Source organism: Leptidea sinapis, chromosome 45 (assembly GCF_905404315.1).
Source record: "Leptidea sinapis chromosome 45, ilLepSina1.1, whole genome shotgun sequence".
Lineage (NCBI taxonomy): Eukaryota > Metazoa > Arthropoda > Insecta > Lepidoptera > Pieridae > Leptidea > Leptidea sinapis.
This window is the reverse complement of record NC_066309.1, coordinates 5983943-6128121: the sequence shown is the minus strand read 5'-3', so window position 1 is coordinate 6128121 and position 144179 is coordinate 5983943. Positions and strand designations below refer to the sequence as shown.

The following is a 144179-nucleotide window of genomic DNA, read 5'->3' as shown; positions in this document are numbered from 1 at the left end:
ACAAATCGCGAGTGTAAGACGTAGCTTGTGAAGCACTAAAGTTTAATTCGTGGCCTGTTTTTATCGGTTGTCAAACAGAAAAAGACTCTTTCTAGACGTATTAATTATCTAAGGAAATTACGACAGTTCGATGTTGATGACTGATTTGTTTAATGTGAAGTTTTTCATGAGAATAAGGCAATGAAGGCTCCCGAGTTAACTAATTTTCAATAAAAAAAAACTACTGAAAATGTAAAACTAAAAATAAAAATCAATAAAAATGATTCTAATTTATATAAATTCGCACATAATTATATTAATATCAGTGCTATTTATTGAGACGTTTTCAAGTACAACGCCATATTAATCATAACATTAACTGGATAAAGACACTATGCTCTTGTGAGACCATAAACAGACATAATTATGGTTTTTCAATGATAACAAGATCTGGTTCCGAATTCCACGCGAATATGACAATGGCCTGATGGTGTAGGGGTCACGTGGCGACCTCGGCAGCCTGTGTCACTGAATCAAAACTGAAAATCGTGCTGTGAATAACTGAATTATAAATAGTATTAAATGGCCTCCAAACGATAAGATTAGTTGTGAACAAGCTAACTTGAGGTTAGGTACGAATTACGATCGCCGATCACTTAATTGAGTCGCAATCCTAAAATGGCGATTGGAGATTTTTTTATGAAAATAAGGGATGAGACAAGCAGGACGTTAAGATGATGGTAATTGATACGCCCTACCCATTACAATGCAGTGCCGCTCAGGATTCTTGAAAAACCCAAAGATTTGATTAGAAGAGAAAATTGCGCTCGTCACCTTGAGACGTAAGATGTTAAGTCTCATTTGCCCAGTAATTTCACTAGCTTACGGCGCCCTTCAGACCAAAACACAGCAATGTTTACACATTACTGCTTCACGGCAGAAATAGGCGCCGTTGTGGTACACATAGTAATTAATCAAAAATTCAATAAAGATTACTATTTTAATCCGTTTCCTGCATTCGACATTGCAATAACCGATCAATAAAAGTTTTTGTTATCTCTTTTTTCAAATAGAGTGACGTATTTGTATGAATGACTTGCTATTTTTTTGGATGTGACAGCCACTGGTGATAGCAATATACGTTTTCTATACCTACTAAATGAAAATTAAGTTTGACACATTGACATGTAGATTCCGGATCGATTGTCGGTTGACATTAACGGCCATTCCCAATATACTATCTACAGATAGAGATAAATTACTATCTTCTACTGTCAGTAGCTAGCTGTCAATAATCTGAAGCTGTCCCAATATACCCGATAAGTCATTATTATCGCCTTATATTGGGACGCGTGAATTGCAATTTCCAGAAAAGTCAACGATGGTTACGATTTTTATCTGAAGTAAGAGATAGACTAAATATCGGGAACGGCCGTAAATCTCCATTACGCTAATTCCTCGTAATAGAGAAACTAGGAGAATCAGAAGAATTATTTTGCGATAATAATAGGACGGGGGAAAAGTATTCTCGAATAAATAATATGTTTAAACTTGTAATAAAAGCTCTTTGGCCGTATTAATTGTATCTAGCTGGTTTTGATAACATTAAAAGGTTACATTTAAAATATATGTCGGAGAATTAGAATATAAAAGTAATATGGCCTGTATGATTATATTCTACTCTGTGTATTGGGCTGAACTGATGGCGAACGTCATCTTTCAAAGTGTGTTTGAAGTTGTCACTGTGTACGTCACTGTCGGTGACGTGATTGAAGTTAGTTATTATTGTCCATCAGTAGAGCGCTCATTGAGAAGTCGCAGTCGTCTTCAAGCTAGCGCCCGCGCCGGTTGTGCGCACTGATCGACTTAAAACAACATGGTGCATACCAACACCGTGACGCCCGATTTTAAATTCAAATAAATCTCCGAGATAGTAGTCGCAACGTGCGGCAACTAATACCACGCTCAAGTGGGCGTACTCCAGCCAGTCTCGAACAATGTGTGACGTTGACCAAATTGCGTAGTAAAACTTTGTAAAAATAATACAACAAGAAATAAGAAAGACACTGGGATCACATATCATCAAAAAGTATTGTGTATTTTATTAATTTCAATGTAAAATAACACGAAGCATATGTTACGAAATTTGAAAGAGCCATTCGTGTCACGATGCCACGCACACAAAGCCTCTAATAGTTGCCGTAATAAAAAGCTATTGTTCTTAGGTAGCGCGGTATCTATTTGGAGTGCAGCGGAGACCAATCCTTAATCTAAGTAGCAAACTATAAATTATACGTATACAAGCAACGATTATTTCCGGAAAGAATTAGTAAGGCGTCATTTTTTATATGGCAATAAGGTACAAGACGAGCAGAACGTGCAGCTGATGGTAGTTCCAACGCCTTGCCCATTACATGCAGTGCCGCTAAGGATTATTGAAAAACCAAAAAATTCTGAGGGGCACTACAACTGCGCTCTTCACCTTGAGACATAAGATGTTAAGTCTCATTTGCCCACTAATTTCACTAGCTACGGCGCTCTTCAGACCGAAATACAATAATGTTCACACATTACTGCTTCACGGAAGAAATATGTCGGGGACCCAGTACTCTGTGAACGGCTGGATCACTTGGCGTTGCGTAGAGACGTCGCTTCATTTCATCATTGATTGTCTTCTACTGCATTTATCACAGGGAGTGTTCCGAAGAGCTGTTTAACCTAATTCCTGCCGCCGAATTCCACCTTCGCACGACACGCCACAAGTTAGGATAATATCATCCTCGCCATCTGGATGTGTGGCGGTCCTCCACAGTGCGGTTTACAAGGAGCTTTCTTCCACGTACTACAAAGCTGTGAATGAACTTCCTTGTGCAGTGTTTCCCGGACGATACGACATGGGTATCTTCAAAAAAAGCGCGTACACCTTCCTTAAGGGCCGGCAACGCTCCTGTGATTCCTCTGGTGTTGCAAGAGAGTGTGGGCGGCGGTGATCACTTAACAACAGGTGACCCGTACGCTCGTTTGTCCTCCTATTCCATAAAAAAAAATAGGCGCCGTTGTGGTACCTTTAATCTAGCCGGCATCCGGCAAAGAAGCCTCCCACTGCTAATTAAAAGTTTTGACAAATCATAATATATTTATCCTAGACACCTGCAAAAAATCACGGTCCCGTGAAACTTTATAATCACAATAAATCATATTATTTATATGATCACGATGCATTTAATTTTTGGCTGAAGATATTAAAGGATGTTTTTTGCTGTTCTTCATGCGCGATATGATTAATTAGAATTCGCAAATTAGATTCTAACAGATTAATACCTAGCAAAACGAGTGTAAGATATTTAAAACATTTATATACTTTATTATATTTTATATACGTTGTTGTAATATTAATTACTATGTTATATTTAGTTTTGTGTTCATGAGGATGTTTTGTAACAGCGGTGAGAAATTTTTCTTTACTTAGTTTTTATTTTCACTTTTTAATTTTTTACCAATGGGAGGCTCCTTTGCACAGGATGCCGGCTAGATTATGAGTACCACAACGGGCCTGCCTTTCTGCCGTGAAGCATTAATGTGTAAACATTACTGCTTCACGGTTTCGGTCTGATGGGCGCCGTAGCTAGTGAAATGCGACGAGCGCAAGTTTAGTGCCGCTCAGAATTGTTGGGTTTGTCAAGAATCTGTGCGGCACTGCATGTAATGGGCAGGGCGTTACAACTACCATCAGCTGCACGTTCTGATCGTCTTGTCCCTTATTGTCATATAAAAATGACGCCTTACTAATTCTTTCCGGAAATTTTGGGGTTTTTCAAGAATCCAGAGCGGCACTGCATTGTAATGGACAAGGCGTATCAATTACCATCAACTGAATGCCTTGCTCGTCTCGTCCCTTGTTTTTATAAAAAAAAGTCATGCATGTTTTTATGTATTTATGTATCTTTAAGTAAGTATATTGTATTAAATATATGGCTATGCCTAGTTTGGGGCAAGATAATTTGTGTAAAAGTGTGTCAATATTATTATTTATGTGTAAATACTAGCTGACCCAGCAAACGCTGTATTGCCATATAAAGTAATAAGATAAAAAAAAAAAAAACAATATTTAAAATTTTTGGGGTAAATGAGAAATAGATGATGACTTAAGATTAAACATCTACATAAAATAATCTGATAGATAGGTAATAACTGTAGTTAATCTACCAACTATAGTTAGCTAAAATTATGTTAATTTCTTACCTCCTGAGAAAGTCAGAAAGATGTAAAGATTCTTATTAGTTATTCATGTTAAACAATTCTTTCAATTTGATTTCTGACCACATCAAAGGAAAAACAAAATTGTTGTTTTTTTTTTATTAATTCCGAACATTTTCATATTTATTCACCTTTTAAACCTTCTCTGGACTTCCACAAATAATTCAATACCTAAATTAGCCAAATCGGTCCAGCCGTTCTCGAGTTTTAGCGAGACTAACGAACAGCAATTCATTTTTATATATCTATACTAATATTATAAAGCTGCAGTGTTTGTTTGTTTGTTTGTTTGTTTGAACGCGCTAATCTCTGGTACTACTGGTCCGATTTGAATGATACTTTCAGTGTAGTCCATTTGTCGAGGAAGGCTAGAAGCTATATTTTTTTTTCAAAATTAGGGATCCGTAATAAAATTGCTATTTTGTAACACAAGGTGTAAAATCGAAAACCTATTTTTGCGTACGCTGCAAAAACTATTGACAATGGAACAAAATCATGTACAGGCTATAATATAGGCAATATTTTATCTCGGTATTTCCACGGAAACGAGAAAAACGCGGGTGAAACCGCGGGGCACAGCTAGTATAGATTATAAGATGATCCACTAGATTCATTCCACGACACTGAAAGATATTTGTAATTATCACTTGGGCACAGTTCTGCGGACGTTGGTAGTAACAATCCGATGTTTCACAGCAGAACACGCTTTTTTTTTTTTTTTTATGGAATAGGAGGACAAACGAGCGTACGGGTCACCTGGTGTTAAGTGATCACCGCCGCCCACATTCTCTTGCAACACCAGAGGAATCACAAGAGCGTTGCCGGCCTTTAAGGAAGGTGTACGCGCTTTTTTTGAAGGTACCCATGTCGTATCGTCCCCGAAACACCGCACAAGGAAGCTCATTCCACAGCTTTGTAGTACGAGGGAGAAAGCTTCTTGAAAACCGCACTGTGGAGGACCGCCACACATCCAGATGGTGGGGATGATATCCTAACTTGTGGCGTGTCGTGCGATGGTGAAATTCGGCGGCAGGAATCAGGTTAAACAGCTCTTCGGAACACTCCCCGTGATAAATGCGGTAGAAGACACACAATGTAGCGACGTCTCTACGCAACGCCAAGTGATCCAGCCGTTCATAGAGCACAGTCCAGCTTGTCTGTTACAAGGTCATGGTCAAGTTTATTGAGGTGCTCGACACCAAAGGTCTCTAGAAAAATTAAACATTTTGTCTCACTGTTTCGAATTAATCTTGTAAGCTTCATGACAAGGAAAAGTTTAATTAGACGGCACAATACTGAGTAATTTGGTTAATTTTAGTCGTTCAATCTGTTATTTTTTTTATATGAAAATAAGGGACGAGACTAGCAGAACGTTCAGCTGCTGGTAATTGATACGCCCTGTCCATTACAATTCAGTACCACTCAGGATTCTTGAATAACCCAAAAATTCAGAGCGGCACTACGATTGCGCTTGTCACGAGAAATAAATCAATAATTTTTTTTGTTAAGTATCTCTTTTTTTAAGTAGAGTGACGTATTTGTATGAATTTCTTGCTATTTTTTTGGATGTGACAGCCACAGCAACATACGTTTTCTATACCTACTAAATGGAAATTTAGTTTGTCACATTGACATGTAGATTCCGGATCTATTAACGGCCGTTCCCAATATATCACATTATTATCTACAGATAGAGATAAATTACTATCTTCTACTGTCAGTAATTAGCTGTCAATAATCTGAATCTCTCCCAATATACCCGATAAGTCATTGTTATCGCCTTATATTGGGACGCGTGAATTTGACAATTTCCATACAAACTTCTATCACTGGTAAGCTATACGTCGTCCCATTGACAGACAGCTTGTACGGATAAAGTGAGTTACCTTCGAAAAGTTTAATGGGACAGAAAAGTCAACGATAGTTACGATTTTTATCTAAAGTAAGAGATAGACTGAATATTGGGAACGGCCGTAAATCTCCATTATGATATCTCCATTATCATTTGATCAGAAGTTTCACTAGCTACGGCGCCCTTCATACCGAAACACAGCAACACTTACACATTACTGCTTCACGGCAGAAAAGGACGTCGTTGTGGTAATCGTAATCTAGCCGGCATCCTGTGCAAAAGGAGCCTCCCACTGGTAAACTACCACTTACCTGCAAACGTTTTATATGAATATATAGTATCCGTGTTCTTTTAATAATTATAGCTAATTTGCTTTTAAAATCTTCTTAATTGTTCAACACAAAATCGATATCGGTATAATTGAGAACTCGAACTTTACCATTATCTCCCACGCACTTTTTTATACTTCAATTGAATTATCGGCTTTATGAGCGAATTAGTCATGAAGATCATTGATCTCGAAGGCAATAATAATATCAAAAGCAAGACAATAAGCGTAGGTAGATCTGTCACAAACTATCTGTCATTACCGTCTAATATTATTTTAATAACGCCCATGAGCTCCGACACACCACACAATCATTTTTTGTGACAGCTCTTAAGCTATAATGTGCATTTTATACAGGATGCATAAATTTAGTATGAGTTATAAATGATTACTATTCCATTTAGCGACCATATAAATATATATATATATCCATATAGCCGAATGGTTAGTGACCCTCACTACTAAGCTAGAGGGTTCGATTGAATACATGTATGTACATGGTGCATACATTTATATGATAAATATGGATGCTTGTTTCCGAGTCATAGATGTTTTTATGTATTTATGTATGTTTAAGTAAGTATATTTTAAATTAAATATTATATCATTGTCTTGTACCCATAATACAGGCTATGCCTAGTTTGGGTCAAGATAATTTGTGTAAAAGTGTGTCAATATTGTTATTAATATTTAATAGATTTTTTTTCAGCTCTGTGAATGGCACGGTCGCACTTGACGATGAGTAGGAGCGTTGCTTCATTGTTAAGAAGTCCGAAGTCCTCCAGACGACACGTCACATCTTGGATATGGTCCTCGCAAACCGGATGTGTGGTTTTCAAAAAGACTTTCCATCACGTGCTCAATTCCTTGCTTTTCCATACCTATGTAGGTAAGGTTGCAGTGTCAGAGGTATCAGAATGAGCTCTGTGGCTTCATAAAGAATTCACACCATTCAACAATGATTCCGACATACTGATGAGACCATAGAAATCTTAATAATAAGGCACTAGCATCCCGATATAGAAATTTTTTTATGAAATTTAATATGTCAATAAATATATTTATTTATGTATTTATTCATCAAGGCTTACCAAATAGATACATAATTTTACATATACCAATAAGATAAACATTAATAAGTGTTACTATTTAGGTATCTAAATTAAAGGTATGCACATCGTTACTAAACTAAAAAGCTAATGCTAAAAACAAATTAATGAATTTACTACTAATACTAATTACATAGTTACTAATCTATATTTAAGCCTTTTAATGACAAGGACACCTGTTTTTTATAAAAGTTAATATTTGAAAATATATCGATGTTATGATCTAATTTAAATATTTTATTATAGCTTACACATATGAGTTGAATGGGAGAGCGTAATCCGTAGTTATTTCTATAAAATTTAATAAATATTGGGGAATAAGTACCTATTCGACAATTAAATGACGTTACACAAATAACAATATTTTGAAGAATATCTGGACAGTCTATTAGGTTGTTTATGAGTTTGTAAAGAAAAATCAACTGGGCCGCCTTTCTACGCATTTCGAGGGAATCAATTGCAAGATTAATTAGCCTTTTTTGGTAAATTTATATTGCATATGCCTAGCAAATTTCAGTCCAGGGTACGATTTTTTTTTTTATTATTTCACCGGTTTCTTTAATGGACAAATTCTATACCAATCGAAAGTATGTAGTCCATAGTATATGCAAAAGTTAGGTTGCCTATTTTTTTCCTTCACAACTCATGGGTTGCCAAAAATAGATGGGTTATATTATGCAATCATATATTATATTTCAAATATATTTTTATACATATTAATTTCATCATATATGTTTCATATGTCGACCAAAATGGGGACGTTTTTAAAAAAGGAGAGGTCCGAAGCACCCGCAACCGGCGAGCATGTATGAAAACAGTAATGAATGTAGAGGAAGCGCGTGAGGTTTGTAAGGATAGAAGCAAATGGCATTCTATTGTCTCTGCCTACCCCGACGGGAACAAGGCGTGAGTGTGTTGTGTGTGTGTGTGTGTGATATATTTCATATGACCAGCACGGTGAAGGTCTTTCTATATCGGGATCTTAGACTATTACCAGCTGACCCGACAGTCACTGTTCTGTTAATAGATAATAAAATATAAGTAAGATTTCGGGGTAAATATGTTTTCATTATTTAATAAGTTAAAAATGAAACAATGGATATAATAAGTAACCCTTAAGAGATAGACATATACCATCGCGGATTTCTATAGACCTATATAATATACACAATTCGACCATACATTATATTTTTATATCTCAAATGGTTTAGACAGCGTTCTCGTTGAAAACTCGAAGGCTTATTTTTTTCCGACTTCTGGAACAAATATCGTTAATTTATACAAACATTTATAGAATAACTTAACAAATTACATACGAAAACCACGAACCTCGAGAACCACGCTATCCATTGGTGAGAGTAGCATGAAAATCTGTGCAGTAGTATCTTAATTAATCGCGAACAGACAGACAGATGCGGAAGACTTTGTTTTATCATATGTAGTGATATAACCAATACGCTTTAGGTATTTAGTATTAACCTATAAAATTGCTTTATTGTTAATTATCTCAATTACTATTATGATAAGAATAAAGACTGAATCAGTTGTTGAACAGCTTTAAAACCACATTAAGGTGCTTTGTTACACCACAATGTAAGACAATATGAAATCATGATCTATTTCTCTATGAATAAAAATAATTTGAAACATCACAACAAACTGAATGAAAAAATTCATTACCTACTAACGATTAATGGTTTGCTATCCTATCCTATCCTATTAATAAATAGGAATTTCTTTGGCGTTTATATGAAATTATAAGTATTTCAGCAATTGTAAAAAAGGGTGGCAGTGAACAGTGAACAGGAGCCCTATAACCAAAATCAAAATACGAAATTTCGGTTGAAGGATCGTACATTTTCCTATTATTAAAGCTTTACGGATCCGAAGATCGATACGAAATTCGCGATTAGACATTTGTCATGTCTATCGTTTACTTTATTCACAAATTCACTTGACATTTACTTCTTCGTTGTTTGACATTATAATGATCGTAACTACAACTTCACTTTTTATGGCTCACTGGCTAGACCTCCAGGAGCCCTATAACCAAAATCAAAATACGAAATTTCGGTTGAAGGATCGTACATTTTCCTATTATTAAAGCTTTACGGATCCGAAGATCGATACGAAATTCGCGATTAGACATTTGTCATGTCTATCGTTTACTTTATTCACAAATTCACTTGACATTTACTTCTTCGTTGTTTGACATTATAATGATCGTAACTACAACTTCACTTTTTATGGCTCACTGGCTAGACCTCCAGGAGCCCTATAACCAAAATCAAAATACGAAATTTCGGTTGAAGGATCGTACATTTTCCTATTATTAAAGCTTTACGGATCCGAAGATCGATACGAAATTCGCGATTAGACATTTGTCATGTCTATCGTTTACTTTATTCACAAATTCACTTGACATTTACTTCTTCGTTGTTTGACCAGGAGCCCTATTACCAAAATCGAAATACGAAGTTTCGGTTGACGGATCATATATTTTCCTATTACGAAAGCATTTCGGATCCGAAGATCGATACGAAGTTCGCGATTAGACATTTTGTCTTTCGATTACTTTTTTCCCAAATTCTCTTGACATTTACTTTTTCATTGTTTGAGATTAATAAGGTTGTTATTACAACTTCACTTTTTATAGTTATGTCTTTGGTTCCGAAACGAAATCCGGCCGCACTAATACATACATACATACAATCATGCCTTTTTCCGGTAGGTGTAGGCAGAGACCACTTCTTTCCTTTCGATCTTTTCATACTTGTTTCGCTTCGTCCACTTTCATTATTCCTTTCATACATGCTCTTCGGTTTAGGGTACTCTTGACCTAGCCTTTATTCAAGACGTCCCTGATTTGATCTCGAAACGTCCGCCTAGGTCAACACTTTCATTCACACTGGCCTTATACACTTTCTTCGTCAATCGTTCTTCATTCATTCTCTCGACATGGCCAAACCATCTATAATAGGTAATAGGATTTAATTTAAAGTTCGTCGTTCTTTCGATTCGGACGAAAATTTGGCTTTCGATTTTGGTAATAGACCTCCTGATCGTCAAGTGACGAAGTAAGATCGATCCCAATTACATTTGAGTTACCTTCAATAAACAATATGAAGAGCTAAAATATACGAAATTAGTATAAGGAGGAGGTTCTATGTTCAAAAACCGTCATATGTACAGAAGGATGATTGTTTTATTACTCCTTATTAGCTTATCTACGTGTGATTCTTCGTGGCAGTCTAGTGACCAAAGATGTGGGCCAGTTTTTTTTATCAATAAAATTGTCTCAGTCTTGCGATCGTCACTTATTCACAAACTTCATATGTAATAATAATAACTACTGATGAGGGGATCCTGTGGAAATCGAGGGAAATCCCAGACAAATAAACAGCAATTAGTTTTTTACAATAAACAAAAGAGACTGCAACTGGGACTTCTCTTACGAATAGCGATAAATATATCAATCATATTTTAAATTCTATGTTACGTTATCTTAAATACATTTTTATATTTAATGACATACTTAACTGGGTCAAAGTGATCTATTAGTAACTTATATTGAGGTTAAAATGTAATATTTGTATTACGTTCCAAACAAACAACAATATGAATGAATAAGGAAAACCGTACACGTCCATTATTAATGAGTAAAGATATTTAAATGGCTTTAGCGCGTACCTGCTTACATTTTAATACGAGCTGACGAGGTTAACATGTGCTATATTATAGTTATGTGGAGCCTACGACATTTCGCTCCTTCGAACACCGGAAGCCAATTCCGGTTAATTATACGAAACCCATTTTTGGTGCTTAAAATGACTAAGTATTTTGAGAAATATGTTGTTTCTACTTTTAAACTGCTTTTCCAAACAAGTATTAATTAGTTTCAAGGGTATGTAGATGCTTCAAAACTGAAATGAAGAGTTAATGATGAAGATAAACTTATATAAAGTTACTTTATTTTTTGACATGTGTACCTTCTTTACCCTCCACCTGTTCTTCCAATAAATAACCAAAAACCAACGATAATCTCAACAAACAACAAAACAAGTCAACATGAAATAGAAAGAAATATACTACGGATTAGGAAAAGTGATAGAATAAACTTAAAATAAACAAGAAATAGGACAAACATTACAGACGTCTCCCATACTATTAACAAACTCAAATGGCAATGGACAGGACACCTAATACGAGGCAAACAAGAAAAATGGGCCAAAGTAGTAACAGAATGGTATCCTAGAGAAGAAAAAAGACAGAGAGGGACCTACTAACACTGCGTCTTCCGTTACGTGGTCGCCATTTGAGGACTTTACTGCCCCAACGGCCATCTGTCCGTTGAACTCTGTGCGCTGCCCACTGCTACTTCAGTTTCGCAATAATTTGGGCAATGTCGATGACTTTGGTTCTCTTACGGATCTCCTCATTTCTGCTCCAAGCAGGCTCCGAGCATAGCCCTCTCAATTGCCCTCTGCGCGACCATGAGCTTTCTCATCAGGCCCATAGTAAGCGACCACGTCTGCGTACCGTAAGTCATCACTAACAACACAAACCAGTTGAAAACCTTCTTTAGACACAGTGGTATTTGGGACGAAAATATTTTACAGAGCTCCCGAACGCTGCCCATCCGAGTTCGATTCGACGAGTGACCTCTTTCGCGAAAATGGACCTACCTAACCGGATTGTTTGTCCGAGGTAAACGTATTCGTCAACAATTTCAAAAGTAGAGTTACCAATTGTTATTGTAGGTGCGCAATGGGCATTTGACATGATCTTCGTCTTGTCCATGTTAATTTTGAGACCTACTCCTTGGGAACATGTATTGAGGCCTTCGAGCATATGGCTTAAGTCTTCCATGGTCTCTGCCATGATTACGATATCATCTGCGAATCGTAGGTCAGTGATGTATTCGCCATTGATGTTGATGCCCAGTCCGTTCCAGTCCAGAAGCTTAAAGATATCTTCCAACGCAGCGGTGAACAGCTTGGGCGATATGGCAACGCCATGTCTGACTCACTGCTGCAGTCGGATAGGATAAAACTATTTAAAGATTGTTATTTAAGGCTATTGTAATTGCACAGCAATCAGAAATAAAAACCACAAAATATTTTTTAATATTTGTTCTGCAGAAATGTAACATTCAATGGTTTATTATAATTACAAAGTTTCTCAATTTGCTTTATATCGCTATAAACCGAACTCTACATTAATATAACAATTTTCTACTTTTTCGTCAACATGCACGTTGTCAACATATACGTGTTTTTTTAGTATTTGAAATAATTATGTTTTTAATTATCCGTCTGTGCAGTTTTATTGGAATACTTTACCATAAAATTTCAGTGCAGTGATTTCTACTACCCAGTAGGTAATGGTAATTTTTAACTGATATTCTTATACCCGGACCAAAGTGTCGCGTTCCCATTAGGGTTCTAATCTATGACACGAAAGGGCAACCGTTACCGGTCACTACGGGGGAGCGCAGTTTGCACGTTCCAGCCTCAGTTTGAAAATACTGAGCTGAAAAAATCATTTTCATCACAATCATGGTGATTACCAACCATCAAATGAGATTGATGTCAAAATATATTTTACTTAACATTTTATCTGAAAATGCCTTCGTATTAATAAGAAAACCTACGTTAGGTACTATGTATTTATATTATTATTAGCATGGAAATCTTTGTAAGAAAATCCAGTAAACACGTGGCTTAGTGGAAAAACTTATTCGTGAAAATCAATTTCTGACAGGTTTTCTGTATTCGTTTTTCGTTCGAATTTTGAATATTTTAATAATGCGATATTGGCCAACTACAATTGGCATACGAACAATATGCTAACCTTAATCTTTATAAAAAAGGCTGTCAATAAGATGTCATTTATAATTAACTGGCTGACTGGACAGACGTTGTTCTGTAGAATTATCTACACAACAACAAAAATTTATTAAAAAAAAATACTGTTTTATAGAGGTTGCCAATAATATTTCAAAACATCAAGAATTATTTCGTAAAAATGCTTGTTACAATGAAATTGTTTCACAGCGGAACTGTCAACCCGTGCGTCAATAAATTCTCTCATAGAAAATATGTCCATTCAAAACAAATATTGAAAATAAAAATAATTATCGGTCCCAAATCGAATTAAAAACTATCCTATGTATCAAGTTGTACCAAACTGCACTCCAAGAATTAATCCCCATTAAAATCTGTTCATTAATTTAGGAGTCCATCGCGGACAAACAACGTGTCACGTAATTTATATATATTAAGATTTGCAATTTCTTAAAGAAAAGTGCGATTCCACTTCTCAGGTATACTGAGGCCCTCGACATCGTCTCGTGCCTACAAATGTCACCTCTGTTAGGAATCGCTCACATTCTCCTGTTGGCGAACAGTGTTGTTGGTAGTATATCTTGATAATTTGTTTTAGGTGGTGTCCATGTATTCATTAGTACTACTTTGTAAGATATTTAACAATAACTTTAATTTTATAATATTAAATGCTTAGATTAAGGATTGGTCTGCGCTTCGCTCCAACTAGATACCGCACTATCTAAAAACGATAGCTTTATATTACGGCAACTATTATATGCTTGTGTACGGTATCTTGACACTCAATGGGATCTTTCAAATTTTGTAACATACGCTTCGTGTTATTTTACATTAAAATTAATAAAATACAAAATGCCTACTGTCGATATGTGATCCCAGTGTCTTTCTTATTTCTTGTAGTATTATTTTTACAAAGTTTTACTACGCAACCCGCCATTTTAGTTGCAATTATTAGTGAAGTTTAACAAAATATGTGGCACGTCAATGTCACACAATGTTCGAGACTGGCTCGAGTACGCCCACTTGGGTGTAGTATTAGTTGTCGCACATTGCGACTATGCCTGCGGTATCTAAGAATAAAAAAGCATTTAGAAGCGATTCTATATTTCATATGTGTATAAATGTCATTAAATAAAATCTGTATGCCAATAATGTTTTAATAAACTTCATCAGTAAATGTGTAAACTATTCCATTATACTCTTCATATACTTCACCATATTTCTATTACACAACATACTTAATACAATGTTTATTTGACGCAAGCTGATTTTAAATCCATAAACTAATTTAACAGATGGCCTTATGAACTTTCCTAATGCATTTCATCGACCAAATGATTAGATTATGCTAATCCATTGAATTAAAACAAAATTTTTAAGCAAATTCTGAAGCAACTTAATCATGTAAAAATATCACTTGAATTGAGAATTCGTGCGTCATTCAGTAAACATCGTATATATTATGCGCACACCCATACGGTTCTATTGACAGCATTATGTCATGGCTAATCTTAAACCAAAGAGTAAATAAAAACAGATAATAAATATAATATAATGTTTTTTTTTTAATTAAAACTGCTTCATTAGGAGGCTTTTGTCAAAGTCTGTGTAGTTGTTAAGGTGAATTCACTATTTTCATGTGTGAATAAGTTTAATTTTCCAAATGTTTTGAGTTTCCTTTCGTGTTAATTACGCCAAGTCTTCAAACAATTCGACACGTGTTTCGCTTCTACACGAGGCATCCTCAGGAGATGTTGACCCGAATTAACACTTAAGAAAACTCAAAACATTTGGATAATTATGGATTTCCGCGAAGTAACGCCTACTTCAATAAATTTTCATAAAAAGTTTTATTTTATTTAACGTTTGTGACTTAAAAAGAAAATTAATTTTGCGTTCAATTATTTCGTTAACGACTAACCATCAATTGTATCATCGTTAAAAAGCATCCAATAAACATTATGAATAAATTAAATATATGAAAATTTGATTAATTACCTTATGTAAATTTAAAAATATTTTGTCCGAATATACACTTGTTTATAACTTAAATACAACCACTGGTGTAGCTTGAAGTAATATAACACAAACACAATCAAATTTTTAAATTTGCACAGCAGTTTATTTAAAAAAAACATCACATATTGAATGACTAGTCATTCAGAAAAGCGTGTCGAGATACGAGACAGGACATTGATCAAATCGCTCACACAAAAGGAGCACGCGGCCGGACGGAGTGACGCGGAGTACTCGAGTGTCACGCTGCGAGCGGAGTGGGGCCGCAGGCGTCGATGATAAACAAGACTTACCTATTTATATGTATTTATTGAATTAAAAACTTCTTTAGGCCAGTACCACATTATTTTTGGGTATTGAATGAAAGCACAGGTTGCCGGCTAGATTATGGGTACCACAACGGCGCCTATTTCTGCAGTGAAGCTGTAAGTTGTAAGCGTTACTGTGTTTCGGTCTGAATGGCGCCGTAGTGAAATTACTGGGCAAATGAGACTCAACACCTTATTTTTTTATTAAAGATACAATGTAACATTACAGATTAAATCTGATGCGATACAAACTTATGTCTCAAGGTGACCAGCGCAGTTGTAGTGCCGCTCAGAATTTTCGGGGTTTTTCAACAATCCTGAGCGGCACTGCATTGTGATGCCAGGGCGTATCAATTAGCATCAGCTGAACGTGCTGCTCGTCACGTCCCTTTTTTTCATTAAAAAAAACTCAGCCGTCACGCCCAATGTTGTTACGCTCGTTCGTAAATCGACTCTCAAGCCGACTTTACTCGAATTGAACAGAGTAAATTATAATTTTATATTTTTGATGTTATTACTTACAAAAACAGTTTTATTTCATATTATTAATCTCAACTTGATGAAGTTTTCACTCCTGACGGGACGAAATGATACAGTCCCAATCTATGTCAGGAAATTATGGGAATAAATTCAAAAATTAATTAAAAAATGGTTCAAATATATGATTAAAAAACATCTAATCCATGAGGCAGTGTGGTACTAGATTATAATTGTCTTAATTTTAGTTATGCTTAACTCAAATAATACCATAAATATTATGTTAATGGTATTTTTTTAAATTAACTCAAAAATAAGTACCTACTCATAGATATATTTTCGCTGTTTTTTTCTCAGAGCATTTGTTTCGAAGCGGTAGGAGTTTATAAATAACAATTTATAAACTGAACAATATGTTATGTTTTTAAAGTGATAACCCTCACTTCTACGATAAATACACAATTTATAAACTGTAAATTGTCGTAGAAATTGAGTAAATTTTTAGGAAATAAACAACCGTTTCTGAGATAATCGTGCACATACAAACACACAAACATTTTTGGGTTTTTCAATAATCGTGAGTGGTACTGCATTGTAATGGGCAGGGCGTATCAATTACGTCTCGTCCCTTATTATCATAAAAAAACAGAAAGAAATACTTATTAAAAAACTATAATTTTTGCCGTAAGTCTTTTTAATTTTACGTAAGTATAACGTACATATTTAAAACATATAAATATAAGTCAGGGCATGCTTTCCATTTTACTATACGAACTTATAATATATATTTTCTTCTCTTCACCAACCCACGTTATCCCTTTCTTCTTCTCATTCAATCTTCATTAATAAGTAACACCGCAGTTTAACACTTACATCAAATCTAGTTAATTGGTATGAGTGAGTAGAACGGAAACCAAATTAATGGTATTTCTTGATGTGCAAGATAATATGGTGCAGTAGGCGGAGGGAGCAGGTTCTACCACCTCGGGGTCTCGCTGCGTGCCAGGGCGTAGGCGCCGCTTATGATGTCATAATCATTGCAAAATGATAACCGTCTTGTGTATGCACATACTTTTATGACACATGTTGCGGTGCATTGGATTGGTTTGTAACTTTTTTTTTATAAATAAATAATAATAAAAAGGAATATAAATAAAACAAAAATTTTCATAAAAAAGGTTAATAAACTGAAAACTACTCGGCCAAACTGTGTCTAATTTTTATAAGACCAAGTGCCAAACATTCCGCATCAAACTAAAGAAGAATAATGTAAATCTGGTCATAAATCTCAGAGTATTCGGTGTATACACATAAAAAAAGTGTGTGTGTACTTACTATTACGTTTGTAGAAAGAACAATATTGTAAAAATCTTGCAACGATGGCTTTGACATTTAATTATTAAATAACGAATACGGCTGTACGGGCTTGAATCCTTCGCCTATCCTAAATCCTAATAATGGACGAAGAAACCAAAAAAAATACCGAATGTCGCAAACGTCAGAATATTTTAGGAACCAACTTCAATAAACCCTCTTACTTTTGTGTAACAGTGATGCGCACGCATCTTAAAATTTCACTCTCATCACTTTTTCATAACGTCCTTAAAATAACTTCAAAAAATATATCAATCGAATTGAGAACCTCCTCCTTTTTCAAGTCGGTTAAAATGCACAAATTTACTACGTATATTCAGTATGGCTTTTTCAGTTGAACCTTATGTAAAGTCTGTAGGGTTTAAATCTTACTACCTTTGTATTAAGAGATGCTTATTATGTTGATGTGGGCAGTTTTTAATATAAATGAGTCTAAACTAAGTCTCAAAATCACATGGAAAAAAGCTAAAAAGTAAGTATCGTGTATTGCTGTTAATAAATAATATAAATATATATTTTTTTTATTCTTTTTTTTCATTTATGAAGATAAGGGATGAGACGAGCAGGACGTTCAGCTGATGATAATTGATACGCCATGTCCATTACAATGCAGTGCCGCTCGGGATTATAATTGCTTTGTTACAGTAAAAATACTCATCAAATTATATTTGGTTATGTTTTTTTCATATCTAAAGTAAATACTGATGGTTGGAACCAAAATAATATTAAAATCAGTAATTTTTCACACTGTCACCCAGACTGCTAATGTGACGCTTCTGTAAGACGTGTTAAATATTATTGGACATATCACGACAGTCATTCGGTCGTGGTGTCATTGACTGTGGTCTGATAATAATAAAAAAATCTTAAATGAATATAAATCCCAGCGGATACTCCATAGAGAGTGCCGCTTGCGCCTCTCTCTCCCCAATGAAGGTCGCCATCGATGAAGGTTTAGAGGGCACTTGCCAAAAGCCAACCTCAGGTGGTGTTTATTGGGTAGGCACTTAGGTTTTACGTGAGTCCCACATAACCAACGCAGACATAGGCTGCGTGATACATGAGCATTCACCACCTCCGTCCCGTCGCTATCCCGGAGGGTAGCTCCTTTGTCTGGGAGCAAAAAAAATGAAATTTAAAAAGCCATTCCAAACATATAATACAAATATAAGCTGAAACCATAGAACCCTATGCAGCCTTATATTACACCTATATGCTAAAATCACATGATCGCAAAATATCTTTTCCAAGATATCTTTTATGATCATTAAATTCTAAACAACTCGTTTAACTAGTTTTATTTAAATAAACCGATTATGAATACGATGTCTAAGGTATTCATTAAACGTTGTTAGAAATATTAGCTAAGCAAACGACGACAAGGTGCTAAATATATTATTTAAAAAATTAGTTTGTTTTGTGAATATTGTAGAATTATGTACTAAATCAAATCAAATCCAAATCACTTTATTCATGTACTTTATCATGCTACTTCGTAAAGGGTTGAGCTAATGAGAAAAAGTAGAAAGAAACTCATTACCACTTTTTTAAATCAAGATTTACATTTTTATCGATTTACAAATCATTTCAATTAATATATAATATGTAAAGTGATGCAACATACATACTGAAACGTCAAATAGTAAATGCCTTACGTTCTTAATTAAATAACACTTTTCTAAAATATTAACATTATTAAACTAAACTTAACTTAATAAATTTACTTATTCCAATATTTCGTAGACTTTATAATCAAAATAGCTACAGTTTATTGAGTTTCGTCGTTTTCATATTTTAAAAAGTATTTCATTTAAATTTGTTGATCAAATAAAATATTAAATATTAGTTATTTTTAGTTTGATAGAACATGGGTGTAGAGCTCGGCGCAATAGTAGTATTGTCTATGTTAATGTTACTAATAACATTATTATTCATATTTAACTTGTTTTCACAATCAAATCGCACTAAGGAGATTCAGCGTACCTGACCCCTTAACTCGACATTCTTATAACATTAAAAGTTGATATCTGATGAATCTTTATTCGAGTTCATAGGTAGACCGGTTTTCATGTAGAACGGTTAAGTGTTGTAAAAATAAATGGGCTGCATGAAAAACTCTGATAAGTGAAGTTTCATTACAATAGGATAAATAATTCTGTAGCAAATAAAACAACAAAACTTACAGAAGCTGAATTGTTATAAATAAAAATAAAATTTATTGTACTTCGCATTCTGCACCTCATAAAAATAATTTAAAAGGCATGATCATTGAGATATAAAGTCAGCTAAGGTCGTAGAAGCTGCCAGGCTGTTTAAAATAGACGTAGATCGCCATATATGGGTGCGTAGGTCGTATGCTTGAATTATAATATTATTATCAAACCACTTAATACAATACAATGTGGGCTTACAACTTGCAAATTTGGCAGCACCTAACTCGAGCCATAAAAGTTATTGAGACATTGCAAACTGACTCATTAGTGGCCTATTTATGTTTTGAGGTTACTTAGTTTAATTTAAATAAAGGCGTTTACAAAAAGAAAAACAGTCTCATAAATACAATATATTTAGATGGTCCCACTCTAAACAATAACTTTGAAACTGCAAGTATTTTCAACAAGAAGAATTAAAACAAAAGTAATTTTCCAAATTGGTTTATAAAATACTTTAGGTAATGCTATTGGTAATTTGTTTCTTTTGGTATAATTTAAAAAGTATAGATGCGATCATACCTCTTTATCCTCCCGCTTTCACCACCTTCCCCGGGTCCTTCGACATGCCTACAGTAATCGTCTGAAGGTCACCGCGAATGAAGGCCGAATCAAGTCCGCTAATTGCGCACACGCATTGTGCCTTAACCGCTTACTTACTATTTTGATACTTAATTATTAGGACAAAATAACCACCAGCGAATGTCACTAATTGGTGTAAGAAGATCGCTTGTGATCAACACTGTTTCGTATCATCGAACCAGAACAGCAGGTCATATTAACCTCGACGTGCACGTCAGTAAAGATAAGGCATGTCTTCCTATTTCCTCAATCACTGATAAATCTATGGTTCTGCAGGCTTTTTACCAGCCTCCTTCTTAATACAGTCCACTTAAATTTAAACAAATATAATAACCGCCGTTTCGCAGATTCACCTAAATAAATGGTTGTTTATCCTCCAAGTTTAGATAGATTTAAAAGGTAATGAAAGATAGGTAAGATTGTCATCAATAGTACCACAAATACCACAGTGTCTGAAGACAAAGGTTTTCTGTCCAGTCTGTGTTGTCATGGAAGACTTACGGTACGCAGACGTGGTCGCTAGCCATGGACCTTCTGAGAAATCTCATGGTCGCTCACAGGGCAATGGAGAGGGCTATGCTATGAATCAGAAATGAAGACATCCGTACCTAAGTCACGAAAGTAGCCCATTTGATTGCGAAACTGAAGTGGCAGTGGGCAAGGCACTTAGTTCGACGGACAGATGGCCGTGGGGACAGTAATGTCCTCGAATGGCGACCACGTACCGGGAGATGCAGTGTTGGTAGGCCCCAAGATAGTAGGACGTAGGAAAAGATGGACCGACGATCTGGTCAAGATCGCCGGAATACGTTGGATGAGGGCAGCGCAGGACCGATCGTCGTGGAAATCTTTGGGGGAGGCATTTGCCCAGCAGTGGATTAATTTCGGTAAACAATAATTATTACTTTTATATTGTGAGTATATAAATATAACAACGTCTCAATAAAATGAAAATATTATACACATAAAATTTTCCGAAGCAGAATCAATCTAGAACTTTGACATGCGTGTAACTTTTTATCTAAATGAATAAATATAACATTATATAAAATTCTCATGTCGCGGTGTTTGTAGTTAAACTCTTCCGAAACGGCTTGACCGATTCTCATGAAATTTTGAGTGCATATTGGGTAGGTTTGAGAGTCTTTTTTTTTTAACTTTTTTGACATTTTTTTAAAAATTCGTTTGATCATGAGTCAGCATTAAAAAATACACACAACTTCAAATTTTCACCCATCTACGATCAACAGTTACTTTTGTATCGCGATTTTAATATCGGCAATACAACGTTTGCTGGGTCAGCTTACTAGCTATAATGTTACTACATTATTCAAACAAAATAAATCTTATAACTTTATTTACAATACTATGATTATAAAAAATTAAAACTATCATTCGGGGAAGCGTACCAAGAATACTGGCAGCATTTCCACGTTGGATAGCTAGGCTGATCCGTTGACCGAAATAGCTGCCAGCGCTTGGGTTTCCAGTTGAAAGTTTAAGTTTCCAATGAATTAATTGTGATAGTTTTGATTTGAAAACATTAAAAATACATGAATTTAGAACCTGTTCTTTAAATTCCTCTTTCAAAAACATGGTTTTTAGTACTGACATTTATCAAGCTTCACTTAATAACGAGTTTATTAAGATTACTGTTTCTATATAGCCATTATAAAATATTTATTGTCATGACATATTTTACTGTCGACATTGCGATGGGTGTGTAGGGCCCTGAGGGTTGCCGATGTTACGGACCAATTCACATTCTAGGCAATATTTATAACACCCGGGAGGAGAGTGGAGAGGCTCCTTTGCACAGGATGCCGGTTAGACTATGGGTGCCATAAAGTTGCCTATTCTTGTCGTGAAGCAGTAATATGTAAACATTACTGTGTTACGGTCTGAAGGGCGGAAGGAAATTACTGGGCAAATGAGATTTAACATTTTACGTCTCAAAGTGACGAGCGCAATTGTAGAGCCGCTCTAAATTTTTGAGTTTTTCAAGAATCCTGAGCGGCATTGCATTGTAGTCCGTAAGTTCCATCAGCTGAAGATCTCGTCCCTAATTTTCATAAAAAAATCTCCAATCGCCATTTAAGGATTGCGATTGAATATAGAGCGTTTCAATTACCATCAGCTGAACGTGCTGCTAATCTCGTCCTTTATTTTTATAAAAAAAATACAAATACTGTTTAGTGATGAACAAATCAGATGCAATACTTACCATACTGACTAAAGCCTGAAAGGTGATCAAATATCTCTTTTATTCGCAGTTATGAATACAACAACAGAACAACACATATTACGTATTGAAATGCCTTTAGGAATGTGTACTTTATTATTAAATAAATTCTCGAATTGAAAATTAGATTAGGTTGAGTTGGTTGGGTTTATATAATTTAATAAATAACATCTTATATCATATCATATTCACAAATCCGGCTTTTGATTTGAAATATTTCTATTGTTTCTATAATAATGCCTTCTTATGTAGGACCTTCCTGAATCTGAACAAGTTGGGTCTTTGATAAGATGATTATTATCGTATATGAAGAAAATATTATGTTTTTACATAGAAAAACTTTACTTCACTAAATTAATGACAACTTAATTATTAATAATAACGACAAACCACACAGAACCTTAAAAACATACCAAATAAAAATAAAATTAATAAAAGAATGAACATAATATTATAATAACTACCTACTGTGCAGCAGTCATTGTCATCAAAAGTAGCTGACTCAGCGTCACTCTGCACTGTACCAACCAGACCCCTGGTGACTCATAAGTCATAGTGTTACTTCTATGTTTGAAAAAAAAACTATTTTTATACTCGTTTCGTTCCCACTGATCGTTTAAGCGCTCTACAAAGTAGTAGAGTATTGCTGTCATCTCTGGTCTGGCGCACTCCAATATCAGATCTATTTGACCGCGTGCAACGCAGAACAGGTCGAATTGTCGGGGACCCAATGCTCTGTGAACGGCTGGATCACTTGGCGTTGCGTAGAGACGTCGCTTCATTATGTGTTTTTCCACCAGTTAATTGTATAGAGTTAACTTCCTATGTAGATGATAGGTGGCTACAACACCAGTGGGAGGCTCCTTTGCACAGGATGCCGGCTAGATTATGGGTATCACAACAGCGCTTATATCTGCCTTGAAGCAGTAATGTGTAAACATTACTGTGTTTCGGTCTGAAGGGCGCCGTAGCTAGTGAAGTTACTGGGCAAATGAGACTGTACATATTATGTCTCAAGGAGACGAGCGCAATTGTAGTGCCACTCAGAATTTTTGGGTTTTTTCAAGAATCCTGAGAAGCTCCTGTTCGCCTCGTCCCTTATTGTCATAAAAAAATCTTGATTTTTTTTATCATTACGTTTCGAGGTTGCCCCGAAATTTAATACCGTATGCAATGAGTTTTGAAAAACTTACATAAAAGTGAGGAGTGAGAGAATTTTATTTGACTACATTTAGGTTTAAAGATATTTATTTTCTCATTAAAAACACATCGTCACTTACATGAGAACATAATGATATGATATATCTTTACATGTCTCAGTTCATACATATCTAGGTACTTAGAATATTCTTCTTCATAAAATTTATAATTATACACTTTAACAATCGTATTACAAACTATATCAGACATGTTTTTAATAAAAACTTTGAAATAATCGAATCCGATATCTTACATTTGAATGTTTTAAACGACATATTTTTTATGAAAATTTAGTTAACTTTTTAGAGACTTCCAGTGTTGAAAGAATTGTTTGCCGCCGCTTTTAATATCCGAACTCTTATTATTATTTGGAATTTTATATAATCTGTTGATCTATACTGAATCTGCATTTCAGTCAATCTAATTATACTACTCCAAATAGCACAGAAATCACTTATCTGTCATTTTCGTACAAAAGCGAAAGAATGGATTAAAAAACAGATCACCAAAACGTTTCATAGATCGATAGATAAATTATTTCATGATCGCAATTGAAATGCCAAAAGCAGGAAATGGGTTGAAATAACAATCTACGATCGCTATCTTACGAATGTGATGAAGTATTGAAATCCGTCGTTAGTGCGTATAGTGTAGGTTAACGGCCGTTTTCAATATCGTATCTAAGGATAGCCTTAGTTTAACTTACTAGTGGTAGACAAATCTATCCTTTTACGCTTACTTACATTTTAATAACCTATCGACATAAATCATTGGACTATAACTATATTGGACATGACTATGGATAGATAAGATCTTGTCATTAAACGGTGACTGCAATATGTATCCGTAACTAGAGTAGAATATAGGCGGAAGATAGAGTCATGATCAAAACGATAATTACTAATAAATACTTGTTTGTCATCGGAATCAAGGCCATCCACCTGCTTTGTTTGTGTTAGCTGACAAACACTGGTAGGTATAATAAATATGCTTAGTATTTTAATACAACTATAATTCATTAAACCATATATCTATTTAACAGTATTACATAATCAAACAACTGTTGATTTCAATAAGATATATATTATATTATTATGAAAGGATTTCAAAGTCAAAATAAAATAAACTTTATTTACGGCCGTTTTCAATAACCTATGTATCCTTAGTTTATCTTACCAGAAGTACACAAATCTATCCTTTTACGCGTACTCACATTTCAATAACCTATCGGCATAAAACATTGGACTATTACTATATTGGACATAACTATGGATAGATAAGATCTTGCCATTAAACGGTGACAGCAATGTATCCGTAAGAGATTCGTTATTGAAAACGGCTGTTAATGAGGCAATAAATCGCTTTTTTCGTCATTAAAATATATAATAATTTGTATTACTGAATCTATTTTATGTTCGGAAAAAGAAGAGCCTATAAGAGGGTCATACACAAACTCAACGACCACTTTTTCAATCAATTTACAATGCCTGTAGTATACATAACAAATTAGTTTGTAAGGTCCTGCATCCAAAATATGAATTGTGTTCAAATAATTCAAATAAGTCAAATTTTCATAAAAATTAACAAAAAATAAATTGTATAAATATAAATTATCAACATGCGTCAATCTTTAGAGCTTGAATTCATTGTTTGTGTAAGGATGCTTCGTGAACATGATGGTCGTGATTAGTGTCATAATTAATTTTTGCATTCAACAAATACAATGATTTATTTAACTATTACAATAGACCTGGCACCACAAGCAGCACCCGTTCACGAGTCTACGCATGGACATGCCATCCAATTAAAAAAATAGACGAAGGTTTTTCGTAATGAATCATTGTTTTGTGACGGTTCATATCAAAGATCTCATAGAAAAAGGAAACTTTTTACAACACTTAATAGCGTAATGTACATAAAACACTTCATTTCTCGAAACTTATTTGCATCGGACACAATGAACTTCAAGGTAAGCTGATTACAATACTGTTTGAATCAAACTGTGTATTTATATTTGTAATAGATATAGAATATTGTATTGTAATATTTATTAGTATTATCCACTTCGAATATTAAAGTCACGATAAAACTTCTTCAATTCCCATTTCGTAATTCATTCAAAACAAACCCACAGAAGTATTCATTCCTCCAGGTCGCTTGATAATGATCAGTCAACTGGAGTGAATTATTATATTTTTGCAACTTCACTACATATTATAAAACATAGCCCTCCGCCGCGTCTGTCTGTCTGTCTGTTCGCGGCTACTTAAAAACTACTGCACCAATTGTCGTGCTGTTATCACCAATGGATAGCGTGGTTCTCGATGAAGGTTTTAGTTTATAATTTGCTAAGTTTTTGTATACATTTTTGCATATATTAACAAAATTTGTTGACTAAATATTAAAAAACAAAGTCATCCGCCGCGTCTGTCTATTCGCGATAAACTCAAAAACTACTACACCTATCTTCACGCAGTTTTCACCAATGGATAGCATGGTTCTCGAGGAAGGTTTGAGTATATAATTTGCTAAGTTTTTGTATACATTTTTGTATATATTAACGAAATTAGTTGGAGATGTCGGAAAAATTTAGCCTTCCGGGAGCTCTGAACGAAATCGCTGTCTAAGCCCTTTGAGATATAACAAAATAATGTATCGTGGAATTGTGTATCTTAAATGAGTCTACAGAAAAGCAATGAGAAATGTGAGATATGTCTATCTCTTAAAGATTACATATCATGTCCATTTTAATATTTTCAAAATTGGCAATTATAAATAAAATAAATATATACGATATACGACACACAAATACGATATTAATCCTTATCAATTTCTATTGGCAGAACAGCGTCTGGCGGATCAGGTAGTTGAGTATTAAATATTAATATTTTTCCAGTCGTAAACTTCTCGGTATTAAAAGCGCACGGACCTGCGCTGTGTCAATGCCCAAAGGCTGGTATCGCGCATGCGCAGAATACAGCGAATACCATTCGCGTGCCATTTTTAAGTTTTATCCATAAATTATATAATATAATGAAGTTATACTTCTTTAGGCGCGTTATAAAAAAATAATGAGAGTGGAATTTTAAGATGCGCGCATCACTGTAACACAAAAGTAACAGGTGTTGGTTCCTAAAATTTTCTGGCGTCTGCGACACTAGTTATTTTTTTTTGGTTTCTTCGGCCATTATTAGGATAGGCAAAGGGTTCAAGCCCGTACAGCCGTATTCGTTATTTGTTAATTATTTGTCAAAGTCATCGTTGCAAGATTTTTACAACATTGTTCTTTCTAGAAACGTAGAAAAGCACGAGGAATAAATAATTTTAAGGATTTTTGCTTTGTTAGGCCAAAGATGTGTAACTTCTTGCGTGCAGTATGCGTGCATAAGTACACACACACTTTTATTTATTTATTTGATGATCGTAGTGAATGTATTGTATGTAATTACACTGATTACTTGAATATCAGCAATAACTGTTAAACTAATGAGTAAAAACATATCATTTATTATCAAAAAATCTTCAGTGTATCTATTTTCTCACGTTAATTTTTGCCTTTAGAATCACAACGTTGTTAATTTTCTCTACTTTTGTTTTAGTGCTACAATAGAGGTCTACCAGCTCAACCCGGCCACGGGTTAGGATTTCCAAAAAATTCGTTCTTAGCAAGTTTCTGCCGCCTACATCATGAAATGAGAGAATAATCTTAACAATGTTATATAGGTATGTTCGTATTTATAGAAACTAATATTCATATTGCTAATACCAGGACACAAACATAAGCTACCTACTACTTGTTGAAGTCCAATCTTTGTTGGGAAAAATATTAATCTACGCATGGGCTCGTCATAAAACACAATGTTTATTTCCCTTTAAGGCAAAAACAACGCAATTCCTTATCTTTCCGTGATGTGTCATGAATACCCAATGAATTGCTCATGTACTACTAAAAGTTTGCAATTATTCATTCATGACATCATTCGACTGTTTCTATTGTAAAATGAATATAATTAATCGTTATTTTGCTGTTTCACTTAATCTCTTCAACACGTGTTTCGTCTTTACACGAGCCATCTTCAGGAGCTGTTAACTCACACATATTCCGCAAATTCTGTCCACAGTTTTATTTGTGTAATTAATCCTAGAAGTTATCACTTTAAAAACATAACATATTGTTTAACTATTGTAAATATAGTTATAATATTTGTTTTATACCATTTGTATTGTACAAAAACACTGCCATGCTGTTTCAGTTCAATCCATCGAACGGTGGTCAACGCAGGACTACTCGATGTGGCAAGACCTGGGGGTCTAGTAGTGTCTGAACGGCTCGCTCACTTGGCGCTGCGTAGAGACCTCGCATTGTCTGCCGGTAGAAGATACCGTATTTATCACGAAGAGCTGTTCCACGTGATTCCAGCTGCCGAATTCAACATCACAACCGACGCCACAATTCTCGCAAGCTATGTGTGTGTATTGTGGCGTTCCGCTACAGTGCGCTTGTCGTTTGTTCCACGTCCAACCAAGTTGTGGAATGAAGTTCATTCCCTGCGCGAGGCTTCTAGGTCGGTACGATATCGGGACATTTAAAAACGCCTGGACCTACATCCACCTGAATGGCCGGCTCGTGTGATTCCTCTTGTGTACAGGCGGCGGTGATCACCACCCGACTACCATCAGGCGACCCATTCATTGTCAGGGTCCTGTGTAAGCTGCCTCTCGAATGGGACCACCATTGACGTCCGGACTTGGTTTGTAATGATCTTCCATATTCTTAGAATAGAACTATAAGAATTTGGTAGTGGGAGGCTCCTTTGAACAAGATGCCGGCTAGATTATGGGTGGACCACAACGGCACCTTTTTCTGCCGTGAAGCAGTTATGTGTAAACAATACTGTGTTTCGGTATGTAGGGTGCTGTAGCTGGGCAAATGAGACTTAACATCTTATGTCTCTAGGTGACGAGTGCAATTCTAGTGCCGCTCAGAATTTTTGTGTTTTTTTAAGAATCCGGAGCGGCACTGCATTGTAATGGGCAGGGCGTATCAATTACCATCAGATGAACGTCCTGCTCGTCTCGTCAAGTATCAGATGATAGTAATTAATACGCCTTGCCCATTACAATGCAGTGCCGCTCAGGATTCTTGAAAAACCCCAAAAATTCTGAGCGGCGCTCGTTACCTTGAGACATACGATGTTAAGTCTCGTTTGCCCAGTAATTTCACTAGCTACGGCGCCCTTCAGACCGAAACACAGTAATGCTTACACATTACTGCTTCACGGCAGAAATAGGCGCCGTTGTGGTACCCATAATCTAGCCGGCATCCTATGCAAAGGAGCTTCCCGCTGGTTTAAAATATGGTGGCTTTAAATATATAGGTATGTAAGTTTGTTGTTTATAGAAAAATATACAAATAACAAGTTTATTGAGGACCTCTGCTTTGAAGTTAATTAAAAGAACCCACTGCCTAGAAATTTAAAATATCTGCAAGTATTTTATAGATTGTTGCTATTTATGTAAAATAACATTACCTTGATCTCTTCGTGTGTTATGGGTAACAGCTAATACACAAGGTTATGAGCTGGTGGTATTTTTCGACCGCAAGTATTATGCGTTCCCACAACGCTGATCTTGCCAGCGAGAACGTTCAATTTCGTTCTAACTACTGATTTTATGTCCGTCGTAAACAGCTCTAAGGTACAGTTTGAGCTTACAGTCGAATCATACATAAATCGATTTTAACAATGGATCGTATTATTGGTGACATTTCTGGGTTCGGTATTTTTTGTTTTGTTTACTTAAAACTATTGTTTTTTTTAGGAAATAAGGGACGAGATGAGCATGACTTCAGCTGATGGTAATTGATACGCCCTGCCCAATACAATACAGTGCTGCTCAGGATTTTTGAAAAAACCCAAACATTCTGAGCGGCACTACAGTTGCGCTTGTCAACATGAGACGATAGATGTTAAGTCTCATTTGCCCAGTAATTTCACTAGCTACGGCGCCCTTCAGACCGAAACAGTAATATTTACCCAGTACTGCATCACGGCAGAAATAGGCGCCGTTGTGGTACCCATAATCTACCCGACATCCTGTGCAAAGGAGCCTCCCACTAGTGCAAAGGAGCTTCCCACTGGTTCAATAATAATCATTTTACTTTTCACTGCTGCTACAATAATCATTTTAAAACTAGCGTTTGAGACAACACAACATGTTAAGTGTTAATCTTAACATGTTATAAGCATGTTTTTAATTGTAATAGCGCCTCTTTTGACAAACGGGTCACCTACGTGATTCTCGCCGCCGCTTCTCTCTAGGGTTCTCTCTTGCAACCCCAGAGGAATCACAGACGTGATCCCAGCCTCCTAGGTCGGTGTACTCACTGTTGTCGTTGGCACCCATATCCCATTATGTATCGTTCTGGGAACAAAGTAGTTCATTGCGTCATTCAATTCTACGTGGAAGTAAGTTTTGATAAAACCGTGATATCTGAGTTGGTGGCGTTTGGTGCAATGATGGAATTCGGCGGCGCGAATATAGCTCTTCAGTCCGCTCCATAATGCATAGTTTTATATGTTGTAGGTACGGTGGTCGAGTACCGTCGTGTGCGCGGCGGTCTCGATAGAACACGCTACATGTGCTTATTTTAAGGTTATCCAGACTCCTAGAGATCGAAATCGGAACTTTAAAGATACAACCAGTAAAGACAATGACAATAACATTTGAATAGCACGGACTTTGCTTACGCCCCGTGTCACCGTATTTGTCAAACAATAGTAGGTACTGATCACTTAATTATTTATTTATTTTAAGCAAACTTTACAGCATTTCTATTCTACAGATTAATCCTATAAACTATATACATGTATTGCCTTTAACAAAGTTTGTCAGATTAAATTATAATGAAATAATAACGCTGACAAATAAATGGTAAGTAATTATATAAAATAAAGAAAAAAAAGTCCTGAATAATGTGTGCTTGTGATACATGATTATTAAATAGATATGTGTATAGTGTGTATGAATATGTGAGAGTGTTATGAGTTGTGAGTAGTGTGTAGTGTTCAGTCTAATGGGCATCGTTCTCAGCTTGGGACGTGTGCTCGATCACTGAGTTAATAAATTTATTACGGCTGTTGAAAAAAATGTCAATATCTTTAATTTTTTTTTTGTATAAATTTACTATCCTGTGCAAAACAGAATGTCTGCCATAATTAGTACGCGGTTGGCCAACGTCGAAAAGACGTCTACTCCGTGTATGTGCTGTACTAGCCCATACTCCGATCCGTCCGGTCAGAAGCGAACAATCTATTGCAGAGTTAGCCACAACAAATAACTATTTCATGTGTGCTACTTTCCGTCTATCTTCAAATTAATCAAAACTTTACAGGAAGTCATCTTAAGTCATACACACAGGCCAATAAATGAGACACTCATTTATATGCCTGTGTGTATCACTCACCGTGGGCAACACGATTCCTTTGATACGACTGACCGTTTTAGATATATCGTCTCACAGCCGCCGTACATAGGTACTTGTTATTATGCATGACACCTATGAACGGCAAAATTATCATTTTAATATTTACCAACATTTTAGAAAATATGAGCTTTGAGATGTGGTAGAATATCCCACTGTAACTCTTTTTAAATAAATATTTACAGATTCATCATTAATTTACAAATTATTTTAATTACAATGTATGCAAAGTGATGCAACAAAAATACTCGAACATCACGACATACTCGAGTAATAACACACAAATATTGTAATAAAGTAGCGCCAGGCATGGACCTGCCGTCAATCGGCATGATCATATCTTTGGAAAAGGAGCGACCCGCCCCATGACACAGTTACAACAACGCATTTTTTTTTTGCGCTTAGAGAAAGGGAAAGGGTTACCCTATGGGATAACGACGGGAGGGAGACGGAGAATGATACTGAATGTTATTTTCGAACTTATCGTTGGATGATTTTCTAGGGAATGATTCCTACTCTGTGTTGGCATGCATTTATGGCTTTCTAAATGATATCACACATTCCAAATAGCGCGACACCCCAGGCTGTTGAATGACAATTAAAATTCTCAAATACATAATAACGTTTATTGAGATTTATTGGTAGTCCCATAAAATAAACAATATTAAATAGAAAAAAAATAAATTGCTTGACACTGCCATCTATATTTAATACACATTCTTGAAGTTCCGCTATTCACCCATAGGTGGCGCTAGCTGTGCCAGTCTTATTTACTTATTTCTGTTTGTTCATAATAATTTTACGCTTCATGTACACCAAAATTGTAATAGAGATATTTACAAAATAAGTAGAAACACATACTACACAAAAATCTTTTAGCACAAAGGCAAGAAGGTATGCCAAATAAAGGCATGTGAGTAGAGACGTAGAACAGAGAAGCAACTGAAGATTTCCAGCAATTGTATGGTTTAAGGTACCTGGAAACAAAGGAACGCAATATATCACAATACCATATTATTTCATTTATCAATTAATATTTCATTAACTTTGAATTATAAGGCTTAAAAGTGAATAAAATGATGGGACCACAAATCACAAGAATAGAAGGCATAAAAAGGCATAAAAGGCATTTATTTTCTCAAAATTGATTCCTTTAGAATTCTTTTTGATGTCATTTCTTATACTACTAGATACTACTACCGCTTCGGAAACAAATGGCGCTCTGAGAGAGAAGAAGCGGCGCAAGAATCTCTCCCAGCATTCTTTTTTTTGCGCTCTTTTCAATAAAAATATACAATATTGTACAGTCATTTCTATCGCTATAAAATAATCACAATCTAGTCCCAGGCTGTCCGATCATTTAGATATTCAGCAGTGGAGTAATAGGATTTACGGCATAAAGGCCGGAACGCATTACAGCGGCGCTGCGCTGCGCGCCGTTTCACGTCGCTAGACGGTACCTATCGCAAAACAACTGCAGTAAGCGGCAGCTCGCGTCGTTTATATAGAAGTTCGCGTGCGAACAACATTACAAGATGAAGGATAGTGAACGAGGATTTAGTCATTATTTCTTAATGTGTGCAGAAGAACCAATTATAGAAGAGAAAAAGAATAGTGTACGGGCCAACGCACGTACATTTGTTATTCCAGCACTTTTACGCCACATGTATTAATTTAGGTCATTTAGACAGTTAGTTCGTCATCTAATATATTCATGTCAAAGTCAAATAAACTTTATTCAGTTGAAGCGACGCGCCGCTTGCTGTGTCGCACTGAGCGTCGCTGCACTGCGCGTCAAAATATTCTCTCGCAGGCAATTATGCCGCGACGCGCAGTGCAGCGACGCTCTGGGGCGACATGCTCCATACAAAATGATTGAAATAATACTATGACGCTTAGTGCCGCACAGCGGCGCGCTAATGCGTTCCGGCCTTAATGGTAGACAATGCACTTTTGTAGCCTTAAGCACCTTTAGCAATTCTAGTATTCGTAATTCTATGTGGACTGTAGTGCACTGTTAAGTTATTTATTAATATTTCATATAATGATTATTGTTCCTACACAACATAATAATAATGAAGTACCTAATACCTGTCCACTGGAGGTGAATCCAGGTGTCTCCACGATAGCAGGTCACAATGTCAGAAGACAATAATTGGTAGATGACGATAGTTTACATCCAGTATTTAAAATAAGTAATAAAATACATCTAGATATATATATGTGTGACCAAAGTCTATTATAAAACATAATATCTATATTATAATTAAATAAAAATATATATATACTAAATGTTCATCCATACTACAATGAACAAAGTACCTACCAACCTATCTACGTATTATCTACATCAATCTATATATATAAAAATGAATTGCTGTTCGTTAGTCTCGCTAAAACTCGAGAACGGCTGCACCAATTTGGCAAATTTAGGTCTTGAATTATTTGTGGAAGTCCAGAGAAAGTTTTAAAAGGTGAACAAATAGGAAAATGCTACTAAATTAAATAAAAACAACAAATTTGTCTTTTCCTTTGATGTGTCCATAAATAATTTCTATGAGAGAATTTATTGACGCACAGTTTGACAGTTCTGCTGTGAAACAATTTCATTACGACAGCAGGGTGCATATTTTACGAAGTAATTTTTGATGTTATATTATATTATTGACAAATTCATATTAAATCATTATTTTATTTATTATATACAGAACAACGTCTGTCGGGTCAGCTAGTTGTATATAATTATTGTATAATGTAATAATAATAATAATATTGACACACTTTTTACACAAATTATCTTGCCCCGGATTAAGCATATATATAGCCTGTGTTATGGGTTACAAGACAATGATATATTTAATACAATATACTTACTTAAACATACATAAATTCATATAAACATACATAAATACATTTAAACATCCATGACTCGGAAACAAACATCCATATTGTAATATAAACAACAAGACAAAGTTTCAAAAACAACGACGCAAGACACAGATATTATTCACGCAGTTTTAAAAACAATTGTGAATAATGTAACAAAATATCAAAAATATCAAATATTTGACAGACCAGTTAGGTCGTCTGATGCTGAGTAATATGCTTTACTGTTAACCCCCTCATTCATAATGGTCCGCTAACTTTAAACAGCCGCTAAGGAGCGTTTTTTCTCATTCTGACTTAGGTCAATAGAAGAAGACAGAGCGAGAATTAGCAATGCTTTAAGTTAGCAGACTAATATGAATATGGGGGTAAGTGTATACAGTTAAACTCGCAATAGATATTCAGCGGGTCAAAGCGCAGAAGTTAAAATAGGGTCTCACTGACGAAAGTTGCGGGGAGAGCAGACATGCACTTCAGACAGCCTGGACTACTAGATTACGTTCATCTTATAGCAAAGGAGACTAAGAGTTTGTTGTCTCTCATAGCGCCATTTGTTTCTAAAGCGGTAGTGTTCAACTAACAAATATGACAACATATAAAAAAAAATGACTAAAGTAGGAGTGGTCACTTCTACCATATTACTGGATGGGACTTTTACCTGTTACGCATTACTTTTACCTCGGTGTATAATGTTATATTCACCTACAACAATTCCGTAGTGACCAAATTCATACATAGATATATGCCAGCGTACAGTCGGCGTTCATCGTATACCTAATAACTAGTACTTGATTTATGTAATTATACATCTGTATTTCGCATTGATACAAAAATTAATCTAACATGAGATGTGTAACGATATATCAGGTATCAGGCAAGTATAAAAAACCGCAGTTACTTTTACGAACAATGCTTGAAGGTTATGTTTATCTATAAAAGCACTTACGCCACGAGAAAACCGCCTTGAAACAAGGAATCAGTGTAAAAGGATCTGTTAAGGCGACACTAAATGCCAGCAACCTTGAGCGATTTGAGTTCACGGATTCCGGCCCGCCATCTATGTAACAAAGCCAATATTTTCAAAATTCTTGCGTGGAAAACAGTTTATATGCTTACAATCCTCGTTATTCATTACTAATCTGAATAAATATACCTACACAAAAAGTACATGCTATAAGAATAACTTTTCTGAGAGTTGTACTAAAAAATGCGTCATGTCATGCCAAAAAACTTGTTTCACTGCAAGGAAAAATGGTAGTTCAAAAAGGCTCTGGAGTGTTAACTATAACCAACAGCAAGCATTAGCAACCTACAAATAAGACTTAAGGAAATGTGTAAAAGGATTAAGTAGTGTTCATAACTCAAAATGCTATATTTCCACCAAAAAACTTGTCGAAAAACACCTTGAATGCGTGTTTTCTGTTTACTCTTCGCCTTAACAAGGGTTGCGATGTATCACGCGGTCACCACTGTTGGACAGGAGTTGGACTTCTACTGTTGCATAATGTTACAAAATTTACGACCTCGCGAACAGACCGTGTTTTTGAATGAAGAGCGGGCTTGCCAAGGCTTGAGAGGAAAGGTAATCCAGTATCACCTAAGATAATATCGAAGCATTGAAAGGTGCACATTTGATGTCCGGATATACATTATGATATAATAACAAGACCAAAGAATCATTCTGTCATTTCTGCTAAAACATAAAACTGTTTAACTATCTTTTTTAATAGTAGGGTTTTGTACAAACAGTGAGTCCTAAGTTTTACTTTTATCATAAGTGTAATGTTTATCGTTTGCTCACGAGTGAAACAACTAAAAACAATAAACAGTTAACACATACTCTGTTAAGACTAGATGTCAATACACTACAATAAGCAAATATAAATCGTATATAAACCTACGATTTATATTTCCATTTTGTAAGCAAAAAGTAAAAAACGTCGCGTAAACTGCAGATAATTTTTTGTGCCCTAAAATGTAATGAAATGAAATTATTTATTTTGCTTTGGAATAGGGTATGTCAAGAATTTAAATATTACAATGTGTCCTCTATCCAGCTTAAATTAAAATCATGCAAAAACTTAACACTTAAGTATTTAAATATTCATTAATGCTATTAAAAATATTTTCAAGCAGCCATTTAAAGAATGTTGCTTTAATATTTTATTTGACAGTATTTTCAAGTCTTCAGGCAATTTGTTATATAATTTTGTACACATGCTATTGCTTTTTTTAAGAAAAAGTGTTGTTTTAGGACAATGTTTCAAAACCTAACTGTCTTGTTACTCTAGCATTCACCTCAACAACTGACATGAAAAGATATCTGTGGTTACGCACAAATAACAATGGCGAAATAATTGTTTAGTTAATTATTTATGCTGTATGCTGCATAGTACATACCACCAAGAAAAAAAATATTATCTCTTATTGACTTGTCACTGTCATGTCATTCGTGTTTGTTAGTTCATAGTTGGCGCGCGTTATTTTGTGAATTTTCTGGTTATTTTTCGTGTTAATTTTCTGACTTAGGATTCCTCCAGGCTAGAGTTAATTTATAATATGTCTTTGTTCCGGACTCAGAAGTGCATCTTCTCGGCTCTCGTGATTCTTTAATTTTGCTTGCCAATTTATTCCGATATTATTTTATGAACGATATTTTGCTGTGGACTAGGACTAAGATTTTTGCGGTGGCTTCTATAAAATCTATAGATTATATATATACATCTAAAAATACTGTGTATGTTCAGGCATAACCTCAAAAACTTCAAAGTGGAATATATTTCTTTCTAGACTTACTACAGTCTTATTCTTAGCGTCAATCAACTCAGCAATACAAGCTCTATATTATTACATATTTTTCATACCAATACGCTTAAGAAGAAGTTAACAAAAATTTGTATGAAGGTTCGCCATTGTTCTTTGCAAGCCTCGAAAATGATAGATTTAGCAGATTATGTTTTTATCAGTAAGCCGTTTCTTTTAAGTTTCATCAACAAACCTTCATGACTATAAAACGTATCAACTCGACGTTTATAGAACGCAGCCCATCATATGAACGACCGTCAATACATAGTTACCGCATCAGAAAAAGAATCATTAGCAAGAACGTGGAGTTTAGTATGAAATAAGGTTCGCAAGCTGCCGATTACAGCCATTACCAGTGCAATCATTTGTGGAGCATTCAGAATACGTAAAGGATATCGCCGCTCATAAATTACCTCCCGCCCCCAACCCGCCAGTACCGCCACCGACTTTGATGGCTTTTTGCCCGTTGCCGCTGATGACATCTCAATTTATGAGGATAATTGTATGCACATGCCTCGCGCAATGCGTTATAGCTTTCTTGAGTTATTTTTATTCACTTGACACTTCGCTGCACGCGCTGCGTACTTGTTTTAACTTATTTTTTGTTTTTATAAAAATAAAGGATGAGACGAGCCGGACGTTCAGCTGATGGTAATTAATACGACCTGCCCATTACAATGCAGTGCCGCTCAGGATTCTTGAAATACCCGAAAATTCTGAGCGGCTCTATAACTGCGCTCGTCATCATGAGACATAAGATTTTAAGTATCATTTGCCCAGTAACTTCACTAACTGCTACTACTTCACGACAGAAATAGGCGCCGTTGCGGTACCCATAATCTAGCCGGCAAATCCTGTGCAAAGGAGTCTCCCACTGGTGAGTCTGTTATCCCACTGTTCTCTGTTTTTAGTCGACAATGAAACCGTAGGCTCAAAATAATTTATCGCTTCCGTTAAATTATTTTGAGGATACTTAAATATAATTCAGGCTTGTTCTCGCTCAAAATCATATCACGATCACACACCAATACTGAATTTTGTGGTGATTTTGAGCAATATTTAGAGCAAACCGAATAATTTTCAATTAACAATAACGTACTTACCTACTTCATACTTTTAAAAGTGATAACCTCACTTCTGGGATTAATAACACAAATTAAATTTTAAAGCAAAATTTATAAACGATGCGGGACTCGAACCCGCGACCTCTCGCATAGTGCGAGCGCTCTTCCACTGAGTCAACCATTCGAATGACATATCTTGTATGTCATGTTCAACTCTGAGGTTGTGGCTTCATCTACAGGATCTAATTTACAGTTGATAACCTGGTCAACCCCAATATTTGCATATTAGGAAATTGACTTAAGATCGCTCTTTTAAATCTAAACAATTAATTATTTTTTAAAGTGATAACCCTCACTTCTGGTATTACACAAATTAAATCTGACAACAAAATTTATGAACGATGCGGGACTCGAACCGGCATCTGCAAAAGTTTTTTTTTTTATGGAATAGGAGGACAAACGAGCGTACGGGTCACCTGTTGTTAAGTGATCACCGCCGCCCACAATCTCTTGCAACACCAGAGGAATCACAGGAGCGTTGCCGGCCTTTAAGGAAGGTATACGCGCTTTTTTTGAAGGTACCCATGTCGTATCGTCCCTAAAACTCATTCGGAACTCACAAGGAAGCTCATTCCACAGCTTTGTAGTACGTGGAAGAAAGCTCCTTGAAAACCGCACTGTGGAGGACCGCCACACATCCAGATGGTGAGGATGATATTCTAACTTGTGGCGTGTCGTGCGAAGGTGGAATTCGGCGGCAGGAATCAGGTTAAACAGCTCTTCGGAACACTTCCCGTGTAAAGTTTAGTATTTTAAAAATATTATTTTATAAGCTTGTCTTATTGAATTGTTAAATATAGTAAATAACGAGGAAAACTGTAGAATATTACAAATTGATATTATCTATGTACCTATACCAAACTACTATTAGCAAGTATAAGCCATGAAAAAACATTTATCAACACAAGTTTAAGTGAGACAATACGATAATTTATAAAGTTTCAAGCTTTACATATGTAGTAGGTACTGCAAGACCCGCCAAAAACTTGGGAAGTGGGAGTGGTATTGCCAATAATACTGTCTCGCTCTTACTTTAAGTCTGAGATCTATAGCGCGTACTTAGACTTTGCTCAGACTTACTTACGTAAAACGTAGCTAAGTGTAAGCTTAGCATTATCTTTTATTTCGTTTTATAGTCATTAGACAGCTGCAATTATATTGATCTTAAGGCTGCTATCCCAAGAAATCACCAAAATATTGCATATTTGAAACAATTTCTCGAAAGTTTATAAAAAGCTTATAATTTAAAAAAATATTTATATATCTACAGAATATGAGAAGAAAATTCATTTTTCCATTACATTTATTTTTCAGAAACAAAAAAGATGGATATTGTATTGTAAGTATGTTTTATTAAATATATCAGTGTCCTGTAGCCACAGTACAGACTATGCCTAGTTTGGGGCAAGATAATTTGTGTAAAAGTGTGTCAATATTTATTTAGGATTTATTTCAGGATACTTTTACCTCTAATATTTTAGAATAGCAGCTATTATTTAACTTACTTAAGAATATCATCAAACAATAAAAGATAATCCCGTAAACACAGTTAGGCACCTTCAACGCAGAGCCTTCCGCAGCGAAACCGAAACCTTTTGAATACCTGCAATAAAAACAACAATACAGCCTCATTGTGTAACATTTGGTGCGTTTATGAGAACTCCACGAAAAGGGGCTTGTATTTGTGTTCAACAATAATCCACGCGCTTCTAATAATATCACAATTTAATGATTCCTTATTTATATTGTAATACTTATAATTTTTTTAATAAGCTGTCAATCGTAGCCGCGATATGTTACTCAAATTAAGTGTAACATTTAGATAAATAGCCTATAAATTATTGATGTTTTATATGACGTCAACCTTCGGCAAACAGCTGAGAAACAAGGTTGGGGTCTGAAAAAAATGGCTATGGCACATAGCTCGCCAAATACACACATTGGCCGTTGAGGTAGTAAAGTCTTCAAAACGTATCGGAGACACAGTGTTGATAGGTCCCCCTCAAGATGTACCGATGATCTGGTCAAGATCGCCGGAAAACGTTAGATGTGGGCAGCCAAGGACCGATCCTCGGTATTATCTTGGGGGAGGCCTTTGTCCAGCAGTGGATGGCTGATATAGTGATGAATAACTATGTATAAATGAACAACATCTATACAAATTTAAATATGGACATTTCGGCAGAGTATCATTAATACATAATAAAGAAATATAGATGCAATCAGACTGAGTGTCGTTTCTAATTTAAGAAATAAGTCAATAAACCAAAATGTAACGACAATATTTAAAGTACGTGAATGTTTGAAAGTAAGCTATACGTCTCCAACTGTGCCGAAGGCAATTCTTAAACGTTCTATTTGTTGAGGATTATTGTTTAACAATATCTTAACAAACATGTTTATCGGAGCATAAAAATAAACTTGCTTTTCTTTCGTACCCATGTTAACTCTGTATCATGCTATTAGATTTTCTTTTGTTTTATGAGCCAATGTGACGAGAGGTTTTCACCTGATGGTAATTCATACGCCTTATCCTTTGTAATACCGCTCAGGACTCTTGTCGAAAACAAACATCCCAAACGGCTCGTCACCTAGACAAACATGTTCGTATCATTAGGCCTGTAATATCCTTAAGCTACGGCGCTTTTCAAATCGACACACAATTAATGGCTGCTCATTACAGCTGGTAGGCAGAAGAAGGCGCCGCTGATGTCAAACATGGTCAGTTGATGTAACCCTGTAAGATATGTGTGTGTGTAAATGATCCGAAAGACCAATTAATTCTCCGGAGCCTCCCACAAAAGCCTCCTGATTGCAAGATCACTATGTAGTAATAGTAGATTTTTTATTCCCAATGTAGTCACCAAAGGGAATTCAATGCTTTTTCCCAATACTGAAGTCACATAACTGAGTTTTTTACTTACTTAGAAGTCAGCACCTTTGAACAGCTGGCGCGTTCCGAAATATCACATAAAGCCTTATATGTTGGGTTGGCTTCCGCAACCAACTCCACATACAAAGCATACGTGGAAACGAGTATACCCACTATTGCCGCCACAATTGTTAATCTATTGATCCTTTGCACCGCCATTGCGAACTGAAATATAACAAAAATATCAAGTCTACAACAAACAAACATGTTAATTAATAAATAAAATATTATATTAGAGAAATAACAATATCTACTCTCGTCTTTAATTATTTACATCGCAAAAGGAAACTTTGACATGAACTTCTTTGTATAAGTGCATTATTTATTGAAGAAGCACAACGACTCTCATGATGGTGTGTGTTCACCGCAGCCCACACCAGAAATACCAGAGGAACCATAAGATATAGAATATAAATCGTTTCGATGAAATGGAATAGGCAATGAAATACCCGAAAAATATCCTGGGCTGGTTGAAATTGCGAGAAATATTCTGATAGCGTTTCGCTCGTAATACTTTGTCGAAAAAAAGTACTGTGATAAAAGTTTTGGGTAGTAAAAAAGAAGCAGTTTGAACATCACAGAAGGGGATTACAGTTATTCCATATGGTAGATCTGGTTCAATGATCCCCAGCTGCGGGTGCAACCGCTGTCGGTACGTCCGACCATTGCCTGGTCAGGAGTGTAGTGCCTACCTGACTGCCACGCGTTGACCACCAGCGACCCTTAGCACTACAAGTCAGTAGATTGGGATTGGATGCGTTCTTTTTTTGCATCCTACCCTTGGGGCAAGGTTTGTTTCCCTTCGAACGATCCGAGTGCCTGTGCCGTTGCAGTAGCCGATGTGATACGGGGCTATGGATATTTTTATACCAAGCTCTGTAGTACCGATCCACAGCTCTGGATCGATGCGACAGTTAAAGCAGCATGTGACATTAAATAACAGGCGTATCGACCCCGGATTGCGGTGCGGGGCAAAAAGGGGCCGAACTACAAAGTTCGAAAGAGGAAACACAACCGAGCCTATAGATTTTTTAACGGCAAATCGTGCGAATTCGGCGAGCAACTTTCTAGTTAGCTGCTCTTGGTAACTTTGACCAAACGCCACTGCACATGAGGAATGATACCATGGCCTATTCGGCAAAAGAGGAAGCCGATCTTCTCTTCACTCTTTTTGCCTCCAACTCGACCATCCCGCTGGTGTTAGAGCTCTATGCCTGAAATACAGTTCAAACAGAAAACTGTTCGCCGAGCTATGTTTTAATTGGACGTAATGAAGTCGAGCGGGCCGGGTGGCAATTCTCCCATAGTGCTTAGAACGTGTGCCCCTGACTTGACGCTGGTGCTAACGCGTTTATTCTGGCCCTCATACTCCAAAGGCGTAGTCCCTAACTCATGGAAGAAAGCCCTTGTCCATCCGATCCAGAAAAGAAGTTATGGAGAGCATATTTAACCACCAGCTAGCCACCTAGAGGGTCACCAATTGATCAACGATCGACAGGCTTTCGTGATGGTTCAAATTTAATTTGTGGAATACTGGGTCTCGTAATCTTGAGCGATTGCCAATTCCGCGGTCATCTGGAGGGCAAATTCAGCACAAAATAGCTTCGAAGAAGATGGGCGACTTAAATAGAGTACTCAGTACGGCAATACTTCAAGCCGGCTTGCGGATTCTAGCCAACATCTCACTTTGATAAAAGAACATAACAAGAAATCACATATAATAATAATAATAATACTGACACACTTTTTACACAAATTATTTTGCCCCAAGTTAAGCATCTATAGCCTGTGTTATGGGTTACAAGACAATGATATATTTAATACAATAAACTTACTTAAACATACATAAATTCATATAAACATACATAAATACATTTAAACATCCATGACTCGGAAACAAACATCCATATTCATCATATAAATGCTTGCACCTACCGGGATTCGAACCTGGGACCTCTAGCTTAGCAGGTAGGATCGCTAACCACTCGGCTATACAGGTCGTCATGGGCTATACATATTAATAGTACGTAGACAGATCTGATGTTTTGTTTAATCAATCTTCAATCTTTGAAAATAATAAATTTTCTATTCAACAACACGAATATTAGAAACACACTTTAATAAATATCGCACTTTAAACAATTAGGTCAGACAGCGCTCTATGCAAGTTACTTTGATAATTTTTATCAAAAATTACTTAATAACGTATTCAAGTTAATTTTTATCCAAGTTATAGCGATAAACAACGTAACCTTGGTTCTCTATGTTATCGTTTCGTAGTAAATACCTACTTATAAAGAACGACATTTGCAATATTAATAATACTTTAATTATTGCCGTCGTCAAACAATATTATTAGAAGTCTTAGATTATAAATACGTCTAGATACAGTCTCTTGCTGTTAGACAAGCGATAAAAACAGGCCAGTACTTAGGTGTGCGTGACTGTTTGACACTTGTCTGTGTCAGTGTACGTGCATTCCTCAAAATAGAGGTTAGTTCAAAACATAATTTTTTTTTCACAGCTGTCATAGTCTATCTAGACGTATTAGCGATCTAAGTTAGAACTGTATAATATATTGTAACAGACACGGTTAAACATTACTTGATTACAATCCGCGAACAAATTATATATTATGTATGTCCACGACCGTCACACAATCGTTCTGAATAACACACAAACACAAACTGACCACAGCACAGAGTAAGTACTTTTAGTTATACTTGAAATAACTTATTATTGCGAGCTCGTCGTTTAGGCGATAGTCTAAACTCTTAACGAGCGGAATTTCCCCCCTCTATAATACGTCCTTCCCAGCCTAAGATATTGTCTACCTTACCAAAAATGGATATATTCTGAATGTTAAAATATATTATGAAACAAAAATTACATCAGTTTGACTGATAAAACATGATATTTTGTGTACATTATTTCTTCCTTTCACGGTTTGCTATATTTGTTTTATCTCGAGTAGATTTTTTATGAATTTGTAATTATTTTTTAGTGTTTCATAATATAAAATCACTGTTGGCCAATGATTTGCACTTTATTAACTAGCTAATAAGAGACGTAATGTGCTGTAGATTTTATAAAATAAATAAACTGCTATATTTTGGTACAGATAAAAAAATATGTACCTAATTGTGGTAATAATATATATTAAGAAATTATAAGAATCCCTCCCCGAGCATTCTCGCTCGGGCTGCCCGTCGTATTCTGGGGAGGGCACAGAACCGCGCATGTCAAAGGACAAACAGGGCAGTAACACCACGGCACTCCGCTCCACGCATAATGTGGACTTTTGTAACATTCATTGGAGTTCACTCCAATTTAAACGCCGTCCACCACCACCAACACAACACACCAGGTGCTCGTTTGTCCTCCTATTCCACAAAAAAAGTCCAAAACCCAAGTGAATTGCAAAAAGATTTGTATATTTATCAAATGTCATTAGTAGTATACTATAAAATTAATAAAAATAAACAACGCAATTAAAATTATTTTGAAATTTGATAAATTATTGTCATTGAATTGGCTGAATGCATGTCCTCTAAAAAAAGAAAAGAAACTTACCCCCACGTCATTACATTAACCGTACTTTATAATGCCTAGGGCTTTGATTTAAAATTGCTTTCAACACTAGTATTTACCAATGCTATAGAATAGAGTACCCAACCCCAAATGCAAGAACTTAATAAGTCAATAGTAATGAATATATTATTTAAAAGCTTAAGTTACGAAGCTTTAAGGGTTCCTTGAGTTCACTATTTGATCCCTCAGCCCCTGTCGCAACGCTTATTTAACTTCAAAACTAAATCACACAGACCCTTGCAAGGTATTTTACTTGAAGGGGAGAAACGACGGTAGTTTTATATAATGACTTTTTAAGAGCTAGAGCAAATAAATTAGTGACATTTCGGTTTCCCTTCATATGCTAACTTGATGTAGTTATTTCACAAAATCATGGTTTACAAAGATTAATTAAAAATTCAGATATCACGACTGTCTTCCAAAGGGCATCCATTTTTATATAATAGGCACACGGGCAAGAGATTCACTTGATGGGAAGTTGTGAGGCTACCATGCTATATGAAGTAGAAGATGCAGAGAGAACCCACATCTCTACGCACCGCAAAAGAATCAAGCCGTTGGAGACGACTTGATCGTCGATGATTCGAGCTGCTATTCGTTGTATGCGGTCAAATGAAAGAAGCTGGTATTAGGGGCGCCCCCTCTGAGATGAGAACAGTAGGTACCCCATGTGAAGCCGAATTTGCGCCTTATACTTATAGTTGCAGGCGGTGGCTTGAAGTGAAGTATTGTCACGCCTCCTCTGCCAGGTGACTGAATATCGACGCCGTGTATGGCGATGTTATAAATAAACACAGCACATTATTACACCCAAATCTGTTAGATTAATCTATTTAAAACAATTAAGTATATATTATAATTAAAACCACATGATAATACTTTTTATGAAGTATGTACAGGTATGCAAACTATTTTAAACCAACATATCTAAAAAAAAATGCTTGTAATATTACCAATCCTCGAATAAGTTAATACTAAAATAATATGGACAATGCTGACTGAAATAAATAAATTTATTATTATTATATCATGACGGAATATGAGGACAAATAAGACCTTTTTTAAACCTCTTCGGAAAGGTTCTTCCGGTACGTGTCATTGTAAGTGATTACCGCCGCCCAGCATGCAACCATAATGTGCATTTTTCTTAAAACTGTGTTGATACACAAACACCGTGGAACCAAGTTCCTTTCAAAGTTTCGTCAGTCTAATAATATAGTTTTATAAATAAGATAATGACCTCACAATATTTGTAAATCAAACTCAAACAAGTGTTGGAATATACTAGAACTTATTTAATTAATGAGCAGTACACGATTACAATTAAAACGTGAGAAACTAACAATGACGTGAGTACATAATTAGTCTATTATAACTTGGATATCTTTATTAATGTTAATTTACCTTTATCTCACTTCACTTCAAATTATCAAAACTTTATTCTATAAAGTAACTCTTAAAGAAACAGGCGTGTTGTTATAAAGTTCAGTTCAAACTGCACAGAATTATCAGCGACATATTTGCTCTTAAGTTAAATCAATGTTCAAGTGAATTACTTACACTTTATTGGTTACATTATAATATTCATATCTTCAAATGAATATTTATGATACATTATGGAGGTGCTTTCTATTTCATAAATCACGTCATCGGAGATACTTTTAATGATAAAAAGACGTGACGAGTAAGACAACAGGGTAAGACGTGCTGCTGATTCTGCTGCAGTATTGGGCAGGATTGTGGGAGGCCAAATATCGAACAGCCATTCCCAATATTCAGTCTATATCCGGTTGAGGTCTACTTGAGATAAAAAATCGTAACTATCGTTGACTCTTCTATCCCAATAAACTTCAACGGTAACTCATCTTATCCGTACACGATTGTCTGTCTAATGGGACGACGTATAGCTTACCAGGTATTTATGTCCCTGTTTGTATGGAAATTGCAACAGTGAACTGGCGATAAGAATGACTTATCGGGTATATTGGGACAGCTTCATCTTTTGACAGCTTATTACTGACTAGAAGGACTGAGTAGAAGGTAGTAATTTATCTCTATCTGTAGATAGTATATTGGGAACGGCTGTAAGTGGACCACGATTGGTTATATCTAACCCTAGATTGGAATTCCTAAGGTACGCAGACGCAGAGCTGCCCGAATAGTCGAGGATTCAGTGCTCTATGAACGACTCGATCACTTGACGTTGCGTAAAGACGCCGCTTCCTTTTGCGTCTTCTATCGCATTTAGTACGGAGAGTGTTGGTCTCTCACGCCCAATTCCACATTCACACCACACGCCACACAGCTGAAATTACTATCCTCACTATCTGGAGTGTGGTTTTCAAGGAACTATGCACACCTGACAGTATCATATTAGAAATGAAGACAAATGGGACGATTTGGAGTGAATTAAAACGTGAAGATTTCCCGTCTCTCCCTATACATAAGATGTTAAATGTCCTGTCAGTAGCCCAGTAATTTCAATAGCTGCGGCGTCCTTCAAATTGAAGCCCAAAATACTAAATTCCACAGGTTACATATTATATCTAACTCAATACAAATGTCAACCCCTGTTATATCTAATTCAATACAAATGTCAAATTCTGTTATAAATCTAACTCAATACAGCAGAGTGACGTCAAAGTCCATGTGAATAAAATCACTGGTATGGTTGCTAAATATTATTTTCGGTGATTAGCGATTAAATTTTACGTAGGTTTTTTTAATTCATTATTAAATTATCTGTATAATTATTATTTACAATGACTGAAAGTAGATTTGTTAAAGCGCAATCAAGTAAGATAATCTTCCAAAGATTTTATTTCTGTTGAATTAAAGGAGTGTAAGCTACGTTTTAATTAATTTAATTTTTAAATTTCATTTAAATATTAATTTGTAAAACCAAAAATAATCTATAATTGCACATCATATAATTCTATCTAAAAACGTAGTTAAGAATATTAATTATTTTATTGAGAAAATAATAGGAAAGTATAATTCATTTGTAACAATAGAATCTAATTGAAATTACTATATCCAATGTTTTTTTTTTCTGTATAATCATATCATAACATTAGGATAGGGTTCTGTTACATTTTTAAAGATAACACATTAATTAAACTCACTTCAAAATGATCCCACAACAACAAGAACAAGTTGATGGAGATACTTTATCTCTTCTCATTGATTTAAACCACTTTGCTCGGATAGTTGAGTCTCTGGGAACTAGAAAAATACTTTATCTAGTGTTATTTTAGAAGTATTTTTGCACATAAGCACCAGACAATACATATATAAGTAAGTTTTTGGTTTTGTTCAATAATCTTATAAATCACAAAATATAATTACATGTAATAAGTTTCACCAGAATTATTACAAATTTGTCTGTACAAGACCGGCAAACGCTGTTTTAATTAAACTAAACGCTCATTGTTTGAACTGTCATATGTAATGAAATATCATTGACCGAATTATTTGAATTCCGAATATAAAAAGCATTTGTTAGTCAAATTATTGTTGGTTCCGGAAAAGTAATCACTAACATATGATATACAATAAAAATATTATATATTGTTAACATAGACTAGGACGTCACAAAAACCCCGCGCAAAAAGGCGCGCTTGAATAGCCGAAATAAAGAGCCCGGATAGAATATTTATTTTTTAATTCAATAAAAATGTTCTTATCATGCGTAATATTATTAGTATCCTATTGAACCTAACTCAGAATCTGATATTTTACAGACAGTCATTGTTTACATCAGCAATTATTTAACCATTGTATTTTTAGAAGTTTAATACCGCATCTATATAACTTTCCTTCAAAAGTATTTTATTTGAGTATATGCTCGCGTTGTACAAAGAAAATAATATCATATTTATATATTTCATTTTCATCCTAAGGGGTCATAATCATACACAAAATTTATTCACGACAACCCTTGATATAAAAAAACACTCTTAAAATACTAACCCCTTATTCATAATAGTCTGCTAACTTAAAGCATTGCTAATTCTCACTCTGTCTTCTTCTATTGACCTAAGTCAGAATGAGAAAAAACACTTCTTAGCGGCTGTTTTAAGTTAGCGGACCATTATGAATAAGGGGGTTATTGTTTATTTTTTTGTTCATGTTTAAAATCGGTAGCGATATCACCTAATATAAAACAATAATTCAGGATAATTCGCGAGAACCTTATTCTTTTTTTGAAGTCGGTTATAAAGGTTTCGGGACCCTATGTTAGAAATAATTTCATGTAAACGTGATAGTTTATGTAACTCAGTGCAATGTGTTGCAAACTGAAAAAAATATTCATAAAATGTATGTATAAAACAGCCCAGTTGTAATTAATTTTTTCGGACGATTTTGTACAGTTTCAAGCAGACTTCAGAGAAATAAATTATCACTTATCAAGTGATCCTTACACACAAGACCAGCATAGTGGTTGGTAACTAGCTGTCTATTCATTAGTGGGCATAGAACCTATTCTTTAAATATCTATAGCAAAATTTAGATTTATTAATCTATAATAAATTAAATAGGAAATTTAAAAAGCAAGACCAATAATTGAAATAAAATAACTTCACAAATTATGTTTCACAGTTACCGTAGAAAGAGAATCTCTGTCTATGTCACAGTTTATGTAAGGATCGTGAATAAACTAGTGGTACAGTACTCCTGGATTTTACTTGCCAACATAACGACGAAAATCGGTCGATTTACCATTTAAGTAAGGATTATAAAACTTAGTATTAAATACAGATTCAACAAATATAACAGGATTTAAATATTATCATGAAGTTATAAACAACAGTGTAGTTATACTTACAATAATTGCCTTTATGTAGGTCAGATCCCTTAATATTTTATTTTAAGTGATGAAAGAGAACACAACATCAACTAGAAGAGAGTAGCAAACCGCCACATTACCAATGACGCTCGATTATGCGGAATGCGTAGCACGTTATGTTGGCAGCCTTGCTTTAGTTCACCATCGCGGCCGCAACGTAGCGTTGGCGTCGTCCAACACCTTTCATTGTATTGACTATTGACTGATTCTGAACATAGAGAATAATGTATAAAACTAAGTTATCGTTTTATTGTGTTCTTTATTAGTAAAATATACTGTGATATATAATAGTTTAAGTGTAATTATGCCTCCGTTTACGTAAAAGTGAAAGAAAACAGCCCGTCAAGTGTTACGCGGCCATTTTACTTGCAATGCGGCAACGGTGTACAATCCGCCATTGGAAACGACCTGTGTCAATTTCTGTGTGTAAGATTTGTATTGTGTAAAAGTCTTTGGCTTAAGAATAAAGGATGACCATGTGTGATATGTGTGTGGTGCGGACTTTAGTGTAGTGGAGCACGGTGGTCGGGTGTTATGAATAATGTGTGAAAGATGGAAAACGAAGTGAAGCAGCGCAATCAGAAAAACAGGCGAAGGGAATGGGCACAGCGCATGCAAGCACAGCGAGAAAGTAAAACTAAGGATGGGGATAGTGGTGAGGACGAGTCTCCGGCGAGAGAAAAGCCTCCTCGTCCTCCGGCCAGGAGAAAGAAATCCAAGGAACCCCTCGGCGAAGAGGATATCATCGATGGTTTCGCCATAATGGCATTTCGTACCTATGAGGATCTTGAGGTATGCATTGCAGTAAACATAATCAAAACAATAACTAACTCTATTCAAATATTGCTTACAAAGAACTGAATTAATATAATCTTATTTTGTTTTATCATAGGTAGCATATTTTGCACTACACTGGGTAACCTTTCGTTAGAGCAAATAAACATTCGTGTTTTGTAAATTATCAGTAATTTAAATAGTTTTCCATATTATTATGTTTTATTTACCTATAACATTGCTATTGCTTGTTGGAAAGGTTATATTTATTATATTATATTGCTTTGTGATCAATATTATGAAATCAACTCCTGATTACTGTTATCGTACGATATCAACTATTATCAATTAAAAGAATTACTAATGATATCAATCTTTTCAAATTGTGCATTATCTGTACCCTGTAATATCTTGCCCATAATCAGTTTATGGCTGTTTCTCGGAAGTGCGTTGACCTATTCAATGAAGACTTACTGCATATAACATCGCAATTAGAACTAACGTTTAAAGCATGCATCGGTGCAAAATCCATTCTGATGGTTAAAGGTCATATTTTTTTTTTTTCAAGCGTAATATATTTATACGTAAACCAGCTGATATATATATATATGATGCGTATATTAACTAACGTGCATCGTTTGGTTTGTGATAAATACGGCGTTTGTCTCCCACCAAGTGTAAATCTGTTCTCGTTTGCGTTCGTTTAACCCACCATCCTTGAATCATATGAACTGTATATTCATCAGCCGTCGGCGATTTTCGTACTAACATTGCGTATTGCGTCGATTTTGATCAGGAGTTTGACAATAGTATGACAAGCACCATGCTATCAGCATAATCACGGCTTATAAAGGTATGCCCGCCGTCAAAATACGAACATGAAGCTAGGTGGTGTTCACCACCCCAGACCAATAAGTTGCTGTCATCCGCCGTTTGAGTTATATTTCATCTTCGTATATGCCTTAAAGTACACATTCAACACTTAATGACACTAGGTGCTAACATTGGTGTACAGTGGGTCGTTGTTCCGTCAATTTTTTTTTATTAATCATTCCTAGTGTCTTGAATATACTAATAGACTATAAAAAAACACGCATCGTGAACCCAAATGTTAATTTATTAAATGTTTCGTGAGACATTATCCAAAACTAGTCGCTATCAACACCGGTGTATCGTGAGTAAAGCAGATGTTAATAAATAAGTCAAAATAATTTGCAATGCTCCCGGCTGGGTTCGAACCCGCTACCTGTAGTTCGATAGGACGTACGGACACATAATAAGCGTTGGTTCATTGCTTCTACCCGCCAAAACCGAATTTTCCTGTAAATTAATAAAGTGTCAGACCCAAATAGAAATCCAGACCGCAGCTCGTTGTGAGTACGTCCGGACCTAATCCTATTCCGCCAACAAGCTGGTCGAACTTGAAGGCTATTGCTATCTTTTTGAGTTATGGTGACAGGAGGCTCCGAGCGTTGGACACGCACGTTACAGGCCGGAGAACTGGTTTCATTGCTCCTATTTAATTCCCCCACATGCAGTTTGCAACATTTATGCAATTTCTGCACACAATGCCTCTAATTTAATTCCTTCCAGGAACGAGTTTTGCGGAAATTGCGCCAACGTATGTTGGATGTTATTGTATGTGCGGTTTTACGTGGAACATGTGAATATCGTGAAACAGCCGATATCAACGTGTAACATAAACTACGATGTCAGATTATTTGGCTTTCATGATAAATAAAAGCCTCCCTCCAGTGATGTGAATTTAAATTCGAACTTTTTGGCACGCAGCGCAAAATTGAAATTATGACGTGATCATGTAATAAAATACATCTTCATTCTAAATACAAAGATCTATGGTACAATATATTATATAAAGAAGCTCAGAAGTAAACAAAAAACCGTAAAAATAAAAAATTAATCCTTAGAACGACACGCCGTAACCGTTATTCAGGTAGCACCAACCATTCTACTTATTCTACCCATCTTCGGTACGCCTTCGTCAGCAGCAGTCTGTCCGCCAGACTTGATCGAACTTTCACGCAGTCTATTCTATTAGATTCTTTCTAGTGGCTTCTGTGGAAGGGGCACCACATCTCGCCAATGTCACGTTTCAGTAGACCAACAAGCTTAGAGTGTGTCATTTGATTGGTGTAAACGAATTTACAAGTGATTATAGTAATGACCGGTGCCCAGAATCAAAACAGATTTATTTTCTTATTACAACCTGAAACAAATATACATGCTGTTAGATTATAATGGACAAACACTGATAATATTACTTTAAATATAAAACATTTATTGTGCGACAGTCAACTGTGGTCATAAAAGACGCTATCTTTCATCGGAGGCACTACAGTACCACTTAAGGCCCACCAGTTAACCAACCAACTGTATATCTATATTAGACACGTATAAAAGGACTGGCAATATGATTTAAAGCGTAATCTTCAAGTGTTGCGATCGTATTGCACATCGTGCATAAGATGCGCTAACTGGACTGGACTTAATACGTAAAAAGAACCCTTTTTTTCAGTAAATTTAATTTTTAGAATAATAATAATAATGAGATTATATTATATAAATAAATCCATATACCATACATTATTATCGTGGTCATTCATTGTTTCTATTGTACTATTTATCACCTTGTTCATAATAAGTCATTTTGCAATAGTAAAGGTAGTATTTATTTTAATAACAATACTACCTGGCACCCGCCCGGCTTAAACGCGATATTGAGAAATTATTTATTACCTATGAGATACCAAATGAAGCATGAAATAGCGTTTATATATTTTGTAACTATTTTTATGTTCTATCGAAACCTTTAAATACCTTATGATGCATATTTGAATAAATATCAAAGGTTTCTTATAAAGTTTATTATTACTATTAGGTAGGTATACATTCATCACACTGCAAATTAAAATCATTTAAACTTATGATCATTGTAAAGTTACTGCAATCGTTAAGTTTACAATGTAATCATCGCAAGTAAGACCGCATCGTGATTTTAATTACACCAAGTTGTGTTGACCGCGGTCTACGGGCGTGACCGACTCATCTGACGCCTTGTACGCGGCCGACTATAAACATTATGAGTTCTCCGCTACCAACGGTTCCCACGGGTAACCGTGTCGCGTCTCTAATGTTTTTTTATCGGCTATCTAGATGGCGATCCCCACCCAAGTCTATTGCACATCGATCAATCGATCAACAAACAGAAATCAAACAAAAATATTACCATTGGGTGGCTCTGGAGGGTGCCAGAGCGGCAGCAAACAAGGCTAGGTGCGGTGGTTACATTACTGTGGTACTTATATGAAATTTTATGTTTAAAGGATTCTGATTGACACTGTGGTAGACAGGGCGTATCAGTTACCACTTGCAACAGCAATTAATAATATCTTAAAAAGCACACGCTTTTTTTACAATAAAATATATTTTTTTTACACTATTTTCAATCTAAATTTATTTTCTATTTTTTAGTTGAATTTTATATAAAGCGTGCTTTTTAATTTTTTTTAACTATTATTTATTTTTCATTTTTTAGTTAAATTTTCTATAAAAGCGTATTTTTAAAACTATAAAGTACTTTAATATCAATTCCTACCCTATCGACTATAGATGAAAATTATATAAATTAACAAAAATCATATTTTGCAAATTGAAAAATTTAATAATTTTATCAAATTAGTGTAATGTCATCGGTCCTCGATAAATCTACAAAGTTTGAACGAAATCTAGCCGTTTAAAGTGGGTCAAAATCGCGCCCAAAGAAGTCGGTTACAAACATACAGGTGAAGCTGATATAAAGCGTATGATATTAATATTAATTTTCTTGTTCACGAGGCCTCTAGCTGTTGAAATTTACTGTACTCATTCATCTTTATTAATTTATAATGCCATCGTACATCGTGAATAGTGTCGACGTGGATTTTGCTCACACGCAAGTACCCCGCTGCTATTTACCACGGGTGCCGGTGTCCCGTTTCTTATTAAATCGATCACAATTAAAGTGATTTTTGACGATATGAGTCGCCATTTTGTTTCCGTATCTCGAGTTCAGAATCGCGGTTTAATTATGATTGTAGTTGCTAGTTGTTGGACTACCATTGTAAATGCTTACTTAATGATCCCCAATTCCTGATGGTTGTACGAAATATTTACTTTATGGTTCTAGAAGTGTTTTATTATAAAACATACGAAATAATTAGAAAATTGCTCTTGCATATATTGTAAAATCGGTATTTATATATATATATGTCTAAGATAAAACTTTATTTAAATATTTAATATACCCTAATGTTATATTGTGGGGAATTTCTCATAAAACATAATTATTGTAATTAATTAACGAGGTATTAAGTAATTTATGCAAATTACATCTTGATTGTTAATATAATTATTATACCTATATATATTTTCGTGCTCATTATAATAACTAAACTGTACGATATTTTTTTTAATTTACTGCGCACATTTCCTGGTAGTAAGTCTAAAGTTAATTATCGACTAACGGCTGTTTTCAATAACGTATCTCTAGTTACGGATACAGTGCTATCACCGTTTAGTGACAACATCTTAAATATCCATAGTTATGTCTCCAATATATTATGTCCAATAACCGATTAATAAAATATTTTCAAATAATTACTCTAGAACGAATGTGAAACAATACGGTCCTTATAATAGAATATCTACAACATTCAATGATATCAACAATCATGACGTTGATATCTTTTACGACACGTTTAAGTCATTTAGAAATAAAGTTTTAGAAAAAATAACGACCATGGTAGATAATAGTTTGTATTAGATTGTTAATGACTTATTAATTCTTACTTTTATTTTTTGTAATTTCACACTTACCACTTTATAATTATTTACATTTTACAGTTTCTAGAATTAAGATTTATTACTAAGTTACTTAATTTTTTCATAATTAAAATGTTGAATGGTACCTAATTAGAATAACCAACCTAGAATTAGTATGTAAGTGCAAATCAATTGTTTATGTTGAGTTATTGTTGGTACATCTTAAATAAATAAAATATAGTTATAGTCCAATGCTTTATGTGGAAAGTTTATTAAAATGTAAGTTAGCGTAAAAGTAAGCGTTAAACTAAGGATAGATAGGTTAAACGGCCGTAAATAATGTGCAATACAATCTTCTGTGCTCTGTGAACGGCTGGATCACTTGGCGTTGCGTAGAGAAGTCGCTTCATTGTGTGTAGAAGAGTGCGAAGAGCTGTTTAACCTGATTCCTGCCGCCGAATTCCACCTTCGCACGACACGCCACAAGTTAGGATATCATCCTCACCATCTGGATGTGTGGCCGTCCTTCACAGTGCAGTTTTCAAGGAGCTTTCTTCCACGTACTACAAAGCTGTGGAGTGAGCTTCCTTGTGCGGTGTTTCCGGGACGATACAACATGGGTACCTTCAAAAAAAGCGCGTACACCTTCCTTAAAGGCCGGCAACGCTCTTGTGATTCCTCTGGTGTTGCAAGAGAATGTGGGCGGCGGTGAGCACTTAACAACAGGTGACCCGTACGCTCGTTTGTCCTCCTATTCCATAAAAAAAATCTTCGATTTCCTTTAACTTGACGCTTTTATAATGCAGCTCTCAATAGCGCACGAGAAATGAGAATGACGTCCATTATCCACAAATCTCTCGAGCCATAAACACAACTGTGATAGAAATACCTAGAGGAAATATTTCAACTGCTTCCTTCCGATTATATTGCTCTTCTCGAATGTCAACAAAACTAATAAGTACCAAACTTTAGCTTGAAAGCTATCGTAGACTCGAAGCTTAATTAACTAACTTGGCTTTGCATTTTTGAGTTTTATACTTAACAGCAATGCGGTCTAAATTTTCACACGTAATCGGGCAATTTACGTTTATTTTGTCGTCTAATAGGGTAGTTTGCCTATTTAATGAAATAATTATCTCATTAAAAGGCATAAAAGGCATTTATTTTCTCAAAATTGATTCCTTTAGAATTCTTTTTGGTGTCATTTCTAATAACTACTAGATACTACTACCGCTTCGGAAACAAATGGCGCTCTGAGAGAGAAGAAGCGGCGCAAGAAACTCTCCCAGCATTCTTTTTTTGCGCTATTTTCAATAAAAATATACAATATTGTACAGTCATTTCTATCGCTATAAAATAATCACAATCTCGTCCCAGGCTGTCCGATCATTTAGATATTCAGCAGTGGAGTAATAGGGTTTACGACAGAGCCATGTTTTTATATTAAATGAGGTTTTAATGCTCAATATAATTTTTGCATGTTAATTATTCTATAAATATGTTTTATAATTATTAAGTTTTCCTCAAGTTGTAGTGAATTCTTCTGTATTGTGTTTAATTGAGGACATAATATTGTTACTATTTAATAATATAATATATATAAAATTCTCGCGGCGTGCTGTTTCTTACCAAACTCCTCCGAAACGGCTGAATCTATTAGAAAATTTATTGAAGTAGGCGTTACTTTGCGGAAATCCATAATTATACAAATGATTTTAGTTTTCTTTAGTGTTAATTCCGCCAATATTTGTCTTTAAACAATTTGACACGTTTTTCGCCTCTACACGAGGCATCCTCAGGACGTGTTGTCTCGCTATAATCTGGCACGAGACTAGTAGCACGTGCCAGATTATAGCGAGGTCCACGAGGTACACGTCCTGAGGATGCCTCGTGTAGAGGCGAAACAAGTGTCGAATTGTTTAAAGACAAATATTGGCGGAATTAACACTAAAGAAAACTCAAATCATTTGTATGAATCTATTAGTATGAAACTTTTAGGTCTGAGAATCGGCTAATATCTATTTTTTATACTAGTATCCATAAATGTTATTAAAATAATTTAGATGGCAATACAAAGTTAGCCGAGTCAGCTAGTAATATGTATATCATTAAGCATTATATAAAAGTTTTTTGTATTCAAAATTGCAGACTTTGTGTGAGTCTTTGTTGACAGAAAGTTTTGTGAGTATTTTAGGAGAGAATTGCTATTTGAGAATATTGCAGAAAAATAGCCTCTTCTTAACTTCTTACAGAGTAAAGTTCCTTTTGTAATACAAGTCCAAAAAATACATTTAATATTATAATGTTGGACCTGTGTAACAATTTATTTTCAATGTGGACGGTTGTTATGAAACATATCCGATGCATTATTACAATATTTATGTCTCAATTTAATGACCGTCATAAAATGTAGACTGATGTTATATTTTAATGATTTCAATCATCTGATAATATTCATTTTATTAGTGTGTTAATCATTTTTCATTTTTATTGCTTATTTAAAATTTGTCACGGTTGAGAATAATTACAGAAAACCAGTTCAGTTGTATCTTATTACATTATGTTGTGTATGCGAAATTTTATTACTACATAATATACATATATATATATATATATATATATATATATATATATATACTACTATATTACCAAAAGTATAAAATACGGATGTTTGATTTTACACCGTAAACTCCACTACATATTATAAAACAAAGTCCTCCGCCATTTTTGTCTGTCTGTCTGTTCATGATAAAAACAAAAACTACTGCACTGATTTTCATGCTGTTTTCACCTATACGTGGTGTGGTTCTCAAGGAACGTTTTTGTATATGTATATGCTTCTTTTTGTTTTTTTTTTTATCTCATTATTTTTTATTTATTTTTCTTTTTTTACTTGTATAATTCTGTGTGGTTTGTTTTTGTTATTAATAAAGTTTTCATACATTCATATTTGTTGGAGGTGTCAGAAAAAAATAATTTATTCTCAGTCAAAGAGTTATTAGCAGTATCACAGCTAAAACAACTTCAAATAACAAAATCTAAATTCTGACAGCTTGAGTGTGACCTCTGCTGAACAAACAATCATAGGTAACAGCATCATAAGTAGTAACTTTACTGCAATCTGAAGAAAAAAAATTGTTACCTCATTTGAATGTGTTGTGTATTTGCTTTTATATTGCAAATTTGTCTTATTGACTTTAACACTTCCCACTTACTGTTTTTTTTTTTAATATACTTTATTAGTAATAACTATAGTATTCTAATACTATAGTACTTTCTAAAGTATAGAAAAAAAAATATATAATAGTAGTTTTTGAAGGCTTTCGGTTTCCTACATTAAAATTATTGGAACATATATTTCTAATTCCTTTTTGTTTCCCAATAAACTTTATTATTATATTAAAATATTAAATTAACGCTATATAATATCTTCATAATTTATAGTCGGACTAAAAGGTTTTCAGTTTTTTAACACGCTTTTATTAGCTTCATAAGTATGTTGATATATATTGGAAACTTTGACCATGACTTTGACCCACTTTAAAATGTTAGATTGAATTGAACCTTCGCACACTTATCAAGGGCCGGTGACAATAGAACAATTCAAACAGTGTTTTCCACTTTTATTAGCTTGCTATATTTGTATGTGATGGAATCTTTGAATTTGCACTCACTTTAAAATGTTAGATTGAATTGAACCTTCACACACTTATCAAGGGCCGGTGACAATAGAACAATTCAAACAGTGTTTTCCACTTTTATTAGCTTGCTATATTTGTATGTAACAGAATCTTTGAATGTGATTTGCACTCACTTTAAAATGTTAGATTGAATTGAACCTTCGCACACTTATCAAGGGCCGGTGACAATAGAACAATTCAAACAGTGTTTTCCACTTTTATTAGCTTGCTATATTTGTATGTAACAGAATCTTTGAATGTGATTTGCACTCACTTTAAAATGTTAGATTGAATTGAACCTTCACACACTTATCAAGGGCCGGTGACAATAGAACAATTCAAACAGTGTTTTCCACTTTTATTAGCTTGCTATATTTGTATGTAACAGAATCTTTGAATGTGATTTGCACTCACTTTAAAATGTTAGATTGAATTGAACCTTCGCACACTTATCAAGGGCCGGTGACAATAGAACAATTCAAATAGTGTTTTCCACTTTTATTAGCTTGCTATATTTGTATGCATTTAAAGTGAAATAATAAATAGAATAATAGCATTTACGGATTAAAACTAAATTAATAAGTGTAGTTGTGCTAAAACTATAAGATTAATATGTTTTTTTCTTTTTATTCTGAGTTAGAGTATTTCTCTTAACTCATTATGCCACTTGGCAAAGGCCTCCTGGCTCTTTCCATTGGAGTCTGTCATGGGTCACTTCTCCAGTTCTTCTCCAGATTAATATATAGGAATGTAAAAACATAGTGAAAAACATAAAACATTAACAATTAAATTGGAGCAACTCAATGGTTATTTTATTTTACATATATAGCCAATTTTTTTATAATATAATACTGCTACTAATAACAAAAATAATATAATGTAATAGTTTAAAATTGGAATTAAATATATATTGATGTAAGTAATGATTAAGTAATGTATGATGTATTTTGTAAAATTTACACATCATAAATATGGCAAACATTTACCCCCTTCATAATAGTCTGCTAACTTAAAGCATTGCTAATTCTCACTCAGTCTTCGTCTATTGACCTGAGTCAGAATGAGAAAAAACACTCCTTAGCGGCTGTTTTAAGTAAGCGGACCATTATGAATAAGGGGGTTACTTTATAACATTTATTTACATAAATATTATAAAGTAAATGTTCTCATCAATCATCAATCTAAAATGTTTATGCAAAAAAAAACTTTGACTGCATTTAAAATCATTCATAATCCTTAAATACCATTTCGTAGTACCTTAAATTATTGTTAACACTTACTTAACTGTGTCGTAATCATACATAACAAACTTACACCTTAAGTGTCGTTTCTGCTTTAACGCCATGTTATGATGATAAACCAATATTCTTATACACATTATATCGGGCCGCACGAAAGATTTATTGAGTATGTTTTATTAATAGAATAAATTAGGGAGGCATCTAGTTAGATACATAGTTATGTCAATATATATATATATATATAATGCCCGGCCATAATATATATATGTCGGCCCGATATAATGTGTATAAGAATATTGGTTTTTCATCATAACATATATATATATTGACATAGTTAGATGCCTCCCTAATCTATATATATATATATATATCTCTCGAGAGGTGTTCAATAAATAATATCCAGACGACCGAGCCTTGCTCGGATTTTTAAGAATGTACAAAACTTGAACAAAAAAAAACTAATAGGACATCTGGATTCGAACCGGGGTCTTCTGCTTTCCGGATCACCCAATGTCCCATCTGATCTATAATAGTCTTGTATATAGTGGCGAAATTATCTTTGTATTCTAATGTTATTGTAGCTGTTTCTCATTCAAACATGAATAAAACCATTTTTTTTAAATTGAAACCTAGCTAGATCGATTTATCACCCCCGAAATCCCCTGCATACTTAATATTATGAAAATCGTTGGAGCCGTTTCCGAGATTCAGATTATATATATATATATATACACAAGAATGGCTCGTTTAAATATATAAGATTTACCGGTGGTAAATCTTATATATTTAATTTTATATAGCGTAAAAGGATAGATTTGTCTACCTCTAGTAAGTTATACTAAGGATAGATAGGTTATTGAAAACGGCCGTAAAAGGCCACTGTTGACATATGGGTATTATGGGCTGAATTTCCATGAGACCGAGAATTTTACACAATAAAACAACTTAATAAATATAAACAAATCATGATAACATAATATCTAAACACACACACACTCACACACACACACACATTCTTAGAAGTTATACTTTTATTTTATCTGATTTTGATAATTTGATTGACTATATAGGTAATGATATCTTGTACCGAGAAGTCTCTGACAGCTGAAACACAGTTCATACTAGCTTAGCTGTCTTTGCTCCCTGTATGTAAATAATTAATAATATAATTTAGAACTATTTGTAACTTGTAACTACTAACTATTATTAATTATTGTAATGTTTGGGAAATAAAGTTATTATTATTATTATTATGTATGCGTCCTACTTGTTACACTAACACTCATTAAAATCTGATAAACACACAAAAAACATTTTCGAATTGTTAACCTCCTTTTTAAAGTCGGTAATATAAAAAAACTGATTAAATAATAAACGAAAAAGACTGCCGCTTTTCACGCGTTAAATGAATGTATAATTAAACCGGTAAGTAACTGATATTCCGTTAAGTAATTGCTAGTTAATGTCAGCAGTGCGAACAATGGATAGTCGAGGCTGTTTTATCGGTATTAAGTAAATTATGCAGTTTTCTTTGCATTTAATAATTTGCAAGAGGAAAGAGTTGTGGTCACTTTTAACGTTTCATGACAATTTATAAATTAACCTCTTTCAACTAATTTAATTGAAGGTTACTTATGTTCTTTCAGTATAATACTGATATTGTTCGTTACAAAGCTTACCTAACCGTAAAATGCTTTAATAAATTTATTTATGTATTTAATTAAAATAGTAGTGTAATTTTAAGAGGATTTAAACGCATGCATAAATACGTTCTTGGTAGATAGAGCAAGCGAAACATCAAATAGTTTTCCACAATCATTATACCTATTTATTTTATTGTATGTAGAAAGTCAATAGCTAGTTGTACTTAATACATTAATAATAGTAATTTATTAAAAAAAAAGTTAAAACATAATTCATTCGAGCTAATAATAGGGTTCCACACGTACATTCCATGTAAAATTCTGTCTTTATTATAGGCGTTGGAATCATTTAAACAGTATTTATTCTGTTATAATATAGCAACACTCGCATCAATCAATGCAAAATCCTGTTATTTTTGTGTCGCAATGTTTGATAAGTTATTCATTGGCTGAAAGCGATTGAGATGAAGAGAGCGTTCCGAGTGTCGCCGATTGCTATTAGAAGTTAGCGTTCTTTATCATGCAAATCTCGTTGGGTACTCGTTCAGGTCTCCGCGCAGTCGAGACCGATCGAATGGCAGCTACTCGACGACTTGAAGCACCAATATTACACCGACTCTATGTTGAATTGATCGCTCATATTTACTGTGCTCTATTGCACATCTTTATGTTCTGATGTTATCGATATTCAGGTTGTATTTTCGCATAATAACGCTTAATTCAATGATATTTCGTTATTATCAGGTTAAGACGTCCACTGCTGGACAAAGGCCTCCCCCAAAGATTAAAGTTTGAAGTCCTGCGCTGTTCTTATCCAACGTATTTCGGCGATCTTGCCCAGATCGTCGATCCATCTTGTGGGGGGCCTACATACACTGCGTCTTCCGGTACCTACGTGGTCGCCATTCGAGGACTTTACTGCCCCAACGGCCATCTGTCCGTCGAACAATGTGCCCTGCCCAATGCCACTTCATTTTCGCAAGCATATTATTATGTACTGTTTGTCCTCTTATTTTATCAAAAGAAAAACTAAATTACCGATGTTGAAAATTATTTCATCCGTAAGAATAGTATAATTTACAATGAGTTACATGGGCTGTATTTATTTAAAGAAAGATATTTAGCGCCTATTTCTGCCATGAAGCAGTAATGTGGAAGGGCGCCGTAGCTAGAAAAATTACTGGGCAAATGAGACTTAACATCTTCAGCGCAGTTGTAGTGCCGCTCAGAATTTTTTAGGTTTTTCAAGAATCCTGAGCGGCATTGCATTGTAAAGGACAGGGCGTATCAATTACTATCAGCTGAACGTCCTGCTCGCCTCGTACCTTATTTACATAAAAAAAAGTATAAATCCACACATACGTACCTACCTACGGAAGTCATGCTTTTTTTACTCATAAAGGTACTATCAAATTCAGCCGGAACGAAGTCAGGGCTAGCACCCAATACACTTTACATAGATTTTCATCTTTTAACCTATTTTAATAAACGCGGTAAGCAAACAAGTCGTAAAACTCACACGCCGCGACCTATCTACATCAGCACGCTGTATACTTCGATACATTGTGTATCGAATAAACTTTTATGCTAGGTTTTAGTTAATAATAATAATAAAAGCCTTTATTCACTGGCCATACATTTTAACTTATTTACTACATATAATATCTGTAAGTAAAATAAAATTATATTAATGTTGAGCAACCACTTCATTGGTCAGGTTGCCTTTCGAAATCGGCCTCCCCCAGTTTCTTCCACTCATCTCTATCTCGAGCTAACATTCTCCATTCTATTGGTAAAGCGTCCTCCCATCTTTTAATTTGACGTCCTCTTCGTCTTTTCCCATTTTTGTTTGTTATTGTCATTGATATTTATATGTATTTATGTATGTTTAAGTAAGTATATTGTAGTAAAGATATCGTTGTCTTGTACCCATAGTACAGGCTATGCCTAGTTTGGGGCAAGATAATTTGTGTAAAAGTGTGTCAATATTATTATTATTATTTATATGTTACCACTCCAAAATATCCTTTGTCCAACCTCATTTTATGTCCAATCCAAAACAGGCAATGTTTTAGTTAACTATTTGTTAAAAGCGCTTCTGGTTGCGTTTAAATATGAAAACATGATTGCTAACATAAACGAAAACTCGGCGGCACGAGCTTCTAAATAAAATTAGCTCGGTAATTTACGAGTTAAACTTGTCGTAACTTGGTGCGGTGAAAATAAACAATGGAATTTATGAACGGTTTAGTTCCATTTAAATGTTGGTTTGTAATTTAATTAAATGATACGCTCGCCGCAATTGGCTTCTGCATTCGGGTCTATGTGGATTATTAGTTTCAAACTATGTATTTATTCACCGGATCATCTATTTGAGTATTGTGTGCTTTGTTATATATTATTTAGTATGCAAACAACTGCTCATGTTTATCAATTATAATGCTTTAAATGATTTTTACAAGAATTATGTGGATGGCTATATTATATTCAAAGTCACTCGAATTTTCGAAGTATCCATCTTTCTAGTCTGAGCTGAATAATAAAACAGCTGAAAGTCGATAATCGAATGTTGCACATTTTTTAAAAGAAGAACTACATAGGTAACATTTTAAAAACAGTTTCATTCGAAAATCTCAAACCATGAAGGTTCTATGTCAATTCGAAGTATCTATTACAATGAAACGGCAATTTCTTACTTTAACCCCCATTATAATATCATTCTTCTCGTATAAAAGGGATTTATTTTCTTTTTGATGTCATTTCTAATATATACTAGATATTACTACCGCTTCGGAAACAAATGGCGCTCTGAGAGAGAAGAAGCGGCATAAGAAACTCTCCCAGCTTTTTTTTTTGCGCTTTTTTTAATCAAATATACAATATTGTATTGTCAATGCTATTGCTATGAAATAATCATAATCTAGTCCCAGGCTGTCGGATCACTTAAATATTCATGCTTGTGGAGTAGTATGATTTACGAACAGGGCCATTTTTTAATAAATCATTTAAATATATTTATACATAATGCCTGAACAGTGGCTGGGACTTTATTATAAAAGTGTATACATTTACCCTTAAAGTATAAAATCACTATTAAGAGAAAAAAGTGCAATTAGAATGATTGGCTTTGATGAGGAATAATGAATAACAATTATGCTAAAATTAATTGTGAATCCGCCGTGAAATGGATATTAGCACATATTAACGTTTATTGCACGACATTATACAAACATTTGTATTACGTCGGCCCGATGTCGTGCAACACGTTAATGTTGACCGTGGCATGAGTGACGCGCAGTCCCTCCGGCCCGCCGACAAATAGGACATTTTCGGTTGATTGATGGCTCGGGAATACACCACAGAGTACAATTTACTTTTTTTTTAATGAAAATATGGGACGAGACGAGCAGGACGTTCATCTGATGGTAATTGATACGCCCTGCCCATTACAATGCAGTGCCGCTCAGGATTATTGAAAAACCCAAAAATTATGAGCGGCACTACAACTGCGCTCGTCACCTTGAGACATAAGATGTCAAGTCTCATGTGCCCATTTCACTAGCTATGGCGCCCTTCACACCGAGACACAGTAATGCTTACACATTACTGCTTCACGGCAGGAATAGGCGCCGTTGTGGTACCCATAATCTAGCCAGCATCCGGTGCAAAGGAGCCTTCCACTAAATCATAGGTCAGATATGGATACAATTATAAGATAACATTGAATAAATACGATATAAATTAAGTAAGTAGGTACCTGAGCACTTTTGATGATAATAAACACACTATTACAGATTTGTTATAAAAAACGTGTGTGCATATAATATAGGCATATGTCTCAGCAACTTACGACTCAGGACCAGCAACTCAAAAACTTACTTACGGCCGTTTTCAATAACGTATCTCTAGTTACGGATACATTACTGTCACCGTTTAATGACAAGATCTTATCTATCCATAGTTATGTCCAATATAGTTATAGTCCGATTCTCTATGTCGATAGGTTATTGAAATGTAAGTAAGCGTAAAAGGATAGATTTGTCCACGTCTAGTAAGTTAAACTAAGGATAGATAGGTTATTGACAACGGCCGTTAGTTGTAAAGCGGCGTCCTCCTTTAACTGTTTTATTAATAAACGCAATATAATGCTATTGTTAAGTTTAAAATTAACTCCCCCGTCATGTAATTCTGTAGTAAAGACTAGCGACCTTACAAATAAACTTGGCATAAAGTTATACCTGAAATAAACCACGATTATGCAAAATGTTGACTATATCGCTGACAAAACTGTCAATACAATGACAATTCTGAAGTTTTCCGATTGTCAATCAGCCTTGCAAATAAACGCGGGAAACGTTATACAACCTAATAAACCAGTCATAAGCAAAATGTCTATTTGTAATCATTTTGCATATTCTTGGTTAATTCTCAGGTATAAATTTATACCAAGTTTATTTGTAAGTCCAAAAACGTTTTAAAAGTCTAACAATAATTAAAATATGTGCTAAACAGTAGTTCTATTCGTCAGCGAATAAAGACTAGTATTATTACTATTATTTTCTGTACACGAGCCCTCGCATACCCATTTACTTAAACAAATACGAACGAACACCTAATATTATGTAAATTTTTATGCTTGCTTTTAATTAAATAAATTCCCTGCTATAGTATTTTCGTATATTATAATTAAATGTTTACCTACACAGCGATCAATGGCTAAATATAAAGAACCTAAAATATAAAATGCGTTTATTTGATCGTTTCATTGGGATTTGAGATGCGTGAGGCACACGCGGCCTATCGATTTACGGCCGTTTTCAATAACGTATCAGTAGTTACGGATATATTGCTATCACCGTTTAATGACAAGATCTTATCTATCCATAGAAATGTCCAATATTTTTATATTATTTGTTATAGTCCAATACTGTGTGTCGTAAGCAAGCGTATAAGAATAAGCGATTGACTTAGCTAAATATGATTTACAATATCTTTCTCTAAAAATATAATTCCTTGATGAAACAATTATCTAATATATAAAATGCTCATGTCGCGGTGTTTGTAGTTAAACTCCTTCCAAACGGCTTAACCGATTCCCATGAAATTTAGAGTGCATATTGGGTAGGTCTGAGAATCGGACATCTATTTTTCATTCCCCTAAATGTTAAGGGTGGTCCACGCCAAATTTTTATTTTTTATTTTTTTGACATTTTTTTTTAAATTGTTTGATTATGAGTCAGCATTAAAAAATTCATACAACTTCAAATTTTCACCCATCTACGGATCAACAGTAATTACTTTTGTATCGCGATTTTAATATCGGCAATACAACGTTTGCTGGGTCAGCTAGTATATTTATATTATGAGTTTTAGTCCAATACTGTTTGTCGTAAGTAAGCGTAAAAGGATAGATAGGTTATTGAAAACAGCCGTTAAGCGATTGACTTATCTAAATATGATATACAATACATTTTTCTAAAATATAATTCCTTGATGAAACAATAATCTATATATATAAAAATGAATTATTGCTGTTCGTTAGTCTCGCTAAAACTCGAGAACGGCTGGATCGATTTGGCAAATTTAGGTCTTGAATTATTTGTGGAAGTCCAGAGAAGGTTTCAAAGGTGAATAAATAGGAAAATGCTCCTAAATTAAATAAAAACAACAAATTTGTTTTTCCTTTGATTTGTCCATACATAATTTCTTTGAGAGAATTTATTGACGCAAGGTTTGACAGTTCTGCTGTGAAACAATTTCATTACGACAGCAGGCTGCATATTTTACGAAGTAATTTTTGATGGTATGATATATTATTGACAAATTCATATAAAAACATTATTTTATTTATTATATAGACAGAACAACGTCTGTCGGGTCAGCTAGTATTATTATAAAAGAGGGTGGGCGCTATCGGAAACGGAGTAATAGGCGGCAGCTCGCTAGTTGTCAAAATAAATGTTCGCTGTCACGCGACAATCCTTTAAACGGCCGGTTACAAAATATTTCAATTACGCGCTCGCTCGCCTAATTGTTCCGTCGTGCCCGGTGCCGGCAACGTCGACACACACCCATACAAGCAGTGCATATTATGTTCATGTTTGTGTCTACAAGTCAAGTTGAACAATAGCTACTAGTTAGACCCGTTCACTGTAACCATGGTACCCTATTTCTGCCGTGAAGCAGTAATGTGTAGGCATTACTGTGTTTCGGTCAGAAGGGCGCCGTAGCTAGTGAAATTACTGGGCGAATGAGACTTGACATATTATGTCTCAAGGTGACAAGCGCAGTTGTAGTGCCGCTCAGAATTTTTGGGGGTTTCAAGAATCCTGAGCGGCACTGCATTGTGGGCATGAGCAGGGCGTATCAATTAGCATCAGCTGAACGTCCTGCTCGTCTTATCCCTTATTTTCATAAAAAAAACCCCGGTTGGATCCACGCTCGGCCCGTTCCATTGTGTTTTCAAATCGAATCAAAACGTTTATAATATTGATAAACAATTGCTTAAGTTCAGTCATACACTTAATTTTATAACAATAAATAAATAATATGAAACAGATGAAATTAATATCAATCAAATCAAATGACATAAAACACATCAAACAATTAAAATCACAAAGAGAACAAATCACACTAAGTAGAGCTATTCAATTCCAGGCTGCTTTATCATTTAAATAATCTTGGATATTGTAATAGCCTTTGCTGCTCAATTTACTTTTTGTGAAGGCTTTGAATTTGTTTATAGACATATTATCTGCTATCTGTTCGGGGAGTTTATTATAGAAACGAACACATCGACATTTTAAAGAATTTACTGACTGTCTTATTAATACTATGTTAATCTCTTAGTTTTAATCCGAATTCAAAAAAGGAGGAGGTTCTCAATTCGTCGGCTTTTTTTTAATTTTGTTACCTCAAAACTTTCGACTGGGTGAAACAATAATCGTAACTAGAACTAGATTAATTAATTACATTGTATAAAAATACGCAATTATTTTTATACATTTTAGTGCATATTGTTTTAGAATAGTGTGAAGTCGGTTGTTTTTTGTTAAAAAAAAATTTATGTGAAATTATTTTTAATTTTTCGGTTTTGGAATCCATATTATGTCTATCTCTTAAGGATAACATACTATACGCAATTTAATATTTAAAAAAATTGGACCACATTATACTTTAGACTGCATTATTCCAGAATACTGACATCATATTTTTTATTCTATATAGAACAGGGTCTGTTAGCAGTTATCTTCTTAATATATATAAAATTAAGTGACACGTTGTTTGTCTGCGATGGACTCCTAAACTAATGAACGGATTTATAATGAGATTACTTCATGGAGTGCAGTTTGGTCCAACTTGAGAGATAGGATAGTTTTTATTTCGATTTGGTACCCATAATTATTTTTATTGTCAACTAGCTGACCCGACAGACGTTGTTCTGTATATAATAAATAAAATATCATAACATCAAAAATTAATTCGTAAAATATGCAGCCTGCTGTCGTAATGAAATTGTTTCACAGCAGAACTGTCAAACCGTGCGTCAATAAATTCTCTCATAGAAATTATGTATGGACACATCAAAGGAAAAACAAATTTGTTGTTTTTATTGCATTTTCCAATTTATTCACCTTTTAAACCTTCCCTGGACTTCCACAAATAATTCAAGACCAAAATTAGCCAAATCGGTCCAGCCGTTCCCGAGTTTTAGCGAGACTAACGAACAGCAATTCATTTTTATATATATATATAGATATTCGTTTTGTATGGACATATTTTCTATGAGAGAATTTAGTGACGCACCGTTTGACAGTTCCGCTGTGAAACAAATTCATTAAAACAATAGGGAGCATTATTTACGAAATAATTCTTGATGTTTTGAAATATTATTGGCAAATTCCTATAAATCAGTTTTTTTTTATTATATACAGAACAACGTCTGTCGGGTCAGCTAGTTATTTATTTATTTATTTATTACATCACAAAATCCACAGAACTTAAATTAGGTTATAATAATACTATTTTGTAGGACTTACATCTAATAACGGATTGTGTGTGTGTGCGTGTGCGTGTGTGTGTGTGTGCGTGTGTGTGTATGCGTGTGTGTGTGTGTGAATTACTCTAAATTTAACCTTCCTTTAGATTTTTATTAACACTCCTTTTAAAGCAGCCTTTACTGTTATTGAAAAGTTCAGTACTGTTGAATTGCTTATTATAGCTGCATAGTGTGCGACAGATTACCGAATTTTCATAATAATTAGTGTGACTCAGCGGGACTTGGAATAGAGACGTGTGTCTAGTGCGAACTGACGCACTGATGTGTTATCTATATATATAAAAATGAATTGCTGTTCGTTAGTCTCGCTAAAACTCGGGAACGGCTGGACCGATTTAGCAAATTTAGGTCTTGAATTATTTGTGGAAGTCCAGAGAAGGTTTAAAAGGTGAATAAATATGAAAATGCTGCTAAATTAAATATAAACAACAAATTTGTTTTTCCTTTGATTCGTACCCCGTCGAATTTATTGACGCAACGGTTTGACAGTTATGCTGTGGAACAATTTTATTACAACAACAGGGTGCATTTTTACGAAGCAATTCTTGATTTTATGATATATTATTGACAAATTCATACAAAAATATTATTTTATTTATTATATACAAAACAACGTCTGTCGGGTCAGCTAGTTATAATGTATATTATTCTCCTGCCAAATTGCCCTCGGCTAAAGCTCCGCTTTATAATCCTATTTATTTCACACGTCGCATGTTTCACAACATTACTTACACATTATAGGCATTCGATGTAATAACAAACAGAGATTACTATCTTGATGTAATCTCCGTTTGGAAAAGAAATGGTTTACGGTGCTTTTTGTTCAGACTACAATGTTGAGTTTTTTTTTTTTTGATTTGATTTACTTGTGTTACTTTCAATGAAGGTTCGATGCTATTTAAACAGTGCATTGTAATAAATGCTATACAATAGACGTTTTTAAGTTTCTTTTGTCACATTGTGTTTTTTTTTACCCTATTTTTAATGTAATGTAATCATGGTATCTGTTATTTATCGAATGATTTATATTTTTTATTACTTATTTTTTTTATTTATTACATATTATGCAATACTCACTAAATACATCTTGACCATTTTCCCTAAATTGGCATACTATAATTAATTATTATTAATAATGAATAGTATAATAATATTTAAATTAGTAAAGTGGGTAGCTTAGTCTTAAACCTTTGTACATGTGAAATCGATAATATTTTTATATTAATTTAAAATTTCTCATATGAATGGTAGTGGTGAGATTGGCACGAGACAAGTTATTGCATTGAATGATAAGTAAAGCCAGCTGTATAAAATAAGGCTTTAAGTTGTGCTAAAACAAATAAAACGAATGTTTACAGCCTGTTTTGTTTAGCGACGAGATGTCGGCGTGTAGTTTAGAGCAGGCAATGTCTTCTAAAACTGACCAGAGTTTGTAGTTTGATTCAGATCTGGGCCAGTCGAGAACCGTTTTCAATCTGGAACGCTGTCTTCTAGCCAAGCTTGGGTATTTTTTTTTTAATGATAATAAGGAACCTGACGGACAGGAACGAAACTCTGAGCGGCACTACAATTGCGCTCGTCACCTAGAGACTTAAGTTGTTAAGTCTCATACTCTTGCCCAGTAACTCCACTAGCTACGGCGCCCTTCAGACCGAAACAGTTATGTTTACACATTACTGCTTCACGGCAGAAATAGGCGCCGGTGTGGTACCCATAATCTAGCCGGCATCCTGTGCAAAGGATCCTCCCGCTGGTGAGTCTGTTGTCCCACTGTTGTCTGTTTTTACTCACTCGAGTGAAAAACAGTAGTTAGTGCCCTGTGCAATTTCTTGCTCGAAAGTCCAAGATATATTTTTAAAGGAGTATTAAAACTAAAAGTATAACCCCCTTATTCATAATGGTCCGCTAACTTAAAACAGCCGCTAAGGAGTGTTTTTTCTCATTCTGACTTAGGTCAATAGAAGCAGACAGAGTGAGAATTAGCAATGCTTTAAGTTAGCAGACTATTATGAATAAGGGGGTAATAGTTTAATATGATAGTATAATAGTTTCTTGATACACTTTGGCTGAGGTCTTCACAAAACGAACCTTTGTGGCTCCTTGATACGACACCGTGTGCACCCAAACACAGTGTGTGATGCAGGATTCAGACTACTATAATTGCTTCTGTGGAGCTATGAGCGTACACTTAGCCATGCGGTTCGGTTTGCTCCACTTCAATTGTGATAATTTTTAAATGAATGAAAAGGATATTTTTGTACTGTATATGTGCGTATTAAAATATGAAGCATTTTGATCGAGCCACCGATAAGCACCGAGCTTCAGGTCTTGTTTAATGTAACGCGAAAGAGTTCTAGCGGGAATCTTTATTTTTCGATTTACATTTTTTGTTTCCTTAAAGAGTTTCGAGGTATTCGGGTAACTACATTAACAACCTTTTTAGTTCTAACAGAATTGGCTGCGATCATTTATGGCCTTCGAATAAAGAAGTGTTGGTATATCTATCATCTCCATATCATCTTATCACATCACAAAGCTTTTACAATTGGATACGTGTGGCTCAATATTACCTACATGTCTTCGAGCTAAAGAGCTCTACATCGATATGGAGTAAGTGAAAAATTATTCAATGAAAAAAGAAGAAGTGAACGTGAACATTCGTAATCGAACACGAAATATATTTTTGCAGAACACATTCTGCTATAATAAATTGTTATAAGATGGCGCTTAAACACATCAGCTTATAAATTATTCAACTTATGCATTAGTCACGGTTTAAGAATTTCCGGGTTTAGACTTCTATTTGTTTTTTTTTGCATAAACATACTAGACTTGGTGTGTGTTTTAGTTTTAAACATATAAACAGCAATAAATGTTGTCGGAGCGACAGTGGGTGCGCGCGAATATCGTTAAGCAGTTAAATGAGATAAGTTAATTACACGGTGTACACGACAGAGCGACATAATCGTTCATTACCGTAGTTCAGGACCTAATCCACTCGATGTTTGCTCGCACCCGCTTGTCTGATGACTTAATTAATGATCTGTCGTGTCGTCGTTCATTAAACAACTCCAGCGACAAGCTTGACGCGATGAAAATCGACGCTAATGCGATGGAAATAAAATACTATTTCCCGTGCAATCTCCGGCTTTAAAGCTGAACTAAAAAAACAATGAGAGAGTTTTTTCTGCGCTGGTATTTTAAGAATTTGTTACAGCTACTTGGTAACAAGGAAATTATGTATCGCGCTGTCACAATATCAATATTTTTATTCGTTTCTTGTATAACTTTGTGTTTGACAGTAATAAATTCCGCGGAACATTTAACAACTTTCATGAATAAATAGTGACTCGGAGCGGTGTAATAAATTGTTGTACAAATCCATTAGGGACGTTTATTTAGTCGCGATACGAATATCTGTGCTGTCATATTAATGATTAATTTGATCGTCGGTGAAGTAATTACAGTAGATGAGCGCCTTGACGAGGTGTGACCGATGTGCAGCGGCCGCGGCAGGTAATTACCGCCGCTATTGAGATATGCTAATTACCTTGCTACGTGTATTATTAAGGTGGGAATCAGACACTTTCTCTGTTCGTATACTTATAGTATACTTTGTTCAGGCTAGTGCAGCTTCAGCATCATATAACCAACGTATTGATGCCAAGTTCCTTTCTTAAATTTTTAAATAACTCATATAATTCTTACTAGCTTTTACTCGCGACTTTGTCCGCGTGGAAGTTACTTTGGGCAGGATTTTAATTTTTTAACATACTTTGTAAATAAGACACATACAAACGGCTATGGTTAATATATTTTATAAACTAATACCAACTATAGAACTTTCATCCCCACACAGGTCGAAATTTCAAAAATAAATTTTCATTGTATCTTCGATGATGACCAACTTCCATACAATTTTCCATCCCCTACTTCAAACCCTCCAATATTTTTTTTTTCGCGATAAAAGGTAGCCTATGTCGTTTCCCAAGTTCTAGTTTATCTCTGTTCTGAATTTTATGAAAATCGGTGCAGTGGTTTAGGCGGAAAAGCGTAACTAACAAATTTACATTCACATTTTTATAAACGTGAATGTAACTATGTGAGATGTAAATTTTCCTACACTTTATTTGCGGTTACTATCAGGAAGCCATATACTTAGGTAACTTTAAATAACTCATCACTACATTGTAATTGGATAGTATTAGAAGTAACACCTTCATATTTCGAAACAGAAACGGAAACATAAGAGTTAAATAAAACACGTGTATTTTTTAACCCTCGTGAAACTACAATTCGAAACAACACTACATAGTTTTCATCCGAATTAAAAAAAACAGTCTCTTTATTATTCTAACTTTAAAATAACAAGATTCAACAAATGCTGAAATACATATAAGTACTGTGTTTTTTTAATTCATGAGGCTCATAAAAAAAGTACTAACAAATTTCTACGAAAGTTCGAAGTAAAGTCAACTCACTCCGTGGGAACATCTCAAACCCAGATGCGTCTATCGTAATATTATTTCACGCTACTCATAAATTATTGTACTCGGTATTTTTATATCGAGATTTATAAAGTTACCATTTCAGCGGAGCACATTCTGTATTTATACTGAGACTAGCTGATACCCCGCATCTTCAGCTGCGTACACACAGGACAAAAGAAAAAATAAAAGAACACTCATAACATAATACGCTGTCGCAACACTTTTTGTTAATAATTATGTGTTCTGCAAAGCCATCAATACATTTCGCAGCTCACGCGATGTAAAAATATCTTATATATTTTTTTACACCTCGGGTTACATTTATGGAGTTTTAGTAAGGATCCCTAATTTAAAAAATATATAATATAGCCTATATCACCCGGGGTTAGTGTAGCTTTCCAACAGTGAAATAATTTTTCATATCGGTTCAGTAGTTTCGGAGCCTATTCAATGCAAACAATCAAATCTTTCCTCTTTATAATGTTAGTATAGATTACGATTTGCGTGAAATTTTTAATTTTATTTTCTGAATTGCAGCATTTCACAGAAGAATATTTGAGTACCTTTAAAGCGGAATCTCTCGGTTAGGACTCTATTACACGGCTATTAAGTGAAGTTATTTATTTGTGCTAAGATCTGCAGAATCTATCCTTTGTCTGACTCTAATATAATTCTTCTACCTGCTCAGTGGGCCCCGTTAGTAAGACAAGTTGGAAGGGTTTCGTGATGTTATTGGACTATAATTGTTTAAACAACGATCAATTCATGTTACATATCAATTAATGCATTCTGAAAGCCATTCTTGTTTTTATACATCTCGTTGCCTCGACGGCTGCTAAACGTTAACACGTGAGCGGTTTGTGAGCTATTTTAACACATTGAATACCGATTGCGTATCCGCATTATTACGTAGTCAGCACCACGTACAACAGTAAAGGTTTTTTTTATGAAAATAAGAGACGAGACGAGCATGACGTTCAGCTGATGTAATTGATACGCAACGCCCATTACAATGCAGTGCCGCTCAGGTTTCATGAAAAACCCCAAAATTCTGAGCGGCACCACAATTGCGCTAGTCTCCTTGAGACGTAAGATGTTGAGTCTCATTTGCCCAGTAATTTCACTAGCTACTATCTACATTATTGCTTCACGGCAGAAATAGGTGCCGTTGTGGTACCCATAATCTAGCCAGAATCCTGTGCAAAGGAGTCCCCAATAGAAGGTACGTGGTAGGTGCCAAATTCCGTTAGTAATCTGCGTGATTTTGGCACTCGTGTGTATTTAGGGCTCATTAGCCATGCCGCTCTTTAATGTAGGCATTGTAATACCTCCCCGTGTCACGTTACTTCGGTAAGTATCGTTTTTACGAACACAAAGACTCCCATCTACAGCTAAAAATGCTGTTCCAGCTAAACCTTGCCGTGTTTCCACCAGAAAGGTAGAAAGAAGAAGAAGCGGATGGCATCTTATATTATGTCCAGTATATGCACGAAGGCCCGCCTCATGTGTAGCAAATTGTTTCGAAATTAATCAAAATTATCCAACTTTTGTATGATATATTTTTATTTCGTGAAAAAAAAAATTTATAAAAATCGTTCGTCCAGAAATTAACTTTGTTTTTTTGTTCCAAAAGGATTGTTTCAAGCATTCTTATCACGAATGTTTTTTCAAAACTTTGAATCGATAAAGTTACTACTTTTATTCAGGTGACAAACTATAATAATTCGTTCTATTCCGGAGCCAACATCATATATTTCATTGTGTTAAGTATACGTCTTTACTAAATACCTTGTAACTTGTCCACATAGTTTCCACTGCACTTGCGACTTGTTTGTAATTAATTATTGGTGTCTGTTCAGTTGTCTAATGTCGTATCAACCGTAGATACTCTAATCCCCTTATTCATAATGGTCCGCTAACTTTAAACAGCCGCTTAGGAGTGTTTTTTCTCATTCTGCCTTAGGTCAATAGAAGAAGACAGAGTGAGAATTAGCAATGCTTTAAGTTGGCAGACTATTATGAATAAGGGGGTTAAGTCTAAATGGTCTTAATAAACACATTTCTCACTGATTGTATCCGAAATATTATGTACAAGTATTTCGTATTGTACAAATGATAGACTGGAATAAGGCCTGCCGTCGTGAATGAAAATAAAATTTGTAATGGTTTCAATTGATGTTTTACTTTTGTCTGCTAACAAGTTTGCAATCAGTAGTTGGTTAGTTAGCTTATCTACTGGAGTTCTTATCACTGGACCTGCCTGAACAAGTTTATGTTTTAAAACATTTACGGCCTTACAAATAAACTCGGTATAAAGTTATAACTGATGATGAACAAAGAAAATGCAAAATGTTTACAATATCGTTGACGACACTGTCAATACAATGATAATTCTGAAGTTTTCCGAATGACAAGCTGCCTTGCAAATAAACGCGGGAAACGTTATACGTCCGAACAAACCATTCGTAAGCAAAATGTCTATTTGTAAACATTTTACATATTCTCTTAGTTTATGCTTAGTTATAGCTTTATGCCAATTTTATTTGTAAGGCCGTAACATTTTATGAACGTATCATGATTACCTGCTAGGTGAAAAGAATATATCGATTGGAACCAATTTATTTATTTTTCAATTTAAAATAAAGTTATTAAGTAGAAAAAATGTTATATGATGTACTATTTTTTTCATTTTTTATGGTTAGGTATATATCCTAATAAGTGATAGCATGACTTGCGCTGTATAGCGATAAAATATTTTTTGTAATACTGAAGCTGAAAATATTGATTTTTGGAGTGGCAATGAGTTTCTTGCCAGTTCTCATTAAAGCTCAACTTAAATTCATAAATATCGTTAGCACCTGTATAGCCAAGTGGTTAGCGATCCTACCTACTAAGCTAGAGGTCCCGGGTTCGAATCCCGGTAGGTGCAAGCATTTATATGATGAATATGGATGTTTGTTTCCGAGTCATGGATGTTTAAATGTATTTATGTATGTTTATATGAATTTATGTATGTTTAAGTAAGTATATTGTATTAAATATATCATTGTCTTGTAACCCATAACACAGGCTATATATGCTTAACTTGGGGCAAGATAATTTGTGTAAAAAGTGTGTCAATATTTTTTTTTTTTTTTTACTATGAGCTTGAACAATAAATCGTATTTTTTTTTTCATAATATAATAAAATTTATTTTTGATTGGCAGGCTACTGTGAAATGTGTGTCCTCACCTCGAACACTCGCGCTGTCCACCAAGCCGAGGCTGCCGTTGGCTGCCCTGGCGGGTGACGCGGCTCGCAACCTCCCCACCAGCAACGTAAGTCCTGCTGCATGATACATCATCACCATCCAATCCATTTAGCCACCTGTTCCGCCGCCGGCGATGAAACGTACAACAGAGGCGTGTATATGATATAGGCAATTAGCACAGTGCCTATCTCGTTATTAACCTAAAATCTAAAGAAATATAGCTCTAGTGTTATAGTCAATATATTTTAATTTTTAAAATTTCTATTGAACACCCACTTATAAATATTTTCCTTGCTAGATACTAACCCCCTTATTCATAATGGTCCGCTTAATTTAAACAGCCGCTAAGGAGTGTTTTTCTCATACTGACTTAGGTCAATAGAAGAAGACAAGAGTGCGAATTAGCAATGCTTTAAGTTAGCAGACTATTATGAATGAGGGGGTTAATACCTACGGTAAGCAATCATTGCTAATTCCAAAGCTCAACCACGACTAGTTAGATTCACAGTGCCTACCTTGCTGGAAAATCAATGCACGCCCCTGGGTATAGAGCCCGTTGTGATACTAGGCCAGTGATATGCTCTCGCATCTATAATTTTTCAATAGTCCTAAAATCCCAATTTTTTAGGTGTAATTTTTATATTCATATTTATATTATGAGCATTAGTATTGCGATACATACAATTCAGTCAGTCAATCTGCTTCATACATATAGATAAAATTGTAGTGTCTGTTTGTAATATTGAAATAGCCGTTTTTTACTACATGTATATGAATATATATATATATATGGTACATACACCAAAATAACATTTCTTAAAATTTTTGTCTGTCTGTCTGTTTGTTCCGGCTAATCTCTGAAATGGCTGGACCTATTTTAACGGTAGAAAAATAAAGTTATGTTGCAATGTCCAAGAAACGGTCTAACTCTAATGATAATTTATATGGCAAAACAACGTTTGCCGGGTCAGCTAGTTTATAATATTATTGACGACCAAATGGTTAGTGACCCTGACTACTAAGTTCCTCCCCGGGTTCGAATCCCGGTAGGTGCAATAATTCATATGATGAATATGGATGTTTGTTTCCGAGTCGTGGATGTTTATATGTATTTATATATGTTTAAGTAAGTATATTGTATTGAATATATCGTTGTCTTGTACACATAGTACGGGCTATGCCTACTATGGGGCAAGATAATTTATGTAAATGTGTGTCATTATTATTATTATTATAAACCAAATTGATATCATAATAATTCATCAAACACTCAAAATCATCAAGCAGTACGTGATGAATACCGACTTCAGCAAACACGCGCCGGTCGCGGTTTATACGAGTACACAGTATGCAGTTGTGTAAACATCAGAGCACTGGAAATATTTAATTATTGTAATGTGCTTTGGATGTGATATAACTTATATTTTATAGCTATTTTTATTTCAACTTGACTGAAGCTCGTGAATTCCGATAAATTTATTTTTATTTTAAAATAAAACGGTCATTTTCGTCCGTGTACATTTCTGTAATTTCGCTCTTCCTTATCAATAAACATCTGTATAAAGTGTGTTCATATGTCAAATAATTTACTTACAAAATTTCATCAATATCGGTGGAGTGTTTAACATATTATAAAATATTACAAGTGACCTACCGGCACAGTCACCTTCGCATTTATGTTAACAATAAACATGTTAAAGTACCGGTTAAGCAAAAAAATTAGTTGCAACATTTGATAATTTTTAGATGACGTTATAACATTAACTATTCACCGTAACCGTCCAATCTTCGCCGGTTAAAGCCATTGTTAATATTAAGTAGCTAAATAGCGGCCTGTCAAAAGTTTCAAATAAATATTCGATATTATATTGATATTTCACTTTTCAAGTTTAACTTTATGTAACTTTTCCAAGGAATACGATGGTGCAATACATTACCCTGTCTATGTTAAAATCAACGTTACTGTTAACGATAAATTTGACTTAAACCGTCACTATATCAGCTAATATGATGCAACCCATCCTAAGTGTTTCACAAGTGCGAGGCTCCTTTGCACAGGATGTCGGCTAGATTATGGGTACCGCAACGGCGCCTATTTCTGTAAGCAGTAATGGGTAAACATTATTGTGTTTAGGTCTATAGGGCGCCGTAGCTAGTGAAATTACCTACTGGGCAAATGAGACTTAACATCTTATGTTTCAAGGTGACGAGCGCATTGGTAGTGCCGCTTAGAATTTTCGGGTTTTGCAAGAATCCTGAGCGGCACTGAATTGTAATAGGCATGGCGTAACCATTACCATCAGCTGAACGTCCTGTTCGTCTCGTCCCTTATTTTCATTAAAAAAAACTGTTAGCCACTTGTAATCGGGACGTGTGTTTGTTTGTACGAGCGGCAGTACAAGACAGTACGCATCGTGCGTGAAGCTCACCTTCCCGAGGTGTTTGTTTTGTTAGTTTACCGAACCATTAAGCGCAATGGAATACTCGGCAAACATTGTCTTTTTGTATATCAATACTAATTGTATGTTAAACAATGCCTAAGATAATTAATATTTGTGGTATGTACTGGCCTTCGGTTTTATTATCAATAAATTATGTAATTGTGTATCATCTTCACTGTGTTTCTTAAATTGTACTAGAGTGTTTGGGTCCCTGATATGAGTGTCCACGTAGGTACGTCCTTAATAACAAGCCTCAAATCGTAATTAATTTGTGTTCTATATAATTTAAATAACGCATCTTAAAATGTTATGATCTCTTTAGAATTACAGTGTGTATAAGATTATTTATCTTAAATAACTTCCGATATAAACATGACTAGTTAAATGACACTCCTTAATAAGTATATACAATAGTATAATAAAAATAAAACTTATTCTAAAAAATAATAATTTCGCTCGCACAAAGTCCATATCATCATCAAACAATATTTAAAAGTTGAATAATGTACATATTATTTTAAATAATTTTGATCAATACTGATAGCAGATATTGTATGAATGCCACGAACGGCCGTATTAAAATGGGGATTGCTTTTGTGGGAACAGTTGATTGTTGTGAGAGACACAACACGGAAGCCAGTAGTGAATCACAATGCGTTGGATATTGCAACGATCGCGATGCCGAAATGGGGATAGTCGTGAGCGTGCACTCGACGCGGTATTAAAATAAAATGTTGGACTACCCGCCCGCCGACGTCGCTCGGTATTATATACCTACCCTACGTCTGCACCCCGCATTGTGGAACCTATTATACTACGCCCCTTATAAATTGACCGATAATATTTACAGTGCTCAGCAGATGTTTTTACTGTCTAAATTTATTAATACGTTCTTCAGCTTTGGTATACGTGTGTAGTAAAGCAAGCCTTATTAAGCATTAAAAACTACCTACTGTATTTGTAGAATTTATTGAAGTAGGCGTTACTTTGCGGAAATCCATAATGATACAAATGATTTGAGTTTTCTTTAGTGTGGTTAGGTAGTTGGCGAGACAACACGTTCTGAGGATGCCTCGTGTAGAGGCGAAACACGTGTCGAATTGTTTAGAGACAAATATTGGCGGAATTAACACTAAAGAAAACTCAAATCATTTTTATACTATATTTGTAACTATCCGTGTAAATGAATTCAAGAGTCATATTTTATCAATATACGCGAACACGATTTAGTTGTCTCATAAATATTATTATGCTTATAAAGTAAAATAGGTTCACGTTTCTCGCTGCCAAAGGAACACTCGACGGAATGCCAGTTCAACCCCGTATTACGACGGTTCGCCGCCAGTCAAGATATGTCGCAATCCCATCCAATTTGCCTCCCGCCGCCTGTACTTTGCTCGAATGAAGCGGAAAATGTTGCTCTTTCAAGAAAAGAATAATATATTTCGTCGACTCTTTCCCGAAGCCGTTTAACTTGCGAGTTGTAAGATTTATCGTGTAAACACGCCATAAAATGTGCTCTAACATCGTTTAAATGTAATAAGTGCTGTATGAGCTGTCGTGAATAAGTATTATAACTGGTGAATTATGCGATCAAATAAACCAGATTGGCACGAGCTACGCGGCCGGTTGCCTGTATGACGAGCAGCTGCGGTGTCAACTAATTGCTCTTAGCAAATTCAATTTAGCATCGAAGTGAATGGAAATTTTCCCTGGCATGCGTGCAGTGTAATCATTAAGGCGCGGACTGACTAGGATTGTAAACGCTACAACCAACCCTACATTATTTGTGTTGGTCATGTGGCTAAGCTAAGCAAATGGGCATTTATTTTACTGGTTTTCTTTTGTTTATTCAAAATTTACATAATAAATTGAAAAATTGTTCGGTTTAAGTTTTAGAAAAGTACTAATTCTATTCAATTCTTTAAAAAAAGATAACAATACGCTTAAAATTCGGAGATTTTGACTCCAAAGTTTATTTTTGTGAAGCAACTTCCAAATTTTTTATTGGATATTTCAAATTATATATTAATGTTCTATTCGGTTAAAAATTATCTTTAAATCCTTCTTTGTGCACTGTATTTTTTGCGTCGGAATATTTTCATTGCGTTATGTTGTAATCGACTCCCTAAGAAACCAATTTTTGTTGATATTGAGGTATGACCGCGCCTTAAGTTGTGCGGTGGTGCCGTCTTCGAGACAACGCGGTACAGTTTTAAACACGTACCAGCCCAGAACTTCTGACTTTAATTATTGGTTTTACGACCGCTTTTGTTTATAACAATTAATGTTACAGCTGAAATACTAATCGTATTTTATGCCGTCGATTAACGGATCGTAAAGAGTGAAGTAAACATTAGCAACGGCTTCGGTCGTGCACTCATATCCTACTAATATGTTCCCTTTCTTGGCGTGCGTCCTTGCAGAATGGGATGTCACTATGCAAACTTAAGACGAAGAGTAAGCAAAAAAAACCGCAAACATGGTGTTTTTAGACAAGTTTTGTGGTGAAAGTATAGCATTTCGAGCTATGAACACTATTTTATCCTGTTACACATATCCTTATTCTTATTTGTAGGTTGCTAATGCTTGCTGTTGGTTATAGTTAACACTGCCGAGCCTTTTTGAACTACCACTTTTCTTTGAAGTTAAACAAGTTTTTTGGCATGGCGTGACGCACTTCTTTGGTACTTCTCTCAGAAAAGTTATTCTTATAGCTTTTTCCTTTTTTGTGTAGGTTCATTTATTCAGCTTAGTTGTAAATAACGAGAATCGTAAGCATATAAACTGTTTTCCACGCAAGAATTTTGAAAATATTGGTCTTGTTACATAGACGGCGGTCCGGCAGCCGTGAACTCATATCGCTCAAGGTCGCTGGCATTTAGTGTCGCCTTAATGGCTGACAGGCTTGCCCTGCATATTTCAGTATGACAACTCTCATGATTATTCTCATATTAAACATTTTATTGAGATAAAACCTTTAGTTGCGAATGTAACGGGCAACTACTAGTAAAGAACAAATTGAATTGTACTTCCGCACAAAATTGGTTGCGGTGAAGTGAACACGAGTTGATTGCTTTCGACAGCGGTTCGTCCTTATTGTGCTGTCACATGCCGCCCGGAGAGCTGGCGACTGTCCATATACCGCCCTCTACGAACGTTTTTATTTACACTCGTCGTTTACGATGTTGAAATGTACAAATCTGGTCAAAATTCGGCCACGACGTTAGACCAGTGGCGGATTTACCAGCAGGCTGAGTAGGCTGGAGCCTAGGGCGGCAAATTTTAAGGGGCGGCAAATTTAGTTCATATTTTTTAACTGACTTCAAAAACGGAGGAGGTTCTCAATTCGTCGGTGTTATTTATGTTTGTTACCTCAATCTTTTCGACTGGGTGTACCGATTTTGATGATTCTTTTTTTATTTGAAAGCTGGTGCTTCTCGTGTGGTCCCATTGTAATTTGGTCTAATCTTACAATGGCATCCATGAGAAAACCATATAAGTCTTAAATTTGCTATATGTATGTGGATAATAAATTTACGAATAACTCAATATCGCGCCAACCGATTTGGATGATTCTTTTTTTATTGGAAAGGATATACTTCAAGTGTAGTATAGTGAGTTTGGTTAAGTTCTGATTACGGAATCCATGACAAAGTATCGGAACTCTTCAATTCTTAGGAGCAAATTAACGATAGTCGGGCGAATCTTTGCATAAAATAATATTTTTTGATAATTCTTTGGTGTAAAAATAATCAAGGATACTAACCAAACGGGAAAAGTTTATGTAACGAGGATGATGGAGCACAAATCAAAAGGTTGTAATTTTATTGATAGAAAATTGATATCAAAATTTAGAGGCGGCAAAAATTTAATAGCCTACAGGCGGCAAATCTGTAAATCCGCCACTGCGTTAGACTTACAGAAATAAGTTTAGCCTGGATTTTTTATCATAATATCAGCAAGCGCAAAACAGCGCTTACGTGTATTTGGTGGTTCAACCATACATTTGATAGTTTTAAAACTTAGATAACTACGGCGACTATATAGTTTTTACTTTTATGGCCGTTTTCAATAACCTATCTATCCTTAGTTTAACTTAATTACATTCCAATAACCTATCGATAGATTGCATTGAACTATCGGTCGTTTTCAAAAACGTATCTCTAGATACGGATACATTGCTATCACCGTTTATTGACAAGATCTTATCTATCCACAGTTATCTCAACTATAGTTATAATATTAGTTATAGTACAATGCTTTATGTCGATAGGTTATTAAAATGTAAGTAAGCGTAATAAGATAGAGTTGACTACCTCTAGTAAGTTAAATTAAGGATAGATAGGTTATTGAAAACGGCCGTTAAATAATGTTTCATAATCTACCGAGATTGATGTAAAGAAACATAATGTTTAAATATACAAAGTGGGAGCTGTTAATTAAATGAATTTTATTTACCACTTACATCCGCGAATGTCGGAATAAGGTTAATTAATTCCACGAGAGTGCTGGATAAAAATGAAAATCACAACTTATTCCGTAGTTAACGTCAAGTGGGTGGAATGAAGCGGCCGGCTCAGCTAATCCGAGCGTGGCCGTTACGTAATTACTGGATGTAGGTACAGTCGACGGAACTTATTACACCATTAAAACGTTGGCTAGAGACGTTGCCTCATTTATGGTGACAACTTGCGAAACCGCGGTAAAGCGCTGTTTAATCGACTTGCTGAATTCGGTCTAGAGTCTAGACTGGCGGCGAACGATGATTGATTGAACTTGTTCTACACAATTTTGTATGTCTAGTCATATCAAAATATATGTACAGAATTCATATCGTAATGGATTCGTTTGCTTGTTTACAGTTAATAATATCCTTTGCGCAGGATGCCGGCTAGATTATGGGTACCACAACGGTGCCTATTTCTGCCGTGAAGCAGTAATGTGTAAACATTACTGTGTTTCGGTGTGAAGGGCGCCGTAGCTAGTGAAATTACTGGGCAAATGAGAATTAAATCTTTTTATATATTTAACCCGATGTATGGTTACGGTCATTTTGGACCCTGTCAGTTTAATCGTCTGCTTAAAATAAAAATTTCGGCAAAGAGTAATAGTAAAATTAAATCATAATAATTCGCGTCTTAATCCTTATCCGCATAAAACGCGGCTCGTCTGTAATAAAATACAAAGATCAACTTTATCTAAGGTTATTTCAACACGTATTAAGTAGGTACCTTTTGGCTGTTTCGTAAAGCCTCACCAACTGCCCGTTGCCGTGGCCGTCTTCCAACATGCCCACAGCCATAAACGTGTTTTCCTCTTGTTAGATGTAGATTGGCTTTAACATAAACAAATAAAACAAAATTAAATCAATAAACTTTGCGCTGTAAAATTGTAACAAGAACAATAGCCAAATCAGCAATCCGGAGCTTTCTTTTCATTTGTTTTTTTTTTCTTTCTTATTTTAAATTTCGAAACTTAGGCACCTTAAGAGTAATTTTTGATGCATGAAGTTATTAATAAGATATCCTTACCTAAGGTTGATATGGTATACGATAAAAATATATATACAGCACTTACAAGGATGTGAATGCTACAGTAGGTACAAGAACGAATATAAAAAAGTAACAATATGTCAAAAATTAATATTATGTTGACTTGATTCTCATTGATTACCTACTGAAGGAATAATAATCCTCTATGATTTCCATATAAATAAAATGATGACGCATTTACAAGCAGATTATGTGGAATTAATAGCATTATGTTGTCTAGCTTTAATGCGCATTCAATTATTCCGTCTCGTTTATGAATAGGCAATAATATAAATCAGCGTCATATTAGCGTTGCGATAAAATACAGTATTAGCGATCGCAATCGGCACTGTGCACTGGAAATGCTAATTCAATCGCACTTCCATTAGCGCGGCTTGGCTCGCTGTAATATTAATCTGTCGCGAGGCTCATGTGGTCTGCCTGTTACACGTCAGCGCTGCGGACAATTGGTCCTGTCTGATGTGACCTGTCATCCCGATCACAACGTTCACTATTCAAACACACACACACACAGACCTCACTTGTAGTTGTACCTACTCAATGTTATTCAAATATATTCAGTGACATGTGCATGCATTTTTCTGACTTGTAGCTTTATTGTCATAGTTTCTCAACCTTATTTTGCTCACCGCCCACTTTGAGAATATGTTTTTTTCTAGAGCCCCCCATCTTAATTTTACTTGCCATCTGTCGCGAATTTAAAACAGCTATTGCCACGATTATATTTAAACGTAAGATATTATATTATAGCCCCCCTGAAAGTCTCAAAGGTGGCGTTATCGCTCACGTTGAGAACCTAAGGTCTAGATGGTTACAATTGGTTGCAAATGGTACAGTTTTTACGCACTCCATGAAAGGAAGTAAAATACTGTAATGGCTTACAATAAAAAAAACTTAGTACAAATATAGCAAATCTACTGCAGTTAATTGAGTGCTAGTGTTTTTATATAGTGAGTTATACGCAACCCCCAAAGAGAAGAGATGCGTTGCCGACCTTCAAAGTGGGAGTATGATTGAGGGTCCCCGAGTCGTATCGATTCGAGAAAACAGCAGCCGGTAATAGATTCCACAAAGTGGCTGTGAGAGGGAATAATTTTTCCGCAAAACACGCGCTTGATGAATGATAATAGCTCGCATGATGCGGGTGGAATTTTGCGTTGTCCTCTAAAAAGCTTGGTGTAATCAGTAAAGCAAGAACTGTCTTGTAGTTTTCTGTGTCTTGAAGTACTGACTTTCATTTTTTTGACTCACCTCTCTGCGGGCACCACCTAGCGTCCTGCATTTGACTGCCATTATTGATTCCATTGACTACCAATAGGTACCGTCGACAAAATTGGTTCATGACCCTTTTGCTGCACGCAAAATATTTAATGGCATTTGGTGGACTGTCAGTGTCTTATAAAATTATAACAGTTAAGTACTACTTTCGAGATCACTCCTCTAACTGCCACAGCCTGTATTGGCATACTTGACGTCGATATATCGAGCGACAAACTGGCCTCTAAAAAGCTTGGTGTACTCAGTAAGGCGAGACAGTACTTCACTAAAAGCCACCGCCTGCAACTTTATTATGCGCAAATTCGGCCTCACATGGAGTACTGTTCTCACCTCTGGGCGGGTGCTCCCCAGTACCAGCTTCTTCCATTTGATCGCATACAACGAAGAGCGGCTCGAATCATCGACGATCAAGTCATCTCCGATCGGCTTGATTCTCTAGCATTGCGTAGAGATGTGGGTTCTCTCTGCATCTTCTACCGCATTTATCACGGGGAGTGCTCAGAGGAGCTGTTCGGGTTGATTCCAGCGGCCGAATTCCACCACCGGACATTACGTGCAAAGTACCATCCGCATCACGTAGACGTCTGGCATTCCACAACCGCGCGTTTTGTTCGTAACTTCTTGCCTCGCACAGCCACTTTGTGGAATCAACTACCGGCAGCGGTCTTCCCGAACAGATACGAATTAGGGACCTTCAAGAAAAAAGCATACTCCCACCTTAAAAGCCGGCAACGCATTTCTTGACACACCTGTTGTAAAAAAAATACTAAGGAATTGATATAATATGTTCAAGCTAATTTCGTCCTACTTGTTTATTATGACCATAGACCAAGTATACTAACTAGACTAATTGATAGTTTCCGTCTCACTCACTCGAGAAAATGAAAAACTTATGCGAGTCTAAGTAAAGAAATGAGAGAGTGATTAGATTTTTTGTTTCGCCATGCGTGCCGGTTTTTTCAAGGTCAGCACACCCGGTGTGCTAAACAAACTTGACAGCGCTGCACAGAAAACTTGTGAAACGTGTGAAATATCCACTTTTTATTCAACATCAGTGACAATTTTAAGTAGAATCGAAGGAAATATGGTGCGATGTTGTGTTTTACGATTTAAAAGTGATATTGAAAGAACACTTGTGTTATATTATGTACCTATTGTACCTATATATAGAGGATATTATCTGTCTTATATTGGACACGCCAAACCGCTGTCTAGTTTCTATACTTGGTCTATGATTATGCCTGTCGGAAAATGACATTAAGGTGGGTCACGACTCAATTTTGTCGGTAGTACAATAAAACGTTACTTATTTTGAAATATTTTATGGTATAAAATGTATTGGGACATTATAGGATAGATAATAGTATAATAATTTAATCTCTGATGCTAGAATTAACATGAGACCGCAATAAATGTTAGTTGTGAAACAAATCACGGCAGAAATTAGCATTAAAACATCCCAAGCCATAAATAAATTGAGGAGCCTGTTTCAATTAAATATGATATAGGATAGCTTCCGTCTGAGTCGGAGCGGAGTAATTAGAACGGGACTTGGGTACTGGCAGCACAACGAGGGAGTAACGTGCCGAGACATAAATAAATTATGCATTGCATCACTTTACGAGACCGCGCCGAGCGTGGCCACACTACGAGGGTCCTCAACTTTCTGTCATTATAACGTGACTGATGCGTGATATATACCTTCTCTGAGACACCTTTCACGTACAGGAGTGTTTTTTTTTTTGGGTTTAATAGAAGTTCTTAACTTTTTGAAGCATGAAATTACAAAAAAAAACATGCTTAAACTATTAATATACTTTAACTCCAGCTTTAACCTAGTGGGTACAATAGATAGTTTCTTTTTTTTATTTATTGCATCATAAACTGTAAAAAAAGTTTCTCATTTTTTTTTTGTTTTATTTATCAAACTCATTGGTTGAATCATCATTTAAATTATTTATTTTATTTTGTCTTGTTGACGTTTTAGAAATAAAATTATCAGAAAATTAGAAGTAATATGGTTATGTAAGTATTAGTGAAAATTGGTCTGTATTTAAACTAATTTAAAAAAAATATGTATAATTTGAGCGCTTTAGGCATGCACATTTGGATTTACCAAACTTTTCTTTCTTTCTTTAATTGGCTTAGTATTTATTAGTAACAAACAAACAAAACTCTTATTGTACAATAAACAATCGTCTATCTATATATATAAAAATGAATTGCTGTTCGTTAGTCTCGCTAAAACTCGAGAACGGCTGGACCGATTTGGCTAATTTTGGTTTTGAATTATTTGTGGAAGTCCAGAGAAGGTTTAAAAGGTGAATAAATAGGAAAATGCTGCTAAATTAAATAAAAACAAATTTGTTTTTCCTTTGATGTGTCCATACATAATTTCTATGAGAGAATTTATTGACGCTCGGTTTGACAGTTCTGCTGTGAAACAATTTCATTACGACAGCAGGGTGCATATTTTACAAAGTAATTTTTGATGTTATGATATATTATTGACAAATACATATAAAAACATTATTTTATTTCTTATATACAGAACAACGTCTGTCGGGACAGCTAGTCTTAAATATTTTACAACGGCAGCCTAAACTATCGTATATGAAAAAGTGTTTCAATAACTTTATTATAATATTCTTACTTACTTACAGATAATTGTAATACTTATCTGTACACATTGTGGATTTTTACGATAAGTAGTGTTTAAAAGATTTGATGTGTATTATATTAAATACTAGCTGACCCGGCAAACGTTGTTTTGCCATATAAAGTATAATTCACGCGATAGTTTTATAAGTAGTAAAATATTGCCTATATTATAGCCTGTACATCATTTTGTTCTATTGTCAATAGTTTTTGCAGCGCACGCAAAAATAGGTTTTCGATTTTACACCTTGTGTTACAAAATAGCAATTTTATTACGGATACCTAATTTTGAAAAAAATATACATAGCCTTCCTCGATAAATGGACTACCCAACACTGAAAGAATCATTCAAATCGGACCAGTAGTACCAGAGATTAGCGCGTTCAAACAAACAAACAAACACTGCAGCTTTATAATATTAGTATAGATTATAAACATTTGGTAGGTAAATAGTATTAGTTTGTGGTATGTGGTAAGAGCAAGTAACATTATAGTATAAAAGTTCTTGTAGTTCGTTGTAACTTTATATTTGAGTGAAAGTTAAATTGCAGTTTAAGATTTATGACGTATTTAAAAAAGTACTTACTATTTCTCGTTCAAACCATATACATTTTTTTAGTTTTATCATTCTCATATTTTAGAAGATACGGTGGGACGGACGGACACATTTTACCACTTAGAAGCACAAACTATTAAGTTTAGAAAAAAAAATTATATCACAACCCTCAATATCATTTTTGAAGACCTATCGATAGATACTCCACACGGTATGGGTTTGATGAAAAAAAAAAATTTTGATAATTTGTTAATGTGTAGTAGATACTTATTATTTTCTAGTCTCATAGACAAGTTTTAAAGTAATCGTGATCCCAATTAGAAATTTCACCGTAGTATTTAGATATGTCTATCGCTTTAACTGGTAAGTGAATGATTTATCGTATCGGTCACGTTCCGCCGCCATATACGCTTCTCATGAATAAGTAATGCTCGGCCGCAGTCGTTGTTTCAATTAGCGGTCGTGTCGTCGGTCTAGCGACCCGACAACACGCCAAACCGACTGGAATGAAGCTGGAATGCATTTATAATATAGCTTGCACGTTTTAGGAATGTAGCGGCGTGATTGAGTTTCAATTGCGTCTCGGATATTGTGTAGCGCTAGGTGTAATATAAAATAAAATTCTTTATTGATTTTAACATATTCTCCTTTTAAGCATATAGAGAATGCTTGTGCCATTAGGATCCCGCTCTTTCTTAGCCTTAAAATAACATACTTTGAGAACTTTATGAAATACTAGCTGACCCGACAGACGTTGTTCTGTTTATAATAAAAAAAAAAACTCTTGCGGATGGAATTTTGGAAAATCCGTTCTTAGCTGACCTTTACTCGGTGAAAAGAATATTCCTACCAAATTTCAAGTCTTTAGCTCTAATGGTTCCAGAGATATCGTGATGAGTGACTGACTATATACGTGGAAATCTCTTATATATATATATATATATAAATCAATTGCTGTTCGTTAGTCTCGCTAAAACTCGAGAACGGCTGGACCGATTTGGCTAATTTTGGCATTGAATACAAATTTGTTTTTCCTTTGATGTGTCCATACATCATTTCTATGAGAGAATTTATTGACGCAAAGTTTGACAGTTCTGCTGTGAAACAATTTCAATACGACAGCAGGGTGCATATTTTACGAAGTAATTTTTGATGTTATGATATATCATTGACAAATTCATATAAAAACATTATTTTATTTATTATATACAGAACAACGTCTGTCGGGTCAGCTAGTATAAATATATAGATGATAAAACGTGTGTGTGTGTGTGTGTGTGTGTGTGTAAGTTTTGGCGTATGTGTCGTAAGAGCGACTCAGTATCATCACAATTTAGTGGAAGTATCCAGGCGATCAATACAATTTTACAACAATTCATGGGAGTTTCTATTAAAATTAAATATATGCATCTGTTTGTTTATTTTACTATAATATAGAAATGCCACACGAGATTTATGCATATTATTATTGTAAATGTAATTTTAGAATACATTGTACAATATATAACTTTCTGACTGCTATGGTTATTATTTAGGTGTTCACTTATACTGTCTCTCTAGCCCGGTAACATTTTAAAATACATTTTTTTTTACGTCACAAACACCAATATCTACTACTAATTTTTATTAATAATAACTAAAATAAATTAGCACACTACCTTATTACACAAATTACATTAATTATAAACACTACATTATTTATGAACGATGAGGGACACGAAACTGCGATCTCTCGCGTTCCGTTCGAGTGATGTATCGTTGATAAATTTTGTATATGTCTTGTTCAACTCTCAGGTTGTGGTTTTTAGGCGACACTAAGTACCAGCAACCTTGAGCGATATGAGTTCACGGCTGCCGGCCCGCCATCTATGTAACAAAGCCAATATTTTAAAAATTCTTGCGTGTAAAACGTAATATTTTAACAGATGCAAACAGTTTATGTGCTTACAATCCTCGTTATTCATGTTAATGCGAATAAATGTACCCACAACACAAAAAAATTACAAGCTGTAAGAATAACTTTTCTGAGAGTAGTACTAAAAAATGCGTCATGCCATGTCTAAAAGCTTGTTTAACTGCAAAGATAGGTGAGAGTTCAAAAGGGCTCTGGAGTGTTAACTTTAACCAACAGCAAGCATTGGCAACCTACAAATAAGACTTAAGGGTATGTTTAACACGATTAAGTAGTGTTTATAGCTCCAAATGCTATATTTTCACCATAAAACTTGTCTAAAAACACCTTGTTTGCGTGTTTTCTGCGTACCCTTCGCCTTAAATGAAAATAACAAACACTACGTTATAGTAAATCAGATGTGGGTTGTGTGTGATGTAATGAGCGATTAGCAATTATGTGCTCAACATCCGGCGTTCAGGCCTCACTCGCTACGGGATGGCTCGGATTAAATACTCACTCACCCGCCGCGGATTACATTGATACGTGCGACTTTGTTTCACTTGTATATGTGTATTTAAAGGGTTGAATTGTGATCCCATTTTATTAGATTACGTGCGAAACTTTCGGGATTTTATTATCAAAGTTCTTTTTTTAATGAAAATAAGGGACGAGACGAGCACGACGTTCAGCTTCCCATTACAATGCAGTGCCGCTCAGGATTCTTGAAAAACTCAAAAATTCTGAGTGGCACTACAATTGCGCTCGTCACCTTGAGACATAATATGTTAAGTCTTAATTGCCCAGTAATTTCACTAGTTACGGCGCCCTTCAGACAGAAACACAGCAATGTTCACACATTACTGCTTCACGGCAGAAATAGGCGCCGTACCATAAATAGATAAACTAGCCGGCATCCTGTGCAAAGGAGCCTCCCACTGGTATAAAGTAACGATCTAAATGTATTCCATTTTTATTATGCACTCCGCTCGTCCTAAAAATATACATAGAAGATCTGTTTTATTCCCCCTCATAATAATCTTGATGATATGTCTACGGTCGGGAGGCGACAGAAAATTGCTGGAAAAATTTTGTGCCAAATTTTCACAATGAATGGCTTGGGGCGATTCTGCGAGTCGTATTAATTTGTCATGAACTTAATTTTCCACAACTCTTATTTTACCTAACGATCGTATACACTTATTTGATTTAATGGATTTGTTTTATTTATTTAAAGTAGAGAGAGAGAAGTAAAATAAGAAGGACTCCGTGTCACCTTACATAACAGTGAGGCACCAAAGTCCAAAACAAGCCGGTAAACGTGTAAATACATAGCCCCATGCATACACTTACACTAATACAAGCCGATCGGCCGCCATTATGAGATTTTTCCATCGTCTGTGACAGATCAGTTTGCGTCGCAATAAAATATTTTAAAAATGCCGTCGTGCGTTGTGAAGAAGTCTAAAAATAATACTATAAAAGTATTTGTGGATATATGATTATTTAAGGGAGAAAAAATTGTGTATCTGGTATACCCCGTAACCGCACACACACTAGCATAAAGGTGCTTCACTTGCTAATATCGCGGCGCGGAGTCCTTCTTTTTTTACAAGACCGTGATAGAAGTATGCGTTTGGTCGAGTATCGTAGCAAATTGAATTTAAAAAGTTGTGTAACTTTAGAAATTGATGAAGTAAACAGGCGCCGCTTATTGAATAAAGCAGACAGATAAAGTAAAAGCGAAGGAAAACAAAATCAAATTGCCGACTAAGTTGCGAGTGAGGGTAACGCGGGGTGGCCGGGGCGCGGTCGAGGGCGGCCCGAGAGTTATCCATTTACAGCGAGTTAGACCTTTTATTATCTTTGCCCATTCCGTCGCGCGATGGTTGCTGTGTAGAGTCGCTTGTGTATTTTAATGCAAACCGCTTAAAAGATATTTAACTTTTTACACTTTAAATGAACTTTCAAAAAAATATAAAAATCAACATTTAAGGTTCGTTCTGTAAGAATATGTATTTAAAAGTTAATCTATGTACGTATCCTATTGTATGTCGCTTTAGAACTAATTATTTTATTAAATATTTAACGAATTAAACGAAAGTTTATATTTAGTTTATAATTCTGTGACTTATTGTTTAATGTTACTCGCGGTATGGCCTCGTATTCAATAAAAAAGTAATAATAAAATCAGACTTCTGTGTTAAAGTTTGCGCGGTTACAGTAACGGATGACATCGTTATGTAGTCCGTTTACTGCCGTTTTCAATAGCCTATCTGTCCTTAGTCTAACTTTCTAGAGGCAAATCTATCCTTTTACACTTACTTACTTTACAATAACCTATCGACAGTAGCATTGGACTATAACTAATAATATAACTATCGGCTGTTTTCAATAACCTATTTATCCTTAGTTTAACTTATTAGAGGTAGACAAATCTATCCTTTTACGCTTACTTATATATCAATAACCTATCGACAGACAGCATTGGACTATAACTAATAATATAACTATATTCGTCATAACTATGGATATATCCGATCTTGTTATTAAACGGTGATAGCAATCTATCCGTAACTAGAGATACGTTAATTAAAACAACGGATCATCTTAAGACGGTTCAAGGGTAGATCTTATTTGACTTCCTTTCCACTCACCTTATCAAGTTTCCTTATATTATTATTCTAGTTACCGCTCAATTTCTCGACGCCGCATAAAAGCTTTTCCCATTCCCCGTGACTAATGGAATTGTGAAAAATAAAACGCCTCTTATTCGTGAATACTCTAAAATGATTTAACTGCTGTTGGCGTACTTTTGTTTGCTTTTTATTCTTTGCTTTACGTTATTATAATGCAGATACTCTCAATTTGTTGACAAGTCATTTAAGTTGCTGGTAATTCGTTGTTGTGATAATTATTTATATGTTAAGGGAAGATGGAATTACATTAGCAAAAGAGTTGCAGTATTTTTATAAATTTCGCTCAGTTCTATAGCTCAAATAAAACTATACTGTAAGGCCCGGTATCCACCAAAGCGGAGAGGAGATATGTATCTGATAACCAATCAGATTTCGTTATTTCTACATCTCCTCACCACTGAGCCTTGGTGGAAATGGATCAAGCAGAGAGGAGAGGAGATGTCTCATTTTTCTATAGAATCGGCGCGGCACGTGATCATTTCGTAGACATCACTTGACTGATTTCGAGCTCGAACAGCTTACATCTCCTCTCCGCTTTAGTGGATACCGGGCCTAACGCATGGATCAATGACATAAAGTAAGTACCTCATATTAAAATTAAGCATAATATGGTTTTTCATCAATTGTGAAGTAATTAATTGATTTCGTATTTCGGTACGCTCGCGCTGTGTTCGGACTCGGATCATAATATTCCGCATTAAGCTGTGAGGTTTGTTTGTTAGGTGCCTGTGGAATACAAATGAATGGTTATGCAATGTGCAGGGTCTTACGCTGCTCCAAGACGCCGGGACGTCGGACGATAGCGGCCGAGCGTCGGAACGGCTCACGGGCAGCTCGGTGGCTCCTCGGGACCCCGACTCCTCGCGAGACCGGCTCAGTGACGTACGTATTACACTCGTCACTTTGTACAACACTAGATATAAACGATTGTGTACATTATACTTTAGGGCCCGTCATATTATCACAAGTGCATGTTTTACACTCACTCGATGTTGTGGATGTACAAGGCGAATATAGTCTCTTAGATGAGCTCGTAAGTTAATCTTCTGTTTTGTTGCTGCATCTCGTCTCTCCTACTGTGTTGAGGATTTCTCACGGATCACAATTGTGCTACTACAATGTAATATTCAATGGCTCGAGATTAACAGAGGAAAAATAGAAAGTAAAGTGGGGTTGTGCGCTATCTCGCGTGTATCTATCGACGACAAATAACTCGATGTCAATTGGAGGGAGAGACGAGATCGACATCACCTCCCCTTGTCACTCCGCTCCAATTATATGTATGCTTTCTCTTTCCTGCCTGCAGGCCAGTAGCCGCTGTAGTTCCGGAAAAGGCTATATCGTGAGTATAATCAGTGTTGTCCTTGTTTACTTTACAATTTCTCTGTCCATAATATGCCTTTGGAAATTCGAGTACGCTTTTTACCTTAACATAAATCGGAATTATTTGTTTCGCTTCATGTTTCGTTCTATATATATTTATAATATTAACATTAACATGCTTCACTTGAGTTAGACTCAACTAATTCATCATTTATGCGTGTCGTAGACAGCAGACGCTTGAACACAGAACTCATTTGTAAACATGATACAGTCATTATTTATAGAGCACCATTAGACACGTGATTCGGAGGTGAAAGCTATAATTTTCGATTACGGTGTGCAAATTTAGTCTGATCACGGATCCACAAAGTATAAGCCATTCGATATTCGGCGCGTATCGCAGCTAAATCACGAGATTTGTCGAGGCGCTGTGCCGCACTACATAACATTACCTGGGACCGTCCTGAATACTTCATGCCCCGTCTTTGCTTACAATTGTAATATCTCAGCCGGATCCCTTGTTTCCCGGTCGGATTTCATTTCGCAAATATTGTATGGACTATTTGCTTGTATGGTCGCCTCTCCGATTCTCTACTTACCTTCAACTCGTCCAATATTAATACAATGATTGATATTATGTTTGTTTTGTTTCACAACATGTGTATCGTTACTCTGTATCTTATATCTTTAAACGAGCAATTCTCGTATATATATAAACTTAATAACAGAAACGTCTCCAACGATTTTAATGAAATTTAGTATATAGGTAGTTTCGGGGGCGATAAATCGATCTAGCTAGGTAAAAAATGTAGTTTTATCTGAGTTTTAATGAGAAACAGCTACAATAACATTAGAATACAAAGGTAAATTTCTCCACTATATACAAGACTATAATAGCTCAGATAGGACATTGAGTGATCCGGAAAGCAGAAGACCCCGGTTTGAATCCAGATGTCCTATTAATTTCTTTTTTGTTCAATTATAAGCGGTATTGACTGACTGTTGTATGATCGCATAAATCTTTTTCTCACTTGACAATAATACAATTAACATATCTGCTTTTGAAACATTGCAAAATGTTCCATAATTCCATAAATACATTTCTATACATCTTAATATATATCTATTAAAGACGGGATCATTAGCCTTTGTTTGTTTGTTCAAGAATTATTTAAAAATTGATTGCATGATGACGCTTTCTTATTTTATTGCATGTGACCTAACCTCTATGATATGAATTTATTAATAATATTGTGTTTTTCTCTTTTACAGTGTGATAGTGAGGGCGAAGATGACAAGGCAAGTATCTCAATTATTAACAATCTTATTAAAACTTTAGCTATCTCCGGTGGTTATAATAGGCGGTGAGTTATTATGGCTAGTCTGATAAATGTTTGCAAGTTGACGCAAACCGCCGAATTAATGGCCGTAGAATGGAAGTAGGAAAGTTATTGAACGAAATGAACTGAAGTATTTGTCGTCAGTTCATTTGCTAGTGTAGTAAAGTGTGCCGGAGTCACGCCGATAAATATCCCGGGTGAAAACGTTTGAACTGACACGTGTTTACAAATTGTTTACAGGGCTAAACAATTTGTAAGACGGGCTTATATACAGTCTATCTCTTACTTGAGATAAAAATCGTAACTATCGTTGACTTTTCTGTCCCAATAAACTTATCGACGGTAACTCACCTTATCCGTGCACGCTGTCTGTCAATGGGACGACGTATAGCTTAACAGCGATATAAAGTTTGTATGGAAATTGCAATTCAGGCGTCGCAATATAAGGCGATAAGAATGACTTATCGGGTATATTGGGACAGCTTCAGATTATTGATAGCTAATTACTGACAGTAGAAGGTAGTAATTTATCTATGTGTAGATAGTATATTGGGAATGGCCGTAATTAATTCATGTCACGTGTTATTTTAAACAGTTTCCAAAGGCCGGGGAGCAAATGAGCTTGCGGGTCAGACTTGTCAAACGAGCATTTAACGGTTACGTCGAGACTGGCTTTGTACGAGCCTTGGACATGCTCTGGGTCTTAACGAAGTCGTCAACAGGTTGCGAAATACTATTCAAAGGTAGCGTTTAACCTGTTACCACCGGTGGCATTCGTCCGTCATAAGTGCCCCGTAATTAAGTACATTATGGCTGCGGTCCGACAAGTGCCGATATTAATAATTTCGCTGTCGGCACTGTTAGAGCGCTTTAGCACTACGTCCGATCCGAATCCGATCCGTACCCGTGAAAACACGTTCCGAAGTAGTCGTACAACTATTTCTATGGTAGTTTACGCACTAGATCCAGCTTCTGTCATCCGGTTTCTTTCCGACAACCGTTAGAAATAGGTCTACGACTACACCGGACCGTTTTTCACGGGTACGGATTGGATTCGGATCGGACGTAGTGCGAAATCGCTCTTACAATCAAATTTTTGTCCAAATATTTATTTGAATTATGCGCCAGTAAGTCAGTAAAGAGACAAGCTGGTAGTCGCAATAATTAATGATGAAAATCAATTCATACTCTAAATGTTGAAAAGTTTTCTTTTTAAAATGTTTTGGCTATTTTCGGTTCAGATATTATTAAGAAAAATGACTGAAGGAACATCCAAATATAGTTATCTGGTAACAAGATAATACATAGCTTCCTGATGAAAATGCGAACGTAAATTTTCATCTGAATTTAATATTAAAGAGAACTGTTGATGTTTCTATTAGTAATATTCAAACATCCCACGGCTTAGAATGTACAAAACGGGATAACCGCAAACTGAGCTGATATCCATTGAATCCGAGAGCTTTGGACTGATAGCTTTGTTCACGAGCTTGCCGGCGTCGTCCCGCGTAGCTCTTAATCTAATTACGTATACACTCGGTCTGCATCGTTGACTCTACACAAACAGACAAACAAACACCGTTCATTTACCATTAAACTGTTCAATTATAGCGTTTCATTACATTGATTATGATAAAATGATTCTAGACGTATTTATGGCAAACTTGCAATGCTCGCATTACTTTAAAATTTGTTCAGACAATCATTGCCAGAATATCTCAAAATTATCTGATGAAATAATAATAATATGTAGATTTGGAAGCAATATAATAAACTGTGTACTATATGCATGTATAAATTTTAAAGCATTTTAAATATATATACAATAATGGTATGTAAATCTTTCCGAATGACGAAATATGTTGTATAAAATTTAGGCAAGACAACATTTGAAAACAATGACACGGGTACCTTAAAAAAAGCGTATACACTTTTCATAATGGCCGGCAACGCTCCTGTTGTGGATACCTCTGGTGTTGTAAGATAATGTGAGCGGCGGTAATCATTTTACATCAGGTGACCCCTGCGCTCTTTTATCATTCTCTTCCATTAAAAAAAGTAACAATATTAAATCTATTTAATTTCTTCTTACTGTAAAATATAATAACTTTTAACGATAATTCTTACTACAACCTAATGAAGTTTATGTTCGTATGCACTGTTAAGTTTTAATGACTATAGTAATTTTTTTCGTACAAGAAACAGGTTTTCTTATTTAAAATCTAAATATCAAACAGCAAAGCTACTTTTGAGAAGGCTGTAACATTAAGTAATTTGCGTGAAAACGATTTGAAATCATTTTGTGTTCATTAGTCTCCTGTCAAATTGGACTGCATTTTAATTTTTGTGTTCATATCTTAATTGATCTGTGTTTTAACGCGTAATTATAAAAATATATATAATTATGTCGTGTTCTATGTTAGATTGTATTGTTATCTACAGCAACAAACCAAATAAAAATAAACATTTCACAGGTAAATACTAATTCTTCTATATTGCTTTTTTGGTGCTTATTTTCATAGAACTTATTTACTAAAATATTTTGTATTACATTTTATACACGCAGTTAAAACTCTATTTTCTAAAGATTATATTAATTAAAAAAAATATGTGCTAGAAAATTAAATACTATATACACTTAACTAGCTCAGTAACACATCTGTAAAACTAGCATTTTAAATTTAGTCGCGCCGTAATGAGGAGAGTGTTTGTCTATTACTTTAGAATACTAGGTAATTGCGGGTAGTTTTGAGTGAAATGCTTGTAATACGTTCTCATTGAATGTAATGAAATTGTTAGCTGAGTAGCGCAGTAATGCCGGTAAGTGGATATCTTAGGAGAAAATCAGTTCTGGCTGCAATGTCGGACCACGTCTATTAATTAGATTATATCCGGAGAGATTGACGCTCCCGGGAATAAGTCGTTAGCCGTTTTAAATGTAGCCTTAGTTTGTGGCTTCGCCTGGAATCTATTCGTAACGATAATTTATTTATTTATTTCAATCAATATCAACAGCTACTTACACAAAATAAAAATACAATAAAAACTTAGGGCTAATTACAGATATTCACTGATAGCATAATCTTATATATAAAATTCTCGTGTCACAATGTTCGTTCCCGTACTCCTCCGAAACGGCTTGTCCGATTCTCATGAAATTTTGTGAGCATATTGAGTAGGTCTGAGAATCGGCCAACATCTATTTTTCATCCCCCTAAATGTTAAGGGTGGTCCACACGATTTTTTTTTTTTACTATTTTTTTTTTAATTTGTTTGATTATGAGTCAGCATTAAAATACTTTTGTATCGCGATTTTAATATCGGCAATACAACGTTTGCTGGGTCAGCTAGTAATAATATATAATAATGATACTAAGTGTTCGTTGTCTTCTTAAACATAGTTTTGACAATTTTAACTTCAATTCTTTTGCGAGCCATTTATAATATTTATTCTTATACAAAAACCGATTTAAAAAACATACGAGTATCCGGGAGTGCCGGCAGAAGTGAAATCTTGAACATTAATTTTTTAATATTTTGGAATAGTTAGGGAATAATTTTGATCAGTATAAAAGTACTAGCATTTATGTGGTTAAATACAATATTCATTCATTGCGCAATAGTTCTCAAAAATGGCAATTTAAATAAATTAAAAATTTAACACAGAACTATTACAATTATTTTACATTAAAAAGTAAGTCTACTTTTCATAATAAAATGTAAAAATATGTCACGGCAGAGATTCGATCCCTCGATCTCGCGGTGTTTCGGCTTCGCAATCACTATGATACAACCACTGGTCCAATGACCGTATTATCATTAAGTCGAAATAGCCGAACCATAATTAGATAAATAAATTTTTCATCCATAATTTCAACGACTGTCTTACGATTTTTCGATCAGACCACGTCTCCTAACGCGAGTTTAACATTTTATAAGAAGTTTTCACTTCAAAAACAGATAAGTAGTCATTGTTTATTAAACAGATGTTATCCAAAGTCGTCTTATTATTCTATAATTCAGATTATTATGTGTTTCTGAGATTGATTCGCAATAATAGCTATGGTTTATATATAGCTAGAGTTTAAATGATCATCATCGAATATGTTGTAGAGTATTTGGTTTAGGTGGCGTAAAATCGAACGTGGCTTCGCATTCAACATCACAAGTCGTACATTATCCTGAGTGGAGGAATGTTACGTGATCACCTACCTCAAAAATATCGTTGAGCTGAAGTTGGCTCGGAGCGCCAGTTAACTTGATTGTAACACAACATATATGGCTTGTCGATTTCACTTTCACTTGTTACATCGTTTGTAAATTGTTTTGTGGCTTTTTGTTCACACGTGACGGTTCGGCACGAACAATCGTACTTTTTGAGGGTAGACTGGAAAATAGTAGTCGATACGAGAATAGTTTTGCAACTTCAGCACCTTTTAATTACAAATAACAATTATCGTTTTGTAGCTTGTCCAGCAGTTTTTTTTTATATTGTTACCGCATTCGATTGAGCACTGCTATGGCATTTGTGTAAATTTTAAACGCGTGTTATTAAAACCGAATTTTAATATTAATCATTTCGGCAAATTAAGTATGATTATTAATTCAGACATTTCGAGAAGGCTAGCGTTTTTGCTTGTTATCATTGCCATTAAGAAAATTGTTATTTTTTGTCTCGTCATAAGAATAAATCTTAACATTTACCATGTATTTACATGTAAATGTTTACACGATCTTTTTATGTATCCATTTGTTCTGACTAATCTCCGAGCCCGCTAGATAAATTTCGCGAAACTGACACTAGCAAAAAGCTGATGTTATAAGCAGTAAGTTATTCTACTTTTATTTTTGAAAACAGTAATAATTCAAACACATTATAATGTGAAGTAATTTGAAAGTGCTCCATTGAAGCATATTGTCAATTGTAAGTAAGGCACAAGTTGCCGTTCGCAAGCAATAGTTAACACGATGAATAGTTTCTACGTGCACTTGTAAAGCAATTGTAATTCCATTAACGGTACCAGTCGCAGAGTTCCGGCGGGATTCGGGAGCCACAACTAACTAGTACCGATTCAACTTCGGCTATTTACACTCCGGAGTTTAATTATTCCTCTACTTTGATATGCAAATCCGTTCGCGTTCGGGTAATTACGTAGACGCTTTCCGGGTATCGCTGCAAACGTCAGTTGCGCTTTGCATTAATTTATTTGACTTGCTCGTGAATGCGTCGGCGTCGTGTTCATCTGGGATTGTCTGGCAATCGTTGGATTATAAACTGGGATCGTACATTGTTCGCATTAGCATCTATTGCGGTTCAGCAATTCCGAGGAACTTACTATTACTATGTAGTTTCTATTCTGTAGTTCAAAATTAATATACCTTATATCTTAATCTTATATCTTTAAATGAGCAATTCTTGTATATTTATATATATAATATGAATCTCGGAAACGGCTCCAACGATTTTCATAAAATTTAGTATACACGGGATTTCAGGGGCGATAAATCGATCTAGCTAGGTTTCACTTTAAAAAAACGTAGTTTTATCCGTGAGTGAGAAACAGCTACCATAACATTAGAATACAAAGGTAAATTTCGCCACTATATACAAGACTGTAATAGCTCAGATGAGATGGGACATTGGGTGATCCGGAAAGCAGAAGACCCCGGTCCGAATCCAGATGTTCTATAAGTTTTTCTTTAGTTCAAGTTTTGTACATTCTTACAAATCCGAGCAAGGCTCGGTCGTCCGGATATTATATATAAATTACGTGACACGTTGTTTGTCCGCGATGGACTCCTAAACTAATGAACGGATTTTAATTGGGATTACTCCATGGAGTGCAGTTTGGTCCAACTTGAGAGATAGGATAGTTTTTATTTCGATTTGGGACCCATAATTATTATAATTTTCAATATTTGTTTTGTATGGACATATTTTCTATGAGAGAATTTAGTGACGCACGGTTTGACAGTTCCGCTGTGAATCAATTTCATTATTACAGCGGAGGATTTTTTAAGAAATAATTCTTGATGTTTTAAAATATTATTGGCAAATTCCTATAAAACAGTATTTTTTTTATTATCTAGAGAACAACGTCTGTCGGGTCAGCTAGTATAATATATATTTAACTAGCCGTTCCCTCCCGCTTCGCTTGGCAAATTTTAAAAGGAAGGAACGTTGGAATACGAATGGTGGTAGTTTCATGGCGATACGATCAGTGGTTTAGGCGTGATTGAGCCTTAAACAAAGGCCATTTCCATTATATATTTTATAGATTATGTATATTTATTTATAACTATTTTCTTTATTATTTAATATTATAAAGTTTCTTATTACAAGATAGGTATACTTTAAAGTCAGATAAATATTGTTAGTTTTAGTTGTATTAAATTCATTATTAACATTAAATAAAATTACATAGCACACGGTAATAACACTGGTTGGCTCTTCACAGTGTTTTAGGTGCTAAGGTTTTAGTGTGCTAAAGGTGCCTCTATGTTTGTTTTTTTTTTTTTTATGGAATAGGACAAACGAGCGTACCTGTTGTTAAGTGATTTTGAGACTGACACTGTAATTTTATATTAGGCCCGAAGAATGTATATAATCATAATTAATCCTATTAATATTATAAATGTGAAAGTTTGTATGTCTGGATGTATGTTTGAACTTCTTTAACGCAAAAAGTACTGAATGGATTTTGATGAAACTTTATAATAATATAGCTTACACACCAGAATAACACATAGGCTATTATTTATAAATCTATCGCGTGAATTATACTTTATATGGCTAAAAAACGTTTGCCGGGTCAGCTAGTAATAAATAAATGAACATTTAATAATATTTCAGAAAAACAATGCATAGATGTTCTATTCGTCAATGAAACCAAAAAATATTATTTTTTCTATTGTTAGTGAAACTAAATAATATGTTGAAGCTGCGGGCGTTCGTTCGTTTGCCAATAATTTAACTAAATACTATATTTTTTATTTTGTCTCTTGTCTTCCCATTAGTCTTTATAAATTTAAACGTATTCAATACTATTGAATGCTAGTGCCATGTTGGGTCCGAATCGAAACCTGTACTGTTAAAACCACAGGCTAAGTCTATCTCGATGCATGTATACAGATTACCGATACAAGCTGTACTCTATCCTCGGTTGCCTGTTATTAATATACAGACATAGATATACCATAAGATATATAATAACTTTAAGTCCCAGCCACTGTTCAGGCATTACCTATAAATAAATTTAAATGTTTTATAAAAAAATGGCTATGTCGTAAATCCTATTACTCCACTGCTGAATATCTAAATGATCGGACAGCCTGGGACTAGATTGTGATTATTTTATAGCGATAGAAATGACTGTACAATATTGTATATTTTTATTGAAAAGAGTGCAAAAAAAAGAATGCTGGGGGAGTTTCTTGCGCCGCTTCTTCTCTCTCAGAGCGCCATTTGTTTCCGAAGCGGTAGTAGTATCTAGTAGTTAGTTAGTAATGACATCAAAAAGAATTCTAAAGGAATCAATTTTGAGAAAATAAATGCCTTTTATGCCTGTTATTAGTGGAAGTGAGATGAGAGCGAGCCCACCGCAGCCCGTTGACACTTGTTTGTGAATAATTGCTTACGACCCCAAGTGTCCGCTAACACGACCGACAAACATTTACGTTGGCTTACTATATGTGTACACGTGTTTTAATTGATTCGGTTGGCTTTATTTTATTTTGCTGCCTATTCTGTTGCATCATTTTACATATTATATTGTAATTTGAAATGATTTGTAAATCGATGTACTTAAATGTAAATCTTGATATAAAAAGTGGCAATGAGTTTTTTTGCTACTTCTTCTCAGTAGCTCAACCCTTTACGAAGCAGCGGTAGATTCAATAAGTTTTTTTTTTTACATTAATAAGTGTCATTTCCGTTAATAAACTGATTTTGATTTGATTTGATATTGATTACCTGGTATTATACTTATCGTATTTTTACTTCATCGTATTATGTACATTTTATTTATTTATTTTATTAATATAAGGGACGAGACGAGCAGGACGTTCAATTGATGGTAACTGATAGGCCTTGCCCATTACAATGCAGTGCCGCCTTTATAACCCAAAAATTCTGAGCGGTACTACAATATCGCTCGTCTCTTTGAGACATAAGATGTTAAGTCTCATTTGCCCAGTAATTTCACTAGCTACGCACTTCAGACCGAAACACAGTAATGTTTAGACATAACTACTTCACGGCAGAAATAGGCGCCGTTGTGGTACCCATAATCTAGCCGGCAACTTGTGAGCCTCCCACTGAAATACAGTTGATTCCACATTTTTGACTAATAAAACAGTTATTGCTAATAAAGCTGAAATTCGTAGTACATTGATCAAGTAGCGTATCACTTGTGCTCGATTAGATCGTACGTTTGAAAGCCAAAGGCGCGCAATCTGCCCTCGGGTTTACTGAGAGCTTCGAGACGCATTAATAAAGAGATGAACCACTCCGCTGCCTTATTGGTTATTCGCATTAATTATACAGAAAGCTCGCTGCTCATAATGTTTGTCGAATTAATGTGCTTTCGAGAACTCGAAGAGTTACAAAAGTGAAATGAAATCGTGCCTTCGACTTTAGTACGCCAGACACACAGTTTGTTCACAGAAAAATTATCTAAAGCGTTAAAATATTACAATTTATTTGTGTTTCGATTAGAAAAGTTGCGTTATATAATAGTTATTTATGTTACTGTTGTGTAATAAGAGGTATTAAAACACGAATGTGGGTGATAATAGTATCACATGAGTGTTTTTAATACCTAATTATCAACAGTTGCATACAAGACTTTATCTACACCCATAATATGAATTCTCTATAAAAGATTCTGAAAAAGCCAGTCCTAGTAACCATAATGTCATCCAAAGGAGTATTATTATGAAGACGGATAATATAATGTTGTACTGAATTTAATTATAACACTCGTTTGGATAATTTAACAGTTATTAGTACATTGGGTGTTTTAATGTTGGCAATAAGCTGTTTTAGAATATTTAATAGAGGATTTAAAGCATGGGTGTAGATAAAAAATTAAACATGACTTTTTGTATTTCCGACACCTTATAATTATATGAGAACTCTTAGAAAAAATTTAACCTACACGTATACACTGTGTAAAATACAAGCGATTAATAAACTTGCTTAGCATGAGCAAAAAGGACAATGGAATACATATATTTAGTGACCTGCAAATACACGTTATTTCAGTTGTTTAGCCACATTTACTTTAGAAAGTAACTTGAAATATTGGGCAATATTTTTTTAGCAATGGGCCAGGCCACCGTTTTACTTTGTGGAATCTGCCGACTGCACGATCACATTCAAGCTTTTTTTTATGAAAATAAGGGACGAGACGAGCTGGTGGTAATTGATACGCCCTACCCATTACAATGCAAAGTTCAGGATTCTTGTAAAAACCCTCAAATTCTGAGCGGCACTACAACTGCGGTCATCACCTTGAGACATAAGATGTTAAGTCTCATGTGTCCAGAAATTTCACTAGCTACGGCGGCCTTCAGACCGAAACACAGTTGTGCTTACACACTACTGCTTCACGGCAGAAATAGGCGCCGCTGTGTTACCCATAATCTAGCCGGCATCCTGTGCAAAGAACCTCCTCGAGCTCGGTTTGTTGCTGATTCTTCTGAAGTCTCTTATTCGCAAACAATCCATACGTAACATGTAGTAATAATTATCTACAATTTTATGTTTTATTTAAAAGTAAACGCCCAAAGTTAATTAAACACACACTAGTAAATACATCGTGGCGTAACTTTTGAGATTCGTTTGCGGCGACTTCCAACATCACAACTATAACACAAAGTGCTCCGCTCTCACGTACACTAATTAATTACTTTGAAATTCCACATCTAATAGAAGTAAGTTCACGTTTAAAAGTTAAATCGTTCCGAAAGAAATATTCCCCGACGTTTGCAGTTAGGCGGGCGCGGTGGCTCGGGTTTACCTCACGCAAACCTGCCTCTGTTAATTGAAAGAGCTTCTTTCATTGAGTGTAATACTTTATGTGCCGAGTTCGTCTTAGTGCACTCTGCTGGGTGCCTGTTTGTGCCGACGCGTCATCTCGTTACTGTTTTTCTTTAAAAATCACAAAGACATTGGTATATCTTTATATTTTCATAGTAAAAATTTTTTTTTAGGACCATATCTGAGTAAGACTTCCATCTTTTCATTATATTCAAATTCAAATATATATTTATTCAAAATTGGATGTGACATCACTTATTGAAAGTCATAAAAACTACCACCCATTCCAAAATGAATGCCTCAGGCCTGAGAAGAACGGGCGCAACAAACTCAGCGGGATTTTTTTTTCAATAATAAATATGTTTACAAAGTAACATTGTGCAATTAAACTTATTATTTAAAAGCCTGTGGGCGGTCGCTCCATTCCCAATTTGTGGTATCATTAAGAAAGTCGTTAATGTTATAGTAATCTGTTCCACACAAACGTTTTTTAACAATACTTTTGAGTAACGTAATACTTCTGTTTTGAACATTTTCTGGGATCTTGTTGTAAAAGCATATACATCGCCCCACAAAAGACTTACTAACTCGACTTAGCCGAGTAGTAGGCATTATAAGCTTATGTCTGTTCCTGGTGTCAACATTATGGTCATGACAGTTGCTAGCAAATTCACTTATGTGCCTATACTAAAATGATTCAGATATGGAATAACTTTTTGCTTGTTTACGATATTTTACGTTCGCACATAAAATAACGTTTTTGTAAATATTGTTTTGCTCTGTAAATATTGTTTCAAATAAATAGGTATCATAATACTGCCACACTTTTCACACAAATTATCTTGCCCCAAGTTAAGCATATATAGCCTGTGTTATGGGTTACAAGACAATGATATATTTAATACAATATACTTACTTAAACATACATAAATACATATAAACTTACATAAATACATTTAAACATCCATTACTCGGAAACAAACATCCATATTCATCATATAAATGCTTGCACCTACCGGGATTCGAACCCGGGACCTCTAGCGTAGTAGGTAGGATCGCTAACCACTCGGCTATACAGGTCGTCAAATGTTGTTTTCTAACACTTCCTATTTGTTTTTACTATTTCGTCGATTCAGTTGTGATCGCAAATAACGCTGGCGAATTTGTAATTAATTCAACGCAGCTTCATAGCACTGCGCTCGCGTTGTGTGTGACAGGTTCTGGTGCGTACAGTATAATAAAACGGAACGATCTGTCGCCGCGTTAATAACGCTTCGTGTGTGACCAACCTTATTCAGTACTAAAAATAAAGTGGTAACCGAATGTTACGACATTGTTGATGCTAAAATAACCTTAATTTTATCTTTATATTGTGGTTCTGTTTGTGTATTTTCTTAATAGTAAGTAGTGCTTTTCATAGCATTATCTATATGAATTATTATTGCCCCTACAAATACAAAGCGTATTGCATTAGTATTGGACCGTTTCATAATATTTACAGATAATAAATCTTTACGGAGTTGAGCAATAAATTTTTGATCGTTATGAAACTTTACTCCTTTCTATAAACATTTTCGTTGTTAGTTTGTAGCTCTACATAAAACGCTGTATTTATATTGAAGCAAGTTTTATCACATAGAGCTATAAGAAATGTTTGCATAAAAGACATACAAATTAGTGTGTGAACTTGAATGTTTATGTGAACAGTGTGCTTTAGCATGGACCGCAGTTAATATCCCGCACCCACAGGGGTAGTTGCCCGCAATAGATAAGGGTCACTTTACACACAACGCCGTGGCGTATAGCTGATGGTACGACCTAATGATGAACATAATAAACACCCGCACATAATACCGGCTTTACGACTTCTCACTACCATTACAAGGAATCTTAGCGGTTACCCCGACGCTGTATTTCCCTTTCCTACAAACCCATGAAAGTGTTCCACAGCTAACTTGAACGTATTACAATAAACTATGTACGTAAATACGTGATTAACATAATGTTTCTGAAATGTTCCACTTTTGTCTTGTAAACGAGCATAAAGTGAAAGAACAAATTGCGAGTTTCCCCAGTATTTTCCTCGCTCGGAAAAATATATGTTTTATTAAAGCTCGGCATTTCCGAGAGCGAAGCATCCCTCCAGGCGAGGGCGGAGGTGGCTCGGAGGGATGAGGAGGGGCCGAGATGGGATGGCGGCGAGCCAGTGTATAACAGACACTAGAAACATATAAAACATATTTACGCGCCTATAAAGTACTCTCGTACGCTCGCTATCAACCATTCTCTTTGTTCCTCGCTCTCAGCCAATGATAATGCTTTCTCTCGTTCGGTTAAACTTATTTCATTTCCTACTTATCCGGATTTTCTTAGCCAATTTTATTTATAACCTGCGTGGTGAAACATAATATTAACCGCCTTATATAAATGCCGTTCGATGGGAGCTCGTGTTTTATGACCCCTTTGTATGTTGTGGATGATTTTTATGAGGTTGGCTGTAGCGTGCTATCATCGTAAAATATTAATTTCGCCTCTATAACGGTACATTGTATACGTGGCATTTATGAAGTCGGTTCTTCGTGATTTATAAATATTCGGAAAGCTATCGTTGCGATAAGGCAGAGCACACACGAGCGGCGATGTCATATTAAAGTCGGCACTCGAACAGTGAGAGCGTGCTCGACGCTATTCACGAGAAGAACGGAAGCCGGAGCGTTAACAGTAAAGCGAGGAGCGTCTTAATCTTGTACGACAGAGCGGCTCGCAAGTGAACCCCTTGCGTAGGTGAGAGGGTGTAATAACAAGTCTCCCCACGGCTTCACCGCCCCTCGTCGTCGTCCGCACTCCGCAAGCTTGCTCGCTTCAAAACTTGTAAGACCGTATTATTCCGTCGTGCTAACCCGCTCGACTCTCAGCCATGTTTGAAGAGTACAGACAGTTTAACTTGCTATTATCGAGATCACTTGCAATTCGTTCACGCACTGGTTATTGGGAAATTGGATGTTTCGCTCTATTTATAATAATTTAACGTAACCTTCATGCGTTTATTCTATAACAGTACAGAATGTGAGATGTTTTATCGATAATATCGTTAAGATTCGTAATATCAAGATTAAATTTGCGTCTCCTAAAAGGCTTACAGAGAGTGGGAGGGGAGCGCAGGATGCCAGCTAGATGGATACCACAACGGCGCCTATTTCAGCCGTGAAGCAGGAATGTGTAAACATTACTGTATTTCGGTCTGAAGGGCGCCGTAGCTAGTGTAATTACTGGGCAAATGAGGCTTGAGATCTTATGTCTCAAAGTGACGAGCGTAGTGCCGCTCAGAATTTTTGGGTCTTTCAAGAATCCTAAGCGGCACTGCATTTCTCGTCTCGTCCCTTATTTTCATAAAAAAAGATTCGTTAATATAACATAAAGAAAACTGTAAACACATGTCTTTACAATATACGTAGGTACTTTATTTAACATTTCGAAATTCTTTTTGTGTCATAAGCTTTGCGAGTGAACAACAGAAGCTCGCTTTGACACAGTTTATCAAGGTTCCGCCTTGTTACGGCCGAGTTTCGGGCGTCATGTCAATGAGTAATCTGCAAGCCCTGAAAGCGTGCCGCCTGTGGGCCGCCGTTGGGCAGAAGTGCATCGTCAAAGGGCAGTAATTATTCGCCGGCGGACGAGTGTCGGCACTCGACGCCGAGCTCGAGATATCACTCGACAGATCAGCGGCTCACTCGGGCTGCGCTCTGCGATTCCGTTTGTCATCAGCGGCGGATGTCACCGCGCTTTCACTGCGAAACGCCGAGGGATTTATCCTAATAATAATTACTGTTGCATTCAGATTTTGTCTATTTTATATGGACCACGCATGCCGCCCGCATAAATTTCATCCACGACTTCACTTATTTACAGTATGGGGCGGAAGTCTTTATGATATAGAATAAAGTTTACTCCTTATATCTTGAAGTCCTCGTGAAATTCCCGACAAAACGAAATCCATCCGATTGAACCATTAGGTGCAGCTTTGATACTACATACTACCATATATTTCTTTTTTAATCATTTTTATGTTTAGGGGCCAATCAACTTTTCCTTTGTACATATTCTTCTAATAAACATAATGGAAATAAAAATATTTGAGCCCTTTTTAATATACTTTATAGTTTCTACATTAGAATATTGTAGCTTAAGTTTAGCTTCGGTAGCACAATTTATAAATTTTCATGTTTTATTTTTGATTTTTTTATGTTTTCATGTTAATGTTAATTTTCATGCTTATATTTTTTGGGAGTCTGGGAACTACTACCTTTATTTTTTTTCTAAGCGCAGTAAACAACTTAGGCAGTTATTTGTAAAAAGCTGCTGGGGACTTAGTTATATTCAGATACTTAAATGTATAAAATGTTTGAAAAGTATTTCAGGAATTATTTTCATAGGAAGAAGATAATGTCAACCAAGCTATTATGAAATTAACTAAACATAATAGACAATTTAAAATAAAATGCACCATCATATAAATTCATTCCTTATCCGATAATATTAATTAATCATACGGCATGCAATACATCTGGTCGATAGTGCAATCGACTGCAAAGTTCACCCACTTGCAACGATATTATTAATTGTAATTGCACGAGCCTCCGAACAAGGAATGTTATTCACCGACATCCAATTTATCCTTACTGAATACATTAACACCGTGTTAATTATTATTTCGATTCAGTACATTAAGAAATACTTATAACTTAACGTGTTATCATCACACACCTACACTAATTAAATAATTTAATTAGGCAATGTTAGCAGCTCATTAACTTCGATGTTTACACTTCACTATCATTAGAAGCCTAAGATGAAGAGGTAATTAGTTAGGTTAGACACGGATTATTAATAAACAAACCCAAGACCAATCTAATTGTTACAACCAGTTTTTTTTTTACCAGATATACATTATCTCTCATCTATGTATCTTATCTCTTATTTATATCTTGGTTTAACATAGCTGTAGCGACAGCTGATCCGATACTATTTACATAAACATCTAAAAGCTATGTCATATGTTTGTAATTTTATTTTTTGTTTACTTTTAGTCTGCCATATTACGGTATAAAATTTGTCAGAAAACACTTTAATATCTAGACAAAATAATAAATTAAGAATATTTTTTTTATATTAATTTTTAAATTTGGAACATTTTTTTTTTTTCTAATTAATTGAATACGTATACAACCTCTTCTGTTTAATATTGCTATAGTAGAAAAAAATTGCGCCGCCCGCTGTTTTGGCAAATGGGTTTATTTAGGGTTCAGCTCAAATTGAACACCTAGAATCGTTATCAAAGAGTAAGTAACTAACGCCGGATAATATTTATCACCGTGCATCCAACTACACGAAGTTGCAAGCATAAACTCGTTAATGTATATGACAATGAGCGTAACATTAGAAACATCTAGTTTGTAGTGAAGTTGGAGGTTATTACAAAGCAATCTAAGTTAGACGAACCGTGGAGAGTTGAAGGGGTTGACAGGTGTTTCAATATACATGTAAGTAGATGTAGAACCGAGCTCCCCTGGAGATCATGTGTTACGCGGCGGGCCCGCCCAAGCGTGCGCGACTTACATTAATTGCTCGTCCCTATCGCTATCAGTAAGGCTAAGTGCATCAATATCGGATTAGAATGGGGAGCATCTTGATAGCAAAATTATTGTTGTAACTAACACATTCATTAGTAGACGACCTGTATAGCCGAGTGGTTAGCGATCCTACCTACTAAGCTAGAGGTCCCGGGTTCGAATCCCGGTAGGTGCTAGCATTTATATGATGAATATGGATGTTTGTTCCCGAGTCATGGATGTTTAAATGTATTTATGTATGTTTATATGAATTTATGTATGTTTAAGTAAGTATATTGTATTAAATATATCATCGTCTTGTAGCCCACAACAGGCTATTTATGCTTAACTTGGGGAAAGATAATTTGTGTGAAAAGTGTGTCAATATTAGTGAAAAGCTGGTATCAATCTTGACATCTTTGACGTGTTATATAGGCTGCTGGACTAAGAAAGTTTATAAATGTATTTATATTATGGTTAGGCTAGATTTATGATTGTGTGTGACCGAGGCGTGGATGCTTTAAATATAATTATATTGTTTGCGCCATGGGTAGCGCACATGGTGCATGTTATGGGGCTAGCTATAACTTGTATTAGTTCGGTTTTTCTTCCTTGTACTACAAAGCTGTGGAATGAGCTTCCTTGTGCGGTGTTTCCGGGACGATACGACATGGGTACCTTCAAAAAAAGCGCGGACACCTTCCTTAAAGACCGGCAACGGTCATGTGATTCCTCTGGTGTTGCAAGAGAATGTGGGCGGCGATGATCACTTAACAAAAGGTGACCCGTACCTACGGTCGTTTGTCCTCCTATTCCATTAAAAAAAAAAATAATTAACATAATATTCAAATATATAGCTTGGCTAGTGAGCAAATAATTTTAACAATAAAAAAGCATCGTGCTCTGTAAAACCATCACATTTTATGCATTCATTCAAGTTTTATTGTAAGTACGGTACGCGCTTACTTATTCCTGTAATTTAATTGACAAGTGGGGTACTTAACTGAGAAATGTGCGATCTGCTTATATGGGGGGCACTAATTACGTAAAACAGCTCTAACGAGTGCAGGCTGCCCGCTGCTCTAATTCAATTAGCATTTATATATACGTTGAAATGATCGTGGAGGAAACCGGTAGTGTTTGGACTACCCGCGATTCTGTGGAGAATGTACGGCGAGCTCATTAAAGCTGTTTTTGTCCTCATGTCGCGTCTTATCTCAGTGACACCGCTGCTAAATCGCTCCCGGCACTTCCACTGAACGTCTGTTATGGCGATACGCTTTTTTTAACGCTCCGTTATCTGATCGGCTCGAGAGAAAGTCGCGAAGTGCACTCGTTCGATAGTCGTTTAAGTTTATCGCAATGCAGTTAAATTATCATGACTGAACAATTAGTTCTTGTAAGCAACCAACCAAGCTTATATTATTATTGACCACTATATATTTCAAGTAACGAAGCCTGTATTCTTTGTAACGTTGTAATGATATTTAATTAACCCTGGTAAAACTAAATCTCTAGAAATGCCTTCTTTTGCCTTATCTTCTTAATATCAATAAATTACGTGACACGTTGTTTGTCCGCGATGGACTCCTAAACTAATGAACGGATTTTAATGGGGATTACTTCATGGAGTGCAGTTTGGTCCAACTTGAGAGATAGGATAGCTTTTACTTCGATTTGGGACCCATAATTATTTTTATTTTCAATATTTGTATTTTTCAATATTTGATTTATAACAACAGGGAGCATTTTTTACGAAATAATTTATGATGTTTTGAATTATTATTGGCAAATTCCAATAAAACAGTTTTTTTTTATTCTTTACGGAACAACGTCTGTCAGGTCAGCTAGTTTAAGTATAAAATTAGAAATGATCTGATGTATCCCCATACTTGTATTTACTAAATACAATGTTTTATTCGTCTCATTAATTTGAACCGCGTGATCCGAATAGCATAATAAGCAGTCTGTCCACGTCCACGATTTCTTGGATACGGCCAATAGCACACGTTACAATATATTCGGTATCTAATCTATTTAAAATGTCGACAAGTAGATTTAGGCTTGTCGAATCGTAAATCGTCGCGGGCAGGCGGATCATTATTTTATATCACGGATGCTGAACGCTGTTAAAATACATCGCGACTGTAACATCCTCCCCCTCTTGCTGAGATGCGACGAGCGACCACTTTGTTGTTTTATACTTTGTGTCTCCACTCCCAGCACTCGGAACGACTTCATGCATCGCCTCATTGCACTTCGCAGTTTCGTTTAGACTCTTGCTTTTTGTTATTCTCAGATAACTTAATGTACATCCATTTGTTTGGTAATGTAATAGCTATGAATTACTAACAGTGAGATCTGTTATTTCACATTTTAGCACTTAGTTGTAGCTTTATGTTTATTTATGATTCAACTTTTGATAAAATGTATAATATTTATTACGTTAGGTTTCAGAGAGTTATAAATAAAGGATACAGACGAAAAACGCAGACTCTAACATATATTTAAAAACAACTATTTCCTCCAAAAACTTGTCAGTTTCACATTGTATTTTCACCTGACTGATTGTGACTGCGTTCAGAAACTCTTTTAGTATAGTAATGGAAAGTATTTAATTGTGTTGTGATAATGTAGATGCCCGGCATGTTATGTAAAAAGTGTATTTTTAGCGTACTTTATTAGTTTTATAGATTTTAGAGTACGGTTCGCGATAACCCGTTACTTGGGACTTAAAACAGCATCAACTTAATTAATGTTATTTAATTAAATTTAAACTTAAATCTCATTGTTATGAAATTAAATATTCTCATTGGAGACTTATGTGTAACATCATAATAATATTGTAAGCAACATCTGTTTGTAATAACTAATTTTCTTTCTTGTTACCTAACACTTATAACCCGTGGACATTGTCGTTGGTTATGCACTTAGTACTACTTATGTTATTTCTTCCTCTAATGTAATCATCTAGTGTGTAATTGTTTTGTGTCCCAAATAAAAAAAAAACCCGGAAAATTTACAAAACACATGATTTATAAATTATCACTAGGTCATCTTATTATCACGACTGCACTTTTAAAAGCAACAGGACGATGTCGAAGACGAGATTAGTAGCTCGCCAATAGTCCGACGAATGACTTGAAAATTTACTTTAATACCTTTGTTATACAGCGCTTTACAGCTCTCACATTGTGCCGATGTTTGAGTTTGCCAGAGGATATTCTCAAGGTGTTCCATTTCACGGGCCTTTAAGATCATCTGTATTAGGTACTACATGAGTCCGTGTAAAATTATCCACCTATTATTTATAACGGGAAGTGCTAAAACTTCGATTTTAATATAGAAAGTCAAATATAAACACGTATCAAATTCAGAAGCCACTTATAAAAGGTCCGACAGCGGTCACTAAACGACTCGTTGGCGTAAAGCGGTTTATGTTCACACCACTTAAAGATAACCGAGAGTCCGGTCACAAGTCGGATACCCCAATACCCTAAAATAGTCGCCGGGCCGTTGTCATTGTCTCAGGTATTATGTGAACAAAAATTGCTCGAGAGTTTAGCTAAAGGGGTAAGTCCCACAGTACTCAGCATTAATTACTCTCGGCGCCCCTCGCTCGTATTTGTTCTTCTCTTGTTTTATGAACAACTTAACTACCGCTGACTTAATGGAAAAATTGTTACAGCGCTATTATCGTAAGCGCACTGTTTCTTCGTTTATGACTTAATTGCACTCTAGTTTAGTAAATGAAATACTGTTATTTAATAGGTGATAAGTGTAACGTTAATAATTGAGAATTGATAAAGTAAAATTACAAGAAATAAAAACGAAAACAAAATTCAAAAATGCACACACTGCATACAGACAGCTTAAATGGAGTTGGACGGGACATATGTTACGTAACAGTAAAGAAAAATGGACTAAGTTAATAACAGAATGGTACCTACCCAAGAGATGGCCAAGAAATAGAGGCAGACAAAGTAAAAGATGGGAAGATGACCTCAAGAAAGTGCCTGGTCCGGTATGGAGCCGTTAAGCAAGAGACAGGAATACATGAATCTTTAGCGGAGGCCTTTGTCGACAGACAAGCTGTCGTACACAAACATCCAGTTGCCGATGGTTCAAATAATAAAATAGATTAAATCAATTAAGTGTTCAGTAAGTAGACATGTATATACTAATTGTAAAGAAAAGCAGCAATAAAGGCTATTTTTTTTATAAGTATAACGTGCGATCTGATATCTGTCAACGAAAATGACGTCGAGGTGCTAAACAGTGGCTCGATTACTCCCATCGTGAATTTGTGTTTAGTGAGTTTATTCATTACTCGGCACCGCGAGCGAGGAGGGGGAGCTACCCTCGCTCTGGAATACTCTTAGAATTGAAATGCTTTTATTGCGTCCTTTCTTTATCTCTCGGTCCGTTATGCTCCCAATAAATCGCGTGTCGAGTCAATTTGATTTGTTATTTTATGTTGCATTTCATTATAGTACGGAATCTGTTTGCCAACGTGATAAGCATTTATTTACTAACATCTTATAATAATGTTTGATAATCGTCAAATTCCGACCGAATAACGTGAGCAATATATTATGTTAAATTGTATTCAATTTATAGATAGTGATACAATGTTTAATAAATGTAATTTGTGTTCATGCTGCGTTTACAAATAAATTGATATATAATATCATTTTGGCATTATTAAATGAACACATTGTTTAGATGCCAAACGGTTAGGAAGAACGATAAAACAAAGCTTCTGGCAAGTAACCAAGTCGCGCAGTGCGACGCGAGTGCTTGGTTGGTTACACGGCCGATTTGCAAAGCGAATACTGCTTACAAAACATCAAGCTCGCTCGCTATACCGTGTGTATTGTGCAGGGCGCGTACTCCACAACTCTCAGCGATATACTAACTCGAGATCTGTAGGAATTCATTTTAAATGGAGCCGCCTGTGCCGGATTGCAATTACACTCCCTTTGAGCATACGGAATGCGCTCTACATGACATTCAATTCAATTTAGTGCACAAAGCGCGCGTCGAAATTCTCTTTCTCTTTGGCCAAATACTCTTATGAAACAACGCTTTGTTAATGAAATAGCTTCGGCGTGCTCTTTTACTACTATAATACTTAGACTACGATAGTATTTATAACACCAACATGTTGATAAATTGTTATATTATCCACAAGTTGTTACCTAACGTTTACGCTTCGTTAAACAGATTTATCAGCCCAGCGAAACTCTCTAAGATAAAAGCGATTCACTCGATTGTATGAAACGTGCAGTCATTGATAGATTGACAGACATCTTGTAAAAAAACGGAGATAGCCGAAAACCACTACGTTTTAAGCAACTGTTCGCTTTCAAACTTAACTGGATTATACTTCGTTGCCAATCGCCATACTTTAATTACTACTATTTCAAACTTATGTCAAATGCTAAAAAATATCAATTTTTACTTAGGCAGTCCCTCCCGCCTCTTATTACGCAGTATTTAGATCCTCTTTGAGATTTATAAGCGGACTTTTTTTTAATGTGGGTAGATCTAAACCTGTCAAAAAATTTAAATTTAATAGTAGCAATTGAGAAAACGGAGTCGTTAAAAGAGTGATGAATGCAAGACACAAATCTCTAAATGCTAAACATATTTCACCTGTTAAGTTTGTTTACACGCAATTCGCAATCGAACAGTGATCGAAAGAGGTGGACTCGAATATAATAAATACATACGTCATGGCGTGATGTAATGCGAGACGAGATCGCGTATCACAATATGTTCGGTAGGTCGGCGGCGCGGCGGTTGATCGATGCTGTCAAATGTTGGAACAAGTCAGTTGGCAACCGCCGGAACATTCCACAGATCGGAATCATCCATCTGGACGAGTCGCGTGCTGCTGTTTTTGTTTCCATTTATTCGAAGCGCTTGACTTAAATAGTGCGCGGAATACGGGGCATGTTGTTTTGTCCTAACTCTTTAATTTGGAATTTAATAATAGCTACTTGTTTCTGTTGAACGATTGTTGTCTCTTTCTATAATTATGTCGCTAACCGTCAATCATAATAATATGATCTAGATAATTAGATGATTTATACGGCTAGATAGTCTCCTGTTAGACAACCGATAAAAACAGGCCGGGTTTAATACTTTAGTTTACGAGACAATCTACTTCTTACACTCGCGATTTGTATGACACTTTGTGTTAGTGTGCGTGCATTGCTTAAAATAGACGTTAACTCTAAACTGAATTTTTACGACTTTTTCACAGCTGTAGGTCTATCTAGGTGTATAAATGATCTAAGAGATCTAGGTACTAGTTTTCTTCCACATTCCAACTGTATTCATTGAAACCACCACCGACCAAGTTGTTGAACACGTCACCTACTCCTATGAAAGAAATTTAATCAAAAAAATATTCAAGAATTGAATCGTGCACGGACTGTACTGTACCGTTCAAAAACATCACCAACGAGCTTATTGTATATCAATGATATTCAATTAATATATAATACAACAGTTTAAAACAAATAAACGAAATGTTGCATTAAATTGTGATTAGTAGTCTCAAACGTAATTCAAAACAAGAGCACCGAAAAATTATAAAGAATGTTATTATTTTTTACCAAACCGAATGAAATTTGTGTCATAAACGCTTACTCGCAAATTATTCATTTTGTTTTAAGCTAAAAGAGAATGAAACACGAAAAACACATTGGAAATTCTGTGCATTGCGAACGCTGTATACAGATTAAATTAGAGTTAATTAATTTATACGGGACGAGGCAGCGCTCGATTAGCGGAGTAAATTGAGCTTGCGGCTGCTATAATCCCTCCGTATAACATTGTCGGCAACAAAGGCTACTCGATAGCTCCCTGCGGGGACTCCGTCCTAATACTAACTCATTATTTATTCACATCCATAACGAAATGCTCCGAGCGCTTCGGACGCCACTGCTGCAGCCAATCTATCAATATGTGTACTTTGTGATTGGATATTAACTTGTGGAGGCTGGTGTCACAAATAACCTTATATACGTAATCATCTGTCCGTCTCGTGTCTGATATCTCTATGTCGATGTCGGGCTGAAAATATCATAGATTACGTAAAATTAATTAAGTCTACCAATTATCTTTAAATAAGTGATTTTCACAATCTATTCGTCGATTTCATGCGACCGATAGCATGAACAACGGCAATTTGGATATCATTAAATTCATCAACACCTCAGCCACCGATTCTACAGAGCTCCTAATAAAGCTAAGCTCGGCTAGACCTTTATTTGTTATTTTACTCTTAATAATACGGCCTGTATATTAGGGCGGTGCGTGGAAACAAGTCGCATGACATTATGGTAACATCACAAAAACCCAAAGCAAGCGGAGATCTCTTTGTGCAGTCGACGCTCTTGCATATTTCCGCCCGTTCCCGGTTTCTTTGTCACAAGCCCTGATTGAAACTTCTTACTGCACCACTACTAACGCTTGGCGCGAGCTCGTCACAATGCTTTTTCAAATTTAAAACCGCTGCTATTTTAGCTTTCGTCCCCATTGTTGTTTAGTTTCGGCGAGTGCGATTCCGCAATGCATTTAATGAGAAAATCGCTGTTTTAATTTGAGCATTGTGTGGCGGTTGCGGAAAAAAGCTAGGCGCTCTCTACATTTTTATTGTTTGAAAACAGCAACGGCAGCGGCGTCTACTTCATTCTACCCTCATTATAATTCAAAGTGTGTACTGTAGTACTGTGACGCACTAAAGCATTAATATGTTAAGAACACAACGCGATATTATCACTTGTTTCTATTGTACCTCCGGCGGAATTTAGGTAACACTTTCAAATTTATGCAACACGCTTTCTACTTTGCATTCTTTTTTGAAAACAAACTTTTCGACGAATAGTACTAATCGACTTACGCTCTGTAAATATTTAAAAGTGCTGTTAAAACTGAATGAATAAAGAGAGAATTGAACAATACGTTCGCCGCAAATTGAATGAGGTTCAAAATAAATCTCGCTGTCGTTATTTGATTTCCAATACCCTCCGATTGGGATCGCTCCCTTGTTTGTCGTTGTTCAGCATTTATTCAACAAACATATTTCATTCCGATGTTATGGGATTGCAATAATATTTTTCGTTTTCAGCTATTCGTCAGTATTAATATTGTTTGTTCGGCACGTCAATTGTATTCAAATTTGATAACGTCGAGGTGTTGTCTTATTTATGGCAAATATCTAGATTTATTATTACTTTTTGTTAATGATCACTATTCGGAGTGAATGACGCTACTATATTTTACCATCATAAAAAAAGTATTAGGACGGGACAACGAACCACCGTTCTCAGATGTAAACATTACATAAAAGATGTAACATTTTATCCCGAGTCTCTTATCAATCCAATACAGAAATAAATTTAACTTACAGAGACGCATTATTAATGTTGTAATGTGTGGTGTGATCATGCTGGTCTGCTGATAGCTGATATATTGTACGAATGTTCGTCTCAATCCCAGAAAATGTACATAATTACATGTGTTTTGCAAGATTTCAAAAATAATCGTTTATAAAACGTTATTTATGCAAAGAATACTGATAATTTATCCTATTTATTAAATAAATTTTATTGTCATACAATTTGTTTAAAGAAAGACTCTCGTTGAATGTCACGTGCCCGTTCTTCACAGGTTTGAGGCAAATTTATTTGGAGTGCTATATTCTATCTCTAATACGTGTACGAGTATAATAAAATCGTTTGCGTGCAGTGTTTTATATGTAACCAACGCAAACACACGGCTAAACGAGAGCTCTTCTTGACATTTAATGTTTGTTTCATTCCCATCGGCTCACAAAAAACAAAGTTATTATTAAATTTCACCACGAAATGTATACGGTCAATGTCTCGGGCGCCCACTCGTTTTAAATATAAATATTTGATTTTTTTTACTTCTGTTACGTTAACTATTGCAAGATATTAATTTAGGAATACCTACACTTGGTACTAGATCGCAAGAACCATTCATAGTTAACAGATGTCGCACAAATGCAGGTTTCCGCGCTCCAATTAATAGACTTATGAATTCATTCAATAAAAACTTTGTCTGTGTTGATATTGATTTGAATATAATTAATTTAGCACAATTTAAAAATGTAATAAACAAGAGAATTACTGCAATACATGATCTTAAATGAAGCTCATAAATTCTGTAACATTTGTCCTTTTTCAGTAATATTTAGTTAATTAAATTGTACTTGTCACATTAGAAACTTTAAGTCTTAGTGAGAAATTGCTAAGGAACAAATTGTTTTAGTATTATATATTAAAAGCCACTTATTTGTACCTAGATTTTAGACAATTGTTTTGTTTTTTTCTCCAAATAAATAAACTGTTAGTCTACACTCTCATCGTACGTGTTATTAAAGGTGAGTGCCAAGTACAGCAATCGCCAACTATTGATGCAAAATTGTTTGTACAATAAATTATTATAATGGGCCTGAGCGCTCACCGTTCACCACTCACCCACTAGTCCGATAAGCACGGGTGTTATTACATCATTAACAAGCTGCGAGTGAAGTGAACCGTTCTTAATCTGCGTAATCAATGCCGGAAGCAATTATCATGTTGCCCGCTGTAATCTAATTGCTATTAAAATACACGTTCAATTTTTAATGTATGCTATTATTGTCAGATGCATATCGCGGTATTTATATACATAAAATTTCGTGTTGTAATATTCACTCAACTAGAATTGGGGACTTTTATAATAATAATAATAATAATGACATACTTTTTACACAAATTATCTTGCCCCAAACTAGGCATAGCCTGTACTATGGGTACATATTTAATACAATATACTTACTTAAACATACATAAATACATGTAAACATTCATGACTCGGAAACAAACATCTATATTCATCATATAAATGTTTGCGCCTACCGGGATTCGAACCCGGGACCTCCAGCTTAGTAGTCAGGGTCACTAACCATTCGGCTATATGGGTCGTCAAACTTTGTGTGCATCTTTTTGTATTATAGCTTTTGATATGTTAAATAATATAGTGTTACATTTTTGAAAGAGTATCTTTTGTCTGCAATATTTAAGATTTATTATTGTATTTAAAATGTAGATTTTTATTTTATTCGATTTGTAACAATAGTTAATAGTTGAGCATGCTTTAGGACTAACCGAATAATTTTATAATTCTTATTTATATGTTATAATATATACTCTACTTTCACTGAAATTGGCATTTTCTTAGTTACATTTCTGAAGCTCGTCTTAAATAATAAAACGGATTAATTATTTCTGAGACCAATTGCATAGATTGCCATTACGCTATTGTGTAATATTATTATGGCATTAATTTTATTATAGTATGCAACAAATCATGATTAAATACGCTAAAAATGACCTTCACGCTCGATAAATATGAACGAAAATTGCAGTCGTATTTTAAAAAATACATTGCCTTAATAAAACCGTTAGTTAGTTGTAATAAGTTATTTTATGTTTAAAAAAACCGAATTCAAAAACTGAAAAGTATCAAATAACTAAAATTTGTTATTTATATGTGCTACCTATTGATCGATTTTAAGTCGGTACTTTTTAGTGTCAGTTCATAATAATAATATATTATCAACTGAAGTGAAAACTCCTAAAAAAGCCGTACACAAAAAACAATTATAATATCATCCACGTACCTAGACAAAAAATTTAATAAAATGATAACTACTCCGCAAAACTATGTAAAATTTTTATGGGACCAAATGGCTTCTATTCCGCATCGAACTAAAGAAGAATTACGCAAATCGGATCATAGAGTAATCGGTGTACATATATTAAAAAAAAAGAATACCGATCGAATTGAGAACCTCCTCCTTTGTGAAGTCGGTTAGAAATAAGATTTGAAGATGCGATGCGCTTTGTGAGCGCGTACTAGAGGCGGGCGGGGGTGGTGTGACACGAGGGAAAGTCCGCGTCGCGACTCGCGACTCGCGCCGAAGCTCACCTCGCAGCTCGGACAGGCACTCGGGTCTCGGCAGTCGGCACCCGCATTCTCGACTCGCTCGCGGCGCTGTCGCGGCGTCACGGCTGTTGAGTGTTGACGCTCTCTCGAACACGCTGTTATTATTTATATTACATTATTACGTCTGGGTGTCCGCGCGATACTTTCTCTGGATTACAGTGATTTTGGGATTGCAGTGTCGTTCATCTGGATTCAAATGCTGTGACGTACTAGGTGACAGACTGAGTGTGCTATCAGTTAATCTGTGTATACATTGTTGTGAAACAGTTGAGCTCTAAAGATTGTTTCGTTTGTAGCAGTTCATTCGAGTTGCCATAGTGAGGATTAAAGATTCAACAAAGAGCAATGCCGACGGTGTTGGTAAGAAAGAAAGCAAGAAAAAAGGCGGGAAGCAAAAGAGCGAAGACCACTCGGTGACAAACAACAAAAAGGACAAGTTGGCAGCTGCTGCCAGGCCGGACAGAGAGGCACATAAACGAGTGGCGACTAAAGATGAAACGGTCACTGAGGTAGTGTCTCTTTGTGTCTAGGTGTCGATAAAATTGTAACGTACAGTCACTCTTGTACAAGAGAATCATTTTAGTTTGAAGGTGGCTTACACACGGAAAAAAATTGTGAATATTATGAATGTTGTTTTCCGTATGTGTTTAAGAGAATATGTCGCGATATGTTGATGTATTTACCTCGTGAATACAAAATATGTCAATTAATATTTACATCTGTTATCAATAAACCAACTGATATAACATGCTATATTGATATGCCTGACCTCTGTAACTAATTTAGGATCTATAAACAAATGTCGGTCTTGTTCACTAGAGGTTCAAAGTTATCCTCAAAGTTTGTTTGTTACACAATATCGGTGATAGCTGTATTATTTCTCTGTATTTGAATTAAGAATTTTAGTCAAGGCAAATGCTTGCTGCCCTGAACGATTGATGCCATAGGGACAGAAGTGTAGTGTGACATTTATCGATAATCGAGGGTATTTATAATACGAAGAAAGTGTGTAAGGCCAGTGTGAATGAAAGTGTTGGAAGGGGTACCTAGGCGGACGTTTCAAGATCAAATCAGGGACGTCTTGAAAAAGGCCAGGTCAAGAGTACCCTAAACCGGAGAGCATTCATACATATGAAAGGAATAATGAAAGTGGACGAAGCGAAACAAGTATGTAAGGATCGTAGCAAGTGGAAAGAAGTGGTCTCTGCCTACCCCTACGGGAAAGAGGCGTGATTTTATGTATGTATGTATTTATAATACTCTTTGTATTTGACACTAGTACAGTGCATAAAGAAGTATTTGCCCAGACACAGGTAGAAGGATGATGAATCATATGTATGGGATTGGTATAACTAATGCAATGACGGGGAGGTCTATGCGCGGAGTTTCCCTGCGAGATCGAATCAGAAATGAGGAGATAGGTAGGAGAACCAAATGATTGCGAAACTGAAGTGGCAGTGGGCAGGGCACACAGGTCGATGGACAGATGGCCGATGGGACAGTAAAGTCCTCGAATGGCGACCACGTACCGGAAGACGCAGAGTTGGCAGGCCTCCTACAAGATAGACCGACGATTTGGTCAAGATCTTGACCAGACCTTGGATGAGGGGAGCGCAGGACCGATCGTAGTAGAAATCTTTTGGTGAGCATTTGTCCAGCAGTGGTAGCCTACCAGCTGATTATGAATGCAATAATGCTCTGAATTTAAGTCTAGACACTGACTAAATGATGTTTTAAACTTGAAGGGTGAACTTAACTTCATATATCGACTGTGTTTTTGACGGGTACAGGTGTAACAAAATATATAATAATATACTGGGACAGGTGCTATTCGGAGCGAAGCACTTAACTAGCAGTTCCAACGGCAACAATTACACTTGAATGCGGTCAAACATTATAGCTATATTAATAGCGGTGTAATTTACATTGCCCGGTTATTAATTATTAATTTATGGGTACACGCAATGTTGCATTAATATTTAATGATTTTTAACGTTGACATTTTATTACTAAGAGTGATAATTAATTTAGCATTTTTGTGCAATTATGTACAATCAAATTTTTTATTGATAGGAGTGTTATTATAATGAACATCGATAAAATGTAAATCTCGACCATTTTATTATATCATTAATCATCTTCTTTTCCTTAATAATATTTATTAAATTACGTGAATCGAGACGCGCCATTGTAAAACTTAGTGAATAAACAACCAGTTAAATGTAATAATTAATCGATTTGTTTATTTAGATGGATATCGCAACAGCTTAATGAACTTAACATATTAATAATGCATTTGATATAATATGCAAACAGCAAATTAAATCATGATGGATTGTTAAAGCTGTCGATAATCAGTTGGAGTTCGATCAACATTCAATATGTTTACCGTGGAACGGAACGCGGCCGCCGAGGGTATTCATTAACTCGGTAAATGCACATTGGACAGCTTCGATATGATGTTTATGAATATTTATTGAGTAATCCAATAACGGTGCCGCCGATTCTGATTAAGTATATTCAACTGATTCAATAACTATTATTTTCACACCAAACTTAAGGTTGGCTCTTTCTCGGCCATTCTTGTCGGTCACGGTCAAGTAGGTAATTAATAGATGCTCCTGCCATTCGAAACTGTTTGATTTTGACAAAATTTTATTACAAAGTTCAGAGTGCAATCTCAAATGTTTCTCTATCGCCGCCCGAATATCAAATGACCTTAATTATTACGGGTCGACCATAAAATTTGTGTGAGAGTGAGATAACTATACAAAAAAAAGTGTGAGAAAAGACGGAATAGATGGACCGTGAAACCGTTTTTAAACAATTTAGTGTCCATTAGTCTCCTGTCAAATTGGACCGCGTTTTAATTTTAGTGTTCTTATCGTAATTATGCTGTGTTTTAAGGGATAACAATTAAAAAATATAATGGTGCCGTGTTCTGTATTAGATTGTTTTGTAATATACAGCAACAATCCAAATAAAGAAACATTTCACAGGTAAATGCTGATTCTTCAGTTCTACATCGTGGTGTTTATTTTCGTAGAACATGATCACTAAAATATTTGGAATTAGGTACATTTTATATGGGCAGTAAATATTATACTAATAAAATAAAATGTGTGTGTACTTATGTATGCACGCGAGAAGTTATACTTCTTTGGCCTAACGAAGCAGAAATCCTTAAAATTATTTATTTTTCGTGCTATTCTACGTTTGTAGAAAGAACAATATTGTAAAAATCTTGCAACGATGGCTTTGACAATTAATTATAAAATAACGAATACGGCTGTACGGGCTTGAACCCTTTGCCTAACCTAATAATGGACGAAGAAACCAAAAAAAAAAACGAATCTCGCCAATCGTAAGAAAATTTTAGGAATCAACTTCACCCTGTTTCTTTTGTGTTACAGTGGTGCGCGCGCATCTTAAATTTCACTCTCATAATTTTTTCATAACGCGCCTAAATAAGTATAACTTCAAAAATATCTGTTAGATGATAATAATGATATATTGTATACGTGAATATGACGCCGTTTGTCATAGAAATTGTTCAAAAGTAAAATACTACACACTTCAATGACTCAGGTAACATGAACATTTCAAATTTAGTCTCGCGATAATGAGGAGAGTGTTTGTCTATTACTCAGTTATACTCAGTTTATGGGGTCGACACGATTTGTGTGTCTCCACGAAGTTTTTTCCATTAATAATAACTCCTCAAAATAATAGAGTTGAACAATGATGAAAACCAGTGGAAGGCTCTCTCAGAAGGAAGGTGGAGGTAAAGCAGTACTGTGTTTTTGGGAAGAATCCTGAGCGACACTGCATTGTAATGGCGAGGGCGTATCAATTACCAGCAGCTGAACGTCCTGCTCGTCTCGTCCCTAATATTGATTAAAAAAATACATGAAAATCACTGTAAATGTGGATGCAAGACTTCAAGTCTCTGCCAATCATAGAGCCAACCTCATCCTGAACGTAATTATCATGTAACATTTTTACTGTTTAGCCTGTCCGATATATCGTATTAACAATGGACCGTGTGTCCGTCGCGCCACATTGTATGATCGGTCAACTTTGTGAGTGGCATTTAAATTCGTGTCACAAACAAACAATTCCCGCGCTAAATATTCATCGCTGGTTGGTGCTTATTTCACACGTGTCGTGTAAGTCGGGTGAGCGGTGAGCCAGTGTGTTTATTATTGAATTTTAATAATAATATTGACACACAAATTATCTTGCCCCAAACTAGTAACCTGTACTATGGGTACAAGACAACGATATATTTAATACAATATACTTACTTAAACATATAAACATCCATGAATCGGAAACAAACATCCATATTATCCTATTTTTAATAAGATTTTACTAAACCGAAACCAGTGTACAGTAACATAGCAGATATGTTCTTAAAACAATGCTTGCTTCATTATTAGTATGGTGGGTACTAGAGGTCGCCCATTTGATTTTCATAAAAAAAAATAATCATTAATGGGGCTTTTCGTATGTTATCCATTACATTCTTATATAAACTAGCGAATCTTACTTACCATGTCGCTAGATTTGATTTTCTTATCTTCGATTTGTGTATATTAAATCTATTAATCATTTATTTTGTAATTAGCTAGTAAATATCTGTGATAACTTGTAAATGGCCTTTTAAGTAAATATTTTCCTAACTATTATTCGTATTTAGCTGTAAGTTTTCCAATTACAATAAAATAAATAACCACCTTTAAGTGTCACTGACTCTTGTTTGACATTGTTGAAAAGATCGCAAGGAATGACTGATTTTTTTATTATTATAATAATTTTTATCATACCCGTTACTCACAAGTGCATTAAAAAAAACGTCATTATAATGAGCATCTAAAACATAAAGAAGTTATTAATGTGAACGCAATTTCAAAAGCGCTGCAGGCAACGATCTACTGCTTCTGTTTGAACTTTACGAGGCTGGTTTTCCATCGAATTAAGTTCTACCCTATTAAAAGTTTGCGCAAGTATTAGAATTTCGAATGAGGGGCGAAAAGCTATCACGCCATTTTTTCCGTGCCTCCCCGTTTCACAACAATGACGGGGGGTCTCGGGATCCGCGGCTGGAGTTGTGAGATTATACTTTAATATCTGTTTAGAATTCGTAATTAAAATACCTCCTGTTTGAAGATTTCATAACAAAGTTACTTTGAGAGATCATGAAATATAAGAAATGTAATTTTGTGTAAAAGTGTACTTACTGTAGACACGAAGTCGATAGTAGTATAATATGCTGACCGCTATTTATAGTGATCAGTTGTACGGTGTTTAAGTTAAAAGGCAGAAAGGCATTTATTTTCTCAAAATTGATTCCTTTAGAATTATGTTTTGATGTCATTTCTAGTAACTACTAGATACTACTACCGCTTCGGAAACAAATGGCGCTCTGAGAGAGAAGAAGCGGCGCAAGAAACTCTCGCAGCATTCTTTTTTTGCGCTCTTTTCAATAAAAATATACAATATTGTACAGTCATTTCTATCGCTATAAAATAATCACAATCTAGTCCCAGGCTGTCCGATCATTTAGATATTCAGCAGTGGAGTAATAGGATTTAGGACAGGGCCATTTTTTTATAAAACATTTAAATTTATTTATAGATAATGCCTGAACAGTGGCTGGGACTTTATTATAGAAGTGTATACATTTACCCTTAAAGCTATTATGTATCTTATGATATCATAAGCAAAAACATAAATTTTTCCTGTAAATGTTCGTTATTACGAACATTATTATGTATGCTCGTAGGTCAAGCCGATAAAAGTTCACAAAATATAAATATTCCGTGTTGTTGATCAACACTCAGTGTGTTATTTTGACAGCGATGTCAATTAATGGGGCCGTTTACTTTATTGGTGGTTTATTGAGAGCGGGCGACGTGGGCCGCGGGCTAGTCGTCACGACAGCTCACCGCTAATATCTCGGTGATTGCTATTTCTATTGTTGCGGTGAGTCGCTTGACAGTCGGCCAACATTTCAACTCGCTACGTTTTCATTTCAACATTTCATTGGTGGCATTGTTCTCTAACAATACCACCAATGTGATTGTTGCTTTTCTAGGTTTTTATTTCGAGGAATGTTGTCGGTTGTTAATCGTGTTGGTCTTTAAGCAATTAAAATTGATTCAACGCGAACTCACTACGTATGTGTTTCTACGTCTTTTATTCTGTTGATGTTCGTGAATGTATTAACGGTAGTCTAATATATAAAATTCTCGTGTCGCGGTGTTTTTAGTTAAACTCCTCCGAAACGGCTCTCATGAAATTTTGTGTGTATATTGGGTAAGTCTGAGAATCGGACAACATCTTTTTTTCATCCCCCTAAATGTTAAGGGTAGTCCACCCCATTTTTTTTTTAATTTTCAGATTAATTATTTATTACATACAACTTCAAATTTTCACCCGTCTACGATAAACATCTGTTTTTATATCGCGATTTTTATTTTATTCTGTTACATCCACAGATCCGCAATAGGGTTGCAAGATGGCAATGGATTTTTTTATTTATTACTTTATATGGCAATACAACGTTTGCTGGGTCACCTAGTAAATAATAAAAATGAGTCCACGCTCAAAGCGCGAATATGAATTAAAAGAAGGAGGTCTTCGCCCGCTTCCCTCATGTTGAACATTAATATTTTAACTCTATGATTGGCCAACGGGAGGTGGCTAACATAATTTATATTGGTAATCAACTAAACTACATTTATACTTGAAATAGCTCTCAACCAAACAATTTGCTCGCGATCAGCCGTGGCCTACATTGCCATGCTCGCATTCATGTTAATAAAATAGTTGCAATAACATAATTCACTTCTGTTTAAATAAAACAGCAGTTGTGGCCTGTGTGTTGTGTATTATATTTTTAAATGAATTTGATTGAATTATTTTATCTTCTGCCAATTATTTATTTAAAACAAAACTTGTAGAACCCTTTTTAAAGGATTAGACCGCGTGTAATTGTAACTTACACTAGATTTTGCGTAAAGTTACATTTTTTTATTATTTTAGTTAACCCGACGTTTCAAGACCTTTTCAGATTTCGTTTTATTGGGGGGAAAATCTAATGTTAAACCAGTTTCAGCACGCGTTTTAAAAGTGTTTTATTTAAATGTGTAACACTCGCGTTAATCTAAGAAAATACAAAACTTATACCCTGCTGTTTATGAATTAAATTAATACTCCGAGTTATGTATAGTATATAACCTATATAACCTCTGTTATATGAGCGATGTTCTTCCAATACTGGACTGTTGCAAATGGCATAATCGCGTGTTGATTGGGTTGACAATTATCTTTAAGACCGCTTTCGCTCTACGTACGGATTACCGTATCCGTGAAAACACGGTCCGAAGTAGTCGTAGAACAAATTCTACGGTAGTTTACGCACTAAATCCGGCTTCCGTCAACCGTAAGAAATAGTTCTACGACTACATGGGACAGTGTCTTCACAGACACGGATCGGATTCGGATCGGACGTAGTGCGAAAGCGCTCTAAGTGACTATTTAAATGATGTGAATAACTGTGAATCATTATAACAGTGTATCTATTCATTGCTTGTTATCTTATAAGATATGAATCTATCCGACTATAAACAAGACGATAGCATACAATTGCGGCGACCGCGGCACCTTTGTACGAGTCGCAACTCGCTGTTCAAGTACCGGACGCGGCACTGGCTCACGACCGGCGCACGTTCCATACTTGATTTATCACTCCATTGTTAGCTCGCGGACGTCCCACCCTGCCGGATAACACTAAACATTCAATTGTCCGCAAGCTTCCGAAACGATTTGTCCCTTTCGATCGAGCCCATCGATAGAAAATCTTCCGACGCAGCGGACATAACGTTACCGAAACAATACTGCTGAAGTAGTAACTAGGCTCCTTTGCACAGGATGCCGGCTAGATTATGAGTAGCAGAACGGCGCCTATTTCTGCCGTGAAGCAGTAATGTGTAAGCATTACTGTGTTTTGGTCTGAAGGGCGCCGTAGCTAGTGAAACTTAACATCTTATGTCTTAAGGTGACAAGAATCCTGAGTGGCATTGCATTGTAATGGACAGGGCGTATCAATTACCATCAGCTGAACGTCTTGCTCGTCTCGTCCCTTATTTTCATTTAAAAAAAGTTGTCCAATCAAGAGATAAAGTTTTACCGTATTCGTTAAATTTATACTACATTAATAATAAATTTGTTTGACCGCGATGAGGTATCAATTACCAAAACGGATTTATCGTTGAATATCTCTTGGAACGGGAGTTTAAAGCTTTCGTGAGGAATTAGTCGAGCTGCTAGTTTAATAGTTCAGCTGTAGAGCGCTCGTAAATATCTTTCAGAATGTTTCCACGTTGTAGTAAATACTCAACAATCGTATTTCGCTGGCTATCTGATATTTATATCGTACATATTTCGTCTGGATTCTAACAGCATATAATGTTTGCAGATACGAGTGGCATACTATAAATTCAAAATTCATTTGTTACAGGCGAGTCCAGAAAATAGTCGAAATGCTTCACCGAGATATATTGATACGTCGATGGATGACGTGAGTATATTAAATTGATATTTATTGTTTATTTTCTTCTTGGGGAACAAAATAGTCATTCACAATTGTAAGGATACAATAAGTAGTCATTAGTAGTACATTACGTTACTAAGTATTTGTAATCCAAATTTGAAAATCAGTTGTGAGGATTAAGTTAGTGAAATACATATTTATTATATTTTAGAATTATCATAGTAAAAGTATCACATCGTCTTGAATTTGTTTTATAACTTTCTAAATTAAATTAAAATATTTATATAAATTTATTTAGGTGCGTATCTATTGTTAGAACTGATATAACTGACAAGAACGCTCCAGAAAAGTTTGTCCAACATGATACGTTTTATAAGATGATATACAAATTATTATTTGTACCTCGAGAGCATAGTTTCTCAACTTTATTTTGCTCATCGCCCACTTTGAGAATATGTTTTTTTCTAGAGTATTTTTTTGCCTTTTTAGATTATATTTTTTAATCTACCCACGCCCCATCTGCGCCATCTTATGCCCCCTAATTTTCTCTGGGTCTTCTACTGCCCCCCCGAAAGCCTCAAACGCCCACAAGGGGGCGTTATCGCCCACGTTGAGAACCTATGCTCTAGAGCAAGAGGAAATTTGATTCGATTCAAATTTATTGTTTCAACTAGACAATTTGGTTCTTCTTACAGGCATCGGACGCGGGTTCTCTGTTCCGAGTGGCGGGGGCGGGCGCTGCCACTGTTAAGAGTGAGCTTGTGGCGCGCGGCGGCAGCGGGGGCGCGCTCGCTCTGTCGCGGGCGCCCGTCGGCGGCAGTGCCAGCCCCGCGCCCGCGCCGCTGCCGCAGCCGGCGCCCTCGCCCGCGCCTGCTGCGCTGCCGCCGCCCGCGCTGCCTCCGCCGCCCTTCCGCGCCGACACTCCGCACCGGCCCAGCGCCGCGCACATTCCGGCCCTCGACGGCCAGGCCGCCACGCAGGTGCCGGCCCGACCCGTGGGCGCCGCCGGCCCCGACCTGCCCGAGCGGCCCGCCGGCCACAAGCCGCAGCCGGGGGCGCGCGCCGCCGCCGACAGCCCCACGCCGGCGCCGCCCGCTCCCCCGGCGCCGTCGCCGCTGTTCCCGTCGCACCCGGCCTACCAGTCTCACGCGGCCGCCGCGCTGCCCGACTACCGCCACACCAACCACGAGACGCGGACGGAGCAGCCCCCCACCGAACAGGCTCACGCCCCGCTCGACCTCCACGCGCATCATTCCTCGCCGCGGCCGCCGCACATAGCACCGACACCCGTCACGCAACCCTCGCATCCTAGTCTCCCGAACCGTGTTCCGCTCTCCCAACCCCAGACGGTCATCACCGGACATGACGTTAGAAACGTGACCCCCGTCTCTCAAACTCATACTCCTGTCCCTACCCCGTATCCCAACCGAATCGGACCGGGTGTTCCCCAGAATTTAGTCCCGCAAATGCCGATGCCGACCACCACCGGCTCCACTGGTCTTCCGAGTCAAAGTGTGTCTACTAAGCCGGCGTCTCCCGCCCCTCCGTCTCGGCCCTACCCTCCTCCTATTATCGGCTCTAGTCATGTAAACTCGACTATAAATTCCAGTATTCATAATCTCACAATGCCTTATCAGAGTCAGCCGAGTTTACAAAAGCATTCCGTTCCACCTATGTACACGGGGAGGCCCCCGCATTTGGCGCCATTCAGTGTTGCCAATCATCTAACATCGAGTCATTTACCATCTTCTACGTCGCATCTGCCGACTACTCTGCATTTAAGTCACCCCATAAATAGTCATTCTGTAATGAGTCATGCACCCCATGTTCCTGTGAGTTCTCACCCTGCGCTAGTCTCGACGCCCAATCATCCCAATCAAGCACTATTCTCAACTGCTACAGTCACAAGTACAATATCGAGCTTAACTCCTCATCTGAAGCAAAACGGAATGAGTTTACCGCCACAACTTGCGACACCCACTACGTCGCAACAGACAGTTACTCATATGGATACAACTCCTATATCTTCGGCGCCCACCGTGGTCGCACCAGTATCTAGTAGCAACAGTCTAAGCCATTCAATACCAACACCAATAATAGATACAAGGCATCCTGTAGTAACAACAGAAATACAATCTAGAACAGAAAGTCTGATAGTCAGCTCGAGTCCGTCGTCGAATAGCTACCCTCCGGCTGCTGTCTACTCGAATGCGTACCCAACGTTGTACGCTCCTTACGCGCCAAACCTTCAACACAGCCCATATCTACCACCTTCAGCTGCATCACCCAGAAACACAATAGACACGGTTAGTATTCTTTAAGTACAATATAAAAGCATATACAAAAGTTCATCTGATCAAACTGAAATTCTTGCTAGACGAAATTCAAAAGCAGTACTTAGGCATATTTTTTTAGGTGTTTTGTTAACGATAGAGAAGGTAATATAGTAATAGCTGTTGTGAAGCGGCATCTTTTGCATATATAACAAAACGAATTAAAAAAAATTGTGTACCGCGATGCTACTAACAGCGTTAGCCTTTTTTTAAAGTGTAGTGCTGGCCCGGGCTCATACACAGAGACTTCTATCGCAACTCTTACATACAGTTCTGGTATATAATATAATATGGCATGATATTTTACCTAAATAAAAGCAGTCTATATATACGTCCTTATGAATTTATCAGAGAACGAGTCATGCTGCTTCACCGCTGTTGGCACCGAAGACACCAAAAGGAGTTCGCCCTCACACGCCCGGCTCGCTGGGAGCTGCGGGCGTACACACACCATTGTTATACTCCCCGCGCACTCAGAGCCCAAATAGAGAACGAGAAAGTTTTAGGTAAGTAAATATAATATTACCAACGTATATATTGATACTGAAGCAGCAATTTTAGATCATCATCTTTCAAAGATAAATGTAAGTACATAGTAACACACCAGATATCTATTTACTTGATTACTTTTTACTACTTTTTATTTTTGAAGTGAAATCTTCTTTAGTATCATTGTGATATGAAAGTCGATGAAACGAAAAAGAGACAGTTAAAAGAGACAAACACAAATAAATTTATAATATTTAACATGGGAGAAAATGAGATAGGAAGCATAATAATATAGTGGATTGGTACCTGGCGATCATAGTTGAAGAAGAGATTGTCTTATGTATGTCGCGAGTATACCTTAATATATTCTCACGTCATGCACATGATGTATTACTACACCAGGAGAACATAAATATGGTAGCGGTGATAGTAATGTCTTTCATAGCGGTTGAAATCATATGTCATCCGAGCAACATGTACCAGGACTTCATATGCAGCTTAGAGGTTCATGCACAATGCACATGTTAATATTATTATTATATAAGTGTTGACCCGTTGTTGTTGTTGTTCGTTGGTGTTCGAGGTTCTCTTTGTGCACTGCTTCTTTATAAGTTTGTAGAGTTTTTTCATCATTTATATCATAAAATTCTTCATAATTTTTGGTTTCACTTCATCCAAGTGTGAATTGTACGCATGCACAATTTGTCAGCATAGAACCGGGCGTGCTTATATCATTGCACTTATGATTTGGTATAATCATGTAGCTGTATCAAATAATGACATATAATCAATTAATACCTTGCATATCGACTTGGAGCAGAATATAACTGCCAGGACCATGAGTACTAGAGATGAATGTTTCAAATTAAATGTTTATTTTTAATTGCAGCAATATAAGCAGTTTATCACGTAGCACGCCAGCGGCAGTCGTCAGTGCCCCAGTGTCTATGCCATCACTGGCTCCCACGCTGACCGCTCCGCTTGCCGCTCCGCTTGCCGCTCCGCTCGCCGCCCCGCTACCAACACCACTCGCAGCACCTTTATCAACGCCTCTCGCTGCACCTTTAGCGGTTAGTATTGTTTGTAAAGTGGTTATAATTATTCGTTATTCTTTTATTTCAGTTACACACCCACATTTTATGTTCTCATAATTGAGCCATTATCAGACCAGCACATTAACCCACCTTATTGTTTGTGCTCTATCTATGTCGGTCTTCTACTTATCATCAGGCATTACGTCACTTTTTATTTATTTCAGGAAACAGGCAGTCATATTCAAGCGTAATCACATATTATATAATTCAAATAGACCTAGCAGTTCCATTAATTACTTAGATGTAAAGCAAACATATTAGACATACTAGTAAACTTGAAACATGTTTGGTGACAAAGTAGCAAAAATGTGACAATAATTAAAAATAAACTATAAGCTATGGGATATAATATTATTTAATTATCTATATAATTATTTACATGTGCATATTCCTAAATATTCTGTTAAGACAATCAAAAGAATAATGCTAATAGGTAATTAAAGATGAAATTAATCTAGTTGGAGCCAGTTTAGCAATATTGTATTTGTATTTTGAAATTGGTAACGAAAATATATCAAAGCTGCTTAATAAATTATTGTAATAATCACACACACACACACACACATAAATGTGTTTTTAGCATACTTTATACTACAAATATGAAAGGTATGTTGAGAACGCGAGGAGGCACGGGGAACATTAAAAGAGTTCTAGAATTTTTTTGTAATATAATAGATTATATCATGTGTTACCATTACTATTTCAGGGCCCAGTGCCAACATTGGCCGGTACAATTGGTGGACTAGCACCTTCCATTGGAGCTGTCGGTGGCCTGGGTCTAGCTCCGCTCGCAACTCCAACACCCACAGCCCCCGCGCCTGCGCCGCACCTGGCGCACTCTCTTGCGCCGGTCCCCACTGTACCAAGCATCAGCTCCAGTGCGAAACCTCCGGCGCACTGGGGAGTAACGTGAGTCATTTTAACCAACACACTAAAATCTAGACTAGCCCGTTTTGATCCTGCATCTAGATGTACATTTATCCAACAGCTGCAGGAGCCCTATTATCAAAATCAAATTCGAAGAAGAAGTTTCGGTTTACGCATCGTACATTTTGCTATAACGAATGTGTTTCGGATCCGAAGATTGATACGAAGTTCGCGATCTATGGTTCCGAAACGAAAGTCGTCCGCACTTTCGAATCCGTAGTTCTTTGGGAATGGGATTTAATTTGAAGTTTGTCGTTCTTTCTTTTTTGACGAAAGTTCGGTTTTCGATTTTGGTAATAGACCTCCAGTTGCCTTGAAAACATTTTATAGTATTTTATGCAACAGTTGTATAAGAAGGTCAAAAAGTGGCAAAGGCACATCTATACAGCCAACGCGGCAAATGTGAAAATTACAGAATATTTTTTTTGGCAAAAGTTTTAAGTATTATGTAATTAATGCAACTCCTTATGACAGTTTTTTTTTAAGTATAATGTCAAATAACTAAGGAAAAGTAATTACCACTAAATGCAGCATCAAGGAAACCATATATTAGTGTCTATTATTCTTTAGTTCTCCGATATAACTACTTGTACCCTGATTGTTTTGTTAATACACTGTTTGCGGAATGAACAACTCAAAATTGCTGCAACTCAAAGGCACTGAGAAAGATTCAGAGAAAATCAATATGAAGAAGCAAAGCAAGCAGTATGATGGATGGACTACGTCGCCAGAAAAATATCCTAGAATTAAAGAACGTTTCACCTGATTCCTGCCGCTGAACCCACCCTTGCAAGACACGCCACAAGTTAGGATATCATCCCCACCATCTGGATGGGTGGCGGTCCTCCACAATGCGGTTTTCAAGGAGCTTTCTTCCTCGTACTACAAAGCTGTGGAATGAACTTCCTTGTGCAGTGTTTCGGGGAATGATACGACATGTGTACATTCAAAAAAGCGCGTACACCTTCCTTAAAGGCCAGCAACGCCCCTGTGATTCCTCTGGTGTTGCAAGAGAATGTGTAAATTTTGATCAAATCCGTATGATTCCAGCAGGCCGACGGGAGCCGCGTTCGCTCCGGCGCCCGCGCCTGCACCACCCCTGTTTGGAGCGCCCCTCGCCCCGCCCAACCCCAACCCCTTCTCAGCCGAGTCACTCTTCCAAACCAGTGAGTATATATCTATTACTTTATTTACACCCATTCTTTAAATCCTCTATTAAAGATTATAAAACAGTTAGCTTATTGCCAACATCAAAACACCCAATGTCCTAATAACCATTACATCATCCAAACGAGTGTTGTAACGAAATTCAGTACAAAATTATATCATCCGTTTTCATAATAACACTCCTTTGGATGTTGGTTACTAGGACTGCCTTTTTTAATGTTAGCAGTAGGCTAACTGTTTCAGAATCTTTTACAAAGGATTTATATTATGGGTGTCGTGCCGCACAGTTTCCTTACCTGTTTCATATGAGTATTGTTATTTTAAATATTATAATGCTATTTTTTATATCTCCTTAATTAAGTATGTATAAATTTTGTTTTCTTCTCTAATGTGACTTAGGATTGTTTTATTTATATAAAAATTGTAAGATGTAATTTAAAGATAAGATTAATGTGTGGCGTTATAGTTATTTATGCAAATGTTGTGTAATAAGGGGTATTAAAGGACGAATGTGGGTGATAATAGTATCACGTGAGTGTTTTAATAGAAATTATCAACAGTTGCATTCAAGACTTTATCTACGCCCATAATATGAATCCTTTAAAAGATTATGAAACAGTTGGCTCACTGGTAACATTAAAACAGCCCGTTCTAGTAGTAACCTAATATCATCAATTATTTTACGAGATTATATACATATAAACTATGTATTTTATGAAAGAATTATTTATTTTTAGTAGTAATTTACATTTTGTATAGTACAATTATTAAAATTCACTTGAATATTATGTTCTTCTGCAGCGCTACAAATATCTGGCGGTGTGCTATCAAAACTCGAATCGCTCATTTTTAAAATGGCGGGGATGGAAAATACTATTTTTCACGGCGCGCGACATTCTGGTAGTGTGGAACGCGCGTAAATGAAAATGTTCCTTTTTTGAAATTCATACATGTACCACGCATCGAGCAGTGAGAATGTGGCTGTCTGTTGAAACTCTTTGGCGTGTGAAGGTATCGAAAAAATAAACATAGGAGTGTTGTTATGAAATTCAGTACAACATTACAACACTCGTTTGGATGATGTAATTAATGGTCAGAATCTTAAATAGAGAAATTAAAGAATGGGTGTAGATAAAATGATTGCTAATAAAGATGTTTCTATTTGTAATGATTGCCACATTAGTGAGTCATGTGTCGGTCCCGCAGGCCCCGGCGCGGACCTGCTGCGGCGCGAGCTGGACAGCCGGTTCCTGGCGGCGGCGGGCGCGGCCGGCGTGCGCACGGAGCTGCACCACCACCAGCACCAGCACACGCACGTGCACCAGCACCCCTCGCACGCGCACCCGCCGCACGCCGCGCACCCCTCGCACCACCCGCACCCCGCGCACCCCGCGCACCACCCGCACCAGCTGCTCGTGCCGCACGCTCCCCTCGTGAGTACCTTCCTACATTGCCTAAACATTATATCATATCATATCCCTCGTACTACAAAGCTGTGGAATGAGCTTCCTTGTGCGGTGTTTCCGGGACGATACGACATGGGTACCTACAAAAAAAAGCGCGGACACATTCCTTAAAGGCCGGCAACGCTCTTGTGATTCCTCTGGTGTTGCAAGAGAATGTGGGCGGCGGTGATCACTTAACACCAGGTGACCCGTACGCTCGTTTGTCCTCCTATTCCATAAAAAAAAGTGGTGATTTTTCATATTTGGATAACGGATTTTATAAAAATTCTCAGTCGCCACCTAGCGATTATTTACTATACGTACTACGATAATTACGTAGTCATTGTTACCTGATAATCGCTGTTCTAAGTAAATCCATCGAACAGCATTATATTAAAAATATTGCTTAGTAGATAAAATTAATTTCTTATAACCATGTGTTGCCTTTAGTAAGGCAATACGCGTGTAACCATTGATCGGGCCGGTCCTAGTTAACATTAACAATTCGTCTATAACCATTACAGGACCAGTCCGAGTAACCATTTTAACCATTGTAACCAATTATTAATAGAGATCCGCCTACTTACAAGTAGAACCATTAATTAAAGTTATTTAACGGGTCATATATTAATTTAATATTTAAGTAAATAAATATTATTATCATAAACACCTCTATATATATCTACCCTTAAGTGCACCCCTTTTCATGGTCCTTCGAGCCGGATGTATTTATTTATTTACAATTATACACTATTTACAATTCACATTAAATGCACAGGGTATGCAAAATCATTTAAAAACAAAGGTAAACCCACATAACCTACTATAACCAACTAAATTCAAAGGCAATATAGTTACTACCCGCAAACTTATTTAGTGATGAAGCTCAAAGAAGAACTTCCAAACTACTTAGAACCACGTCAAGATACAATTTAAATCAATGTATGTATCATTTCACATTTCTGTCATGTCACGCGAAGATCATTTATACGGTAAAACTCTGGGGGCCTGGACTGAGCGAACTCTCTAAAGATATGCCGTATTGCTTCTTACGAAGAGAATTTATACCATGTAAAAAAAATCCAAATTGTGGAACTTCGGTACCTAGTCTGTTGGGGCTAGGACTGGCGAGTAACGAAGATGTTGGGGTGTTTCCTAATGTAGGTCCTATAGAATTAAAATCGTTTCTCGAGATGTGAAAACTTGCGTTAACGTGGAGCAATAATGGTGAAGATGGGCTGAGGGGTCGGTGCAGTCTAAGTGCGAGTTTCGCTATCACTGTTCGAAATTCATTCATAATTGACATATTATATTTTTTCTATGGAATGGATCTGAGGGAGCTGTGGTGAACTACACCATGAAGGGACCACCAAATAGTTATTATAAACTATTCTATGGTGTTAAGCTTCGATTTAGGGTATTCGGTAGTTTGCCCTGAAGTCAACCGATGCGATGATGGTATACAATTCACTTTTCATAACACTTAAATACCTTCATTTGTTTTCAACATGTAAAGGCAATTGCATCATTGAGCACCCATTTCTCAATGTTTTTTTATTTTCCCGATTTGATGCAAATGTGTAAAATTGTGGGTATTGTAACACCAAATTATGCCGCTAATTCCTTGGTAATGTCACTTGGCTCCTAAATTATTTACCTTAGTGGATGGTCTTTCTGGAAGTCCATTCTTCAAGTCAAAGTTTCCTCTACGGAGGCGATCAAAACCAGCTATCTCCAAACACAGCTATGATATTGCGAGCTGTTCTGTTGCGTTAGTTGCACGCCAGAACTTGTATGTCATTAATACTCAAATTTTTAATGTATATCTTAACTTAGAAATGTTAAATCAATTGGAATTTACAAAATTCAAAGTTATACATTTATTAGGTCTAGAATGTTTAAGTTATCATCTGGAGAAAGTTTTACTCAGATATCTCGCACTAGATTTTATTTTAATTCAGAGTAGCCAGTACACCAAAACGGTAATTTCATACTTAACCCGTATTATCAAAGCTGCCTATAAGTACCTACATGATAGTAATTATATAGTGTCCAAAAACTAATACAATTGAATAGGAAAATTATTTGCTCAATTCATATAACTAGCTGACATGACAGACATGTTTAGATAAAAGGAATATTCCTACCACATTTCAAGCCTCTACGCCTATATCGCGATGATTCAATACATTAGTTACAATACATAATTTATTCACTTTCATATTGCTTTAGTTGCGGGTGCAATATTTATCGAATTGCATTTCAGATTAAGTATATTATTCCTGAATGTCCACAGCACTGATTATAATAATTTTAAGAGTTGGTATAAAATCAATTTATATGTATTAAACTTAGTACAACATCTGCAGAGACAAAAACACTAATTAATGGTACTTGTTAACACCAATTTTAATATATTTATGTAATAATTGAAAGAACTGACATTATATTTACTGTATTAAACATAAATCAAAATACATTCTATTTTTCAGTTCAAAGATATGGGAAAGATGTCATCTCTATATCGTTCTGGTCTGAGCCTCTATCCGTACTCATCGAGCCTGCTTCATCCGGCGGCCCCTTACGTACCTCCTGCGCCACTCACTACCTATGCACCTAAGGTATACTAGAACATTCAAATATTTAAACATTAAATTAAATATAGTAAATTAAATTATTTGTATCAATAAGTTGTTATCTTACCATCTTTTTCTGGATTGGACTATTGTTCTGTTCTTCATTTAAATTTTTTTTTTTTTTCAAATATTGAGTACATGATCCAATTCGATAATCTTTAAAATGTCTCAAAGATGATTTTTATAATAACAAGCCGTAGCAATTAGTAACAGCTATTACTTTACTAACCATTATTATGTTTTATCTCCTTTAAGGGTGTTGGGTTAGCTCGGATTTTGTTTCATTTTGTCATAATACATAATTTTTGTTACATTGATTTATCATAAAAAAATTGTATTATTTCGTGAATTTGAAGCTTATTTTTAGCACAAAATGAAATAGATCCAAAGATATTAATATTATCTTGTGTTCTATTGGCTGCCTGCTATCGCTAAGATAATTTTTAGATCTTTTCGCCTTAGGCCATTAATTCCTAGCTGCATTAATGTAATGTACCTTAAGTAATTGGCGGACCATTACAATTAGAATATTATAAAGATATTTTAGTTAATGTTGTATTTTATGACAGATTAAATTTAGTGATCATATTGACTTGCTTTAATGATTGTAATACTTTTAAGTATCATTAATTTTATTGAGTTGATTTGAATGTTTCCTAAAGTAAAATTATATTTTTTTATGTGTAAATATCTACCGTTTTATGGTCACTGACTTTATCCTGTCAATATATCACTTACGATAATGTATGGGTTAGCTTTATGCTTTCCTTATTTTGCACCATTCATTACATTAACATTGCATCACATCATTTTAACAGCCCGTAGTGTCATCCGCAAGCGACTCCACATCCAAACCACCACCACGCCCTGCTCTCGCGGTAGGTTTCATTTAGCACTCATTCAAATGCATGCGCATCTATGACTTATTTTCTTTCTTTTAATACCTCAGGCTATAATAAATTACACAAAAATTTTATTGATCTTATAATTGATAATAATCTTTCACAAATGGTAAATCAAAATACCAGGAAACGGAACAAGCAAGAATCTCTTCTGGATCTTATTATTTGCAATGATGAGTCCCTCATTAGTGAAATCAATTATCACCCTCCAATAGGAAAAAGTGATCATGTGATTCTGTTGGCTGAGATACAACTGGTGGGTCAAGTTATAAAAGAATCCACGTCCTATAGGACGTGCATTCGAACGAGCTTTCAAATATGGTGATTATGATGCAATTAATAAATACTTGCTCACATCTGATATTCCAGAAAATGACTCTATAGATAATACATGGAGGATGTTCAAAGAAAATATCTCTATTACTATTGATAAGTTTATACCAAAAATAAAAAGTCGTAAGGGTTACAGTAAAACCAGACCATGGATTACTAAGGAGATATGTAAATTAACGGACAGGAAAAAGAAGCAATGGAATATATATTTACTTGACCGAAATAATAAATCTTATAAAAAATATCGTGCCATAAATAATAAAATTCAAAATAAGATCAATTTTGAATCAAACATTGCTGATAGTGGAGAAAAAGCCTTTTATGCATATGTCAGAAAACAAATATCAACAAGAGTTGACATACCGCCAGCTCTTATAAATCCAAAAACATTTGAAATCACAACAAAGTCAGTAGAGGTAGCTGAAATATTTGCTGATCAATTTGAACACGCATATGTGTGT

At 35.6% G+C, this 144179-nt stretch overlaps 2 protein-coding genes across 2 annotated transcripts; one reads left to right on the top strand and one right to left on the bottom strand.

Annotated features, from left to right (window-relative positions):
* Positions 1–31875: 31875 nt before the first annotated feature.
* Positions 31876–43681, bottom strand: LOC126977427 (vitamin K epoxide reductase complex subunit 1-like protein 1). Its single transcript, XM_050826229.1, has 4 exons — positions 43600–43681; positions 41003–41175; positions 39584–39681; positions 31876–32240 (listed from the first exon to the last, which is right to left on the bottom strand). The coding sequence occupies exons 1-4, from the start codon at positions 43609–43611 to the stop codon at positions 32038–32040; spliced, it is 486 nt and encodes a 161-aa protein (XP_050682186.1). The 5' UTR covers positions 43612–43681; the 3' UTR covers positions 31876–32037.
* Positions 43682–49499: 5818 nt separating this feature from the next.
* On the top strand, positions 49500–136499 carry LOC126977359 (fibrosin-1-like protein). The gene is made up of 7 exons (XM_050826125.1): positions 49500–50242; positions 77366–77476; positions 95250–95369; positions 97083–97109; positions 132360–132419; positions 133088–133372; positions 136473–136499. The coding sequence occupies exons 1-7, from the start codon at positions 50003–50005 to the stop codon at positions 136497–136499; spliced, it is 870 nt and encodes a 289-aa protein (XP_050682082.1). The 5' UTR covers positions 49500–50002.
* The last annotated feature ends 7680 nt before the right edge of the window (positions 136500–144179 follow it).

What these genes read in the sequence shown, in the direction of transcription:
- LOC126977427 (XM_050826229.1), bottom strand. An exon ending in TCAAAGGTGCTGACTTCTAA is followed by an intron (nt 39,682 to 41,002) that starts GTAAGTAAAAAA and finishes TTTTTATTGCAG; the next exon opens with GTATTCAAAAGGTTTCGGTT. An exon ending in TTGTTTGATGATATTCTTAA is followed by an intron (nt 32,241 to 39,583) that starts GTAAGTTAAATA and finishes CTTTGTTTCCAG; the next exon opens with GTACCTTAAACCATACAATT.
- LOC126977359 (XM_050826125.1), top strand. Translation starts at nt 50,003, where the DNA reads ATGGAAAACGAAGTGAAGCAGCGCAATCAGAAAAACAGGCGAAGGGAA. An exon ending in GCAACCTCCCCACCAGCAAC is followed by an intron (nt 77,477 to 95,249) that starts GTAAGTCCTGCT and finishes TGCAATGTGCAG; the next exon opens with GGTCTTACGCTGCTCCAAGA. An exon ending in ACGGCCAGGCCGCCACGCAG is followed by an intron (nt 133,373 to 136,472) that starts GTGCCGGCCCGA and finishes TATTTATTTCAG; the next exon opens with GAAACAGGCAGTCATATTCA.